This window comes from Miniopterus schreibersii (genome assembly GCF_964146895.1).
Source record: "Miniopterus schreibersii genome assembly, chromosome: 2".
Lineage (NCBI taxonomy): Eukaryota > Metazoa > Chordata > Mammalia > Chiroptera > Miniopteridae > Miniopterus > Miniopterus schreibersii.
Window position 1 is genome coordinate 110,158,275 of NC_138102.1, and position 144,179 is coordinate 110,302,453.

The following is a 144,179-nucleotide window of genomic DNA, read 5'->3' on the forward strand; positions in this document are numbered from 1 at the left end:
CCTTACCCTCGTTTTAGTTACCATTACACATGTAGCAGATGGAGTGCATTAGTGACTGCCCTGCATCCATGTGCTTTCTGATATAACTTTGTAGCTCTTCTCATCATGATGTGGACTCCATTTCCCCACCCTTGAATCTAGCTGACTTTATGACATTCTTTGGCCAACAGAATGTGGTAGACGTGGTACTGTGCTAATTCTCCATCTTATCATCAAAAGGTCTGGCACATTTCCATTCTTTCTCGGGACACCAGCTTTTGCCATAAGAACAATTCCAGGAGAGCTATTGGAGAATGAGTGACCTTGTGGAGTAGGACAGAATCTTCTCAGTGGAGGCTTTTGGAGAGCAGACAATCTACTAGTTGTCTACAGATACATGAGCGAATTCAGCTAAGATCAGAAAACCTATTCAGGAAGCTCGTACACTTATGAGCAACAAGAAATGCTAATTGTTTTAAGCCAGTAAATTTCCGGGAGGTTTGTTATGTAGCAATAGCTAACTGATATAAGTTGCCTAAGAGAGGGGAGGGACTTTACTTGTATCACTCTCTCTCCTATCCCCAATGCCTAGAACAGTGACATACACAGGTGCTTAATATATTGTTGAATAAGTTCCTGAATATAATTACATTGTTATTATCATTTTAAAGGGTCATAGTGATGAGTAAATTTGGTAATTCTGGGAAAACATTCAGCATTATTTCTAGCACATAGTGTGTTCTCAATAAATGTTAGCTATTAAATGATGACTGGTGATCAACGATGACCAGTGATCAATGATGACTGGTTAATTGATTAACACATTTTAAATTAATAGGCTAGCTGATGAATAATGCTGTTCTAAGCCTAGTGAATGAAGTATTCCTTTCAGACCTAACATTAACCACAGTTGGGTTTTCATTTGTAACTTTAAATAGATAGATAGGTAGACAGAAAGATCAGAGATGAACTGTCCCAGGAAACTTGGAGAACAAAATTCCACAAGAACTGTTTATGGAACCCTGGAGCTTAGAGCTAAAGCATCAACCTTCTACAAACTACCTTTTTTTTTTCTTCTTTTTCTTTTTTTCCTCTGGTTTGCTCTCCTCTGCAATTTTCCCAGCACCAGGCCACCATGCGCTGAGTTCCCAAGTCCACCCAGTACACTGCTTCTTCCCCCCTGGATGGTGGCACTAGCAGTGGCCATGAGGGTAGCTGCTGAGTGTGGGAATGGGAAGCGGAGCGTGCAGCCCGGAGCAATTCTGTGTAACTGCATTACGGAGCGTACCCTGCTTGCTAGCTCAGCTTTGTTCTTGTGAAAAGAGGTCTTTTCATCCTCACCAAGCAGAAGGCTCACACTTTGTAATCTCTCAGTGACCTCGTTTCTTCCCAAATTACATTTGGCTGCTGGAGAGATGAACACATGGTACCCTCTCCGTAGGACTCATTATTTCCATTCTGTAAACCGTCATTTATGAAATTCTGACTTTCTTTAATTTTGTATTTACATTAGGTAAAGCTAAGAATATTGTAATTGTCTGTGATGTTTTGAAAACACTTGTCACAAATCAAAGCCAAATACTGATTAATGTTAAGTGTTTTGGAGAATCAAGCTTTGGCTCATTAACTGGACTTTAATGGCATTACCCATCAGCTTCTGGTAATTGCTCATCACAGATTGGTGCTAATATAGTAATAATGGTGCTGACAGATTTGTATGTTTTCCCTACATTGAAAATTATGCACATATAAAAACTAGTGTGAATGCCAGACCTGCAGTTAGACCTGGTCCCAGATTTGCCACAGTGTGACCTTGGGCAAATCAGCTAACCTTTCTCGGTCTTCATTTCCTTCTGTAAAATAAGGGGCTTAGATGAGATGATATTTAATATCTTTCTTTACCAAGATTCTATGGTGTCAATATTATGTAGTTTCAGCTTGAGTGGCATAAGAATCACAGGTTCATTTCGGGAAAGGTACAAACATTGGGCAGAAATGATATACATGGAGTACAAGCAAGGATGCCAATTTATTTCCTTTTTCCTTCTCTGCCATCTTTTCTATATTAAGAGGAAAAAAAATGTTCTCTGATGGGCTTACAGGATAAACCCTTAATCAAATGTTACATACCATCTGTTTGAGACAGTATTCGGTAAGTCAAACTTAAGTAGTTATAATCACAGTGGAATCTGAAACTGTTTCCTGTTATCCTGTCTCCTTTCTGAAGCAGACGGGACGTAGCCTAGCTTCTTAAGCCAGCACAAAACAGTAATATTCCAAGGAAGAAAGACATTTGCTCTGAGGCTCAGACTTTGAAACTGCTTATTGAATTTGCCTTTCCTTTTCTCCCTACATAGTCTCCCATTCATTTGCATGGCTGCCCCTGTTTCCCCTCTGTGTTAGAGTTACCTACCCCTCCGCATGGCTTACTACCTTCCACTCTATTCCATTCCTTGGCATGGCCCTTGGGGATTTGGACATACATGTTGATAATTCTTACCCTGGCTTTAGGAGAGGGCCAGGCCCAGAGATGTTGATGATTGGTTCAAGGTGGTGTCACTGGGTCACCCGGAGGATGATAGATTGCCATGAGGACTAATTCAGACAGTGAATATTGAGAGCCTCACAGAGGGGGCCCAGGAAGTGCTCCCCAGCAGCTGTCAGGATCACGGGCATACAGAGCTTAATCAGGCTGACGTCCTGCTGTCCATAACCCTCAGCTCTCGTCATGTATGTCTCTAGTTTGAAAACTATGAAAAAAGCTTCAAAAGCTGCCTTGTTTTTCCTTCCAACATTAGACAGGTTTTCTTAAAGGCCTCCTTTCTTCTACTGACTGGGTAACACACCACCTTTTTCTTTCTGAGAGGCTGGGGTCATCCTCTGAAGCCATCGGCTGCCTCCTACAGGCTGGGAGGTGGTGTCAGCAGAGCACATGGCAGAGATCGTCTTGGGTTCACCTCTGGTCCAAGTCCACGGGGTTGGGTTACTAGGATATGAGCATCCCCATATGTCACATGCCTTCCAGGATATTAAGTGTCACATAAGCATAGCTCCTCACTGCTGCCCATGGGTGTGTGTTGTCACCTGTCGGAAGGCAATGTTTACTTGGTGTGGAGACAAGCCACCACGTCTTCCTGGAGCCTTTCTAGTTTTTTAGTTCTGATCCTGGACAGCACTGGTGCTGCCATATCTGGAACCACTAAAGAACATTGGTGAGAAAATGTGGGATTGTTGGGGACATGACTTTCTGGACTCACTTTTCACATCTGGGTTTTGCACAGATGGGTAAAGGTTTGGGGTCTGTCTTCCCATGGCTAGAGAAAGGTGCTGGGGCTGGGTAGAACCTGGTGGTCTGGTCTTCTCGATCAGGTTCTGCGGTGTGCATGGGGAGCACTACCCTCTATGCTAGTGCCTGCTCCAAGGCTGTGTTAGTTCTACTTTAAAAACCAACTTAAAATTGTGGATGTTAAGCAGGCACTGTTACCCTCACTCCAAAGATGAGAACACTGAAGTCAAGGGTGTAGGCCAAGGTCACCCTGCAAGGCCTTGTTGGACACAGAAATAGACCCTGAGCCTTGATGTCTGATCAAGCTCTCATTGCTTATACCAGAGTGCCATGGCCAAAGTTACATGAGGAGGCATTGAAACCTGAGAGCCAAGTTCTGAGTTCAGGTTACGTCTTTCTGATCTTTAACTTGTCCTCCCACTGCCGGGTCAAAGCAGCTCCTTGTTCTGTCCTGTTAGTTTTTCTTAGACTAGAGAGAGTTACCACATGTCCTGGTCTTGACCTCCAGTGGGTGGTGTGTGGGACCTAATGCCAGCTTTTGGATCATGCTTGACTCTAGTGATTGCTCCAAAGTATGAGAGCAGGAAGTTTGAGTCTTTGTCTTATAACTCTACCAAGCAGAACTGGTTTTTAGTGCATGATTTGCAATAGTGGAAGTGATTCAGACCACCATCTCCTATTACAGATCCTTGTTGACAATGTAGTAAGAGGCCAGGACCTAAACTTTGAGGGAAGTGTAGCTTAGATTTAAATCCTGACTCCATCGTTTTCTGGTTGTGTGAACTTGGGCAAGTCCTTTAACTTCTCTGTAGCTCAGTTTCTTGGTCTGTAAAATGGGTAAAAGGAGTTCCTTAGGATGAGACAATCTTTGCAAAGTCCCTGTCACTTAAAGGATATTCAGGAAACAATGGTTTCTTCACTCCTCTTCACCCCCTCCTCCACATGTCAAATAAAGTAACCATACTTTGAACATCACATTAAAAGAATAAATGTTATGCTTAGGTAAGCTAGGTTGATCTGGTAAAAATTAGGTCTTCAGGGTTAGCTATGCCACATGCCAAATATAGATTTCCTGTTGATGGGTTTAACTATATGGATAAGAGAATGTTTGTGCTCCTTGGATAGAAGCACGCTTACAATATTTTGTGCCCCTCATATCCAGGAGGAAGTATTAAGACAAATGAATCCCTACAAGTTGTGCATTGTGAGTAAACTGAACCCTCATTCTTCTTACATGACCAGGGTATTTGTTCCAAAATGGGGGAAAACTCGTTATATAAAAATATGCAATTGTATGCCATGCCCTATAAGAAATTTAAATATATTAAATACCACAGGATAGACTTTTATTGTTAAATGTAATCGGTTTGATATGATAACTTTAATCTTCTAAAAACAATTTTTGGGATCATTACATTCTGCTACAATCCTCTTTTTTCCCCATCCCCAAGTCAAAAGCAGATTTGTCTTAGCCACTTTCTGGGTAAGAATTATGTAAATTTCATTAAAATTCCTTTATTTGTAACACAGATTGGCGGTGGGCAAAGGAGACGATACAAAGCTATGTGGCATAATCTTGCCCTCAAAGAGCTTAAGCTCTGGTCCATCCTTAAATGGGTAGTAGCCCAAATAAACCTGGCCAAAGCAACCGAATGGAAGTAGGCTGGTCTCTCTCTGTCTTTATCTCTTGGTCTCTTTCTTCCTATCTGTAAAACAGAATGTATGAAGTGAATTGAAAAGCCAGCTACTGTTCACCCTAAAACCAAATCTTAGATTATTGAAAATAACTAAGCTTTTCTCCAAAAAGTCAGCAAAGAAGTAAAAGTGTCAATTATTATTTTTAAAGTTGCACATTAGGAAAAAGTAGCTTAAGTTCTAAATAATCATGAAACATACATTTCAGGTAGAAAACATGTAGATTTTCATTTCCATATCTACTGGAAAAGTAGAACTGTCCTTCCGGTCTATGACATTCCAACTTCTCATTTGTATACTGGTAAGCACAGTGCTTATCTGGTTCTGAATGTGGAAGGCGACAGTGTGCCCATGACTGTGTTGATGGATATGTTAAACATCATCTGGATGTATGCAAGTACCAGGCATTCCTTCCAGCCACACTACCCAGCTTGTGTTAAGTATTTCACAAGAGAGAAGCCCCCAATGCACTGTCCATAGGGAATGAACTCCAAGTTGTATTTCTTTCACCCATGTACTTACTCACTCATTCATTCACTCAATCTTTTGACTATAATGCATGTAATATATCCAAGCTCTATGCTCTGTGTTGAGCATCAGCGATAAGTGTGATACCATAGCGGTCTTAGATGAACTAACAGTTTAAACAAGAGTCCTTGCCCAGTGGTCTATAGATTCCCAAAAGGCCTGAAGTTGGGCTCTAGGGGATCAAGAAATCCCTTGATATTAAATATAATCATTGATCCACATGTGTGTACAGTCATGGTCTGTTTAATGATGGAGTTATATTCTGAGAAATATGTCGTTAGGTGATTTCATCTTTGTGCAAACGTGATAGAGTGCACTTACACAAACTGGGATGCTAGGGCCTACTACACACCCAGGCTACAAGCCTGTGCAGCATGTTCCTGTACTGAATACTGCAACACAATGGCATTTATGCATCTAAACATTTCTTAACATAGAAAAGTACAACAAAATATGGTATAAAAGAGAAAAAATGGTACGCCTGTATAGGGCACGTACTGTGGACCGAGCTTGCAGGACTGGAAGTTGCTGTGGGTGAGTCCGTGAGTGAGTGGTGAGTGAACGTGAAGGCCTCTGGCATCACTGCACACAGCCACCGACTTTATACACACTGTACACTGAGGCTACGCTGAATTTATAAAAGCAACACAAGACTAAATCAAGGCAAGGGAAAATGATTTGATAAAAAGCTTTGGTAAACATGGGATGTTTGAGGCTGCTGCCAACGTAACACAGAATACTGTTTTACAGCAAACTTTTTAAATAATAAGTAGAAAGAGTATACTCTAAAATAATGATTAAAAAGTATAGTATAGTAAATACTATAAGCCAATAACATCGTTATTGATTATCATTACCAAGTATTATGGCCTGTGCGTAACTGTAAGTGCTGTACCTTTCTATGACTGGCAGGGCAGCAGGTTTGTTTACATGGGCGTCACCAGACACGTGTGAGCAATGCATTGTGCCACAACTTGACCACAGCGGCCACCTCACCAGGATATGTTATGCAGTGCATGACCCTATATATACGCTGTTCTGGGATAAGGACTCCCATCTTTCATCAGATTATCAAAAGGACGGAGATCCAAGAAAGGGTAAGAAAACAACTGGCCTAGAAGGGATGAAACCCTGGCCCTGGCTCCAACAGACAGCCATCAGCTCTGTAACCCTAGCTGGAACCCGGGTAGGAGGTTGCCTGTGGGCCTCGCTCCAATGTTCCACCATCAGTGTGTCTCCTTCTTTGAGTCTCTCTTCTCACTTTTAAGTTACCCTTTCCTTCTATCTGCCTTCACTTTGAATTCACTTGATTGACACTGTATATTCCCATAATTTCTGTTGGGCACAGCCTTTTTGCCAGGACACCTCAAAGGTTTGGGGCTGCCCAATGACTGCCTTTGGACCCAAAGGCATAACTAATCAGTTATGCCAGGTTGAGGGGAGGTGTCCCTGGGAACAGATCATGGTGACTGCTCTATAAGGCCTTGTCTAGGAATCTTCCTAGGAGAGACTCTAGGTGAGGTATTTCCTGAGAAGTGAGTTCTAGGTGTGACAGTCCCTGCTCTCGAGTATGGATGAAAGGATTAGGGAAATCAGTTGGACTGAGCTATCCATTAACTTGACAGTGCCCTCTTGGGATAGGTTAGTAAGATGACTAGCTGTGTTTAGAAACCCATTGCGTGGCCATGGAATGAAAGAAAGCTAACTGTCCCATGCATATTTAAAACTTGAAACTTTGGCCTTATTGTATTAGCTCAACCCAACTAACCGGTGATAGTGACTGTGAAAAGCACAGGCACTAGAACAAAATGTCCACCATAAACTCTTACTTGTCTCAAGTCTCAGACCAGGGACCCAAAGACAAATGAGACTTGCAACCTATCCATGCAGAGATCACATAAGAATAGAAGTTATATTGTTTGACATAAATAGTAGCTGAATTGAAATGGCAATGGGCTGGGAGCCAGAGGCCCGGAATTCTGGTGCCAACTCTGCCACTCACTGGTTGTGTAAGATTGGCTCCGTTATTTGAATGCTATGAACCATAGTTTCCTTAATTAAAAATGGGGATAATAAAATTCATTCTGCTTGGCTTTATGATTGTCAGAGGAACTAAATAACATGATATATGTGAAAATGCTTTAAATTGCTGAAGCAAAACAAGGCTCTAAAAAATTATTGCCTGAGTTTTGGGTATTATTGGCAGAACCGAACCATTCATTACTGGCGCCGTGGTAGTTCCTATCATTAAATGCATTCTTTGTCCTTCCAAGATCTTTGTGAATAGGTTTAAAAGAAATATGATCACGTTGGAAACATGTATTTTATTGGTATGCATTTGGTTTCAAAGAACATCTGATAAAGGCTTTAAAAGTTTAAAAGTACAAACTGAATATTAAAATCACCAGTTAAAAGTTAATGAAGCAGGGCCCATCAGGAAAGAGAGGATGTTTGCTGAGGGTGAGACAGTGCCTCTGTCTTTTGCAAGAACTTTTTAACTCTCAGAATTATGCTAGAAATTCCCAAAGGGATTGATTGGTACAATGCCTATAGTCTTATTCAATTTCATATACAATTTTTGACTATGGGCACCCGAAGTTCCAGAACAATTATGATTTTAAATGATTTATTTATGCCAAGTAAAGTATATGAACAAGAGTTTCTTTTCCAATTTTAGTCTGGTAAGAGGAGGTATGTGAGAACAGAGTAGCAAGGGCTTTCTTCTGCGGTCTTTCATTTCTCTGCTTGTCTTTAGTACAGCCTGGGCCATTAAGGGCTTAAATTGTTTATGTTCCTGAGTATTACTGAGACCTCTGACTCCAGTCTCCCCGGTGCAAGCATAGGACCCTTGGTGACAGGAACTGTGTTATATTTCTAAAAATATTTATAATACCATAATGAATATAGCATTGATATAACAAGCCATATCAAGGCAGAATTGTGTACAGGGCATACTTGTCTATTTTGGCCCTTTCTGTGTTCCAGAATTTTGTTGATAATAGTCAGCTATGGTTTGCTGGATCATGTGCCTGTATGTAACAGCACTTGAAGTGTTTCCTTGACTTTAGATTTTATGAAACTAACCAAAGGACCTGTTGAAAATGACTAAGTCTACCCATTGGCGTGAGAATCATACATAGTGCACTAATCACATTTAGAAACAACGAACTAAGAAATATCCACAGTGGTTTTCGCCACCAGTTACCCTTGATTAAGGAACTGGCAGCCTTGCTTTGCCTGCATTGTGGTTAAGAGCTGAGGCTCTGGAGTCAAGCAGACCTGAGTTTGAATTTTAACTCCACCACTAATTAGCTGTGACCTTGGTCAATTTACCTAATTCCTTTATGCCTCTGTGCAGTTGTCAGTAAAATAGGGACACTAATAGTATATTCTCGATAGGGGCTGTTGGGAAGATTACATGAGGCCATATATGCTAAAGTGCTGACTTCTCAGAGTGCCTGGCACATGAGATGTGATCAATGGGCTGCAGCCCATTTAATTTGCCCCTAATTGTCCTTGTCTCAAGGGCTCTGTGCTGGGCTTTCTGTTCTTGTTTCTTGCATTAGTTACTACAGATTATTCTCTTTGTTTTTAAACCCTGGGAATGGTTGCATAATGGAGGTTCCTGTTCCTATCCGGAGTTAGAGATGGGCTTGTCTCATTTAGTGACAGTGCAGGATCAGGGTGAGTCTGCATGCCGCACGCCACAGTGATGGGCGGAGGATTCAAACCCCTCTAGGCCAAAAGGAGTCACTTTCTGCTGGGAAAGTAAACTGCCAACAGATTCCTCATCATCTCAGGGCTTATGGTGCATGGCAACATTAAATAGCCCAACAGTAGAGGCTCTGGACATTATAGTTTAATCACTTCATGCCCAAAGCCATATGGCAGAAGGCAACTTCATGCTGAATACTGAAACTGCTCCATTAAATGAATACCTTTTAATTTAATAATCATTAGCATTACATAGATGCTGACTTCAAGTATGGGCCTGAGGGAGAGGTGTAATCTCAATGCTCTTTTAAGCTCTTGATTTTAGGTTTAGGCCTCTGTCTGAATTGAAATCTCTTAAGCTAGCCCAAAGTGAGTGTGCTTTAAGCATTAAGGATTGTTTACCTCATAAAAGCACTGGTTTCTATTGGGCTCGTGTGCATTGCTGCTAGCTGGGCTCTGGGGTGTATGCCAGGTCTCGTTAGTTTGGCCAGGAAGACTGCAAGAAAGGGGATGTGAATCATTCCAGGTAAGCTTGTAACGGGTTGATGCAGCTCTGTGGCAAGAAAAGCCTAATCCCCAGGAACCTGGTATCTTACCTCGGGACTGGTGAGCTAGAGGAATGTAGAGCTCCCTTTCCGTGAATTTATGCCTGCTCTTTGCTTCCACCAGTGTTCTCTCAGCTTTCTCTCCCAGCACTGTGGGCACACTGAGGGCTTCCAGATCCATATCAAGGCCTCATAGTCTTGTCCATTAGGATAGTATTACAAATGCATCAGCTAATCAGAACCCTCAAGCACAGAGGAATGATGATGGCCCCTGGGAATTTTAATACAGTTTGAAAATTTAATATAGTTTGTAATGTTGTCAGATGGTTTCCAAACAGTCTAGTTCTCACTAAACTGAAAGTTCCTTGAGAGTGGGGAGGGCTTTCTGTGTCTGTATCTGCCACATCTAATCCACGGCAGACTCACACACGTTTGTTGAATGAATGAATCAGTGAATGGATGGAGAACTGTCTGTGGTGGGCTAATGAAGCTACTGTAGTTTATGTCCTATAAAAAAGACAGCATGGAAGGGAATGACATGGGATTTTCAGGACAATAAGTAGTAACAAAGCAACATGAAAGTATTAAGGGAAGGCGAGGAGAAGACAGGGAAGCCAACGATGAGAATGAGGGTTTGGTAAAACAGAAAGTCATAAGTAAAGACTAAGACAAAGTTCTCCTTTACACAGGAAGTAAAGCCTGTTCACCTGAAACTAATACAAAATAGTATTGAATGTAAACTGTAATTGAAAAATAAAATGTGAAAATGCACTATTAAAACCCTTCAAAAAAAAGTAAAGCCTATTCTTTTGTTTAGAAAAATTCTCTAACAACACTGATGTTCCTTTCTTTTCTTCTTTTTTTAAAATAGTCACCTGAGGACATGATATGTTTAGAGAGAGGGAGAGAGGGAGAGAGAAAGAGAAACATTGATGTGAGAGAGAGACGTCAATCTGTTTGATCCCCTAACTGGGGATCAAACCCACAACCTGGGTATGTGCCCTGACTGGGAATCAAACTGGCAACATTTTGGTGCACGGGAAGACGCTCAACCTACTGAGCCACTCTGACCTGCTGATGTTCCTTTCTTGAGTCAAAATGTTTTTGTCTCTACTTCAAGATAGTTCCTTTATTTCTATACTATATTTTGAGCACACTTTAATTTTCCCATGAAGGCAGTGGGTGAGAAAAATGTTCTTTCTGTAGACAACTACTTGTCTTTTCTCATTTGTTCATTAGAAGCAGGATTTTCAAAGTGACATATAAAGACCATCTATAATAGATTTCCCTGGAAACAAGTATGCAAATAAGATTTGACGTGAGTTCAGTCCTTGAACCACACAAGCTCTAAAGTTCTTATAAATATTTCACTACACTAATAAAATCCCTCTGTTTTTCTAGAGTGGAAGATAGCATACGTTTCCTCTTCACTTTCAGCAGCTTCTCTAAGAACATAAGAGAAATTAAACTTCAAAACACTGATGGTGGCTACAGAAGATTTAGTTTCAAAACCATCAATTACTCTCAGCCCCACCTTAAAAGTATTAAGTGAAAGCCATCATTCAAAGTTATAGTTAAAGATTGAAAACACTGACCAGGAAGTTCATAGGTTCCGTTCAAAATGCTCCCAGGAGCCTAGTCTATTTCAAAAGGCTATTGGGAGAACATAATTAAAGTCAACAAGGGTGATAAAAACTTCTAAAAATTTCAGGGTGGGTGAAGGGTAGCATCCAGAAGTAATTTTGACTAGGAAGTTGTCCCCACCGCTTTCCTGTGAGACCATCAATGGAAACTGCTACAACATAAGGTGGAATGACACCCAGAGTTTCTTTCCATGTCAAACCTTTTGGATCCAGGGTTAAGAAGCTTCATTCTGCAGTGTGGAGAAGCAGAAAACTAGTGCCCACATGGGAATTATTTCATAGTATGAAGAATTAGAGAGCGGGGCCCAAGCACATGTCTAAGAACTCTTAGAAAATTTGCTACAAATTAATAAGGTGATATGGTCTTGATTTCTGTCACTTTTAATAAGAGGTCTGAGATTTATTTTTAGCACATTAGGTCTGTAATTTAACACACAAATGCTTATAGAGGACCTACTGTGTGCTAGGCACCATGGTGGCATAGGGACACAAAGAATGGCCTTGCCCTCAAGAAACTCACAGTCTAATAGAAGGAGAAAGATAAGCTAAAAGGGAAGTGATTTGGTTGAGTGTAAGGTATTTGGGATTGGAGGAGAGGGTCATGTACAGGGAGGTCAAGAGGTGTTTCTGTTTGCGTGGAAAGTGTTTACCTGTTTGGTACATGTAAGGCGGTGCAGGTTAGGTCAGGATTTCCTGATCTGGATGGTAAGGTTAAGCAGAGAGCTGGCACGAAGGCACTGAAGAGGAGAATTTTACCTCTGATTTTTACCTCCTGTAGTTTTACCTCCTTTCCCTCTCAGTGGCACCCTCTAGTGGGAATGGCAAAAAGTCAAGAAAGCTTAAATAATTGACTTCTAAAAGCTATATTTGCTGACAGTGATGTGAACAATTTGGTCTGTTTAAGTAAGATTATGATACCTCTGTATTGCAACACTGAAGGCGAGAAAGGCCAACACCAACATAAAGCTTTTGTTTTCATACCTAGGGTTTACAGTAAGGAACAACTGGCAGCAAGATTTTCAAGATTTCAATGATAGCAATAACCATCAAAATGAACCTGAAATAATGCAACTAATGCGAGAGGCCTGTGCATGCCATGCTTCCTAATGCCTCTTCTGGGGCCCAGCACCAGGGTTGGGAATGCTGCTTACTGTATTGTGTTGGGATGCACTCAATGGGGGAACAGCATAGTGATCAGCTAATGACGTCTGCCAAAGGTGTAGTGAGGGGTAAGCGAAGCCAACCATGGACTAGGGCATATTCTCAGTAAGCTATATGTAACTATAGCATATAAAGCTAAAATTCATTCAACTGTAACTTCTCTGGCATAAGATAATAGTAGTTTTGGTGACATACGTTGAGAATTTCCACAGACTTTATCAGCACTTTTTAACTGTGACAGACACTCTGGTGGATATAATAGTCTTGGGATTAGATAGATACATTCCATTGTGGGACAGGGACAGTTCATTGGGATTGCTCATATCCTGGAGAATGCATCTTTCAGACTTTCAAATTTCCTGTGTTCCCGTATGATACCCAACAAATATTCTTCTCATTGCTAATCTAATTTTTTGCTTCTGGGAAGGAAGAATCCTGGTTAATTGAAATCAATATTATTATTACTGGAAAACTATTTCTCCAATTGGGATGATAATAGTATCTCCTTGATAATAAGTTGACATTTGGGGTTATATGCCAATTCTGCATAAGTGTAAATTGTAAAGGGATTGATTACTCTTGGGGTTTGGTTAATAGTTTTCTCAGCTTGGTCACCCCATCACACCCCAAAAATACTCTCTCCTGCAGAACTCTACTTCAACAGTAATGGGAGCTGGATTGCTTGCTTGTTGGTGATTGAAAGTTGATAAATGTTCTCATTAGCGTTGATAACAAAGTTTGTCACCACTGCTCTTAACAGTAGATAATCGTATAGTTGGTGGCAAAAATTATTCAGTTACATTAATAGTAATATGTCCTTTTTGATAATGTATTTTTAGTTCATAAGCTTTTTTGGTTAAAGATGTGATTTCAGGAAGAGTTGGATTTTGGACACAACCAAAATTTTGTTATTATTTAATTTTATGGTCCCTCAAAGACATTTTTAATGAGTAAACATTATTGATACTAGAAATTAATTATCTTTTTTTTTTTTTTAAATATATCTTTATTGATTTCAGAGAGAGGAAAGGAGAGGGAGAGAGAGATAGAAACATCAATGATGAGAGAGTCATTGATCAAGCCCACAACCTGGGCATGTGCCCTGACCGGGAATCGAACCCCGATCGCCTGGATCCCAGGTCGACGCTCAACCGCTGAGCCACGCCCAGCCGAGCGGAAATTAATTATCTCTTTGTGCTTAGCAGTATGGTAATTAAAAAAGTAGAAGACAAGTAGCTTCAGATTCTAGAGCAGCGATTTTCAACAGGTGTGCCACAGCACACCGGTGAGCCACAAGAATTTTTAAACCATGCAATACCTGACTATTTAGTCAGGGCCTCTGACCTCTTTTCCCTTAGATTGTCAAGTAAGGAAATAATGACAACAGCCAACACAATAGCCGTCTGGTGTGAATGAATCAAAATTATACCTTTTTTTTTTGGATCCGTTTTGCAAAAAATATACTGTATTTTTTGATGTGCTGCAGAATTTTAGTAATTAGTTTATGTGTGCCATGAGATGGAAAGGGCTGAAAACTGCTATTCTAGAGTGGATAATCTAGTTGGGAATATAAAAGATGAAAATAATTGTTAGGCCGGCACGCTCAGTGGTTGTGTCGATCTATGAACCAGGAGGTCTCAGTTCGATTCCTGGTTGGGTCACACGCCTGGGTTGGGGGCTCCATCCTCAGTAGAGGCCATGCAGGAGGCAGCCGATTAGTGACTCTCTCATCATTGATGTTTCTATTTCTCTCTCTCTTCTTCCTTCCTCTATTTGAAATCAACAAAGATACATTTTTTTTTTTTTAAAGATGAAAATAATAATAATACAAGGGAGTAAATACTGGCTTGCAAGAGCCAATTGCTAAATTTTCCAGAGTTTTGCAAGGTGGTTACTAAACATAGCCATTATTAAAAGTTAAATAAAATAAACTGACAAATTATTTTAAAAACAAAGTTAATAGTCAAAACTTACCACTTTCTAATAATTTCACTACATTTTACTATTGTCTCTGATCTTGAGATTACTTATGTCTATTGTATCTGTGTGACAGAAATTCTGTATAACGGTGCACCACTTCGCATCTCTTCCCCTCTGTTCAGTAACAATCACATTTGGTGGCCTGAAATCAGCCATGATAGGAATATTTATACTACAGAAGCCCACAGACTCTACAAACCAAGACTTCCTCCCCCTCCCCACCAGTCAGTTGTTGAACATTTATCCAGCACATTGCACATAAATGTCAAAGAGGAAGCAGAGACTTTAAGAACTATCATTGGTCAGAGGAGAGTGTGGGGGTCAGGGTGGTAGGTTTTTATGTTAGCTCTAAGGCATACTTGTTTTTATGTGGTCAAGAACACCCTCAAGGACATTTAGAACCATGACAAATCACAGAATGCCCACATGTCCCCAGACACTTCTATACAGGTGAAATCAGGTTAACATGAATATGAAAAGCCTCTTTGAAGGTGAAACAAAGTAAATCAAAAGCAACAGTAAGCCTGAGCGGGGTGTGTAAGGCACAGGGGCAGCCTCGCCCACCCTGGCTGAGGGGTCATGAGATGATAGGATAGCTGTGGTGGTGCCCAGTAAAGAGTTAAAGACCCTTCTGCGCTTCTCTTTCTTCCAGTAGCTGAAGCCCCAGGGTGAAGGTGTTCCTTTTGATCTTGCTGTATAATGATAAGAGAGAAAAAAAAATTGAAATAAGAAAAAAAATGGTAGGCTAATAGAGAGGGTGTGTTTACGTGGTTTTGTGGAGGTGGAGGAGGGAGAGCTTTTGCATTAGAGCCCCGAATTACTGTGTGTTTTTTCTGCCTCAGATTTTTGCAGACCTCTAAAAGCCTCCTAGGAGAAAATAGGGGCAGTTACTGGTTTTTAATCAAGGGAAGTTTTTCTTAATGTAAAGAAAGAAGCTTAAGAAAACAAACGAACAGTAGTAATAGCAGAAACAGGGTGGCCATGGTGAGCCTTATGGAGTTTGGGAAAAGAAACAAGAAAGAAAAAAGCTTGAGCCTTAATAACTGGCCACTAAGTAGGCCAATGTGAGGCGTCAGCTGTGCAGCCAGTCCTGGCAGAGCCGTCGCAGGGTGCGGGAAGGGGAGGCAGAGGAAGAGAGAAACTCCAAGGACATGGACAGGATCCATTCGTCACTTGAGGCTGGAGCTGATGTCAGGTGAGGAGAGGCTATTGTGATTGCAGGAGATTCTCAGATAAAAAATACAGGTGCCCACTTTCTTACAATTTAACAACCTTGAAGTCAGGGCAAGTTTTACAATCGATGGTGTCAAAGTCAGTGCTGGTGAGGTGGCAGGCATGACCCTCTGGTCATTGCTGTGCATGCATGTTGTAGTTACATGCTGTTTAATAGGTGTGCATTTATGTCAAAGAAATTTAACATAACAGAAGATGAAAATTTACAACAAGAAAGCATGGTATCGTGGTTTAAATGGTGTGTTTTTCTCCCTCCATGACAGGTTAGTAATGGTGTATTTTATGACCAATGTCATCTTAGATTCAGGAAAATACAGGTTTATTTGCTGTTTATATGTCCAAATTTACTGTTTATAAATTTGAGTCCCATTAACATACAGTGTTGGGTTTTCTCATCTAATACCTTTGTTGAACCAGAAATGTGTAAGTTAGGTTGGTCAAAGTGATCACCCAGAAGTCACTATTCTGTGCTCAGAATTGGCCAACCATTCACTGAGTTTTGTTGTTCATTTATAATAATGTGTGTCCAGACAGAGACTATTTTGGCTTAGTACTGCTGGATGCTAAAGGTTATAATTACATATAGGTAGGTGAGTTTCTGGGGTTTTTTCTTTGTATCAAAGAGTTGAGCCACACTCTCATCTGTTCTCTTTGTGGCAGTGAACCTCCAATCACTACATCACACCAATGTGGGCAGCTGGGAGAAATCTTCATTTGTTATTTGCTCCAAAGTGGCTTTGCAAGCAGAGCGAATGATATGCATGAAGGTGTTGTGATGAGAAAGTGAAAACTGTTTGGGAAATGGTGTGTTGATTCTTTGTCTGGAGTGGATTGGGTCTGTGTGAGAGAAGGGTTACAGGTAAAGCTGGTGAGTTAGACTGGTGTGTATGGGGACAGGTAAAAGCCACCGCACACAGTGCACGCTGACGTTCATACACTGTCAACATACAGGGGTCTTTCGTTAAGTGGAATGAGCAGGCTAACGAGGGAATGGAAGCTGCCAGGCAGTGATGCAAAACTTCTTGGCAACCTTTGCCAAAGACGAGGGTTTCTACTCCAGGTGAAAAGTTGTGGGGCATAATCCATTTCACAGCTGGTGGCCTGTTTTATTTTTCAGATGAGATTGGAGAGAGGGAAGTGGGAAGCCTCTCCCCTGATGGCACAGCAGAGGCAGAGGTGGGCAGAAGGGGATCCAGCTCATTTATTTCCCTTTCATTAGTCCCCTGGAAAAATAAAGACTAAAGGCTTAATTGCACTGTTTGCTTCTATCTTCAGAGAAGCCGAATTAGTAATTGCATTAACTTGTTACTATGCTTTGCTCTTTCGGGGTAATATAATTTTAACTACTGCTTCCTAATTATAGGGCTTGCATTATGCTGAAAGTCCCATTCAGCATGTGTTCCATTTTCACTTTTATGAAGTACTTTGTCGCAAAAAACGGGGGCTGCATCTCTGAGTTGAAGCTGCATCTTGCCCAAAGCCGTCACCTACTGTGAAAAGCAGGGGGCTACTGAGATTTAGTATCCTACTTTGATGAATAATGCTGTTGGCAAAGACCATATGCTCTGTCACAGGCAGGAGTTCGATGGCGCTGCACAATAGAGGGATAATCACATCAAGCCAATGATGATTTTTATTGGGTGGTCGTAATGGCAGGAGTAATGACAGTCATTAAAATCATGTTGCAATGGGCTTGGGCCTTCAGAACACAGTTAACTCGGGATAAGTCAAGGACAGGTCACCCCTCCCCAAAGATTTCTGGAAGGAGTTGCCCGTCATTCCTTGTTCTCTCCAAGGAGAGCTTTGTGTTTGAGAATTACAGAGCTAGCAGAAGGTGGTGGTAGGCCTTGGGTCTTCGCCATCTCTTGCATCTGCATTGGTGCTTTTGATGTTTCTAGAAGGTCTTCCTTAGATGAGAATCAAAGGGAACTCATAAAAAACTGAGTTCATTCATAAAAAAGTAGCATGAAATATCATTGGGATGTTTCACTGCAATTCAACAAATTTTGCAATAGCTGGATGTATACTCAGTGATAAAGATATGAGGGATTTGGAAATAGAATAGTTACTGTTCTATGGGACGTACTCTCTGCAGAGGAAGAAATCTGTTCACAGGGAACTCTGTAATGCAGGGCAACATGTGATATTATATATGCATTGTACGAGAACTGGACTGGTGAGGGGGGTTCAGACTACCATGATTTGAGAAGATATGCCTGGCATACTAGTGGAAAAGTACATGATTTAAACTTTTCCGCAAATACCACAAAGGTGGCCTTGAACAAATCATTTAATCATCATTGGTAACTTTCCTCATCATTAAAATGGGAGTAACTAGCTTAAAGATTATGGATAGGTCAAAGAACCACTCAATACAACTCACTAAAAATTTGAGATTTTAAACGAAGCCCTGAATTCTAGGTATGACTGGACAGGTAGAAATGGGAGGAAAAGGAGTCCCAGGTGGAGGTCTACTGTGTGCACGCATAAGGCCCGGTGGCAGGAAAGCACTTTTCTGGTTTGAGCATAAAGTTTGTGTTGATGTTCATGTCTATTTGTGTGCATGTTGTGTGTGTGTGTGTGTGTGTGTGTGTGTGTGTGTATCTGGGGCTATATGTACATATCCTTGCTTTATGAGGATAATCTTTCCTCATCCTCTATAATAGACCCTGTAAAATATTAAGAAATGCCAAGACAGAGGCAAGTTATTTCTTAGGATGTATCTGCAGAGATATTTGCACAAAGAAGGGGAAATAGTAATAGATAACTCTTAGATTTATTGACTCAGAGAGAGAGTCATGCTTGGATGATGACTCTGGGACAAATTGAAAACTTATAACTGCTACCTTAACTAAGGAAAGATATTGTTTATAGTAAATAGTCTGAGTGCCAAAAAAGTACAATTTATAGCCTGGTTCCAACCCATAGGAGCAAAAGGACTTGTAAAAGATTATAGGATAATAATGAAGTTTAACACAAAAATTAAACTTCATTATTTTCTTATATTACTGTACATTTATTTAATGCTTTATACTTTACAAGGTTCTTTCTTTATTATCTGATTGCATGCTCATAACAGCCTGGGAGAGGAGCATTTCTGTTATTACTCTACCTATTTTCCAGTTGTGGAAACTGAGTTTCCAAGAGGTTACGTGACTTGCTGTAAATTTTACACCCAACAAGTGCTAGAATTAAAACTTGAAGTTTGGACTTGCTCCATCCAGGGTTTTTTCTGGTACACTATGCTGTCTTAAGATAATGCAGTCAGTGCATTTATTTATTTATTTATTTATTTATTTATTTATTTATTTATTTTGAGGAAACGGGTCTAGAGGGTTGAAGTGATACATTCAAGATCACATAGTTGATGGCTGTATTGGACCTCTAACTTGAATTTCCTAACTTCTTGCCCAGAGTTCTTTGCATAATGCAAGGCTATAAAGGACACAGGTTTGAACTGAAAGTGCTGCAGAATCCTTCTACATGGCATCAATTCCATAGGACAGTGTCACTGTAAATGTCACATGGTTAACTTCCTACAGGTAATTTCAAGGAAAATAAATAAGAGCTAAAATGTACGATGCAGTTACTATGCATTGGGCCCTTTAATTACTTTACATGACTTAGCTTATTTAATCCTTCCAAATTCCTTTGAAGTAACTGTGATTATTATTTTTATTTTGTCTTTAAGGAAACTGAAGTACAGAGAGGTTAAGTAATCTGGCCAGGAATACACAGCCAGGAAATGGTAGGTTGGGATGTAGATCTAAGTAATAAGGCCCTGGAACCTGACCCTTAGGCACTCAGTATTAAGCTCAAAAACACCGATATTTGGAATTCAAAACAGGTGCTGAACTGAAGTCACATTTGCTTAGGAAACCCTTTTAACAAATTGAGTAAATTAATGCAAAAAGCAGCATAGGGTAAAAATTCAGACCAATTAAGCATATAAGTAATGTCAATTATACGTCCTATTTTCTAGTCGCTAGCTAAGTAAAGTGCCTCTACTACTTGGTTCCTAAAATCATAGCAGGTTTGGAAATCACATGCCGTAGCATTTTTAAAAGCACAGTCTACGGGTTGCATTTTTGCTCATTCAGATCAGCATTTCTATTATTAGTCTGACCTCCTGAAGTTTCCTCTCCATTATATCCTTGCCTTCATAATCACATAGTAATGATATCTTGGGATTACGAAGAATTTTTTTCTTAAGAACTTTGGATTATTTTATTTACTTCTCTGACATAGCAGAACAGTCAAGAGGGATGGGCCTTTCCTCCCTCTATCGGAGATGGGGAAACAGAGGGAGGGAATTTCAGATGCCCTGGAGTGAAATGCTCAGCGGATAGAACCTGGGTAATTGCTTCTGTCTTTGGAAAACTGCTCCAGGCTTCAGACGAGAGAGCAGGAGGAACACTCAGGCATCTGGTCATCTTATCTTTTGCTCCTTAGGATGAGACTCAGCCGCTGTCCATAGACTCTGTAGCCAGTACAAACACTCGAATTCCTCTGGCTATTGTGTGTTCCGAGGCTGAAGAGACGCAGCTTCCCCTGGCTAGGAAACTGTACTGCCTCCACTGAGGTTATGCGCGGTGAATGCACAGAGGCCTCTGAGTCCCCATGAAGCACTGCATTTCCATGTGACACCCCCCAGGAAACCTCTCCGCATTGGCCAGAGTTGCCTTCTTCCTGGAGATGTGCAGCTTGTGGAGAGCTGAGTACTCCAGTCCTTGGGGGGTGCAAATATAGAGCTAGCTAGAATATGACCAAGCAAAGGGGCCTCATTTGTTGTTGTTGTTCCCTTAATTCCATAAGTGCAAATTCTACCCACAACTTGAATAGTTTCCTGAATTACAGGAAAGCTAAAAACTATTTATTTTGCTTATTACTTATAAAAAGCAATGAAAAATTTGAAGGGGTGTCAAAATTCGCTAGCTACACTTGTATTTTAAAATGAATAAAAATGGATAAAAATAATGACAGGCATCCCTTACTCAGTCTTTGTGATGTGGTGGACATGATAGAGCTGTGACCGTGTTCACTCCTTACCACAATCTCAAGAAGTGGATATTGGTATCTTGAGAATTGTGACGATGGCTATCAACATGACATAGCTATTGGGACTTAGAACTGAGACCACTTGTTCCATGAACACCTTGCCTGGGAAAGATAAGACCGTAAACCAATAAATAACTTTTCTGTTTGCAACAGGAAATTCCTGCAGATCAATTTATCTGAGATAATAGTCTGCTCACCCAGGGCAACTTATGGTTCTCATCAAACCAGTTACCCATCAAGACTTGCTTTAAGACCCCCACCTTGCTGTATCCACCAATCCTAAACTATCATGTCGGGACTTTAGCCTAATTCCAGGCAGTTCCTTCTTTGGGATCACTTGAACCCAAACATCCAAAACTCTATAACTATCTTCCCCTGCCCTCCCTCTTCTGAGATGATCAGAAGACTTTTTCAAAGTGGTGTCTCCCATATTCATTTGTCTGATAATATTTTGGGGAGTTCAATAATCCTTGTTTTACAAACAAGCAAAGAAAAGCCCAGAATTTCAGTAATTTGTCCTGATTCACCCAGTCAATTAAGGGGTTCTTACCCAGGACTGTCGGACTCCATGCCATGTTTTCCCTTGCTCTGCTGCTTGGCCTTTCAGTTGGAATTCAAGTCTAATTTTTTTAGTTTTACCTGAATTTAGTTAATTCTTTAAAAGTAAAAGAAATCAATAATATTATATGTCAATTATATCTTATAAAAATTGGTTATTTTCAAAAGATGATTGAAAACTAAGTTATTATCTTGGTAACTGCTAAATAAAAGGAAATATTAAGCAAAAAACTTCAAATGATGGTCTAGTTTACAGTCCTATGAAAGGCAGCTCCCATTTGACCTTAAGCATTTAATTAGCTGTAGAAATTTAACTTTTTATTTCAAAATATATCCTGGCAATGGTGACTCACCAACACTCTTTAAATGAAGGATGTAAGTCAGTAAGAGCCAGAAGGACCAAACTTATAATTGGTGTGACTTTTATTTGTTTATTTAATTCCTTTTTAACAGTTTTATTTTTTGCATTATAGGAGTAAGATGTGCTTGTCACTTAAAAGTTTTCAAATTGTTCAGAGGTATATTAAGTAAAAAGTTTAAAGTGTCATCCTCTAGTTTCAATAGTAGGTGCAACTTTGTTTTTTTTTTTTTTTAATATATCTTTATTGATTTCAGACAGAGGAAGGGAGAGAGAGAGATAGAAACATCAATGATGAGAGAGTCATTGTTCTGCTGCAGCCCGCAACCCGGGCATGTGCCCTGACCGGGAATCGAACCCTGATCTCCTGGATCCTAGGTCGATGCTCAACCGCTGAGCCACGCCCGGCTGGGCAAGTGCAATTTTTTTAATCTTCAAAAATAAGTTTAATAAAAGGTCTGTTTTTCAACTAATTGTGTAGTTCATGTAGAAGAATATATATGTATGAATGGGTACACACACACATATATATGCATTTACACAACATGGGCTTTAACTGTGTGGGTCCACTCACATGTATATATTTTCTTCATTTTGCAATTAGTTTACTTTCAACATTATTTTATATTGGTTTAAGCTATAAGTAAATTATTCAGCTGGCATATTAATTTCCAAGGGCTGCCATAACAAATTACTGCAATGTTGTTGGCTTAAAACAACAGCAATTTATTCTCTCACAGTTGTGAAGGCCACAGTCCAGGATCAAGGTGTCGGGAGGGCCATGCTCCCTCTGTTTGCTCTGAGGCAGAATCAGTCCACGCTGCTCTCCTAGCTTCTGGCTGTTCCTGGCAACCCTTGGCATTCCTTATTTTGGGGCTTCATAATTCAAATCTCTATGTCTGTCTTCACATGGCTCTCTTTCTGTGTCTTCTCCTTTTGTCTCTAATAAGGATGTTTGTCATTGGATTTAAGGCCCACCCTAATCCAGGATGATCTCAGCTCGAGACCCTTATCTTAGTTATATCTGCAAAGACAAGTATCCCAAATAAGGTCACATCTGAAGTTCCAAGTGGTTATATCTTTTGGAGGCCCAGAATTTAAACCATTAAATAGCTGGTAACATTGATTATTGACCCTGTATTTTCATTAACATTCTATATCTAAAATAAAAATGCCAACCAAAAAAATTATAAAGAATAATGTGCCTCTTGCCTCATTGCATCAGAGAGAGCAAGATGGGTCACCAGCGGCTCTACTGGTGCTATCCGAGAAAATTTGGCCAGGGTTCTCGTTCTGGCAGCATCTGCCCAAACCCACACGGTCTGATCTGGAAATACAGCCTCAAAATGTGCCACCAGTGTTTCCCTCAGTACACAAAAGATATAGGCTTCATTGAGTTGGACTAAGTGAACTCCTGTGAATGCGTCATTCAAGAAATCTACCTTACCACAGAATGTTAATCCTTTGTACATAAAATAAAAAGAACTTCATATATATATATATATATATATATATATATATATATATATGAATAATGTAACAATATCTCCTTTTAAAAAATATACAGTCTTTGAAAGAAATTGATATTAAAGCACTGTCTATGGGGTTTTCCAGTGATCATATGCTGCTTGATTATGGAAATGCATATATGGAATTTTAAATACCTTATTCCTATTATTGATTGATGCAGACACCATGACTTTGTGAACAGTTAATTTTTTAGAAAGGTACAAACTTCTATCCAGAGCCTTTGATGTCCCAGGCACTGGGAGATGCCGGAATGATAACAGTACTGTCTAGTCTCTTCCTTCTGCCAGTTTGCAAAAAAGAGAAAGGTGAGAAGGAAGATAATGAAATAGTAACTTGGTGACAAGTACAAACTTAGAACCATCAATGGAAGGGCATATTAAATATCAAAATATAAGATTCCTATAGATGTTAGAAAAATTACTTATACTCTACTGTGTTTTCTTCCTTTTTTATCCCAATATTGACAGCTTACCAGAATCCTTTCTGAACCACAGAGTTCAGTTACCAAATTTCTCAGCCTTTTTGACCCAGTATATGTATCACTGAAATAAAAGTTTCACAAAATAATATCTACTCTTAGAACCATGATGCCTTCTATTTTCTGTGCCATTGTATTTCATTAGTGATCTAAATTTAAAACTCACTGATGGATAAGCCAGCTTATTAAATGGCATTACCCACTCCTCACCAGATCCACCCAACACCCATATATTAACAAGATTTCATAACAAGTTAGCATTCTTGCCTTTTGCACAGTAAATATTTAGACAGTCTCATTCATATGACTTTGGTAGGATCAGTATTTCTGAGGATTTAAAGACAGTCCAATAATTGGAAAAAACCACACTAGATTATTTTACATTAGCTTGTACATTGTTAGAACACATTTTTGTCTTGAGCATGTTAAAGCCTTTACAACATTAATAAATGATACTTTGCATCTGTCCCCTTTCCTCCAGACCAATATCGCTTCAGCTTGCTCACAGCCCTGGGTTGCTATGGCGCTGTTACCTCTGCATGATCTTGTAATTCTTGAGCTCTCCTCTGGTTTGGTCACTCAGCTTCTGTGGCTCTATTTCACTTTCTCAGCAGAGACCCTCTGGTTGGTTCCTTTGGGTCAGCTGCTCATGTCTGGTCCAGTCTGCAGGCTCACGCAGGATACTTGGCTGTCTTTCCACAGGTCTCTGAGGGGGTAAGTAGCAGTCAGGGGCCCCGCAGAAGTAGATGACACATTCAAATTGGAAAACTTGAAGAAGATTTTAATAAAAAGATGTTATATTAAACTCTGGGCAGGGCATAAGAAAACCACAAGAAACCACAGGGAGAGTAGTACAGTGTCTTTCTTTGGGTTGGTAATCACGGGGCACCATGATGGCTTCTAGGCCCAAAGGGACAGCGGGAGGGAACAGTTAGCAGGACTTGGGGATAGAGAGCTGGGTGGAGAGGCCTGCTCCACAGCAGCTGTGAACTTTGGTTGTGGAAAATAGCCAGTCCACTGTGACCCGAAAGAAGGGCACCAAGTAAACAAATACCCCAACCTCACTCTTTCCTTCCTCCAATTTCCTGCTGGTTCTCTCCGCCCCATTGGCCCAACACTCCTGGAAGCCAGAGGGTAAGGGGAGGATAGTCCTGGGAGCAGAGAACGGACAGAATGGGGATCTAAAGAGGCAAATACAAAGTACCTTGAAGCATAGGAGGTGTGGACAATGATTGGCAGGAAAGCTTTCTAGAGGTGCTGGTATCTTTGGTTTCACATACTGCTGCTAGACACTTAGGGCCACCTTACATGCCAGGTTCTAAATGAGTTATCTGTTTTAACTCATTGGATACTCAAATAGCCCTCCCAGGAAGATATTACTGTCATCCTCATGTTTCAAGAGGGTGGGGCATGGGGGGTACTTTTTATTGAAGTCTAACATTCATACAGAAAAGTTACACATAGTGACAGCTCAATGATTTTCACAAATGCAATCACTGAAGCCACCAATGCCAAGATCAAGAAAAGAACGTTATCAGCGCCCCCAGGAGCCCCTTTCTAGCCTCTACAGCCTCCAGTGGTAAACAGTCTCCTGGTTTTCAGCACCACAGATGATTTCTGCCTGTTGTTGAACTTTATGTATGGACATCGTACAGCACTAAAACTTTTGTGTGAAATCTTTGCTCAACATTGTTTGCAACAATACCCTTATTTTTAAAATTATGGTAAGTATACAGAACTTGAAATTTACCATTTTAACCATTTTTTTCTAGCTTTATTGAGATATAATTGACAAAAATTGCATATATTTAAGGTGTATAATGTATTCATTGTGAAATAATCACCGCAATCATACTAATTAACATATCCAGACCTCACATAGTTACCATTTCATTTGAACTATTTTTAGTGGCATTAAATGCATTCACAATGTTGTGCAAAAATCACCACTATCTGTATCCACAACTTTTTCATCAGCCCAAACAGAAATTTTACCCATCAAATAATAACTCCCATTCCCTCCTTCCCCCAGCCCCTAGTAAGCTTTATTCTACTTTCTCTCTCTATGAATTTGCCTATTCTCAGTGCCTACCATTAGTGGAATCATACAATATTGGTCATTTGGTATCTGTTTTTTTTCCACTTAGTGTAACGTTTTCCAGGTTCAAATGGTCATTCATTTTACAAGTGAAGAAACAGAGGTACAGAATCATTAAAGGATGCAAGTGGTGAACCCAGGATATGAACCCAGGCTGTCTGGCTCCAGAGCCTGAGCACTTAAGTGCTTCATTAGGCTGTTCTTGGGGCTTATCTTTACAAAGTCCATGGAAGCTGTTTAAATCATGGGCCAGCTGGATGGCTCTGACTACTTCTCAGGGTCTACCCACCCAGAGTCAGATGACTTGAAATCCAGTTTCTCTCCCATGTTACAAAAGGAAGAGTTTCCCTTTGTTTCTTGTGTCTGGTTAAACAGGCAGATTTTGCCTTCTATTTGCAGCCTCTTCCTTGGCTGTTTCTGCAGATCCTGCCATTTGTCAACTTCTAGGATTACTCAGTTCCCATCCAGAGACTGGCTTCCCATTCCAGAGCCACCATTTGGTTGTCTCAACTCCCTGTTGGGTACAGAGCTCACCATCCCACCACTCCTAACTCTGTACAATTTGCTCAAATTATCAGCGCAGTGCAGAGCCTTCTGTTGAAGTGGGAACCAGAACAATCCCTTTCAAAGCCAAAGATGCTGGGTGGCAGACACCAATCTATCTTATTCAAAGTGAATTCAGGGGCCAACAGAGCCCAAGTGCAGACTCTGCCTTTGAGCAGTGAAACCACGGAGAGCTCATGCACATTTACAAACAGTCCACACATGTCTGACTTTTCCCAGCCCAAACCTCTCAATTCCTGGATCTCAGAAAGCTTGGTGCCAGGAAAAGGCAGGTAGCCGTAGCTTCCTCAGATGGCATGACTCAGCGTCGATGGAGCTCCAGCAAAGAGGTGCTGTCCTTTGAATACAGGAATGATGTGTCAACACCATGTCATAAGTGAGTTTTTATATTTTCAAACATAAGGAATGTTTTAATTTGAGAATTTTCAAACTATGTTCCTATCGCCCAGTTTGAAAAAACATCAAAATTCTGCCAATAGACTTTTTTCCCCTACAATACAATGAATTTACCTTATCTTTCTGGTCACATTTGCATCAAAGACAACAGGCAGTCCACCAAAGTTCTGGCTCCTCTCCTCTATTGGACCTTTAATTATTACAGTGTGTTGTGGCTCAGTTCTCCTCTCCACCTACTGTGTGATCTCATCCAGGTGTGGGGCTTTAAATGCCATTTGTTCTTATCAGAAATGATAAGCAAAAATGGGGATTTATTGATTCACATTATTGGCAAGTTAGTTTTAGGAATGACAGAGCCAAGGGCCTCTATGCTACATTGCCTCTCTCCTTCGGTCATTTGAATCTGTTTTTTGTGCTATTAACCTCATTCTCATCAGGTTATGGTCCCAAGGGGGGGAAAAAATAAGAGCCTCGTAGCTCTAAAATTGTACCAGTTTAACAATCCCACCAGAAAGATAATTCTTTGCTCCTGATTGTTCCATTGAAAGTCCTTTGGCCAATTCTTACTGAGTTGACCTAATCCATTTGAGCATCCCTTAAGAAGCACTGTGACCAGGTAGATGACACATGCTGACTGTCCAGTTCTGAGATCCCTACTTGGGCAAAGGAGGGCTTGGCACTTTGATCAATGGCCCCACCAAGATTACTAGGCAAAAAGGAGGAATATTTCCCCCAAAGAGATTCATGATGCTTTTAGCAAAAGACCATCTACATGTTGGTATTAGACCATGTACATGGTGGTAACTCCCAAATTTATTCCTCCCCAGACCTTAATCTTGAACTCCAGGTGCATATATACAACAGCCTCCTTGACTTATCTCAAATGTATCTCTTACTTTTGAGTAGTCTTTCCCTACCCAATATCCAACCTGGACTTTCTTTGGTTATATGGAGAAAAATTTCATTAGGAGGGCCCTTAAGGGACTGAATTTTGTCCCTCTGCTCAAGATACATGTTCCAGAATATATAATAGAACTAACTCAGTAGATTACCTCTTGGCTTGACTCTAACCCAAAAGAAAGAGGTGTTCTCCATTAGGAAATGGGGATGCTGTTAAAGAAATGGATGCTAGACATTCAAATACCCAATATATAATCCCCTCCACACCCTGCTCTTCCCCAACTGGGTTAACATCTTCTCCACCCAACAAGCTGCTCAAGTCAAATACCTGAAAGTGAAACTGAATTTCTCTATTCACCCCCCCATCATGACCAAATCATCAGCAAGCTCCTACAGCCCTATTTTGAAAAGGTATCTCAAAGATGTCCATTTTTGTGTCTCCTCATCATCACCACCTTCATCCACACCATCATTATCTCTCACCTAGACTCCCATAATGGCCTTAAACTGGTCTCTCTGCCTCCCCGTTTGCTCCATGCATCCACCATTATGATCATTTCAAAATATAAAACAGGTCCTCCATCATTCTGCTTAAAACCTTTCAATGAAATCTTCTTGCTCTTAGAATAAAATCTAAACCCCTGGCCACAGGATGGCTATATAGCAGTGTGATTATAAACTCAGACCTTGGATCCAGATTTCCTGGGTTTAAATCTAAGCTCTACTACTTTCCAGCCAAATTCCTTAGTTACATAACCACTTATGTTTACATAACCACTCTGGGCAAGAGTTTCCTCATCTAAAAAGTGGGAATAATAATAGTATTTATTATAAGATTTGTTGTGATGATTAAATGACTATTGCATATAAATAGCTTGAATAGTATTTGACATACAGTAGGTGCTCAATAAACATTAGCTATTATTACTATAAGACCCTTCTGGTCTGGTGCCTGGTCTCCTGTCTAACTACATTTCTTTCTACTCTCCTTTTGTCTCCATGGTCTCACCAGACTAAGATCCTAATTTTCTTAGAACATTCTAGCTGTTTTTACCTCAGGGCCTTTGCATTTGCTGTTCCACATGCCCATATGTTCTTTCATTAGATTTCACATGGCTAGTATCTTTTCAACTTTAGCTTTCAACTTAAATGTCACATTTTCCAGAGAAGCCTCACTATCAAAAGTCACCTTCTCTCTCCCCACCTTGTTACTCTATCCCTCACTCTGTTGATAACTCTTAAGAGCACTTACAACACAGAAGTGGTCCAATTTATTTCTTTTTCTGTTTACTGCCTTTCTTCTTCTCTAGAATTTGAGTTCCATGAGAGCAGGAACCTTGGCAGTCTTGTGAAGCCCTAAAAACATGCTTAGTATCTAATATGCACTCAAAAAATAGTTGTTGAATAAATGAGCAGTGACTGACTGAAGGAATGAAATGTTCTCTTCGTCAATAAGATTGACTTTTATCAATGAAGTACACACATTTCTACTACAAGAGTTCCCAGCAGTGTACATGGAGCTGTCGCTATTAACAAAACAACTAGGGTGGTAACTCCCAGAAATAAACCCTTTCCCAGATATAGTTCTGCTTGCTTTAGGTTTTACTAGATTTCTATTTTTGCTCTTCTGTGTCTGAGGCCACTGTGGGGCCCAGGAAGTGTAATAGACTTGGAGTCAAGGATCTCAGCTTCTCATGCAGGATGGGCTACTTAGTAGCTGTGTAACTGTGAGGCAAGTTATCATTTCTCTGAGGCTCAATTTTCTGACTAATGTGGAGATAAAAAAAAAAATCACCTGGGGAGGTAGAGAAATTGAAACTCTTGTGCATTGCTGAAGGGAGTATAAAATGTTACAGTCACTGTGGAAGAGAGTATGGAGATTCCTCAAAAATTTAAAAATAAAATTACCATATGATCCAGCAATCTTATTTCCAGATATATGCTCAAAAGAATTGAAATCAGGAACTCAACCAGATATGTGTACACCAATATTCATAGCAGCATTATTCACAATAGCCAAAAGGTGGAAGCAACTTAAATGTCCATCAACAGATGAATGGATAAACAAAATATGGTATCTGCATACATATATGTACACTCAGCCTTAAAACTGAAGGAAATTCTGACATATGCTACAATGTGGATGAACCTTGAGAACATTAAGCTGAGTGAACTAAGCTAGACACAAAAGGACAAATGCTATGTGATTCCACTATAAGAGGTGCCGAGAACAGGCAAATTATAGAGACATAAAGTAGAATAGCGATTGCCAGAACCTGGGGGGAGGTGAAATGGGGAGTTATTGTTCAATAGGCACAGAGTGTTAGTTTGGGAAGATCAAAAAGTTCTGGAACTGAATGATGGTGATGGTTACGCTACAATATGAAGATACTTAATGTCACTGAATTGTACACTCAAAAGGGTTAAAATAAAATTTTATATTATGTATCTTTTACCACAGTAAAAAATAATACCTTTCTCACAAGGTAGTTTCAAATGTTAAATAAGATGTTGTATGTGATCACTTACCATAGTTAATATTAAGTTAGCTTGGTGTAAAATGAATAGTAAATAAGGAAAGTCTTTTAGCCCTGAAACATTTCTCAGCAGAAACATTACATGCAGAGAAGACATAGTAAAGAACATCTCAGTTAAAAACACTAATGGATGAACAGTGCACTTGGCGGCCTTCACCAATATTCCGTTTGACCTTAGCCTGACCCAGGTTGAGTAGGGAGGAAGTCTCTCCTGAGAGAACACCAGATCATTCTCACTGTTTCACTCTAAGGCAGGCCAATAGGTCTGGGAGGTAAACTCAGTTTAAGAGTGGTCACAAAATGCTAGCTGCCCCCCACACTCAACAACAGGGGCCTTTGCTATTGTCTTGTATGGGTCATGTGCACAGGGTCAGGGGTGAGTTTCTTTCATATCGACATGAAAGGAGAAAGGAAAGAAAGTTCATTGATTTCCTATAGTTGAGGAAAATGCTAGAGAAGCTCAAGGAAAAGCTTTAAGAATCACTGTTTCAAAAACTGTGAAGAGGCTCATCCCAGCTAGGATTTTTTCCCTCCCCCTCCCATCTGTTTCTCTACTCCTTGCATGCTGGTCTCAATCTCTCTTATTGCAGATGGCATAGCCCTTTGTACATAGCAAGGAACATCTTTGCTGGCCACCCCAGCATAGCCACGTCGGCAGAGAGAGTGTTCCACCTCTATGCTGGATTAGTTAGGATAAGTGAGGAAGATACACCAAACACACCAACCATGTAGTTTATTCACAGTAGGTGGGTTCTCCAAGAAGCAGACTGAAAGTTTAATGTGCAGGATGTTTACTAGGGAGTATTCTAAGATTTAAAATTTTCTACAAAACAAGGAAAGGAAGTAGAATTAGGCAAGAGAGAAGTTGAGGGGAATGTCAGGCATTATGATCAACTCCACAGAAGTTAAATTGGCTTGTTAGAGAAGTCCCATATTGGACTGCAATTGCTGATCGTGCACTCATATCAATTCATCACTGGATGTGGGTTTTCCTCGGAAGGGTATAAACCGGGGTGAGGCAACTCTCTTAGTGCTAAAGCAGTTCCTGAAGAGGCTGACAGCTGAAGGCTCTTTGCTGACAGCACCCCCTCAGCTGAGGTAATAAGTCCTTCATTGAAATGGAATCTGGTGATGGGTTACAGTGTCCATCGTACATTAGAAATGTATTTCTTGCTCACTTAACAGTTCTGACACATATTCAGTTAGGGAAGTAGGCCCTCTTCCATGCAGTCATTCAGGGACCCAGGCAGGCTCCTTCCATCTGTAGCATCACCAAAACATAGGACTTCATTGCCATTTGCACCCAACTGGGAGAAGATGAAAAAGCATGGAAGAGCACCTGTGGGAGGATTTTATAGGCCAGGTCTGAAAGTGGCATATATCGTTCCTGTTCATATTCCATTGACATAGTACTGTGTGCCAGGAAGAGGAGAAATGGATCTTGAGGAAGTCTCTACCACAGATGCTCTTACCTCTCCCTGTCACTCCCTAGCTTCTGACACCATATTTTCTCACTGTATAACCCCCTGGAAAGTGGTTGCTTTTCTCATGGGCAGCAGCCTCCTCCTCATAATCCACTTCCAAAGCCTGATGAACATGATTCTCTCATTATCTATTCATGTCCTCCAAATTCCCTTGGTTTACTTTTCATACTGAAGACTGTAAGTCTTCTTCAGGGTAGGTAGTATCCCTTGATAATGCTTCTCCCTCAATCCCCATAAGCCTCCTCTCCTTAGAGCCTTTCCAACCTGGCAGCTTCCCAACACTCTCTTCTCCCTCCTCTCTCAAGGTAAGACACAGAACTCATAAACACACCCACACCCTTGTCCCCTATTCTTGAAGCTCTTCTTCCTCTTGACTATGCTTTCTTAATACATGAAACTGCCATGAGTTTCTCCTTATATTTTATTTTTATTGTTCTCTCTTTGAGCTAATTATTCAACAGCTCTCTACAACTGGTTTTAAGGGTCCAATTGGCAGGAAATTTGAGCAGAATTCTTTGCATATGGCTTAAAATGTAGTGCTTATATATTTAGGCTTTGAGTAACTTCCCCTTTCCTTTTCTCCCTTCTTTCTTCCCTTCCTCCTGTGGCAGAGATAGCTACCTGACTACCAAATGCTCTCTTTACATTGTTTGAGTTCTCACTTGATGAGCCCTCTCCCCCTCTTGTGGCTAAGTGGTGCCATGGGACTATTTGGGCCAATAGAATGGGAGCAGGAGTCCATTTGTGTTACTTTGAGCCAAGGTAATAACTTTACCATGCTCTGTTTCCTTGTAGTGTTCTTAAGAAACACATAGTGAAGATGGCAGTGTCAAAAGTTGAAGGAAGGGTGGATCTCTGAGTATCCAGAGTATTCCGTTACATATTTCTTAGTTCCTACTATTTGCCAAGCACTAAGCTGGGTATTAAGGATGCAAAGATACATAGAACATGGTCCTTATACTCAAAGAGCTCACAGCCTAGGGGGAGAAATGAATGTATACTTATATATTTTGTTACAAAGGGTTAAGCCGTACTTTACGTGTATGTACAGAATGTTTTGGAGAGCAGAATGGGACATTTAAGTCAGCCTGCATGGGGCCAAGAGTAGGAATAGAAAGGATGATTAGCATTCAGCTAGGTGACAGGTATTCCAAAGAGATGGGCATAAACAAAGGAGAAAGCAGGTTCATGGGCATATATGTGCAGTGAGGTGGGAGAAGGGAGTAAGAGCATAACAAACTAGAAAATTTGATTAAGATGCACTATTAATGTGATTCTATAGGAGATGTTTACTCAAGAGAGACAATTATAACAAAGTCTCAACTATAATTAAAGCTCTACTTAGAAGTAATAGTTATCCTGTGGGACCATTGTACCTCTAACTCCCCATGGAAAAATTTTATTGGGACTCAGCTTTGAAGGTTTATTTTCACATAATTCTTAAACTCAGGTGAGTGCTTGATTCCAATGGAGCATGACTCTACTTAAAGGAAACCAAATTGTATTTCAGAGACAGACAATTGCATATGTTTTTCATTTCCTGTGTATGGAGGAAATCTGCTTTTTATGGGGTATCACTTGTTTGTGCTGCTTTCCAAGGACTTCTTGTAGCCATTGAACAAAAGGCCTAGTTTAAGTCCTAGCTTTACTGATATGAGATGGTCTTTATTTGATTGTTTTGTACTAAAATGATGGCAATTTCATAAGGTTCTACCTGATATAATTATGGGTAGTGGATTGAATTATTGGTTCAACTCTTTTCTCCCTGTAGTATTATACATTCAACCCTTGTCCTAGCCTCACCATAGGAGCAGTAACTTCTCTGCTCCTTGACTTTGGGCTTTGCCATGGGGATTTTTTTGGGCAATGGAATGTAGACAGAGGCTTGAAATGTGCTGTGCAGTTGGACTTTGCTTGTGCTCTGTATCACTAAGAGGAGTACAAGCTCCCGGGTAGCCCCATGCCTTCATGCTGGGGTTAGGCTAAGGGAAGATTTATCTTGATTCTAAAAAGGGATGCAGGCCAGGGATATTCCTCTTCTACCTCTCAGGGTTATCATCTGCATGTTGGCTGGATCTGGGACAGCTATCTTGGGACCATTGCAGGAGCCTGCCTTAAGGACCAGTCATTGTCCAGAAGATGTTAGAGAGGCAAGATAGGAGAAATATCTGTTCTGATAATATCACTGAGCTACTGAATTCACCAACCCTGGAACCACCCTGTCTGCATGCTTCTTGCTGTAGGAGATATAAACATCCCCATTTTTAAGATCACTTTGTTTGGGTTTTCTATTTCTAGTAGTTGCTAGCATCCCAACAGATCACTCAAGAATCATGTATTATAATTACTGTATTTACAGATAAATATAGTAAAATAATTTACATGTAAATTACATGTAAAATAATTAATGCCTTTTAGTTTCTAGAGATGGTTGTGGTTATAAAAAGTCACAAGTAAAATAATTGAATAATTATGCCCACCTTACAAGAGAAGGTTGATAATGCTGGAAAAGGTGCTTTGAGGGTTGTATCAAGTACTTCTTTTGGCCTGAGCCAATCATTTTGGTTCATCATTAAATTCTGTCATGTGTAGCCCGGCTGATGTGCTCAGTGGTTGAGTGTGGTTGAGCATCAACCCAGGAACCAGAAGGTCATGGTTCAATTCCCGGTCAGTGCACATGCCCGGTTTGCGGGCTCGATCCTCAGTAGGGGGCATGCAGGAGGCAGCTGATCAATGATTATCTCATTATTGATGTTTCTATCTCTCTCCCCCTCTTTCTTCTTCTCTCTGAAATCAATAAAAACATATATATATATATTTTAAAAATCTTTCATGTGTTATTATAAGTCCAGTTTCCTTAAAGGAAGGAAACAGGTGTTAGGGTCTAGAAGTTGTATATTATATATTATATTGGCCTTGGGCTTACAAGTGAGGCTAATTCATGATCTGTGTTCATGTACAGCTCTCACCCCTCTCGCACCACCAGGGAAGAGGTAACGCTGCCCAGTTGCGGGAACAGTGTATTTAGAGTTCATCAGCTCTGAGTTCAAGCCTTGGCTAGCTGTGGTGACCTTGTGCAAGTCACTTAATGCCTGTAAGCCTCAGTCTCCTCACCTGAAAAATAGGGATAATGATATGAACTTCAGGTTTGAGGAGTGAAGTATAGAGTATCTGGCCCATAATATGTGCTCTGTCATAATCATTCTCTCCCCTCCATTTCCCAGGGCAAAATATATCTTTGATTATAAAGGAGACTAGGCTAAAAATCATGAGTAGCTAGACTAGAAAAAGCCCATGTCTTACTGATAAAGTCAGTAACAATAATTTTTGTAAATAGGAGCAAGGCAGAACTGTCCTCCTAGAAAGTACTATGTGTTCTCAGGAAGAAAGATGGAACAGTAACAGAAGGAGGTATTATAGGTACCCTCACCTGTGTTCCCCAAACCATGTATTTATTTATTTATTCTTTATTTTTAAATTTTATTTTTGTTTAAATATTACAGATGTCCCTTTTTCTCCCCAATGACCCGTTCCACCCCGTCCCATCCCCCTCCCCAGTCCCTCTCCCCACCATTGTCTGTGTCTTTGGGTTGTGCATATATGCATATAAACTTTTTGGTTACTCTCTCCCCCTCCACTCACCTGCCCTCCTCCATCCCTCTTTTCAATGTAAAAAATATGACAAGCTAGCTAGATACCTTTGAATATGGTGAGTTATTTTTATATTCTTCTGCATGCAAACTCAAGATGTACTCTTCTTTTCCTTATAACTATTCTAAATGTCTTTTTTTTCCAGAAGAGGCAGATGTACACACATACACACACACACAGTTATTTTAATGGTGAGAGTTCAAAGCTATCTGGAGGAATCCAAGCTCCACGGACAAAATAGAAATTTCCTACCCTTATGGAATTCCTGACACTGACTTGTGCTGGCTTCTTTGTATCTTTCTTTCATCGCCCACAGTGCCTGAAAAGCAGGAATTGTCTTTGGGCTGCATGAGCTAATGCTGTGGCCCAACAGGTTGGGCAGCTCCTGATGTCAAGTGCACACTTCAATAGCTGGAATGGGGCCCTCTGGGTGAAGAATGGACTTGAGGTAGAATCATCAACTCACAGGCTGTTTTACAGAGAGTACAATTAAACATAAAGAGGTAACAATGACTACTTAGTCTCTAGCAAACTGATGCCACCGAAAGGCAAGATCATTGTCAAGACTGTGTGACATCACTCATCACATATTTTTTATGTCTCAGGTACCATTCTAGGCAATGTGGATACAGCAGTGAGCAAAATTCTAACTTCCAGGAACTTACATTCTTTTTTTTCTTCTTTTTTTAAAATATATCTTTATTGATTTCAGAGAGAGGAATGGAGAGGGAGAGAGAGAGATAGAAACATCAATGATGAGAGAGTCATTGATCAAGCCCACAACTGAGAATCGAACCCGATCGCCTGGATCCTAGGTCGATGCTCAACCGCTGAGCCACACCCGGCCAGGCAGGAACTTACATTCTAAGAGAGACAGGTGATAAAGGAAATGAGAAACAGATATAGTGTAAGGGCTTTGGAAGACAAAGCAGGACAGGGTAATAGAAGTATGTATGGGGAGTTTTGTCACCTTAATAGGAGTAGTTGAGAAAGACTCGCTGTGAGGTACGGTTTGAGAAAAGACTTGGGGTGATATCTAGGGGACAAGAATTCCAAGTGGAAGGAATGGCCAGTGCAATGGCCTTGAAGTGGGGACCTGCCTGGAATGCTCAAGAGAGAGCAAAGAGGCCTGAGAGGCTAAAAAAGTGAGCAAACTCTGTCATTAGATGGTATCAGGGAGAGAATGTGTGTGGTCCAGATGGATGGTCATTCTAACTCTGTAGGACTTGAGATTTTACTCCAAGTAGAATGGGAAGCTGTTAGTCAATTTTAACCAGTGGAGTGACATGGTTTAACTCACCTGTTAAAAAGATCCTCTGGGATCTTTTTTCTGGTGAAAAGAGATTGTAAAGGGCCAAGATAGAAGCAAGAAAGACCATTGCATTATCCAAGTGAGACATGAGGATGGCCTGGACCAGGCTGGTGGCAGTAAAAGTGGGGAGAAGTAGAGATATTCTGTATTACATTTTGAAAATAGAGCCAGCAGAATTCTCAACAGATCAGGTACAGGGTGAGAGAGCAATAGAAGAGGCAAATATGGCTCCAAGGCTTTTGTCTTAAGTCACTGGAAGGATGAAGCTACTGTTAACAGGAATGGGGAAGACTGCGTGGAACAGGAGTTTGGGAGAAATTTCAGAAGCTCAGTTTGGGGTGAGTTTGAGATTTCTTTAGACTTCCAAGTGGAGTTATTGGGTGAACAGCTGCTTATATGGGTCTGGAGTTCAAAGGTCCCAAACATAAAGCCCACAGCTCAGTGCCCAGAGCAGAGTGGATGCTCAGTAAGTGACAGTTCCCTTCCCTCTCCATACCCCTGGCTTCAGATTTGACTCCTAAATACTGCACAGAAGAGAAGACCCCCAAGTTAGTACTAATTGTAACTCATGTGGCTTCTCCTTACCTGAGAAAGCCTGGAGTTGCTTTATTTAAAAATATATATATATATTGATTCCATGAACAAGTTTGTTTTTTCAACCTCATCTTTATAAAGAGGGTGACATAATTATGGACCCAATTCCTTTTCCTGTCTTCCAAAGGAGTAGTCAGTAAAAAAAATTCAACTCCCTCCCTCAGTACTCACACACGGAGCCTTCTCTCTAGCCCTTAAACACACACCTTGTGCCAGGGGAGTGATTTCCTCCCTGGAAATCCTCAAAACAGCTATCCTTCATGTTCTGCTTTCTGCCTCTTCTCAATCAATAGTTTTGGTTTTGTCTCTTCTGCTTTGGAATCATCTTCCTCTTGGCCCTCTTTTCTCTAATGACCCCCCCTTCCCACTCTTCCTCAGCCTCAGATCTAAGTCATCCGTTGGAGTCCCTATTTCCACTCTTCTTTGGATATTGAGTCCTGGTTTCCTTGGACAAGGTGGTAAGGAACTGGTTTATTAAATTCTTCTGGAATTAGCTCCTGAAGGCACAGCTGCTGGAGGAGTCTCAAAAGTCCACTGGCCTTTGGGCATCTGCATGACAAAGGTGGTGTAAGAGGCTTACACGCGACCCCACCCTGCAGGTCCTTTCGGTGTGCCAGGAACCTAGAGGAGGACCTCAGTCAGCTCAGAGAAAGCATTTCGCCAGCGTTTACTTTGGCATGGAAAGTTTTATCAGGAGGCCAGCTCCTCTGGAGTTTCAGGCTGTGGAGATGGCCCTTGGGGAAATATACCTACTGGAGGAGGCGCTAAGGGGGGACGCCTGGAGGCGGCAAAGCCTTTTTACCTCTGACTTCTCCTGTCTGTGCAAACAGGGGGGGTCTTGCACAGGGCCAAGGACCTTGTGACTTTTCTCTCCATTGTCATGCTTGGTGCCATCTCAGGAAAGCCCTCGTTTCCCAGGGTCAGCTCTCACAGGAGACACACGGTGTTTCCTGAGCGGCTCCCTGGCTCTCCCTGGCAGGTGTGTCCCGTGGCAGGAAGAACAGCTGGAGAGTGGCTGAGCCTTGTCCAGAGGGCTTCCCGGCTCCGTCCTGCCTTCCGTCCCAGCTGACCCTGGCTCCCTGCTTGTGAGCCTCTGCAAAACTGGGCACGGACGTAATCCCGCCCTCGGTTCCTAACTAGCAGGCCCACAGGCGAGACGAGCCAGGAGCGAAGCCAGTTCCCTTAAGGAGCGTGGGCAGAGCCACCCCACCCGCCGCGGGAGGAGGGGAGCGCTGGGCCCTCGGCACTGCCACCCGAGCACCAGCCAAGCTGGCAGCCTCTGCGTCCGGCATGGGCGCTGAGTCCCCGGCCCCCATCTCATTCCATCCTTCCTGAGGACTCATTAAGAACGCTTAGGGGAACACAGAAGGCTTTTTATAGGCATCCTGGTTCAGCCTTGATGGGGTTGCTGGAATAAAAATATTTCTGGAGTGGAAAGATCTTTAGAAATGTCCTTGCCAAAATGTTTTATTTAGTTCTTCATCACAGGACATACTGATGTCAGGAGGATCTTCCCAGCACCTTCAGAGCTCCGAGGGCTGTTGTGGGCACGAGATGTTTGTGTGTCAAGGAGACCGGAGGAGCACAAGGGAGGGAGGCCTTTGGCTGCAGCTCCGACACTTTGAAACCTGTGGAGATTTCTAGAATCACCAAGCCAGGTCCGGTGGGGATCCTGGGCTGCACTCATTGTTTCCATGGAAACAATAGGAATTTCTGAATTAAAATAGAAGGTAGCCGATGGACATCACCCTTAAAAAAAAATAAAGTTCTGGGTTTCATCTCTGCTTCTTGAGCTGGGGCCAGCTTTTCCTGTTGTCTCCTTTATTTGGAATAAAGAGCTAAAGGAAAACTCCTGAAAGGGAAAAAGACTTCCTCTCGGAGTCCAGACAGGCTTGAGTGAACCCGCTTTCAAAGGAACAAGTTTTAACTAGCGGCTCCACTCCTGACATTGGAGACCCCACACCGAGCTTGGTTTTAATTGGGCCCCTGAGATTTTCTTCCTGTTTTCTGGTGCAACTGTCTGGACTTCTAAATTACAGGGGGAACAGCCCAGGAACAGAAAAGCTGCTCTCATCTGCTTTTGGGCCTGCCGCAAACCGGAGAGAGAAGCTGTGCATATCCTGAGATTTCTAGTGTGGCCTCTTAGGCCTGCTGGTTGGAATGAATAATCCTTCTGAGATATGGAGGAGGGCCACAAGCACATGAGCATTTATAAGCACTGAGTGGAATCTTAATCCCTTTCAGGTTCATCAGTGTGTCACTGTCTCTGCTGGTAAATCAAGTGCGTCATCTTTTCTCCACCTCAGTACCTGGCATCGAGAACAAGGTGTAATGGAAGGACCCCCCCCGCCCCCCCCCAAAGCTTGAGTCAGCATCCCAGGATCTGGTCCTGATTCCACCTCAGTAAGCTGTATGACCTTGGATGAGTTGGTTGCCTTCTCTGGGCTTCACTTTATTCATTAGTAAAGGGAGGGGAGGGGAGATAGTAGATGACTATTTCTCCCCCCCCCCCCCCCCATTTTTCTGTTGTGGTAAAAAACACAACGTAGCATCTATCATTGTAACCATTTATCATTGTTCAGTTCGGTGGTGTTAATGTAGTCATATTGTTGTGAAACAGAGCTCCAGAACTGTTTCATGTCCCAAAGCTGGAATTCGACACCCATTAAACAACAACTCCCAGCCCCTAGTAACCACTATTCGACTTTCTGTTTCTATGAATTTGACTGCTTTAGAGACCTCAGATAAATGCAATCATACTGTACATGCCCTTTTGTGACTGGCTGTTCCATTTAACACAATGCCTTCAAGGTTCATCCATATTGTAGCATGTACCAGAATTTCCTTTATTTATTTTAATTGATTTTGAGAGAGAGAAAGAGAGAGATCAATTTGTTGTTCCACTTATTTATGCATTCATTGGTTGCTTCTTTATGTTCCCTGACCAGAGATCAAACCTTGGTATATCAAGATGATGCTCTAATCAACCGAGCTACCTGGCCAGGGCCAGAATTTCCTTTCTTTTAAAGGCTGAATAATATTCTCTTGTATGTATATACCACATTTTGTTTATCTAGTCATCCGCTGATGGAAATTTGGGTTGTTTCCAGTTCTTGGCTATGGTGAGTAATGCTGCTATAAACATTGGTGTCCAAGTATTTGTTTGAGTTCTTGTTTTCAATTCTAGAAGTAGGATTGCTGGATCACATGGTAGCTTTCTTTTAAAATTTTTGAGAAACTATCCTACCTTTTGCCAAGGTGGCTGCACCATTTTACATTTCCACCAGCAGACCAGAAGAGTTTCAATTTATCTACATCCTTGTTAACACTTGGTGGGTGTGTGGTGATAACTTATTGTGGTTTTGATTTGCATTTCTCTGATGGTTAGTGATGCTGAGCATCTTTCCATGTGCTTATTGGCTATTTGTATGTCATCTTTGAAAAATGTCTATCCAAGTTCTTTGCCCATATTTTAGTCCAGTTATTTAATGATTTTGTTGTTGTTGAGTTGTATACAAGGTAGACTCTATTGACTGTCCATCTTGTAACTCTAGATTCTTACTGTCTTCAACCAACTTTTTCATCTCTTTTCTTTCAAGGAACAGATAATAGTTAAATGTCATAGGATGTATTTGCAAGAAATTGAATCTGTCAATGACTCTGGAAGACCTGTTTCTGTTCTTTCTTTTCTTTTTTTGCATGCTGGGTTTTTGCTGCATGTAAATCACAGGAAGTGAAGGTATGTTGTTCAGAGTTTAATATAATTGACTGTCCATCACTTGAGGGAAAATGTGGAGTGGGAATCTTTTACCTTCTAAAGTAAGTGTTTTCTCAAGACTAACAATATGCTGATCAATTTTCTAAGTATGTTACATGTATGAACACATTTAATCCTCAGGGCAACAACAACCTTATGAGGCAAGTACTAGTAGTATCCTCATTTTAGAATGATGAAACTGAGGCACAGAGAGAGCAAATAACTCCCCTAAGGTCACACAGCTAAGCTGAGGCCAGAGGTCTCTTTGCCTCCTATCCCTCAAATCCTGAGCCACTGCCTTGGATGCTGACCTTTTTAGTCTTTATTCTATTACACAGTATCATCCCAGGATGCTTTTTGTATCTCTCCTATCTCCCTTTCTCACCTTTCAATCATGCCTTCTGGAACCTATTCCATGACCAACAGAGTCCCTATATTCTTAACATTTCTACTAAATATTTTCCCTATCTTCCCTGTCAACTAAAACCTTAGTCTCCCCTGAGATTCCTGCTTCCCTTGTATCATTCTCAAGGGAAAGGGGCTCCCTCTCACATATCCTCTGCCCCTCAGGCTGGAAGTTGGGAATTAATGTCTCCCTTGCTCTCCAAAGCTGTTGCCAGCCCACTGTTCCACCCTCTTCTATAAAACTCTCTTTGGCTTTGAGGTTCACATGTCATCTCCATGTCATCCCTGTCATGGGTCAACTTGCTGATCAGTCTCTGTATTCACAAAAGATTTTGGCAGCAGGCTCATGACCTTTCTCTCCCTCCAATTCTGTGAACTGTCAGCCTGGGTGACTTCAGTGTCCATGCGATGACCCTCCTGACCCACTGGCTCCTCTGTTCTTGACCTTCAAGCCCAGTATTTCTACTTGGCCTATATTTTGCCATGCTGGCCTTTTAACAGCCCTGCCATGTGTTGTCATCACTCAGGACTGTCCCATCCTGAAATTTTAAACTCCGATGTCCTTCCAGTTCATTTATGTCCTCACCTCTATTAGTTAGTTCCTGGAGGTGTTCAGATCCTAGATTCTTCCACATTCACTGAGTCTATATTCACCTTTTCACTTAACCCAGATCCTAGGGTGATCTTCTGAACTATTTCTTTCATTAATATCCTCAGTAGTACTTACACCCATCTCCAGCTTCTTTCCTCCTGTTTTGTAGAATGAAGTACCTCTCTTTCCTTCAAATTCAACCATCCCCCTTTCTCTGGGGACTTGCTCTGTCAATCACCCCCCCTCTGCCCTGTCTCTGCACCCACTTCCTAGTTCCCCATGAACATGCTCAACTCTCTTCATCCTCCCCTTGACCCTGCACCCTTATCCAGCTTCTGTCCAAACTTGCTCCTTTCTCTTCTCTAAATTTCTAGAAAGAGGATCTCTATTTACTTACCTTTTTTCACCTCTCAGTCTGCCACAATTTGACTTCCCTTCACAAGGACTTTAGCTACATGTGAGGTTGATTTAGAAACCTGAGTAGTGAGTGGCTGACTGCTTCCATCGAGTCAGTGGATGGGAAGGCCTGGTTGTCTACTAAGTGCAGAGCAAGGACATGGGTGGACCTGAGCAAGCACCCATGCATGGTAACATTTGGAATGTGTCAGAGGGAGAAAGAGACTGGAAAGGGATTGTCAAGCACCATTCTGCGCAGCCTAATTGAAGGTTAACTTGCACAGTGCCAGGAACATAGAAGACACTCTGCAAAGGAATTCCCCCTCCCTGTCCTCTCTCTCTGGAGCTTAGTTTTTCTCTTTGTACATCACGAGGTTGGACCCAATGATCGTTAAATTCCTTCCAGCTCTGTCTTCATACAACAGAGTTTCTCCTAGCAATATCTTGAGTGTGTAATGGCCTTGGAGACAAGCCTTTCAAGCACTGCTTACAAAAAGGCTTGTGTTCTTGCCACAGAGTGTTCTAAACAAATATCAACAAAAAATGTTTTTAAGAGACATTGAAACTCATTGCATAAAAGCCTGTTACCTCATTGTGCCACTTCTTGTGTGTGTGCTAATGGTGGTGGTGTGATTTCCATCCAAGTTAGCATATGTGCATTTCAAAGGGATTTTTAGGGTTTAACACATCAACATTAAGGAGTAACTATGATTTGGTCAAATTTTGGACTAAATAAAAAAGGTTGATGGCTTCTAGACAGATGGGGGCTTTTGTGGACAAAGCTGGACAAAAAGAATATGAAAAGAATGCAGAATTCAATCAGGCAGCAAAGAGATTAGTGGAGTCCAGCCTAGGCTGGGGGTTGCTGAATTCCATCTACCCAAATTAAGCTTCTCTAAAAATGGCCAGTAGCTTTGCTATTTTAGGAGAATGTAGCATATTCTGACCCTAAAAGATTTTCTTGTGATTTCAATATAAAATGGGTAACATTTTAATCTTGAGATTTTAAGTTGAAAGATATAAGGTTGATTAAGTTCTTAAAGAGAACTGGCATATTTAACAGAACTCAATTTACGACGCTTTTAAGTTTATTTGATTAGAGTTGCAACAAGAGAGTGTTAAATGCTAGGAAAGTTTTTGCTTCCTATGGTTGCAAACCATATGACCTTGTTACACGCCTCCAATGTCCTATATGACATTGGAAGCATGTAAAAATAAATTAGAGTACATTACATTTATAAATGCAGTTTAAGACTTTAATTGATTAAATTTGTAAATGTGACTGATTAAGCAGTTCATTTTGTCAACTGGAGTTTCTAAAAACTTGCCAGAGAAAATTTGAAAGTGATATTCTTTTTACTAGTTTTATAAACAGTGTTATAGTTTGGGCTGAAAGTAATAAAAATCAGGTCTTAAGATTTGTAACTTTGGTAGCTTGAATATTAATTTATCTAAACATCCTTTCTATCGACAAGGCCCCCATTAGGAATAGGAAAAACCAAGACAGGAAGGATGAAAATGCCTGGAGTGTCTGGTCGAGGAGAGCTGCCTGGTGCTGCAGAGAAGTGGTGCCAGGGGATATAATGGCAGATATAATGCGGGTCCTGGAGTATACTGAGTGTCCTCGGTGTAATGAGGGGTGTGACTTAAAATATTTTATCTTACATTTTTATAATGTGAATACTTTTAAGAACACTTGAGTCCTTATCTTTATCTTTGCATGTCCTTATTTTACAGGTAACAGATCTGGATTAAACCAGCACAAAGGAACATAAAATCGGATGACACATTAACTCGATGGGGAGTATTGATTGGTTTCTCAGCAGCTGAAGTGCAATGTTACCTCACTGTCAAATGACTTTCTTATTTTGACTCTTTTAGAAACTGGGGCTCAAAGAGAGGTAAAGAAGAAATGAGCAAAGGTTCTTAAATAATTGGCAGATAAAGTCAAATCCATATTTATTTCTGACTCTCTCAATTTGACAAAATGGTAAAGTAGCAGAAGCAATTGTCTGAGATGCCCCAGGTCCCCCCACTTAAAGTTATGCCTTAGTCCTCCCCACTCATCAAATTCTCCTCTCAGGGAGCATCTGACCATTGGTTGACATTTAATGTGAATTTAAGTTGAAGGGGTGTTTTTTCTCTAAGTCTTGTGTCCAGTCGTACAATGGAAGTGATGGTCCAAGGCCATCCTCCTGGGAGCGCCTTTGGGTGAGGTAGGGGTTGGAGAGCACACGATGTTCATCTCTGCGGGGGGACTTGTGTCAGAATAGGAGGTTCTCATAATAATTAGTCTGGGACTGTCCTGGGAGGTGACATAGATGGTGGTCCTACGAATAGACCAGAAGTTCCTAAACCTGACTAGGCATCATAATCATTTGGAGGGATGTTTTGTTGTTGTTGTTGTTTGTTGTTTTATGGTTTTTGTTTGTTTGTTTTTAATTCTAGGCCTGACAATCCACATTCAAATTCTGATTCAGTTGTTCATGGTCAGCCCCACTGGGGGCTGCTGTTGTGAGACCAGTGATGAGTTTACTATCCTGTAATGATTACTTACAGAAGTAGGTGTATATTTATTTACTTCTTTATATTAGAACATAGTAATGATTTAGGGGTACAGATTTCCTCCACTCTTACCAGTGAGCAGAAAAGCCTTAGCTACTCTAGGTTCTAATGATCTTTAAACAATTTGTCTGGCCTTTCTCTCTCTGACCGTCTCTCTGCTCTTTTCTTTCTTCCTCTCTGTTTGTAACACTCTCTCATAGGCTGCCTTGGGTTCTTTTTCCTGAATATTTGTCCAGATTGTTTTCATATTCTTCAGAAAAAGTAAAACTGAATGTATCCCAATTAGTTACCAAGAACAAGGTGCTCATAATCTATCTTCCCTCCTACTACCTGCCAGACAGAAGGCTGGCGCTGTGACAGGTGCACCGCTTCATTTCCTCAGCCCTGGAGGCTGGAGCTTGACTTAGAAAAGTTAACTGTGCTGCCCAGGATGAATCTGCTCAAAATGGGCTAATTTTAGTTTTCTTCATTACCAGCAAAAACTGATTGAGTACCTAGCACAGGCAGGGCACCAAGACCCGAGCTTGCTAATTAGATCACGCTGCTCTTTCTTCCCTACACTGCGTCTTGTGGTATTGATTAAAACCCACACGTTAAAAATGAACCTTGGAAACTTTAGATCTTTGTTTAGTTTTTAAAAAAAGATTGTATTCTCTTTAATCCCACAAGTTAAAATTTTAAAAACTGAAAAAAAGCATAAAGGAGAATCTAAAGATCATCAATAATTCTATTAATCAGAGAAAATCACTGTTAACTGTTTCATATGTCTGACCTGCTTTTTGCTAAACACACATGCACATAGCATCCTTGTACTTTAAAAACACAAATCTGACCATTCCAGGTGTATACCATTTTCTATTTTCCCACAGTGATTGGAGCACGTATAATGGCTTTATGGAGCAGGGTCCATTTTTTAACTGACCGTAATTTATTTATTTAACCACTCCCTGGTTATTGATTACTTGGACTGTTTTCATTTCCACTTTTGAAAACAAGGCTGTGTTAGAAAACAGACTTTGGTTGCCAGAGTGGAGTGGGGTTGGGAGACTGGGTGAAAGAGATGAAGGGATTAAGAAGTTCAAATTGGTAGTTACAAAATAGTTATGGTGATATAAAGTACAGCATAGGAAATATAGTCAATAATACTGTAATAACTATGTACAGTGTCAGGTGGGTATTGGAAATAATGGGAGGGACATTCATAAATTATATGATTGTCTAACCACTGTGCTATACAACTGAAATTAATACAAAATAATATTGAAAGTAAACTTTAATTGAAAAATAAAAGAAGAAAAAATAAAAATAAATAAAAACAAGACTGTATTATCTACCCCAGATGTCCTTTAAATATCAAGGCTACAGATAAATAATTTTAAACATGCAAGAGGTCAGAATCTATGTAATCACGATCTCATCCACAGATGAGCTGTATCCCGCCAAAGGTGATGGGGAAAGAGCAGCACAAACCCTGATGCTGATGGTATGTAAATCCAGGTCTAAGACTTAAACAAAGATGGGGGAAAGGTGGAAGAATAGCAGGTAAATATTAAAAGTTCTGATTAATTAGGAATAACACAACTGAAAACATTGGAGAAAAGAAAAATAAAAAGTAAAATAAGACCATTGATTTGCTTGTAGGTAGTACATAATAATAATAAGTGGGATCCAAAAGGTACCATTTAAAGTCTAAAGCAATTGCAAAAAAAAAATTGGGATTATGACCATTTAAAAAAGTATTAGTATAAAAGTAAACACTTTGGTAAAAATATAAACTTTCTTAAATATTGAAATATATTTTTCTTATAATCTACACACAAAAATAGACACTTAAGAGGGCTGGAGGCAACAGGGGTAAAAAAGATAGAAATGAGACTAAAATTTCTCTGGGTTTACTTTTTTATACAGTTTGGACTTTTTAAAAAAAATTATATCTTTATTGATTTCAGAGAGAGGAAAGGAGAGGGAGAGAGAGAGACAGAAACATCAATGATGAGAGAGTCATTGATCAAGCCCACAACCCGGGCATGTGCCCTGACCGGGAATCAAACCCCGATCTCCTGGATCCTAGGTCGATGCTCAACTGCTGAGCCACGCACGGCTGTGCTACAGTTTTGACTTTTGAACCATGTAAAAACTATACATATTCAAAAAATTAAAGTTAAATCCAAAAGAATAAAAAGGACAAACATTAAAATTGATTGTAAACAGAAACAGATGAACCTATATCTGCATATCAAGTTGTATATCAAGTATAACTACATAGAAAATGGAATTAGTTCAAGAACATTTTTAATACACCTTCATAGAATATACTCTATAAACAGAAACAACTTTAAATAAATATTTCATTTTACTTAGGTTTTATTTTTTATAATAAGTGATATCGAGATTATTTTGTGCATGTTGAACCATATAGAAAATGAGGAAATATCTTAAACTTTTTGGAAACTAGGGTTCTCATTGTGGGAGAAAATAAAAATAAAAAATGGAAGAAAGAGAGGAAGATTTCTATGATATTGGATTTGAATTGGAGATATGAACTCATGTTATTTTGAGGAAAATGTATTTCTTATCTCTGTGTACTGAAAGGGTCTGGAAATAGTGACATCCCACCAGCAGTGAGCATACTTTGAATCCAGATCTTGGTTTCTAAATATCATTGTTCACTGAAGATAACTAGGGCTCCTTGGAGAAATAGCTGGTTCTAGCTCTGAGACAGGGAAAGTACAAGGTGAGCCTGGAGTCACTTGTGCTGGAAAGTAAAGAAGTGTTCAAAGACCAATAAGATGATGTGGAAACTATACAGAAACCAGACTAAAGGGGCTCCCATTGGACAACTTTGGGCCCATTCAAGCATCTAAAAGAATAATGACAGTAACAGGGAAATAGAAGCTTTAAAATACCAGCTAATAAATGTAGAAAGAAGGATAGAAATAGAGAATTACCAGACATAATAACACTGCAGTGCGTATACCTTGATAGGATACTGAATTTTAAAAAATATATTATATGGACCATTCTGTGCTAATTTGGAACATTTTTCTTGAATTCTGTGTTAGATGACATTGAATCAATGCTAAATGTATTGAGTTCAGTGATTGTGGCTGTGAGGAGAATGCTCTTGTTATTAGGACACAGCGGCTAAGGTATTTAAAGGTAAAGTATCAGAATGTCTACGATATAGTTGGAATGGAACAGCAAAAATAAATATATATAACGAGAGTGATGAAGTATATGTGGCAAAATGTTAGCAACTGGTAAATCTAGGTGAGTGTGTGTGAATGTTCATTATACAGGGTGGGGCAAAAGTAGATTTACAGTTGTTCTTATGGAAAATAATACCATAATGAATAAGTAATAATGCAAGATAAACTCTGTGTTTTGTGTGCTCACAACTGTAAACCTATTTTTGCCCCACCCTGTATTGTAATCTTGACATTTTTGAAAATAAAAAGCAGGATGGTGGGTAAAAGCTGCTTCATTATAGAAGAAACACATCTAATAAAACAATTAGGTATTATAAAATTATAATATCACCATTTTTAAATCTTTATCCAAATAATCGATCCAGGCAATGATTGTCAAGTCCCTGTTAAAAGCAGCAGGTGAAAAGTTGATGAGAAATGTATTATTGAGGGATTAGACTAAGAACATTTGACTCCCCTAAGCAATGTAAACATCACTAAAGTGGGGTGAACAGGCCTTAAGTCCATTTGATGTGATTTAATATGAAGTACACAGAGCCACCTATAAAGCATTCTTGCCCCTTCCCCAAAAGAACCTCAATTCAATCAAGATTTTGTCTCTAACTACCAGTTTACAGGGGATAGAGGAGCATAGTAAATGGCGCAAGAAAAATGCAATCAGCCAAATCCAGAATATGAGAAATTCTACAGGTCAAAATGACCTGAATTTTTTCAACAAATAAATAGCATAATGAAAAGTGAAGAAATTGTTATAGATTACAGAGACTTAATAGAATTAACAATTAAATCCAGTATATGGAACTTTTTGGATCCAGATTTAAATAAACTGAACAAGTAATTTTTGATGGTTTGAAATTATACGTGAAGGGGTATTAGATGATATTAAGAAATTATTGACAACTTGGACAGTAACAGGATGATATGAGGGTAATGTTAATTTTAAAAAATTCTTATTGTTTAGTGATTCAAACTGTTGTACTTAAGAGTCAAATGGCAGGATGGCTGGTATTTGCTTTAAAATATTTCAGCAAAAATAACAACAGGGTAAATGAAACAAAAACTGGGCAAAGTGTTGGTAAACAATAAACTTGGGTGGTGGATACATTGGTGGGTCATTACATTATTCTCTTTACTTTTGTATACGTTTGAAAATTTACACTATAAATGTATTTTAAAGCTACAATGACTTTTGAAATACATATATCTTTGTACCCCTTCCTGATTATTTATTAGGAATAAATTCCCGTAAGTGGAATTGTGAGGTCTAAGAGAATACATGTTTTGAGAAAATTTGTTATCTATTGCCTAATTACGAAAAAAAAAGTCCTTTAAACAAAATTTTGTAATTATATAGTAGCTTTCTCTGAAGTATTTAATTCCTATCAAGGAGCCTAGAGCATCAGTGAGCTCCTGGGGGTGACTTTCGTTTGTTTTGTCATTTGCCAAGGGGAAATCGTCAGTGTCTCTCGTGATGACTGTCCTTGTTCTACAGAATTATTCCTCTGTACTGTGGTGTGGGTGCTGAACTAGTGACAAGGCTGAGTAGGTGCTTTTACCAAATAACACTTCTGTCTAGATTTGGAGTATGAAGCTGAGTTGGCTTCCATTATTCTACTGTTTAGTTCAGAGTCCTCAGGCTTTTATTTCCTATACCATGCCATCAGGGATGTGCCATTTTATAACGTCTGAGAATTATTGATCCCTGACTCCTTTCCCGAGAGCAGCTGAAAAGACTGCGCAGGTTATGGCTGGGGAAAACCAAAGGGTTGAAAAGCAGTAAGGGGGTGAAAGGACCCGTGGGAGAGGGCCTGCGAGCGCTTTAGGCCAAGCCTGATAGCCAAGGAGTAGGGCCCCGGGAAAGAAGCAGCTCTTTCTTAGCATCCAAGTGTCAGTGATTTGCCAACTTTGGCAACATACAAGATATATTAGTTGCAAGAGAGAAAAACCTAAAATTCTCAATAATTCCCCTGCTTACTCCACTACTGTCCATCTCCACCTGCCTCTCACTTGCCAGCTGTTCTTTGATCTAAGATTAAAACTGGCGGTTTTGGAAAAGTGTCCCTTGGATTCGTTCAGGCGCTGTTTTGCAGTAAGTATGTCAAAGTGCCAGCCAACATGCCCTGCTTAACAACCACAAGGTACAAAGTGAGAACAGCACATGCATATTGGGAAACAGTTTTGTCACAGATTTGCGGTTCAAGGTTGTGTGAATACTCACCGATGAATGTGATTTTTGAAAGGCAGTTTGTACCTTGCGATTGTTTGTCTTACGTAGACCCACAATGTGGTATGGAGAAACTGGTGGCATAAGGGAGTTGTGGACACCCCAGACATCCCCCCTGTTATTTGAGCTGGTGTTGCCTTATTGTACTGGGTTTGTTTCTATCTCCTAGGTCCTTCTGGGGCGATCTTTGTTATAAGGAGGCCTGTGGTCTGGCGGTGGAGTCTTCATAAGAGCATCGATGTGTTAATGAAATAACACAATATATGGTGTTAATGAAATAATTATACATTGATTATATTAATAAAATTAAATTAGAAACGAAATTGCACTCCAAGGTGTTCAGCAGAAATGACCAAGGTAAAAACCAACACAGGTCAGTTTGCAGAGGATGTGATGGGAGGATCACAGCATATCTTACAAGTCATCTGCAGAGCCTTCCTTTCCATTGAGGAATCCCTTTTACAACACTGGCGGCAGACGCTCAGTCCACCAGCCTCTGCTTGAGCGTGTTCAGAATGCTTTGTGAAGCAGAGCACCCTTTTCATTGTTGCACAATGTTAATTATTAGACTGTTCTTCCTTGTAATAAAACAAAATGAGCCTCCTCATAATTTCTGATCATTGATTCTACCTCTGAGCATCCATTACAGGTGACAGCCTAGTCAATATTTGAAAATTTATGATGGCTCCCCCCACCCTTTCCTACCCCAAAGAGTTGATTATTTTCTACCCTAAATCTTCCCAAATTCTACAATAGTTATTTAGAAGACTTATTCAGATTCCTCTTGAAACTTGTTTCCCTCATCTGAATCTTTTATCTGTAGCTTTTTAAAATTAGGGAACCAGACCTGGACATACAAAGGGCATGACCTATGTAGATTATAGAGAGAATTCAATGTGGTATTTTATGATTGTGGGTAAGACAGATGGATGACTTTCAGAGATGATAGGCCTGCATTTTCCAGAGAATCAAGGTGTTCTGGTTTTTGTTCTAAATCAGACTTTTGCCCAAATGATAGCTAACCCTATGCTCTCTCATGAAATGCTGTTTGTAGAACACTTGCATCCAAATTAACTGAGATTATTTGTTAAAAATAAAGAATGAGGGCTCTTTATACTATTGAATCAGAATCTCTGGGTGTGGAGTCTATAAATCTTCATTTTTGCTAAACTCTCCTGATGTTTCTTGGATGCTGAAATTTCAGAATCGTCATTATGGTCATTAAAAATATAGGATTTCCCAACTTCCAGCTGTGCGACTATTGGCGCTTTACTTCTCTGTGGGCAATTCACTTGACTTCTCATCTATAAAATGAGGATAATAACTCTTTAGAGGATGATTTATTAAAATGATAACATATGTGTAGCAGACACAGTTGTTTATCTATTCAATTGCCATTTCCTAGCCCATCCCTCCTGTGGAGCCCAGTTTTGTTGGGTAGAGTGGTCACCATTCCATGTGTTCAAGGAAGGTGAGCCAGGGGTGAATTGTGATTGGTCCAAAAGGATATTGGTGGTTTCATTCCCCTTTCCATTGATTGATTTAGGTATGGGTAAATAATTTGATCCTGGACAATGAAATGTGAAGGAAATCTGTAGGGACCCAGCCAATAGAAAGAGACATGTAGGAAGTGTAATTTTCTCAATGTTGAAGTCTCTATGTGGAACCTGGAATCACTGAAGCCATTGTGTATACACCGGGAAGATGCTGCTCATGTGCTGGGAATGACAGAGTTGAAGGATGGGTCCTCTGTGATGTTGTCATTCTGCTCAATCAACCAGCTCTGGGACCAGCCACTCCTCACCAATGGTTATGAGATAGGGGACTCCTAATGCGTAAGCCCATTTTAGTTAAGTACTCTTACTTGCAGCTGAAAGCATTCTAATGGACATGACATGTAATGCCCTTAGCATAGTGCCTAAAACTTAATATTTGCATAATGAATGACAGCTGTCATTATTTTGTTATTATTATTAACAGAAATGTTTGCCTTTTTGTCCATTAAATTTAGGACAGGAATTATAGTGCCAATCCTATTTTAAGACACATCTCAAAAATATTTGCTGAAAGTTTGCAGTAATTGTCCCTGGTTTCCACTATTTATTTAAGATTATTGAAATCATGGTGGTTCCAAGTATATCAGAGCTCCTTCCTAGCCTTGACTTTTTCACAAATTTCACAAAATTTTCAGCCTTTTAAGTTTTCATTTCAACTTGCCCTCCTTCAAAAGATAGTTATATGATTTTAATAGAAAGATTTAGGCTTCTATGTTGGCGGTCAGAACGTACCATGACTGAGAATTATTCTGGAAACAAGACTAATTTCATGATTTGTCCTGGGTGGTCCCAAGTTAAACATTGTAAAAGCATTTGGAGGGCAACTTGTGCATGTAAGGAGTTGGAAAGTGATCCTATAAATTCCTGGAGGTTTTTGTTGATGAGGCATCTGAGACAGCTGAAGTTAGGTGCCCTGCCCAAGGTCATTCAATGAGGGTGTGACCACAGAGGGATTAGAATTCACAGTCACAGTGTCTGGCATTCCTGTGCGTGACTAGACTCTGCTATATGATGTTACTTGGGGGCAATTGTAATTACTGTGGCAACAATATATTCCAGAGAACAAGGGGAGGGACAATGGTGGAGTCAGAGTCTAGTTCACCTCTCTTATTTTATGGAGAAGGGAACTGACACCCATAGAGGTCAAGTTGCATGTCCAAAGTCACATGACTAACCTGTGGCAGATAAGGACTTCTGTCTTACGATGCTTGGTTTCCTGCTTTTCCCCCTGTATCATTTCTGCTGAATTTATTTAAAAATACTCTTTCTGGAATTTAGTGACATGAGAGCTGCAAACATTTGGCAAAACTGTAAAGTAGACTGCATTCTCATATTAACTCCATTGCTTAATTTTCCTTTATTCTACCGTCTAGGTGTATCAGAACTCCCTGTATTGCTTTTGAATTCCTAGCAGACGTGCCAAGCCAGTGTTTACTTTCATGGCTGGTTTATTAAGCCACATTCGTTCAGTATGTCCATACTGTAAAGAGGCTGACTCCTCCATGGCTCCAGAAACTAGTGTTATTACTTAGAATATATGTTATGTTACTTGTTATATAGGAAACATGTATTACTGGATTGAAGAATTGCTGCTTCTTGTTAGGAGGTTCATTTCATTTCCCATTACTTCCAACTTCATACTCAAAGCACTGAGAGTTTCAAGTGGAGTATATTGAAGTAGACTCTGTTTCTTTGCATCATTTCTATATTCAATTTTTAAATTCTTTCATAACCCTACTGAGTGGTTTTTAACTAAATTAACGGTGCAAATGAGCCGCCCAGCTCCTGTGGAAGTCACGTATAAGAACATGAGATTTCTTATTACACACAATTCAACCAATGCGACCTTACACAAATTTATAGAGGAACTTAAGAAGTATGGAGTTACCAGGATAGTAAGAGTGTGGGAAGCAACTCATGACACTATCCTTGTGGGGAAAGAAGGCATCCATGTTCTTGATTGGCCTTTTGATGACGGTGCACCACCATCCTGCCAGACTGCTGATGACCGGGAAAGTCTTGCAAAAATTAAGTTTCATGAAGAACCTGGTTGTTGTATTGCTGTTCATTGTGTTGCAGGCCTTGGGAGAGCTCCGGTGCTTGTTGCCCTGGCATAAGTGGAAGGTGGAATGAAATATGAGATGCAGTACAGTTCATAAGACAAAAGTGGCATGGAACTTTTAACAGCAAGCAACTTTTTTATTTGGAGAAATATTGTCCTAAAATGTGGCTGTGCTTCCAAGACTCCAGTGGTCATAGAAACAACTGCTGTATTAAATAAAACAGCCATGCCTGATGCCATTGCCTTGGAAGTGGAACTCGAGACAGGACCTAATTCGTCATATGTATTAGCCAACATGTTGGCTTGGTGAATAAGTCTAATGAAGCTCCCATAGGAGTGCTGCAAAGCAGTTTTACCAGGTCACACATCTGACAGAATTGCAACCTCTGTGTTTGGGTTATGAGCAACCTGTTTTGACACTTAGCAAAAGATTCTAACTGCTCAGCATTTAAAATGTACCAGTTGACTTTTCTTGAGATCATGAGTTATATCTTTAAATTTATTCTAAGGCCAGAATCTTATCAATATGTAAGAAATGCAGGAAGATTAGGTGCCAAAATACCCAGCACAATACTTGCATATTTTTAGTATCATACAGAACTAAAATCCCAGGAACTCTGAACACTCTGGGCCTTATGTGGTTTAGCCCTTCAGCCGTTTCAAATACAGACCCTAGGGCCTGTACGGTTATTTGCCCGCTCACTTTACGTTCACATCTCTCACATTCATGCAAGTATGCATCCACTTCCAAGGTTTGCTCAACTTTTTGTTTATGCCAACTGTTAGAAATTATTTAATGTCTTTCGATAAGTCTCATTTTGTGCTGTTATGGAAAGTCCCTATTTTGAAAATCTACATGTTTTTAATGTCTCCAGACAAAAAAAGCCTTGCAGTTCATTTTAATGTTTGCACTGGGTTGCAAAAATTATAGGGAGGCCCTGAGAAAAAAATGGGAGGGGGCTATAAAGTATTTTTAGTAAAACATTGCCTTTGTCTTGGGCAGAACACATAGAATAAGCTCTTTAATATAATAAATTTTTTAAAGGCGGAAATGCTTTAACTCTTGTAGCTAAAACAATTCTTAATCATAAAAATTTAGAAATTCTTGTATTTTTATACTTTCTGAAGTTGTTTACCAACTTATTTTTGTTTGAAGTGAGATTTTTTTTCCTTCCTTCTCTCTCTTGCAAAAATAAAAAATAAAAAAAAAAATGAAGTGGACTTTTGCTAATGAGTTGAGCAGACAGCTAATATTTTCTATGCCTTTTGAGCTGTGTAACTTAATATTTGGATACTTGATAATTTGTTTTATTATTAGTAATAAAGGAAGTTTGTGCTACTATAGCACTTTTATAGATGGAGAAAGTGGGGATCAAGGTCACACAGTTACAAGCTGTACAGCAAGAATTAGAAGCGAAGTGTATTTGAATTCAGAGTCCTTGATGGATTTAAATTAAAAAGAGGAATGAACTTGAAACCCATATAATTTTGTTAACCAATGTCACCTTAATGAATCTAATTAAAATAAAATAAAATAAAAAATAATAAAAGAGAGAATGGAAATTCTAATGAGTTTGGTGATGCAGAGAAATAATTAGGGGCCTAAGGCCTAGATCACAGAGGACAGTGTTGGGAGTGGAGTCATCTGGGGAGGAAGTGAAGGCACTGAATTCCAGGAAAAGCAGTCACTAGAAATCAAGAGCGTTGCTTATTACACGATATTGCCTGGACTTGGCCCCACTCTGGATATCTACCAAAAATATGTTTGGTTTGGAGGGCAACATGGCACCATCCACCAGCCAATTAGAGATGCCAACTAGAGGTTGAGGTCTTCAAACTGACATTTCATTCACAAAAGGGACTGTGATCTTGAATCCTGTGTCATGGGAGAAGGAGCCTCATTCAGTTTTGACAGATGTCATATAGGGTAGGGATTTAGAGCATGGGCTCTGGATTCAGATTTGGTTTCTCTAGTCCCAGGGCACCAGTTACCAAATATGTGACCTTCATCCAGTGACCTTCAGTTCAAAATTCTCTAAAATGGGATAATAACAGCACTTATCTCGTAGCCTTGTGAGGGTTCAGTGGGATGATGCGTGGGAAGCACAGGACACAGAGCCAGGGCGCTCGATGGCTGCATGTTCACAGCTGTCATCATCATCAGAGTTGTTACTCTGGCTCCACGTGTTGAATCAGGAGGGCAGGCTCCACTTTTCACTTCCTCTATAGATCCGCATTCTTACTTTCTTCAGGAGGTCACACAAGTTTTCTGGACTTTCACGTCATGAAAGAAAGTCAACAAGAGAGCGTGTATCCGCATGCATTCCTGTGCCATGTAGGAAATAGGCAGAAATGAAGAGAGGATGCCTGGCCCCCATCCTGGGCTGTGTGCTGTAGTCACTCGATGCTTTTGTGCAAGTGGATTGGTCTCTGAGCCACATTTGAAGCCAAACCACTGTGTTCTTAAAAATGACTATAGAAGTCCTTTGTCCTATTTGTGCCCATGAGATTTTAATTTGTAAAGGTGACTGGGTGAAGACACAGAGAAGCCAATACTATTGAAATAAGAATTTATTACTTATAATTCTTGAGAGAAGAGGGCATGGCATATCACAGGGCCGCATGGGGAGCACCAGGTTTGGTCAAGAGGCAGAAAGGAACAAGAGGAAAGCGCAGGCCAATACCTTTACTGGGTTTTCTGTCGAAAAGGCAAGGCAGGGCAGAGTAACCAGCTAAGATTGACGAGTTCTGGCTGGCTTTGGGTTACAGGGGTGGTCTCTAGTTGCCTGGTACCTGGCCCTGGGATGATTCAGAGCAGAGGAGTATGGCTTGGTATATGAGAGTTAGATAAAGGAGGTGGTTGAGGGATATGCGCTCAGGATTGGTTGGTTTGAATATGAAAGTTGTGTTCTTGGGTGAGATGTTATCTCTAGGAATTAGCTGGCCCTGGAAGGGGCCCTCTCTCCCCAGATCTGTACGGTTCCCAAAAAGTCAAAACATCATAAGACACAGAAAATACAAAATATGATTAATGCACCCATTTATCTGGTTCCTACTATCATCCCCTAGCTCCTTGACCTTCAACGGTCTCTGAAAAATATATGAAGTCATAGGCATCAAGGTCAAGTGCACACATCAAGCAGTTTTTGGTAGAAAAGCAAGATTTGTATGCTCTGGTGGACAATGCAAAAATAGCCTTGAATTACCTGTCAGGTTCTGTAGTGTCACACAGTTTACAATCTGTTTACAGTCTATACAGAGAAAAGAAGAGAAAAACAATGACAAAGAAAAGACTTGGGACAAAAGCCTGCTGCAGTCTGCCCTATGTTTCTGTGATGCTACCAGGCAGCCAGCAAATTCCCATCAGCTCTGCAACTGCCTGTTGCTGATTTAGAATCTTCAGTTTGCCGTTTTAGAAAGGAGTCTATGTTATAATGGCAGATCTAACCACAGACAACAAGACAAAGGCAAACACCACTTAACTCCCACCCACACAAGAGCATTTGTGTTGTGAATTATTCACTGGGCCTGATTTTCTTTTATAGCAGCTATTTTTGAGCAGATGTAAAAGATTTAAAGAGCTGAATAAAATTTCATAGTGTAGTGTTTTACAGCTACGTTTTAACCAACACACATATTCCTGAGCCTTGAGCTCACATATTATACAATTATGGTTCATGCTTATTCACACTTGTAGTCAAATAAACTGAAAACCCAGATGCTGGGCATGTTTTATTACCACAGACTGTTACCTGGTCTCCAAGACATTGCTCCTATTACAGTTTATCTTGCATGTGTTTACGGGTGACTTGCCGATGCAGGTTATTGAGGTTTTGATACAGTAAAACAAATCTTGAGACCAGAATGTGAAAAGGATTGCATTTATTCTCACCACCACGAAAGAAAGATTTCATTCTTTCCAATAATACTAGTCATGTATGTCTCTTTGATCTCTAATATAATCTCTAACTCTTTACAGAGTACCTAATAGATTGGAAGCTCCTCAGGGCCTGTTCCTATTTACAGTTTATCTTGCATGTGTTTACGGGTGACTTGCCGATGCAGGTTATTGAGTTTTTGATACAGTAAAACAAATCTTGAGACCAGAATGTGAAAAGGATTGCATTTATTCTCACCACCACGAAAGAAAGATTTCATTCTTTCCAATAATACTAGTCATGTATGTCTCTTTGATCTCTAATATAATCTCTAACTATTTACAGAGTACCTAATAGATTGGAAGCTCCTCAGGGCCTGTTCCTATTTTTATATCCTCACAAGCAGCTGGCTGCGTTGGGCCATGCTGGAAGCTCATATTAACAGTTGATGGGGTGATTGCCTTGCTGCGATGTTTCTCAAGGTAGACTGCGTGGTCCACTTAAGGCCTGAAAGGATCCATGTGATGGGCATTGAGTGAATTAATCAGACAATGCGAGACCATTTTATTCTAGAGTTCCTGGATTTTCACGATTACATACTATGGGCTACTTTCTGGTAAATAATTGAGTTTATTAAAATTAAGTACTCACCTTTGGGACAGTATGGATGGACCTGGAGAATATTATGCTAAGTGAAATAAGCCAGGCAGAGAAAGACAAACATCACACGATCTTGCTTATATGTGGAATCTAAAGAACTTAATAAACTGATGAACAGAATAGATTCAATGACATGGAAGCATGGATCAGACTGACAAATGTCAGAGGGATGGAGGAGGGCGAGTGGGTGGAGGGGGAGAGATTAACCAGAGAATTCATATGCATATATGCACAACCCAAGGACTCGGACAATGGTGGGGAGAAGGACTGGGAAGGGGGATGGGACGGGGTGGAGTGGGTCAATGGGGAGAAAAGGGACATCTGTAATATTTTAAACAAAAATAAACAAAAACAAATAAAATAAAAAATAAAATAAAATAAAATAAAATTAGGTACTCATATTTTTGGTTTTGCTGAGCATTCCACTACAGAATTCTAGAGGATGCTGGATATTCCACTAAGATAGCTTGCTCATAGGCCAACGCTGCAAAACTCCCTCTGCATGTGCGCATGTGCACATAGGCAGGCATACAGTTGGACTTCCCACTGTGGAGGAAGGGTCTTTGTTATTGGTGCATCCCAGATTCTACCTTGAGTTGATTGTGATTTGCAATTGCTGCTATTCTTGATTTAACTAATATTTTCAAATTTTTACTTTTTTAGTCTGTTATTATTGAGGGTTTTTTTTTTTTTTAAATTGAAAGGTAGAATTGGTGGAATATATGGGCCATGGGAACTTTTGCCCTGCCTAAGTTGTCCCCAGTTGAAAAATTTGGAGAGCTACAGCTCTAGGTCTGAGTTTCTCATGCCATGATTGATGTGATCAATTGTGAGGTACAGTGCAAAGGATTTGTTATTACTAATAATTGAAGTATAGTACCAAGTTTGTGAAGGATTTATATTTCTATATAAGTTAATAAGCACTCAAGGTTACTCCTGTAATGGTATTCTTCTTGCTTACTGCTTTTGATATGCTTTCTTGAATGGGAGAGAAAGGGGAGGCAATTATAAAACTGGCGATTGAATCTAACCTGGAGCTACCTGGTTAAAGCCGTATTTTGCAGTGAGTAACTTGCTGATATTCACAGTAGCATCAATTACCAATGATTGCAGTGCTTATGAGCTGTGACTTTATGGCTTTTTCAGTTTTGTTTTGTTTTTAATTTCTTTCTCCCAGAGTTTGAGATGTGAGTTATTGAAGTCTTCGAGAATGTTCCCATCTCCCTGCTCTACATTATAAATTTTGTTTGGCATGTGTGCTCACTAATAAAGCACTCTATTTTCTTTTATATTTATTTGTGGGTAATTTTGTAATACAGAAGAGGCAAGGGAACTAAGATTATTTGCCAGAACTGACAGTTATGGTTACCAAACTTCAGGCCCCCAGAACAAAGTGGTGCCTGAAATTCACACCACCATTTTTATTATTCATCAGAAATCTGTATATTATAAATTTTCTATCTTAAACAAACAATGATTTGTGTGTGCTTATTCTTCAATATAACATCATTAATTGATTTAATGAATATTTATTCACACTTTACATGCTGGATGTAAAATGGTCAGTAAGGTAGACATGAGCTTGTGCCTCCTGAAGCTTATATTGTGCTGGGGAGGCGGAGAGGAGGGGGGCTGGCAGTGGGGGCTGGGGTGGGGAGGAGTAAGGAATGGGGCCAGGGATATAGATAAGTAAATAGACAATACAATACATGATGTTAAGAGCCTTAGTAGGTTAAGTTTGGGATCCCGTGGTGGCACATAGGGAGAGGCATGTAACCTCAATTTGAGGAATTCACGGGAGTTTTTAAGAGGGAGGTTGATTCTAAGTTGAGATGCAAGGAATGAAAAACAAATTGACTTATGATATTACCTATAGAGAACAAGTCTAGAAAAAAAAACACCAAGATTATTTTTTCAAAATATAGTTAAAAATTTTAATTTTATTTGCTATGTTTTCTTATAAGGTATAGATATATATTTCTCCTCATAAGAGCTTTGGGACCTTCAAAAGGCTGACTTCATCATTCACATGTTAGTAAAATGTTTCTGAACTCACGCCCCATTTCCATCCAAAGCATAATGGCCTGATTTATTTTACTTGCCAGAAAATTAATGTTAAAATTTGCCATGAGCCATATATCTCCCATGGGAGAGTACCCTGCATGAGAACAACACTGTCATGTGCATCACAATGGCAAAGGAAGATTAAGAATTGTTCATTTTATACTGACTATTTATTGAACATTTACTATGTACCAGGCAGTGTTCTATGTGCTGGAGACACAGCAGTACCAAAGAAACATCTCTGCCCTCATGGTACTCACATTTTACTGGGCAAGATAGATAAAAATAAATTACTGTACAAAATGTCAGGTAGGGATGAGTATTATTTAAAGGGCAGATAAAGAATTATGAGGTGGGAAGAGGCTATTTTAAATGGGATACTTGGAGAATCTCCTAAAATAAGGTGACAACTTATCAGGAACCTGAATGAAATGGAGGAGTGAGCCATACAGCTCCTAGAGAAAGAATGTCCCAGGTGGAAGGAACAGTAAGTGCAAAGGCCCTGAGGTAGGATTATACTATACAAGTATTTAAAATTGGCTGCTGGAGGAAAGGTAGAAAGTGACGTGGTGGTATGAGGAATTAACATTTGAACCCGGCATTTTTAGACGGAAAGTGAAAGATTTGGGTAGTCTCTCAACTTTCAGATCTTTGTAAAGGAGCTTAAAAAATGATGCTTTAAAGAAAGTAACAGTTCTGCTTAGAGTCTAGATCATTGGTTTATATGCCCCAGAGTATTTTTATTTCAGTTTCTGATATTTTATAGACCTAAAATAGTCCTCTTCTGCCTTCACCTTCTTCTGTTTGTTTGGATGGATGTCAGAAAACAGAGGGTGAGTATTTTTCTTGTAGTCACTGTGTTTCTCCTCACATCACTTGCATATATTCTAATCCTATGCAACTCTTCAGCCTAGCTGGTGTTCAGCACTCCCTTCCCACGCTTCTCATAGATCAGACACCCAAGGCTCAGAGATGTTAAGCAATCGCTCTGTCTTAGTCTGCTCAGGCTGCCATAACAAGACACCACTGACTGTGTGGCTTAAACCACAGAAATTTATTTCTTACAGTCTGGATGCCAGCATGCTTACAGTCTGGTAATAGCTCTCTTCCTGGATTGCAGATGGCTGTCTTTGTGCTGTGTCCTCACATGGTGTGGGGGGGGGGGGGGGGGGACGGACTAGCACAAACTCTCTGGTGTCTCTTTAATTAATTAATTAATTTTATTTATCTATAAATTTTATTTTGTTTTAATTTTTTCCATCACTATTTATCCACCCATACCCTCTTCCACCCACACACACCTCCTCCCCCTGCAATCACCACACTGTTGTCATGTCCATGAGTTTGCTCTGTGTCTCTTTTTCTTCTTCTTTTTTTGTTTTGTTTTGCTCAATTTCTCTATGTTCCCTGCCTCCCTAAGCATAATGACCTCCACAGGGTCTCATTTCCAAATACCTTCATAATAGGGGCTAGGGCTTCAACATAGGAGTTTGTGGGGAATAAAGCTCAGTCCAGAGCATTGTCCAAGACACACGGTGGCTACGTGGAGAGTCCAGGACTCAAGATTGGGTCTTCAGTTTCACAGTCAGTGCTCTATCGCATTGCTATATTTTTATAGAACAGCAGTTTGCTGATTAATGGAACTGATCCCATTTATTTCAAAATACTACGTGAAGCAGTGACATATGCCTAAATGTTGATTCCCCAAACAAATTATTTCTGTGGTTTTTTCTTTTTACTACTATCAGGCCACATCTTGTAAGTAGAACTCATTATGCAGCCCTGGATAATGTATCGTCGACTTAAGTAGTTCCTCCATCTATAAGTGGAAACAAGTAATTATAGAAGAAATAAATCCACAGTAGTATCAAGTGTCAATATTGACCATAGTTACTCATCAGAGAACACACCTGCTCAACAAGGAAAATGTTTCAGGTCGCCCATCGACGCTTTCTAAGCCACTGGGCAAGCAATACAGTCAGTTCAAATATAAAAGATTATACAGGAACTTTCCTTTGAACTATAAGGAAAAGAAAATCTGTCTTCTTCGTGGAGCTGCTGAGATGGTAAGAAGTAACTGAAGAGCTGATGGACACTGTTATGTCATCGTAAGGGGAAGTACTACTTGAGAATGGTGTCAGCCCAGAGGAGAGGAGAGTCTGGCATTGTTTAAGAACCTGGAACCAGACGTACTTGAAGCCAGAATGTCTCTCCTTGGTCTTTTCAGTTATATGAGCCAATGAATTTTGAGCAAAATTTAATTTTTTTCTTTGCTTGGGACAATTAGGTTGTGTTACTGTCACTTACAACTGAAAGAGCATCTTTCATCTGATGCCCGGGTGTTGTCTCCAAGCAGGATTCTATAGCATTTAAAGAAGGAGGGAAGATGAGGAGAGAACTGTACTCCTCAATTGCCAAGAAGAAAAATTTAAATGCTGGGCTCAACCAAAGCACACGAATCTGTTAGTTCGGTTTTATGAGTTATGAAACTTAAGTCTTTGTTCTATTGCTCTGCTACAAATAAAATAGAATCCACCACAGCCACATCTAATCTGAGCCCTGCCAAAAAGTTTTAGTCATGCAAAGCTTATATTAAAATATATCTTCCAGAAAAAGTACATAAATTGTAGTTCATTAAAATAAAAAACGTTTGTGCATCAAAGGACACTATCAGCAGAGTAAAAAAACACCCTATGGAATGAAAGAAAATATTTGCAGATCACATATATGATAAGCGATTAATATCCAGAATATATAAAAGAATCCTACAAGTCAACTACATAGAAAACCAACCCAATTTTTAAAATGGACAAAGGATTTGAATAGACATTTCTCCAAAGAAGATATACAATGGCCAAAAACACATAAAAAGATGCTTAACATCACTGATCATTAGGGAAATGCAAATCAAAACTACAATGAGGTACCACTTCACACCCATTAACATGACTATTATTTTTTTAAAAACTCAGAAAATAACATGCTGGCAAGGATGTGAAGAAATTGGAACCCTTGTGAACTGTTGGTGGGAATGCAAAATGATGTAGTATGGTGGTTTCTCAAAAAATAAAATGTGGAGTTACCATATGACCCAACAATCCTCTTGCTGTGTATATACTCAAAAGTACTGAAAGTAAGGACTTGAATGGGTATTTGTACACTTATGTTCACAATAGCCAAAGGGTGAAAGTGTTCATTGACAGATGAATGGATAAACAAAAGGTACACAGACAATGAAAAATTACTTAGCCTTAAATAGGAAGGAAATTCTGACCCATGCTACAACAAAGATGAACCTTGAGGACATTATTCTAAGTGAAACAAGTCAGTTACAGAAAGATAAATACTGTATGACTCCACTTATGTGAAGTACTTAGAGTAGTCAGATTTATAGAAACAGAAAGTGGAATGATGGTTGCCAAAGCCTCGGAGGAGGGAGGAGCGGGAGTTGTTTGATGAGTTTAGAGTTTCAGATCAGCAAGATGAAAAAGTTCTGGAGATCTGTTTCACGACAATGTCAATGTTAACACTACTGAGCTGTACACTTAAAAATGTACAGTAAATTTTACATTAGGTATATTTTACCACAATAAAAAATAAAATTTTAAAAATGATATCTTCCAGTAGAATGGTGCTTCAGTGAAGAAACAGAAGATGCCCAAATCTTGATTAGTTGATATTGGAAAAATGTAAAGGGAGGGATGATTGGCTGTCAGGATTCAAATTCATTAGCAAAAGTAGGGGTTTTAAAATTCAACTAAATACAATAATTGGGTCATTTTCAAATATGGAGCCTAACTGCATGAGCTCTCATCTTTCACCGGAGGCTAAGAAAGAGGAATAATAAACACTTGGTTGTTATCTGAAGCCCCTAGTTCTTTGCATTTTCATTAACTGTAGCAAGAAAGAGAAGCCTGCCTTTGTTTTTAGCATAGCAATAGCTCTGCAGTTTAGTCTAATTTAACTGTCTAGATTCTTCATTTCCTTTAATGTTCTGAATGTAGTCAATGCAAATTTATTCCAGTTTGCCTAGACATGCTGGTCAGTGGTTCCATGCAGGTTTTTCTGTTTGCTCTTCTGGATAGATCCATTCTCAGCCCTTCTCTACCTTGTTCTCTGCTCCAGGAGGAGGTGATTATGGGCTGTGTTGTTCTCTCTCTGGCTTCCAGCAGGATCAGGCCGTTGGGAAGCAGCAGCAGGAGATCAGAAGGTGGGAAGAGAGCAGTGGGGTGTTCCTCCTGCTCCCTATCTTGCTATGGACTTGTCAGTGGCCAAGCCTCTACCAACCCCTCAGCTTCTGCAGGGCAGCCCCACTCCCTTGGCCATAGCTCTCTCTGTACCCAGAAGCACCATTTCTCACCTTTACCCATTCAGGTCTAGGGGAGGTAACAGCTCCTCATTATTGTTAGTCACTGTGAGCAACTCAATTCCTTCTCTCTCTCTTTTTTTTTATCTGGCCCAAATCCTTGAATTAGTTAGCCCCTTCATATGCTCTCTTCAATTAATTCTTTGATCATACTGTTTATTTCCCAAGACTGACCGAAATAGCCCCTCACATGTCACCAACACACAGACTGATTTGATGGTCTTATGTCCCCCAAAATAATGATATGCTCAGAGAGAAGAGGCTAAAAGATCAGGTTGTTGTTGATGCCTTGATTTTTGTTTCTTCTAAATTTGCTGATTATATGCAAAACATTTAGCATAGTGCCTGCCCCACAATAAGCTCTCAATAATAGTTATTATTATTGTTGTTGTATTGTTATTTTAATAGACAGAGAATGACAACCATTGTCTCTGTTTATTAATTAAAAAGACTAGCCTTATTTAACTACTGATGTTTTATTTCATTCTAATGGAAGGGCATGTAGTGACTTGACCTCATTTAACCTTCAGAACAGCTCTATGAGGTACACACTACAGAATTATTATCTCTGTCTTACTGATAGAGATGCCAAAGCTTCAAAAACATAAGTGATTCGCCCCAAATCACACAGAGTGAGTGACAGAGCTGATTTTGAACAAAGGCTGCTGGCTCCAGAACTGTGCTCTCCTCAAGGCATGCATGGACTGCCAGGATAAGATGGGCATGGCCCCTCTCTGCCTGGAGCTGGAGGAGACAGGCATTAACAAGTAATTAAAAATATGATGCATCTTACCAGGAAGACTTAATCTCACCCACAGAAAGTGACATCTAAGCTGAGAACTGAGGAAATGAACCAGATACAGGAGACGTTGGTCAGAACTCTCACCTGCATCTTCAAGAGCAGGTTGAGGTGGCACTGTCTACGTCTCACCTTGGGTTCCCCAGCAATACCTAGCATCTTACCCTGAACAAAGTCTCCACTCAACAAGTGTTTCTTGACTCGATTGAAATAAAGAGATTTAATTCCTTCCCTATTGCTGAGTGCTTCTGGTAGAAATCTTCCTTAATAGTTGTTTGTAAGTCAAAGTCTTCACAGTGTCTTGTAAGGTCACAGAACCAAATTCTCCTCTCAGTTACCTGCGACACCCACCAATTTCAATGGAAGCCACATGTATTTACTTGAAGGGAGAATTTGGTTGACAGGATATTGCAGAGTAATTAATGACAATTCCAGTCCCTCCAAATGCACACTTAGTATCTATAATCATTGTTTAAGAAGATTACATGCCACCTGAATTAGAGGCTGTGGAGTCTGAGCCACCTCCACATTTTGATAGTTGTACATTCCTTATCCTGTTCTCTAGTTACTTTCCTTCTCAGATTAACACCAGGTTATTATTATTTTTTCTAACACCTAGTATTCCAGGTTTAAAAACAAGGACTACAGTTTAAGGGATTTTTTAAAAGAAGAAAGTCGTCCTCTCTGAATTAAATCATAGGGGGAGATAAACCCTGCTAAATATTGCTCCCTAAAGATCTTTCCAAATCGGAGGGACCATCAGCTCAGAATGGTCCAGCAGAGGTCTGTCTGCTGCTGACCCCAGGATCCATTCTGGCTCTGTGTGTCCTTTCTCTATTTTCTTAGCACCATGCTCAGGAAGGAAATGCGGTTGTCTCCTGCTTAGACTGTGGTTTTGGATCTGTGAATCATCCTGGAACGCCTCTGCATGTTCAAAAGTATTTCAAACAAAGAATAAGCTTGTAAACGTTTAGTGGCTGGAAGCTGCAGGCTATAAGCTGAGATGTATTAAAACAAAAGCCTTTAAAAAAAATCCTTCTAATAATGCTCTTATCTAGCTCCTTTTCATTCATTTTTTTTTCTCCTTTCCCTTTATTCTCTGTCTCCACCACTCATATGGTAAGATGGAAAAATATTAATGAAGAGTTTGGACACTGAAGTTCTAGGCACAGTTCATTTATTGACTTTTACGAGAGACAAGTTACTCAGTTTCTCTTGGACCTAATTCCTTCTTTTGTTCAACAAATGTTTGTTGAAAACCTACCACAAGCACTGTTTTACTGGGGATTCCAAGGTAAAGAAAACATTCGCAGTTCCTGTTCTTGTGGCTAACATTCCAGTAGGAAAATGAGATGTGACAACAAAGAGACAGGAACCCAACCTCATAACGTAACGTGAGACAGATCGCAGATGTGTCTCTGACTGTGGCTTCTTTGTCTATAAAACTATAGCATTATATATGCTCTATCTTTCAGACATGAAAACATTATCCAAAACACAGCACTGCAAAGGATCAAGAATGGCCAACGTAGTTTTAAAAATGATAAATTTGGAGGACTTATTCTATCTGATTTTAGGACTTACTTTAAAAGCTACAATAATCAAGACAGTATGGTAGGGTATAAGGATAGACATGGATTAATGCAACAGAGTTGATAGTCCAGAAATAGACTCATACTTACAATAGTCAATGAGTTTTGATTAAGTTGCCACGGTAAGAAATGAATAGCTTTCATTAAATCATGCTGGAATAACTGGATATCCAGATTAAGAAAGGTACTGTGACCTTTTCTTCACAGCATACACAAAATTTAAGTTAAAACAGATCATAGACCTGTATCTAAGAGCTAACACCATAAACCTTCTAGAAGAAAATATAGGGGAAAATCTTTGTGACCTTGGGTTAGGTCCCAAGTTTCTTATGTACATAAAATTTCTTATGTACATAAAATTTCTTATGTGCAATATAGAAGGCATGAACCATAAAAAATTTCTTTAGTAAATTGGACTTCATAATATAAAAAAATTAGCTTGTCAAAAAACCAAATACCTAAGAGCTTCTTAAAAGTGAAAATACTTGCCATATGACCCAGCAATTCCACTTTTAGGTATTTACCCAAGAGAAATAAAAACACATGCTCACTGAAGGACTTATACATGAGTGTTCATAGCATCATTATTTCATAATAGTTTCAAATTGGGGGGAAATCCAAATGCCCATCAATGGATGTGTAGATAAAGAGAACATGTGATATACAATAGAACATTAACAACGAAAAGGAATAGAATAGCGCTACAACAACATGATACAAAAGCATCATCTAAGTGAAATAAGCCAGAAACAAAATATCGTATATTTCTATAGGATTCCATTTACATGAAATTCTAGAAAAGACAAAACTGTAGCGACAAGAAGCACATCCATGGTTTGCCGGGGCCAGGGATAGGGATGGGAATTGAGTGCAAAGGAGCACGAGAAAAATTTGGGGCGATGGAAGTGTTCTGAAACCTGATTGTGGTGGTAGTTACATGACGATAAATTTACTAAAATTTATTCACAGTTAAAATTGGTATATTTTACTGTATATAAATGATATCTCAAGCTGTGCAAACTGTTAATTCAGAATAAATGCTTGGAGCTTATAGAAAGCGGCACACTGTATAAGGCAATATTTTGCAGTTACAAAGGACAAAGAAGTTAATGAGCAACAGGAGAATTTTTGAGATTCATCCAGGAAAAAGTTCCACTTACAATGGAACCCCAGAAATCCTAGGTGATCTAGCACCTGACTTGTGACACCTTCTGGAAGCACAGGCAGAAATGTCAGGCCCCAGAAATAGATTTGTTATCACCCACACAGAAGTCTCTGTCAGAGGCCACAGGCTGTGGCTTCACTGCTTTATCTGGCTAGATAAACCCTTAAGGGTTTCTCCTCATCTGCTCCCTGGAGGCCTGGAGGTGAGAGGGTGGAACGTGTGGAGCAGCGCAGCTTTCCTGGGCTGGGTTTGACTCATTGACACGTAATGTGTCCTCTTAACACTGCATTTTCTGCAGTACTTCAGCCACTCAGAGTGTTCCTTCTTGGGATGTCACGTTCTCTAGTTTCCTTGTCACTGCATGTTCTACCTGGGACTTGGATGTTTTCTGTGGTGCTGATTTCTTGACACATCAGCATCTCAAGCAGTAGAGAGCCAAGGTTTTACTGAGTATAACTTAACACAAGACTCTGAGAAGACCCTCTGAATCTGAGCTCATCTCCCTCCCCCTCTACCCAATTCCATGCTCTAGGCTCCCAGCTTCCTTCTCTTTCAGCATTCAAGTAGCTATGGTCTCTCCCAGGAAGTGTTGGTGAAGAACATGATTTCTCCTTAAAACTTTCCCTGTCTGAATAAGCATCTTAGAAACCCATTCATTGCTTCCTTCTGTGTACATAGATCCATAATACCACAAATTATTGCAATCTGAAAAGACTGCAGAAAATCTAGACCACCGTTCTCCAAAAAGTCTCCCTCAGGACTGAGGAGTATTAATAGGTGCTCAGTGGGAAATCAGTTTCATGATCAAATGTGTTTAGAAAATGACAAATGAACAGGTTTCTATATACTGTATACTGCAAGAAGACTCAGCATGTTCTTTGATTATGAGCATAACACAGGAGGGGAGGGGAGGGGGGAGGGATGTGATAGGTAGCATTTGATCAGAGAAACATTTTCTTCTCTCAACTTGTAGAGCAGCAACGTCAAACAGAAATGACCTCAGAACCATATCTATAATTACATATAATTTCAAATCTTTTGGTAGCCATGTTTTTTAAAGTAGGCCACATGTGGGCCTAATATTTTATATAAAGTGCTTATTTATCTATCATTTTTAGAGCCATTTTAGATTCACAGCAAAATTGATCAGAAAGTACTGACTATGTCACAACACCCACACTATCCTAATTTTAATATGATTTAGTTAACATAATAAATAAAGCTACTATTATTTCAACATTAATCAACATATAATTATTAATGAGATACTTGACTATTTTTTTCTGTATATAGTTTTAGTTTTTGCATTTTAAAAGGTGGTCTAGCTACATGGCAAGTGCTCAACAGCCACATGTGGCTAGTGGCTACCCTACTGGGGTAGAGGAGGATCGTGTTCTAAGGAACAGGTTTAGGAAATGCTGATCTAGCCACACCCGCTCATCAAACAGATGAAGTTGTAGCACCCTGAGAGTCTGAAGTGAATTTCCTGACTTCCAGACCCAATTAGTGTCAGAAGTGAGATCAGCACAGCTTCCTGATTCTCACGGGGTAGTTCCTTCCACCACCCCGTGACTCAAGCACACATCTTTTCCTTTGTAGGAGGGAGAATTCCAGCTTCCTTCCTTGGCCCCACAGGTGAACCCTCTTCTATTGCTTCTGAATGGAATTAGAATGGGGCTTAGTCTAAGTACAAGGAGGCCTGAGTTCCACAGTGACTATCCACAGCCTTTCATTCTCGTGTGTGCTTCTTGGATCTCCAAGCCTCCTTTCCTTCCTCGGATTTGCACAGTCTCCATTCTCATTCACCCTAGGGCCTCTCTCAGGCCTTAGTGCACTGACCAGGGTCATTGTGATGGTCCCCGGGCACCTGGAAGGTGAGGACAAGAAAAATCTTCCATTATCATCCATTCAACAAATACTTATTGAACACCTACCGTGTGTCAGGCCCCGTTCTTGGTGCTGCGGACTCATCGATGAACAAACCAAATCCTTGGCCTTGAGTTTAGATTCCAGTGTTGGGAGACAGACAAAACACAAATATGTACATCTATAGCATGTCATATGGGAATAAGTGTTATTGAGAGAAGATTAAATAAGGGGAAAGAGGAATAAGAAATGAAGGTACATAGGGAGTGAGGGATTCTTTTATTTTCTAATCATTATGCTTATTGATGAAAGGGGGAATTGGTTTAAGGAAAACATTCTTCTAAGTCTGTTTTCTTAATGTGTGTTTAAATGCCTTCAACACTTTTGTGAACATGTGGGTCCTCTTAAGGAAATAATGAGAATATTTATTAACATCTAAAGCACATACTATTTGCTAGGCACTGTGCTGAGCACATGACAAGGGTTTAGCAATTTAATTAGAACCTAAGGGTCTTTGCTATCATTTTCCAAGTCCCTGTAGTTAAGAGGTGTTGGGAAAACAAAAATGGTCAGAATGAGCTGACCATTTTTTAAAGTCAGTCCTCAAGCAAACATCTCTTTTTGTTTTACTCTAGCATCTATCCTTGACATGTGTCAGTCACCTTTGTTGGCCATAGCCTCATTGATTGTCAGGTATTTACAACATTAGGTTGCACAATGAAAATACAAAGTAGATGAATCATAAAGGGAAAAAAGCACAGTTTGCCAAACATTTAGGATTTCATGACTCTGATGAAAGAAAAACTACTAGGATTACTTACAAAGCCATTGGTCAGTGTGGATTTGGCATGAGTTTACCTGTTGACTGTTGAAGAAAACAATTATGGGAATAATGACAAGTGTTTCAAAAGAAAGGATTCAATACAAAAGGAACAGGAGAGGTCCTTGGAAACCAATTAAGCCCCAAAATAGTTTTGCAAAATGTATATCCTGTTCCTGTTCCTGTCCCTGTTCCTGTCCCTGTGAAGGTCAAATATGAAATGAAGACTGTTACATAGTGCTATCATATAGTTTTGTTTGAAAAATTTAACAAAACATCCTAAGTAACTTATTTTTGTTTTCTGAGGAAAAAAAAAATAGTTTAAACTTTACACTAAATTTAGTTAAATGTAAGACAACTTTATAATTTGTATAATTTTAGTTCATTTTTCAAGAAAATATTTTAATAACACCTGTTTTTTTCAATAACATTTTGGTACATTCATTTTAAGTGGCCTTTTCTAGATACCTGGTACCCTTGAATAACAGGAAATACCCTTCAGGTACTAAACTGAGATATGAAGAATTTCAGTAATTTGCTCATGGTCACATAGCTAGTGAGAGGTAGAGGTTACTTGGAGCCTAGCTGACCTGAATCCAGACCACGTCTTCACTACACAACACTGCCTCCTAGAGGGGTCACATTGGTCTAGCTTATTCTTGACAAAGCTCAAACTAAAAGCCTTGCATAAAAAGATGTTTAGTTCCCATTTCTTGTGGACCTCACAGGTAGGAATGATTCTACATTAAATATTGTGGCTAAAGGTGGTTTTAAGCAGTAAATGAGCACATTGTCTATTGTCTCACCATCATAGTTTATACAGTCTAAAAGGTTTGAAGTCTAAGCCTCCTAACTGCTAGTTACAGTATATTATCTTTGTGTTTGCTGAACCTCTGCAGGACATATCAGGGAAGTTAAACATGTCTGTTATAAATGTTGGGTATCTAATTGCCCTGCCTTATAGCTCAGCCAGAAGGCAGACACTAAAGAAAGCAAACCTCCCGACTCACAATGACATACTGTCTTTGTATATCTTTCAAGCAGAGGAAAGATAATGGCCATGTATGATTTTAGGCAAGACTGCTGATTTGCAGTCTCTTCAGGAAATTGTAGTGTTTCCGAGGACAATATTCCTAGTCAAAATAGATTAAGCCAGAAGCCAAAGTAATGACCACAGTCAAAGTTAATGATACTGTGTGTTTGGTTGGAAACAACTGGAGGAAAAATAAATTATCATAGCAGACAGTCCACCCTATAATCCCTTTTTATTCTCTGGTCCTTGTCACCAGTGGGATGGAAGGAAATAGTTTTCTGTTTGAGTACTTTGTCTTTGTAGATAGGACAGAAAAATCCTTCACTATGATGAAATGGAGTCTAGGGCAGAAGGAAGGTATATTTTAGGAAAAACTATCTCTCTTTATTTACCCAGTTTCAGGATTTTAGAATGCAAGGCAATCCTGTGTCATTCTCATGGATACAGAATGGGGATGGTGTGCTGCCCTCTGGTAGCCGTGGCCACACCAGCATGGTAGAAGAGACAGGAGAGTAAGGCTTTCTAATAAAGATGGGGAATTGTCAAGATTGGTAGACCACCAGACATTCCACTTCTGGGTATGTGCTCACAAGAAGGGTAAGCAGAAACTCAAAGAGGTATTTGTACACTCATGGGCAGAGCAGCACTGTTCACAACAGCCAAAACATGGAAGCAACCTAAGCGACCATTATCAGATGAATGGATAAAGTGTGGAATGCACATACAATGAAATACTATTCAGCCTTCAAAAGGAAAGAAAGTCTGACTTATGTCACAACCTGAAGGATATTGTGCTAAGTGAAATAAGCTAGTCACAAAAGACAATACTGTATGATTCTACTCATGTGTGGTACTTAGAGTAGTCAAATTAATAGAGACAGGGAGTAGAATGGTGGTTGCCAGGGCCTGGGGGGAGGGTGGAAGTGGGAAGCTATTGTGTAATAGCTGTGGGATCTCACTAGGGTGGATGAAAAAATTCTGGAGATTCATGGTGGTGATGGGGGCACAAAAATGTGAATGTACTTTATGTCACTGAACTGTATACTCAAAAATGGTTAAAATGGTACACTTTAAGCTAATATATATGTAAATATATGTATATGTATATATGTATGTGTATGTATATGTATGTGTCAAAGAGTGGTGAAGGTGGTGCTATCAAAGGTGATGAGAAGGAGTAAAGAAACACAGCTCTAACTAAGGTTTTCCAACCATGTTATGGATGGACATGATTTAAAAGTAAAGGGAAATCTTGCCAGGTGCTAATGGAAATACTTTATTGAGTGCTTACTAATTGCCAAAGATTACACTAGAATTATATTAACTCATTTATTCTTCACAAATGACCCCATAAGGATGGGCGCTACTGTTACACTCTTAGGAGATTTAGTAAAATTCACCACCTGCCTAAGCCATGGAGCTAGCAAGGGCCAATAGAGCTAGGATTTAAAGCCAGGATTTCTGATGAGTCCAGTGGTTCTCAGGCATTGATGTGTATCAGAATAATTTGTTGAACCATAGCTTGCTGGGCTCTACCCTCAGAGTTTCACTAAGTCTGGGATGCAGCCCAAAGATTTGCATTTCTAACAAGTTCCCAGATGATACTCATGTTGCTGGTTGGGTACCACAATTTGAGAAACAATGGACTAGCCTATGTGGACTTAACCACTACAAGGGGATAGTAGAAGGACTTGCTCTGCCCAAGAGGAACCTGGTGGAGTGACACAAGATAACTGAATGTAGGGAAAGGAGCTCAAGCAGGTGAGAGTGATGAGGAGCAGAGTTCACTACCCTTTCCCAGCTGTGCTGAACGCCTGCTGACACAGGGGTAGCTGCTAGTCTCCATCAGCAAGGTGTGAGCTTTGAGGTGTTTTTTCTTGGAAGGAGTGGACAAAGACTAATACACATTCTCATCAGTCTCTTTCCTCTAGTCTATCTAAATATTCCACATCCTTCAAGCTCAAAATGAAATCCACCTAAGGGTGATATCTTGGTTCCCACAACTCAGATTGCATTTAGGCTTAGTGTTACATAGATTAGAGATTATTAATCACTAATTGATTTATGTGTTGTTGTTTTTTCTTCTCCAGCTAGTTTAAAAGCTTTTTGAGGTCAAGAATAGCTGCTTATATTTACCTAGGATTTCCACCGTGGCTAAACAATCTTAGACTAGCTATATAATCAATGATTATTGGGGGAAAAAATGTTCGGTGAGTTAGAGATTACATCAATATTAATAAACATAAGAGTAAGCATATAATAAAAATATTGCAGAGTATTAAATGTAGGTTAGATATTGGCATTGCTGTTGCTAGTTCAAAGGGTGACTTTAGAGGAAACTGAGGCACCTCTGGCTCAAAACACCTTACTGACATCCATCCAAATCTAAGGAGCCTGCAAGATGATGGTGCATCCTGGAGTTGTGCAGTGAACACCTTACACAACTCCAAGAGGTGGCCCTGTGAATGGGTGGATTACATGGGTTCACTGTTGCCTTCTGAGGCAGGTGATGGTCTTAATAAATGTCAGTACTAACAGTTCTCCCATGATATCTAGTGTATATCTCTATAACTCTAGTGTATATCTCTGTACTTTTACAATGTTCTGTAATTTCCTAAGCCCTAGTTTTCCTCTCATTAGATTTATTATTAGTGCCCTAAGGTTAGGTCCTTGTCTTATTCTTTGCATCCCTAGTACCTAGAGAAGTATCTGCATATAGTAGGCCCTCAAAATAAATGTTTGTTCTGCCCGGCTGGTGTTGCTCAGTGGTTGAGTATCGACCCATGAAACAAGAGGTGACCAGTTTGATTCCCAGGGAAGGCACATGCCCAGGTTGCAGGCTTGATCCTCAATGGGGGGCATGTAGGAGGCAGCTGATTGATGATGTTTCTCTCTCATTGATGTTCCTATCTCTCTATCCCTCTCCCTTCCTCTCTCTCTCTGAAATCAATAGAAACATTTAAAATAAATAAATAAATAAATATTTGTTGAGTGAAGTAATAAGTAAATGAAACACAAACAGTCATTTTTACATTGCTTAAAGCTCCAAATATGATGTTATACAGTAAAATGTTTTGAAATTGCTTGGAGAAATGTCAAGATGATAGGCAAATTCAAGGGAAAAAAAGATTAATGGTGCCATCGAGTTTTAACAGTCTACCTTTGCAGAGATTCCGAATGGCAGATGAATAGTTTCACCTTCTTATGCATGAGAAAATTATTCTTGCCTCAGTTATATCAATTCCACATTTTTTTTCGATATTATTTTTTCTTGATGATTTTGTCAGATTAAGACACCTGTTTCCTTAAACAATTGTAATGTTCATGGTGAAGGCCTTTATGGGGATATTTCAGCTGGGAAATTACTATGGAAATGTAACAAACCTCTTAAGTGCCTTATTCTCTTGAATATAGTCCTTCATATGACCTCCTAAAAACACTTACTTTTCGCTTGGTCATTGTGCTAGTCATCAGTGCTATTCACCAGCTGTTGTCAGTGTCCTACCCTCCCTTACCAGCATCAGGAAAGATCCTTCTTCTTTGTGCCCCTTGAAGTGAAGTGGGCTGTGGTACTTGCTTAGGCCGGTGACCTGTGAGTGGGGAGTTATGTACCACCTCCTGGTGAACTCTTCAAGAGCCAGTGTGTGACTCCCTATTTTATCTTCCCCATTGCACTGGTGATGGGTCAAACTGAGGCCTCCATCAGCCCAAGTTCTCTGAGTAATTTCCATAAGTAATATAGTCACATTTATTATTAATGAGAAGCCAGAATGATCAAAAGAAATATTTCTTTGAAGTGCCTCAGTGAAATAACTGGCCAGACTTGTTTATTTCAATTTCCCCCCTTTTCTTTGAAGACATCACTTCATAGTGCATCATGATCTGCTCGAGCAAGGGTGGCTTCAAAGGCCACTGCAGGGTCAGCGGTCCTTCCTGGGGTAAACACAAGTCTACTCAGTCTTTGATTAGTGCCCTTCTTAGTCATCACACTCTGTCATTGTTAGGGACCCTAGACTCAGTCAGAATTACAAGCTTTGTTCAAAAAGAAAGGCATTTAGTCCTCAATCCAAAGAGTGAATTATCTGAATGTTATCTCTGTTCTCAGCCCTTCATTGTTAGGTCACCCTACATCTTTTCCTTCATTTTTGTTCTTGATTATTCCACATTAGCTCCCTGCACAGAGATCCACTGCTGCCTTTTATTTGTCTGTATGCAGAGCTGAGCTGTGATGGATGCCCCTAAAAGTATGGTGATTGGCTGACTGTTCAACTTTGTGACTGCTGATCTCTCCTTGTCTCCTTGGGCTTGAAGCCAGGGCCGACCTTGGACAAAGTAATAAGTAGGTTAATGTTGTTCTCAGGCTCACACATCCCTCTTCACACTTGGGCGACCAGCACTGCATTGGACTACTGGGGATTGAATCTTGTACTACACTTAGTCCCTGTGTGATCTTGAACAGATAACCTAAGATCTCTTAACCTTAGTTTCTTTATCTCTTAAATGCTGGTACTAGTTCCTATCTCAAAAGGTGGTTGTGAAGGTTAAATAACATAACAATATAAGTACTTGGCACATTGTAGTCATTAGATATATTTTAACTTTTATTAGTATTGGTATTAGTATTGTTAATGTTAGTGTTTGTTAGTGTTAGTGAGATGCAAATGACTGACAAGGCATGGATTTACACTTCTTGGGCTGTGAGCAGCCTGGTGAGTAGAGGCTGCTGTGAGTCCAGGGACAGAGCCTGTCACAACAGAGCACACACACCTCAACATGGCTCTGTCTTCTCTACTCATTGATGTATATGTAACAACTCTTCTAAAATAGTAGACACTTCATGTCTTTGTGAAAGCAAGGCTTTAAAAAAGGATATCAACTGGGCCAGTGATACAAATTAAGGAAAGGTAATGAGCTCTGAGAAAATGATGGTTCTTAGCCAGAAAGTCATCAGAAATTTGGGATAAATGGAAAGTGGAACATTAGGCTGGACAGTGCTCAAGGCTGATGAAAAAAGGAAAGCATGGTTTATAAAGCTGTTTTAGTAAATACTTCAGCCAGAACAAAAATTGCTTATCAAGTGAGACATAAAACTATAGTGAAAGTTGGAAACACAAAAGTGGTGTGAGATGAGTGCAGGAAGTGTGAGTCTTAACGAAACTGAAATACAGAAGCAAGTGGGATGCCTGTCTGAACATGCCATAGCCACAGACTGAGGGATTGGTATAAAGCATCAGGTATATTTTTGTCCAAAGTCAAGGGTCAGCTTCACTTTGTTGGCTCCAGTGTGCCTCTGCATTGTCCGATCATTTACTTGAGGGAAGGGTTCTGTGTTCATAACTATTCCCTCTCCAAAACTAGCCCTGAGCCTGGCACATGGTAGGTGTTAAATAAAAGTGTTCAGTGAGTGAGAAATTAAGTGAACCCATCTTGGAGACCAGGTTCCAAGGACTAAGTATGACCAGAAGATAGGAAGCTTGTGCTGGAACAGTCAGTTATGAGCAGTGTTTCTGCCTGGGGACAGGGTGGATAGAAGCACTGGGGTGAGGCCAGCCTCCCTGCAGCATTCCAGTTGTGAAGTTTGGAGGTCTTCAGGAATCTTGAATCCAGCATTGCCAAAGCTTACTGGTTCCATTGATGAAGATGTGGGAGAAGGTAGACTAGAGACCCCTGGCAGAGCCATCCAGGAAGCTCAGAACACCCAGGACTTTGTGAGAAACATGGAGGCAAACTCATGCCAAACCCTCTCAAGCCTCATGAGGGCACCCTCACTTAAGGGATTAATTTCTCAATATTTAGAGCATGTTGTAAAAATTCTGTCCTGTTGAGATACCCAAGGCTCTTGCCTGGATACGATGCTGAACATTTATTGAGCATTTCTATTGTTCTAAGTGTTGTATCTACTTTATCTAATTCTCACAATAACTGCAAATGTAGGTATCATTATTTCCATTTTAAAGAGGGAAACTGAGGCTTAAGTAAGGTAAGCAGCCACTAAACCATAGACAGAGATTCAAATCCATGGCTGTATGATTGCAAAATCTCATGCCATCAACCCCTAAGAAGAATTTCTAACTTTATTTTGTTTTTATGTTAGGGTGTGTGAGTATGTGTGTAAATATAAAATATCTTCCCTCATTTATAGTTCTAAAAATCTTGCTTCCATTACTCCTTAGCTCTACCATTAAATCTCTAAGGCTAGACAGATGTGGACTGAGGCAGACAAGCTTTAAGGTGGCGCCAGGATCTCTGCCTCCTGGTGTTTGTATTCTCATATAATCCCCTCCCCTTGAGTATAAACAGGACCAGTGACTTGATTCTAACCAATGGACTATGGCAATGATGGAGTGTCACTCCCATGGTTATGTTAGGCTATGTAACATTCCGTCTTGCCAGCAGACTCACACTAGACTCTTTCTCTCTTCGTTGTTGACTGCAGAAGCAAGTTGCCATGGATCCCACAGTGGCAAGGAAATAAATTCAATAGCCTGAGGGAGTTTCGAGGCAGATCCTTCCCCAGTTAAGCCTCTGATGAGACCCCACCCCTGGGCAACAGCTTGACTGTAGCCTTGTGAGAATCTGAGCAGATGATCCATCTAAGCTGTGAGACGTCTGACACACAGGAACTGTGAAATAATAAATATGTGCTGTTTAAGTCACTAAATTTGGGGTCATTTGATATGCAGCGTAGAAAACTAATCCAGTCACGCATCTCTTAATGGTGGGGTTATGTTCTGAGAAGTGTGTTATAGGTGATTTAGTTGCTCTCTAGGTTTGTGTAAGTATACTCTATGATATTCCCACAGTGACAGAATCATCTGGGTACATATTTCTCAGAACGTACCCCGTCCTTCAGTGTTTTGGGAGTCCTCGCTCTCAAGCCCTCGGTGGAGCTGGGCACTGGAGGGAAGGTTCAATTATCTTCCATTCTGTCCACTTGAGGGGCACAAGGGAAACTGGCTTACTGGGCATGGCCCCAGGGTGAAGCAGCTATAAGATAAACACCTTTCTCTTACAGACATTAATTACTTCTAATCGTGCATTTCTCTGCATTATTATGCCAGGAGATTTCTTCCCTCCATGTTACCAAAGACCCCTTTCTATTAATTTAGTTGGTATAAAACAGTGTCCAAAGTAGTTGTTAGTTCATTACCTCACCCCCAGGAATGAGGGAAAAGAAGGAAATTCCATCAGGCATCACCTCTTATCGGAAAAGTAGGCTTAGATTACTGAGGGTAGGGAAACTGCAGGCTAAAAGGCTAAATTCTTTGGGCTATAATGTAATAATAAACCTTTCCCTTTTTTAAGGATCAAACAAAGCTATGTTTAAATCAATCGCATGTGTAAATACAATCACTGTCCCTCTTGCTGTGACATGTTTGTGCTGGCTGAGGCCTGAAATATTACAGGACTGAAATGCACAGGGGTTTGGGCGGAGAGCTGATCCTGAGCAGAGAGGGCAGGTGACCTATTGACTACTTACAAATTCCCTCCCTGCGAGAAAACAATCGTGCCATCGTCATTCGTCACTGGGCTCGGCTGAAGGGCAGTGAGAGAGCATGTGTTTTGCTGCTTTGTTGCGAGGAGGAAAGGGAGGGTTGCTCTGTCCGGGGTAAGAAGGCAAAGGTGGCAATCCTAAATTTTTGTTGGATCCCTTTGCATGAACAGCCTCACCTGTCAAAACAAGATGGGAAGTGGAAGTGGAACAAAGGAGAAAGGGGCAGGAGCTGTGAGAAGACAGGCTGAAGCAAGCAGGGCCTTAAAACGCAATGTATAAAAGGTCCGATTGCAGTTCGTTTGATAACTGCTGAATTTACTGTTTTTGGCTAAATTGTGTTTGCGTGTGCGTATTTGTATGTTTTTCCTCTATGATTAACTATTGAATCATTATATCCATGCCAATGAATACTCTAAAATACTGTCCTGTGTGTGCAGATGTAATCATAAATAAATAATTTCTAGATAATGAAGATAACATATTAATTTGCTTTGTACAATGTCTTTCACTACTGAATTATATCTAGTGATGTTCAGCTTTTTAAAATAAAGTATTATAAACAAAGTCCTTTCTCAGATCTAGTTCACTTAGTGGCAGGAACATCTGCTCACCCTCTCTCCTCTGAGGACACCCCTAGAGCTTCCTCTCTCAAACTTTCTCCAGGCCCAGTCCAACCACCAACCGTGTGTCCCTAAGAATCCCATGATGTCCAAGCCTGTCTGTCACTTCTGCTCTCCAATCAGACACAAAGCCACTCCCTACTCCCAGCACTCTGGGACCCTGAAGCTAACACCTTGTCCCTCACCCACGGAGCAGCTAATGCAACATTTTCTCCAAATATTTCCTTCACCCATTTGCCTTAATAGAGACCAAGAAACCCCCCGAGGACATTCCTTCCCCCACAGTCTCTTGAAGGGCAGGATAGTTTTTGCTTGTTTGTTTGTTTGTTTCTTCCTTACACCCCCGTACCTTGAGACTGAGAAGTAGAAAAAGCATATTCCCGGCTCCCAATTGCTGACTGCAAAGCATTTCTTTCCCTCCCACCTGAAACGGCTCCCTTCTGCCCCTCCTTTGGGCCTGTCACCTCACTGACTTGTTCTTACCCCTGCTCATTCAAGGGATACTTGAGCCCCTGACTGTGTGTCCCTCTCCACCCCACTGCTGCCATCATTCTGTGACCTCAGCTCGCACAGGCTGCCCTCTCTACACCCCGACCTCCCAGTTTCTTAACCCTCCGCTCCAGCTCAGCTGCCCGCCTTCTTGGTGGCCCCTGTCCCTTTGTTCACATCACCAGTCACTGCTTCCTTTCTGAAATCATTAACCACTGCCTTCTTTTTTTTTTTTTTTTCTTTTTTTAAAATATATCTTTATTGATTTCAGAGAGAGGAAAGGAGAGAGAGAGAAACATCAATGATGAGAGAGCCATTGATCGGCTGCCTCCTGCACATCCCCGACTGGGGATCGAGCCCGCAACCCGGGCATGTGCCCTGACCGGGAATCGAACCCCGATCGCCTGGATCCTAGGTCAATGCTCAACCGCTGAGCCACGCCCGGCCGGGCCCACTGCCTTCTTCCTAGTGATCAGCTGCCTTGCTTTATAGCTACACTTATTTGACCTTATGAGTAGATTAAGCATTTAAAAAGAATTACCCATAAGCTTCCTCCCATCTTCAATTTCTTCTTCATCCAGCTTCGAGTACATATCTATTGATATCACTTCCTTAAAAATATTCTTGGCTCAGTGGATATTTGTAGTCAAAAATGAACCTTCACCTAAACTTTACACCTTTAACAAAAATTAACTAAAAATGTATCATAAATTTAAATGTAAAATGTAAAACTATAAATCTTTTATAATATATCTTTATTGATTTCAGAGAGAGGAACAGAGAGGGAGAGAGAGAGATGGAAACATCAACGATGAGAGAGTCATTGATCGGCTGCCTCCTGCATACCCCCGACTGGGGATTGAGCCCGCAACCCGGGCATGTGCCCTGACCGGGAATCGAACCCTGATCGCCTGGATCCTAGGTCGATGCTTGACCACTGAGCCACGCCTGGCAGGGCAAAAACTATAAATCTTTTAGAAGATGACATAGGAGAAAGTCTTTGGGACATAAGGCTTGATGAAGAGTTCTTAGATACGACGGCAAAAGAACACCCATAAGAGAAAAATTGAAAAATGGAACTTCATAATTTAATAAGTTTTGCTCTGCAGAAGACCCTGTTGAGAATGAAAAGACAAGCTAAAGGCTGGAAGAAACATTTGCAAATCACATATCTGACAAAGGACTAGTATGTACAATATATAAAGAACTCTCAAACTCAACATGTAAAAATATTCCAGTATGAAAATTGGCAAAATATATGCAGAGACTTTTCACCAGAGAATGCATATGGATGACAAATAAGCACCTGAAAATATTTTTAATATCATTAGCCACTAAGGGAAATGCAAATTAATACCATCACTATACACATATAAGAGCAACTAAAATTAAAAATAGTGACAACAGCCGGCCAGGCATGGCTCAGCAGTAGAGCATCCACCTAGAATCCAGGAGATCAAGATTTGATTCCTGGTCAGGACACATGCCCGGGTTGTGGGCTCGATCCTCAGTCTGGGGCGTGCAGGAGGTAGCTGATCAATGACGACTCTCTCATCATTGATGCTTCTCTCTCTCTCCCTCTCCCTTCCTCTGTCTGAAATTAATAAAGATATTAAAAAAAAAGTGACAACATACTGACATAAATAAATGTTTCAATAAATAAAGAAATGGAAGGAAATAGATAAATTTCTCATGCAGAGTTCCAAATAATGTAAATAGGTATTCCACCCCCTACGAGGTGGTACATAACTCCCCACTTAAGTGTGGGCTACACATAGTGACTTCCTTCCAAAGAGTACAGAATGGAAAAGGGGTGGGGAGGAATAACTTTACACAGGAGAAATCTAACAAATACTACCTCAGCCAGGTGATCAAAGTTAATCTCTACAGTGGTAAAGTTATGTTGATAGTACATACCCTTGATACGAGGGGATGAGAATAGTCCTTTACCTGTGTGGTCTTCTCCTGAAAACTTATAACCCCAATCGAAGCATGAGAAAAACATCAGAAAAAATCAGGAAATCAGGTAAATGTTGAATAGAGACTTTGACCCAGTGTTTCTGTCCCTAAATCCAGTGCTTTTTCTACTGTGCTTAACTTACAAGCAGAAGGGTGCTTTTGATGGACATGAACTCAACGTACAACACACTGCCCCTCAGGCTGTCCTGGACGATCTGACATTCAGAGACTCAAAGACTAAACGACCCACAGCAGTGGTTCCCGATACCGGTAAAGAACAAAGTTTATGCTTGCCCTTAGAACTCCTATTGTAGAAATGTCCAGCTTCCCTCCATGGAGCAGGGATAACAACCCGGGTTCTGTCTTAAAAGAGGAGCAATGACTCTGGAGTGCCCTTGGCTTACTCCCTGTGGGCCCCAGCCACTCACTTATCTTCCTACCTGCACGTAGTGGGCAAGGTAGAAGAAAGGGCAAGGAATGCGGGAGCTGCTGTTCTTTAGCATCTTGGTTTGCCTAGACTATTGCAAATGTTTTCATTTTTGTTTACATCCGTGTGAAATGGAATTTTTGATAGTGACAGTGATAAAAATAAGACACCTGAACAAATTCACATTAGAACCCTTCCTTGTAATGCTACCAAATTAAAGAAAAACTGCTACCAAGGAAACATGGCATGCATCGTATTATAAAATAAATTTTAATGTAAATATTTCTGCATTTATATAAAACTAGAAATATATTCTTTAAATTTATGGTTAACAGAAGTGTTTCTTGGAAAGAGCTGCCTTTTGTTCTGAAATTATGAACTTCCTACATTTTTGGTGTTGAAATATACTTTCCTTTCTGAAGTGATGGAAATGGTAGGTTTTTGTTATTGTTGGCAAAGTGGACAGTTTGGCAACTCTGTGTTCGCTCTCCTAATGGCTTTTGGAAGTTTTACTGTCCTGAAAATGTTAAGTCTGGGAACCACTAACCTAAGAATGTTATCGTTCTAAAATACAGGAGGATTAAATAGACAAAAATTAAAAGAATTCTATGTAAATTAAGAACTCAGAAAATTTGATTGGTTTCATCAGTTTGTGTTTCACATAATCCACTGTGTAAAATTTCACTTTCTTTGACCACAATACTAGGTTATTTTATAAACACCAAATCTGAAAAGAATTGAAATGATAGAAACTGGGATATAGTATAGCTGCATAATATCATATATCATAAGTCTTCAAAATACATATTTTTCACTGATTACTATACTGTGCAGGTTTTGTTGTGGTTATTTTCATTTGTTGTGTGTGTATGTGTATGTTTGCTTTGATATTTTGGCACTTGCTGTCTCACGAATGCTATGCAATAGTGTGGATACAAAATATATCTGTAATGGTTGGAGTGGTTTCTTATGTTTGTATAAAATAAGTTAATAAAAAATATGGAAATGTGATTCTGAGTTTAGTCCATTTCCCCCTTTACGCTGTGTAGTGTAGCCAATAGAGCCATTCCATAAAAGTTGAAAATAACTTCCTCATGACTCCTACTTGGGACATGTTGAGCATGGGTGTAGTTGTGCTCGGCCCAGCTGCTTGGACATTCTAAGGAAGTAAAAATGAGGCTGTGGTTGGATTTTCCCTTCATTTCAGTCCATGCCCCAATTCAAATGAATCTCATTTTGTCTCATTAGAAAGCAGATCCCTTTACTCTATTCCATCCCATCTCCATTTCAATGAGCTGTAGAAGGAAAACACAATTTTCATAACACCTAGTTTCAGAAGGAGACCATTTGCAGAGGCTGTGTTTCACCCGCAGCACGTAGTTTTACAATCAACCTGAACTAATAGAAACATTAGAAGAGGTAGTTAGCGAGCAATTCCCAGCTCGACTCAAGACTGAAACTTGCAGCATTCTGCCCAAAAGTCTTTGAAAATTCATTCCGCTTTAGGTTACTTGGGTATTCTAAAATTTACTGGGACTATAGTTCTTACAATTTAGCAATGGCTACTTAGATACAAGATGTTGCAGCTATTTCTCTAGCCAGTTTGGCTTCGTGGTTAGAGCATTGACCTGTGAACTGAAGGGTCTCAGGTTCGATTCCAGCCAAGGGCTTGTACCTCGGTTGCAGGGTCAATCCCCTTTCCAGGGCAGCATGTGAGTGGGAGGCGGGAGGCAACTAAAATCCACGTGTCTCTTTCACATTGATGTCTCTCCCCCTCCCTCCACTCTCTGAAAAGTAAAAAAGAAAAAAAAAAAAAAAGAAAAATTGGGGAGGCTTCTTATATCCAAGTAAACAGAGAACAAATTCTTTATTGGAGTCAACTACTTTCAAATATTGAATACCTGTTGGAAATTTCTCTGTGCCAAAAAGAATGATTTAGGAAATATAGGAATATTAGTGAGGTCAAAGAACAGTAAAAAAGAAGCAAAAGATTTCAATAATGATAAAGAAATGAAAATATAGCATCAAGAATATTTGGAGAAGAGAGATCAAGTTTGGAAATGGGAAATACATTTGTAAAAAGCTTACTTCAAGACACTCAAATTCCCAAACATTTTAACCTAAAACTATATGTATGTGTACATTCTTGCTAAAGAATAGAAGGGGCCTGGCTGGGCGTGGCTCAGCAGTTGAGTGTCGACCTAGGATCCAGGCGATCGGGGTTCAATTCCTGGTCAGGGCACATGCCCGGGTTGCGGGCTCGATCCCCAGTCGGGGGGGTGCAGGAGGCAGCCGATCAATGACTCTCATCATTGATGTTTCTATCTCTCTCTCCCCCTCTCCTTTCCTCTCTGAAATCAATAAAGATATATTAAAAAAAAAAAAAGAATAGAAGGGGTTTATATTTTTAGCAGAAAAGAACCCTTCTCAGATTCACAAATTATACTTCTATTTATTCTTCCATTGTGAAGGATACACATGTGTTAGCTTAAGTAAGCTCTCCTGCCTTATACAGTTTCACTGTGGAAAAAATAATATTGACCAAGCCTCTGATCCTGCCTGGCCTGAAACTGATACACAGAATGATGGAATTTTTCAGCTGGAAAGTATCTTTGGATGAGATTTAAATGCATTAAACAATTTATGACCTTCACACTGGTTACTTACAAAAAGTAATGATAAAGATCAGAAAGATAGAAAGTTTAAATAATTATTCTGGACAATTGCACAAATGGGTCCTACTTAATGAACTTGTTATTTATGTTTGCATTACTGGGTAAAACCCTTGCATAGACTTAGATGTGTGCAACACTAGGAGATGACAGTCTGACTGCAGTATTGCGCACAGATGAGGAAACTGAGACTGAGAAAGTGTCCTTGACAAGTAGAAGATCTCAGAGCCACTTAACGGTAAAGCCAACTTCAGCAGAAGGAAAGACCATAAACTTACAGCAAAGAGAAAATTAGGGCCACTATCCAGGGAAGCAGGCTCTGCCGCAGACCAGCGCAGCCTCAGAAGAGGGTGGGACACGCCGAAGGAGGTATCCATTCTAGACTAAGGAGACTTTGAAAGGTGTTTTGTCTGTTTGTTTGCTGACCATCCCCCTTGGTGAGAAACAACTGTTAACTTATGTCAGAAACTCACAGATTATGATTTATAACTTGTACTATATAAACTTAACTGTTGTGAAACCCACAGAGATCATACTAGAGTGGTCGGAACTTTGGGCCCTGGGTGCCAGCTGTCTGGGCTTGGTTTAGGGTGAGAGGAAGAGAGGAATCACCATGCAAGTCTCTGTAAATCATATCAACTATTTTTTTTTTTTAATCCTAACAACACTGGGAAATCATTTCAAATGAAGGGTTTAAAACAGAAGGGTGTGTTCAAATTCACGCTTGAAAACTTACCGACTCTTACCTCTGTCCATTACTAGTTGTGTGAATTTGGGGTAGTTATTTATCCCGTCTGTGCCTTGGATTCTTTTCTTTGTTGTTGAAAATATTACAGATGTCCCCTTTTTACCCCCATTGATCCCCTCCACCCTGCACCCATCCCACCCCCAGGCCTTCCCCAGACCAGTCTCTGTGTCCATGGGTTATGCTTATAAACATATAAGTTCTTTGATTAATCTCTCCCCACCCACTCCTCCCTCCCCGCCTTCCCTCTGAGATCCCTCAGTCTGTTCCATGCTTCTATGTCTCTGGATCCATTTTGTTCATCAGTTTATTTTGTTTATTAGATTCCACATATAAGTGCGATCATGTGGTACTTGTCTTTCTCCGACTGGCTTATTTCACTTATTTCATTGGCTTATTTCACATGGAGGGAACTTTCTAGTTCCCTCCATGCTGTGCCAAAGGAAAAAAGATGCTTCTGTTTTCCAGCTGCATAGTATTCCATGGTGTGAATGTCCCACAACTTTTTTATCCACTCATCTACTGACTGTGGCCCGGGTTCTTTACCTGTAAGATGGCACTCACGTTGTACTGTTGTTATGAGGTTTAAATGAGGCAGTGCTTTAACGTGCCCCAAACAGTGCCTGGGACACAGCAGGCACTTGATGGCTAGTACCAGCATTCAGCTCTGCATGTTCTATATTATAACCCAGTGGTCATAATAAATGGGAGGGGGGAAGAAAAAACCCAAGGGGAACAGAAGGGTTGAGGATAGAGAAAGAAAAGGTGGAAGAAGAGGAAGTGAAGTGTTCTCTCGACTTATTCAAAATTAATGATAAGTAGGAGACATAGAGAGGGAGACACTCTGGGTTTTAAAACTGAACTTCAGAGAACTCTCACCTTTTATTTACAGCTCTTTGAAATGTTGAATCATCCATTAACAGCATCCTTGGCTCTTCAGCTCTGATAAATGTTCAGCAGCCCTACTTTGAATTGGGCTGTTTCTTGGAATAACCAGTGCTGTTATTCTCTGAACAGGATCATGGCAAAGTCAAGTTGAGTAAGGACTTTCAGTTTGGCATATGAAGCTCCTTGAAGCCCAGCCCTAACTTGAATCTAATTTCTACAGCTCCCCACCCCAAACTCCACATGGTCAAGATCAAGCCCAGGCTTCCTAATGTGGTCATCAGGACCCTTTTGACCCAGCCTCTACCTATCTCTTTCATGTTATCTCACCACTCCTGGCCTTATATTTCATGCTCTTGCAGCATCACTGAATGACCTGTAGGCTCTGTTCTTTCTTCCTACATACCAAGGGCATCTTCTAACCTGTGCTTTTGCTCAGGAGTGTCTTCTGACCACCAGGCCTGCCCATTATGGCCCATGTGACACTTACTCCTACTTTCTCCACCAGGAAGCCTTCTTTGATAGCTCTGATTGGGAGAGGTACCCATCCCCTCATAGCACATTACATTAAAGTTCCAGTTCTTCCTGTTGGCTTCAGACCCACTGTATTGCATGCATGACTTATAGAAGGCTTTCATCATGATGAATGAGCCCTTTGCTCCACCCAAACACTCACCTTATGTCCCTGGGCTTATCACTCTTTTTGTGGTAGGTTCTCTTTGTTTTCAGAATTACTGAAACTCTTGCTCTGTGTATTAAGTACCTCTTCATATTATTGCTTATTTCACTATCTATAAGTTAGTCCTTTCCCATAAAATCAAGTATTTGGGAGAAAGGCAGTAGCACTTATATCTCTTTATTCCAGTAACTTTAATTTAATGCCCAACACATCGAAGTGCTTGACAAATAGCTGTCCGTGATAAAGACGCTGATTCCTGCCTTCACTCCGGTTTCTGTCCTTCACCAACCAAATCCCACTCATCCTCAAGGGCTTCCTTTCCCATGGATTCCTGTAGTGTTTACTACTTTAATTTTTCTTTGGGACACTTATTCATTCACTGTAGTTTACTTTTATTTAACTGCTCTATGTGTGTGCAAGTTGTTGGGTCTTTTTTGTTTCAACAAAATTGGGTCTCTGCCTCATCTTTTGTTGTAACACTCCCCCTCCCCCAGTGTATAAAATCTTTCTTGTTACTCTCATCAGACTGAGGCGAGCAGGAAAGAAACCAATTTTGAAAAGCAGGTGCATGCTCTGTGTATACATATGTTTGGAAGAATATGATGTGTGGGTCTGGTTGGTTTGGTAGTGATGATGGGAAACTGAAAGGGCTTTCTATAGAACTGTATTTAAGGATTAGTTGCTTAAATAATTGCTATATTCATTAATGAAAGTACTGAACAGTTCAGAAAAGTGGAATGAAATTGGTCAAAGGTAAGAAAGACAGAAACACCAGTTTGGCTGGAGAAGGCAGCGATACCCAGTGGGTGGAGCTGTGGCTTTGGCATTAAATAACCTGGCGTCCATTCCCTGCTCCCCATTCACCGTGGGACTTGGGCATGTACCAGAGTCATTTCAAACCTCATTTCTTCCCTTGTATAACAGGACTGAGAGTACCTCCTATCACATAGGATTTTTGTAACAATTAAGTTGAGCTAATGCACTGAGCAAATGCATGTAGAACACGGAATTCAAGGCCTGGGTCAAATTGGCTATTAATGATAATGACAAGGACTCAGGGTAGGATAGGATGCAAGAGGGTGAAGGGTAAAATTACTGCTGGTTGGTAATTGAGGAAGCAGGAGGTTTTTCATGGGGCATAAGAGAGGGAATGAATGAGACTGGAGGCAATGGGAGGGAAAAGATGAATTAAATTGTGAAGAGCTACCCACTGAAGGAGCAACTACCTAGGAAGAAAAAAGTTAAAGGTGGGGATTATTAGAAAGGAGTATAAAGGGAAAGGGAAGAAGCAATAAATTCAGATATGGGAAAATACCTGAAATACCCTGAACCACATTGCTACTCATTCAGAAAATATTGAGGCTGTTTTGTCCTTTGTCAGGCATGGGGAAACCAGCTGATCCACTGTGAGATAATCCAGCATGGGTAGCGAGTCACGTTGCTATGGAGACAGTAGTCAGAGAGGCAGAGGAACAGAAGAGATCTCAAAGGTTATTTAATAATCATCTGTCTCTGTCCTCTTACCTTCAAATCTATGTTCTGTGTATATTTCTAGTCCAGCAATTTACATACCAACACCCAAAGAAATACCACGTGGATTACACCTGAATTCTTTATATAAAAAAACTCATTATCATCTCTCCAAAAATCTTTGTCACCCCCGCCTTTTCTACCTTGATTAATGGTGCTGATTCTCTTAAACTTTAGGCTAGAAAAGTTCTCTCCACCTTTTATTTCTTCTCTCTCACAATTTGGCATCCAATTAATTTTCTCTTCAGTAACTTCCATTCATCTTCTTTTTCTCTTTCACCGCAACTGTCTTAGTCCAGGCCCTCATTTGTCTAGAATTTCAGAGCTGGAAGAGACTTCATGTTACAGAGGCTCAGAGTGGTTAAGTGACTTGCACAAATTCACACAGGCAGTTGGGCTAGTCAGACCAATAAGCTGAATTCATGGGTCAATCAATTTTTCTTTTAATTCCTGATACTTAAGGTGCATAAAGATACCCACATGGCAAAACTGAGCAGGTGGACCTCAAGGCAAGCTCAGCACGTGTCTCCAAGGGTATGCTTGTGACTTTAACATTTGTCTCTCAGCAAACAACTGCCAAATCTATCTTCCATCCTAAATCTTTTCCTAAAAGTTTCACATTTCCTATAGCCTGCTGGACATCTTTAATCAAATGTCCTGCCAACACTTAAAACTCAATGTGTCTAAATGGAAACTCATTTTTCTCCTCCCCACTCAGAAAGGAGACTGAAACAATTAATTAAGAATTGGGATCTAGATTTTAACCTCCTCTCTGCTATTTACTAAATTAAGCCCATGAAGCCTCTGTTTCTTAGCTATTAAATAGAAATAACAGCAGGTCTTACTTAACAGAACTATTGGGAGAAGTAAGAGACATAATAATTATATTAAGCACTTAGCATAGTATCCATTATGCAATAATTGCTCGATAATATTAGGAAAATCTCCCAAAGAATTTTCAACTCTTCTTTCTTCCTCCCAAATCCAGTCAGCTGCTGAGTCCTGCCAACTCTACCTGTGTGTGTGGTGTCACTGCAACCAGCCACTCCTCCATCCTTATTGCCAGACAGAGAGAACCTTTGCTGATAATTTATGGATCTATAAGTAATCATACCTCGACTGCCACAAAAATAACTTCCTTCTCCACCCAGTTTTCCCCTCCCCACCTCTAGGTAGCTCTGGAAAGGCCTGTGTGGCTCCGGTGCAAGTCATATGGGCTGTATTCCATTTGAATGGCTCACCATGGAGCACAGTAATGTCTCTGCACGTGGTTAAATGAGTCAGGTCAACTTTTCCTCGATTTTTTTCCATTGCAGCCTAACATTTGCATTTAATTTGCTGTTTTATTTAACACAAACTCTTGTTTTCAGTCCAAAATAAATAAAAAGGAATATCAGCAGGGAAAAACCAGTTAGCCAAACCTGCTTTGCTTTGGCCAACCTCACATTATATGTCAACGATTTCATGATAGTTTGTGTACTTACAGGGAAGCTGCCAGTGTCTGAGACATAAAGCATTCAGAAAATTGTCCAGACAGTGGGGTCACAGTATCTTAAAGCCCTGTGACTCAGTTTTCCACAAATGTGCTAATAGGGGAAATGGTCATGGATCAGCAACCGTGCCCTTTTACTGGCAGCACAGACACTGCTGATGTGAACAATTTCAAATTGCAAGCAGTTTCCCCAGTGAAAACAATGTGAGCAGAATCACAGCATTAAACAGCTGGCAAGGAATTCTAGAGATAACTTAATCTACCCTTTGTTTTGGACACAATCCTGCTTTAGACTATTTTAAACAGATAAAAAGCCATGCTATTTTAATGGGTCTTCGTCAGTAACCGTCTTCAAAAATCCCTGCCCTCCAAATTAGGGAGTAATTCATTCTGTCTGGAGCAGACAGTATGCCTAACCAAGAGCCTTTGCCCATTTTCTCCTATCTGGTAAAGAACCCATTTGAGGGGGTTGCCATCTTTTTCCTGTGTGTCTCAGGATTAAATTCTGATCAGTCTGAACTTTCCAGTAATTGGTTTGGCAGGTGACCCAGTTCTGCACAATAAAATGTAATGAGAGGTCAGCTAGAGGGAGCTTCTGGGAAAGATTGTAAAAGAAGAGTCACAAAACAAAAAACAAAACAAAACAAAAACAGTCCTTATTTTTGGCTGGACATGATATTGGAGCTGTGGGAGTTCCCTTGCATTCATGAAGGGAGCCAGCCAAGGACAAGGCAGTATAGTTAGTAATGATGGAAGATCAGAGATATGAAAAGAATCTGGATCTGTGTTAATATCACTGAGCTATTGAATCAACCAACCTGGAACCAACCTGCCCCAAGATTTCTTGTTCTATGATGTAGTAAATATTCCTTATTGTTTATATTAGTAATTATAAATTGGTGGCTCTTTGTCCAGAATTTTGCTGGAGACTGGTATTTAAGTCTCCATATCCAGATAAAAGTCATTCCAGAGTATGGAACAATATTTATTTGCCAGCATCTGGAAAGAGAAATAATAAACAGTAGGAACTTCTTTGGATTCTGTAAGATCAAGTGTGCTAAGCCAAAATTATTTCTGTTTTATAAAATTAGTAAATTACAGATCAGAGAAAGTCATGAACATCAAGTATCTGATTTCAGAAAACATCAGAATAAATTGCTTATAATATTTTGGTCAACAAGATGAGAAAATATTGGGGAGAAGATACAGATATTGAAGAAAGACAAGATGCTACAGAATGACAAGGCTGGTTGGTTGGCAGGTCATGGCATTGTAAAGGTACTATGTACAAGCAGGGAGTCAGCATGAAAGATGTCGACCAGTGTCCAGTATGAATGGTGGAACATACTAAAAGATGGACAGTGTATTGGGAATCGGGTCCAAATTATAATTGGAAACACAGGCAGATAAGGGTTGGCACCAAGAAAAGTTGATAGGTTATAGGCTTTCATTTTTGTATTAGAGTTTAATGGGGGAGAAATCCTTGTATGGGGACTTAGGGGAAATAGATGAAAAGACCACAAGTTTAACTACTTTTTAAATGGAAGCACTCCAATCATAGGATAACAGGGATTAAAAAGCAGATCGTTCTCATACAGCTCAACAAGAGGAAGACAAACAATACAATTAAAAGATGGGCAAAGGACCTGAACAGACACTTCTCCAAAGAGGACATACAAATGGCCAAGAGACATATGAAAATATGCTCAACGTCGCTAATCAGAGAGATGCAAATTAAAACCACAATGAGGTATCACCTCACATCTGTCAGAATGGCTGCCATCAACAAATCAACAAACGACATGTGCTGGCGAGGGTGTGGAGAACGGGGAACCCTAGTACACTGGTGGTGAGAATGCAGACCGGTGCAGCCACTGTGGGAAACAATATAGAGATGCCTCAAAATATTAAAAGTGGAGCTGCCTTTTGACCCATTGATCCCACTTCTAGAAATATATCCTAAGAATCCTGAAACAGTAATCAGAAAGAATATATGCACCTTTATGTTCATAGCAGCACAATTTAAATAGCTAAGATCTGGAAACAGCCCAAGTGCCCATCAGTAGATGAGTGGATAAAAAAGCTGTGGGACATTTACACCATGGAATACTACGCAGCTGTAAAGAAGAAGGATCTCATACCCTTTGGGACAGTATGGAGGGACCTGGAGAATATTATGCTAACCAAAATAAGCCAGGGAGAGAAAGAAAAATGTCACATGATCTCACTTATATGTGGAATCTAAAGAACTTAATAAACTGATGAACAAAATAGATTCAGTGATATAGAAGCATGGAACAGACTGAGGAATCTCAGAGGGAAGGTGCAGGTGGGTGTGTGGGGAGAAATTAACCAAATAATTTATATGCATATATGCATTACCCATGGACACAGACAATAGTGTGGTGGAGGCCTGGGGCCAGGAGTGGGTGCAGGGTAGAAGGGGTCATTGGGGGAAAAAGGGAACATTTATAATATTTTGAACAATGAAATAATTAATTAATTAATTTAAAAATCTCTTAATTATGTGCCTGAGACCTTTGTCCATGACCCTGACCTATTCAAATATTTTTATTATGAACTTGAATGAAAACAAAGGTCTGAAAATCAAATATGTGGATCACAGAAAGTTGGAAAAAAGTACTAATGTGTCAGATCAATAATAAAAAAGTTGAGTGTAGTTAAATCTGGATGTGGTTAGCAGCTCCTAGTGGCATTTTCCAACTTCACAATAAAATACTTATGAAGACAAAAAAACCTTGAACTCATAATATGGTATGCTGGGACTATATACAAAGACTAGCTCTATTGTGAGTACCTCGGAGAAATTTCTGTGAATTACAAGGCCAAGAGAAAATAATTGAAGAAAGTAAGTGGTAAATCTCATGTGCTCATGTGGGGAGCCAACCTGCTGGGAAGGGTGTGTCCCTCTTCTATGTTTTGGCTCTGGATCAGAAGCCCCAGATCAACTCCAGCCCGAAACATAGACCACTGCACATCTTTTGCTGTGTGTGTGTGTGTGTGTGTGTGTGTGTGAGAATTAGAGTTCTAACTTTCATCCTTTCCACATCGCAAGCCAGTTTTCTCCACACCATTTACCAAATAACTGATCTTCTCCCTACTAAGTTTTTTGTTGTTTTTTTTAAAATATATCTTTATTGATTTCAGAGAGAGGAAAGGAGAGGGAGAGAGAGAGACAAAAACATCAATGATGAGAGAGGCATTGATCGAGCCTGCAACCTGGGCATGTGCCCTGACCAGGAATCGAACCCTGATCACCTGGATCCCAGGTCGACGCTCAACCGCTGAGCCACGCCTGGCTGGGCCCTACTAAGTTTTAATGACACCTCTTTCATAAATCAGATCCTGAAGTCTGTTTCTGGACTCTAGTCATTCCGTTGTTCTATTGTGTAACTACTGAATTACTCTTTTTTAATTACCTTGGTTTCATAATATGTCTTAATATGGTAGGGGAATTCCCATTCCCCCTACTTTGTTCTTTTTTTTCCTAAAAAACAAAAACAAGAAAATAAACACTTTTTATCATGTAAATTAAACAAATACTCCCTTACCCCCAAGTTTTACTGGAATTTTGGTAGGAATTGTGTTAATATGAAATCACAGATTGCTTTGGAGAAAATGAGAATCTTTGCAATTGTTAGGTTTTTCCACATGAGCATGCTTTATTTTTCCATTTATTATTTAACTGCTTCAGTACTATGCTACCCAAAAGTGTGGTCCAGGGACCAGCTAGCTCCATGAGCCTCGCTTGGAAGGTTTTGAAGTGCCCACTCTTAGGCACCGCCCCCAAACTACTGAATAAGAATCTGCTTTTTAAACAAGATCCCCAGGTGATCTGTATGTACATCAAAGTTGGAAAAATACCACTTTAGTAGAATTTTAAAGATTTCTCTGAGACTTTATGCATATTTGTTAGATTAATTCCTAGGTTAGTACAGTTGCCCCTCAGTATCCATGGGGGATTAGTTTCAGGATGCCACTCAGGTAGTAAAATCCAAGGATGCTCAAGTCCCTTCTATAAAATGGAGTAGCATTTGCATATAACCTATGTACATACTCTTGTATACTTTAAATCATCTCTAGATATAATACCTAATACAATGTAAATGCTATGTAAATACTTGTTATTCGGTATGGTTTAGGGAATAATTACAAGAAAAAACAAGCCTTTATATGTCTAGTACAGAAGCAACCATCATAGGCCTCACTACATACATAGTACACATCAGCCACAATGTAATTTTTTTGGAATATTTTTGATCCAAAGTTGGTTTAGGCTGACTCTACAGTCAGAAAGGAATCCAGACCCTTTGCTGAACTTAATTAACAATTCTAAATAGTTTTCTTATCAAATCTCTTTTAAGTTTTCTGTGAATATTTATATCATCTATAAAAAATGACAGCTGAGCCTCTTGACTCTCTTCCCTTCCCATCTTTATACTTTCTTTCTCTTGATTTATTTTATTGGCCAAGACTTCCAGTATCGCATGAGAAGTAAGGGGGAGAAAAGACATCCTGATTTTATTTTCAACCTTAAAGAAAATGCTTCTAATATTTCTTTAATAAGTATTAAGTTTGCTGCTGAGTTTTAGTGAATATACTTATCAGGTTATGAAACTTTTTCAAACATTCACAATTGATTTAAACATAATTTTCTGCATATAGAAGGGAAAATCATATGATTTTTGTTCTTTGGTCCATTAACATGAATAAAGAATGTAGCTTTTTATGTTAATTAAATTATAGGAGTAAAAGTGCAGCTGAACTTAATTTTGCTGAAAAAGTAATTCATTCTTATTCTCTGCCTTTTAATCAAAAGAACGTAGGCCAAGGCAGACACATAAAACTTCTCAGGGGGATAAATTGCTCTTGTTTGTGACCTTTACAAATATTTGGAATAAAGGAATGAATACAATTGTTGCTTTTTCCCATGTTGTTCAGTTTAATAACCTAGATGAACTTGGAAACTGATCTACAGAGATGAATGTCCTTCCCATCTCTCACACTCAGCTATTTCCATGGCATGACAGGGTGGTTACCTGTAGTTGTGGTCAAGTCCTCCTTGTTCTTTGAATCAAAAGATGATGCTCTTAACTTCAATTACCGTCACTGTAGCACAGAAGGCCCAGGCACAACCATTTAATATACTGCCCCTATAAGATCTTGTCTCTACAGCCAAAACTTCTGATTAATAAAGCCTAGTGTGGTTTGTGCATGGAGTGGACTGAGGTTTCCAGTCCAAAACCACCCCATTGCTGATGTGGAACATGCCAGGCCAGGATTGTCTGTTCTCTTGATGCCAAACAGCTGCGAAAGGCCCTTGGAAGTCAGGCACCTGTGGAATCTTCTCTGTTGACTGATTATAACTCCTCTGTTCTCAGTTTATGAGTGTCTACTTTGAGCAGGGGTTCTTTCAAGAATCCACTGGAAGCTGCTTCCAGAAAAAAAAGAAAAAAGAAAAGAAAAGAAAAGCAGCACATTATTTCTAGAAGTTCACAGCCCTGGTTTAAAAGCCACGGTCTGAGTAGGGGTCTGTGGGCTATAGGTTAAAACCCCTGAGAGAGAGCCAGAATGAAAAAAAGGCTGGAAGCACCACACTGTGGTTGACTTTCAGTTTTAGTAGAGCCACTCAAAGGATGTGCTTACGTTCTTGAAAGTTCCAGTTTTTTAGGTGAATAGTTCAGGTAACAAACAGCTAAACTGAGCAGCAGCTTGTCAGGAATTTTGTGCAGAGTTGCACAAGATCTTATCAGGCCTCCAGGCCCTTAAAGAAATTGTGCTAGCACAGCCTAAAATATCCATAACCTTTTGCAGATTTACTTTTGTACAAGCATCTAGAAAAAAGTGATCATGAAATACTCCTAGAAGACTGAACAAGGACTGAACAGAGCTTTCCCAGAACTGGACATTGATTTTAACACCAGTTCCTGGTCATTCGTTACATCCTGGGATACAGACATATTCATTCATCTCCTCACTCATCCAGTCATTCATTTACCAAATACTTAATTGATATCATCATATATCCAACTAGGCCTATTAATGATGAATTTTCATCTTTTTTGCCAAAAAACATATAATAAAAAATATTCTTTGGGGTAAAGAAAAGCTAGAAGAAAATGAATATTATTTTCATTTATCTGCCACAGCATGAGTCTTCTTTCAGAAGTGGACAGGAACTGCAGCAAAGAGAGGCATGGAAGGTCTGCAGTTCACCTTTTATGTCCGAGGTGAGGTGGTAGGAAGAATGAAATAACAGTGATGTAGTGATTTTACAATTTATCCTAATCTTAGATTTTAGATAACTGAACACTTGTATAAATTTTAGACGAAGCCAAGAAGCATACAAAGGGAGAAAGGCACATTTTTATACTTTTAGAGAAATGATAGGAGTGCCAAAACATACGCCCTCAATTAGATTTTCATAAATCAAATTACACTTTAATCAAATCCATTTGTTGTTTCAAAGACTGAAGTAATTAAAACCATTGACTGGGATATCCTATTATTAATAACATAATGATTTATACTTTTAATTAACTTCAGAACATGTGGTTATCCTATTTGGGCTCTGAAGACTTTCCCCACCTGGGATCCAGAATAAAAGCACTACTAGAAACCACCATTGATTACATTACAGAAAATCCCAGCAAGGTACAAATCCGACCCTTACTTTGACTTAATCTTGCTTTGTTTGTTTGTTTGTTTTAAAATTAACACTACATATAATTTTTTTATTGTTTTCCTTTTTATTGAATTTATGGGGATGGCACTGGTTAACAAAATCATACAGGTTTCAGGTACACAATTCTACAACACATCATCTGTACATTGTATTGTGTGTTCACCACGCTAAGTTAAGTCTCCCCCCAAAACACTATTCGAAAGAACATAAGCACCCCTATGTTCACTGCAGCATTATTTACAATATCCAAGATTTGGAAGAAGCCCAAGTGTCTGTTAGTAGGTGAGTGGATGACAAAGCTGTGGCACATTACACAATGGAATACTACTCAGCAGTAAAACTAAATATAGTTTTTGAATTAAGATTAACTTTTTTTTTTCTTTTCATTTAGAAAGCTATTAGTAACAGCTTTTTCAGAGTTAAAGTATGAAGGAATCTGGGAAAGGATGGACTTTTTTCTCATGCTCTGGAATCTTTAAAAGTGTAAAAATGAGATAGTAGAGCCCCAATTAAGGTATTCATTGCTAAAACGTAATACTGTTTTTGTTGAATTTCTGCAACCATAAAAAGTACTGACAAAAATCGTTTTTATATAAAAAAATAAAAGTGTAGATTAGAAGTGACATGTAGATTACAACAATACAACACAGTATTTCCTGGACCTACTTTGTCCAATAATGTAGCCAGTACTATATGTGGCTATTGAATGCTTAAAAGGCAGTGTCAGGAAGGAAAAAATTTTCCTCTACCCTCTTCCATTCAGTAACTGGGGTCCTGCAAAATAAACTAACAAAAGATAGATTAACAGGAGAAAAGGTACAAAATTTTTATTTCTATTTATGTACACAGGAGTTCACAAAAAAGGAAGTGAAACTGAAAAATAACAGTTAGAATCCAGGGTTTATATACCATTTTAACAAGGTATATGAAGGAAAAGGGTTTAGACTTCAAAGGATGGTGAATCATCGGCCATGACTAGGAAATACATGGGGAAACTGATAGAAGAAAAGGGTTGTCTTAGTGAGGCCCGTTGATGCAAATTCATGAGTCTCCAATGATGAGCTGCTCTGCCCTTCCTGGTACAGGGAGGGGGCATCTTCACAGTGGGAACTGTGTGCCCTCTTTTTAGGCAGATACAGGAAGGGCAGAGAATTCCCACATCTGTTGATTCTCAATGATCTTCGGTTCAAAAATAACCCATATGCCAAAGTGGCATATTTTGGGATGGCATATCCTGAATTTGAGATGTACTGTTATTATAAAATACACACCTGATTTTGAAGACTTAGCATGAATAAAAAAGAGTGTAAAATATCTCCTTGCTAATTTTTATATTGATTATGTGCTGAAATTATAATATTTTTGATATACTGGACTAAATGAAATGTATTATTAGATCAATTTCATCTGTTTCTATCTACAGTACTTTTTTTCCCCCTATGTATCTACTACAACATTTAAAATGACATGTGGCTTACATTATATTACTATAAGACTGTTGCTGTCCAGGACATTAAGTAATGACTCAAGTTGAGGGTGAATTCAGTTTTTAATGGAGTGGACTTCATTGCCAGGTGGACAGCAGATGTAAGCTAATTTACTAGAATGACAGCAATTTAAACTCAAAAGTGATTTAAACAATAGGAAGACCTCCACAGTGGAAAGCATTCTTGTTGTGTTTGTTATTTTAAACTTTCAATGATTGATGGGTAGCCTATTTGAGGTGACACTTTTCATGTCCACTTCAAAGACAGCCCTCAGTTCTTTAGAATGTAATACAAGGACAGCAAATCCTGAGTTGAATGGTAGGGATGAGATCAAGTTAAACAGAAGGAGGATGTGATGAAATGAAGTGTTAACTTAAGAGCATTCCCTGGTGGCCAACATTCATAGAGAGCATGTGACCATTTTTGCAAACAGAATGTAGCAAACATTATCTTCCAGGTCACATCAACATGACATAGAGTGAGTGTGCAAGATAATAGTAATTAAAAGAAAAACTATAATTTCACACCAGCCCCCATCAGCTGATTCTGGAACTTTTCTGAGTCTTTCTTGATTGCTCAAGATGACCATGAGGGTGGCTCTGAGTGAGAGAGGTCTTTCTGTCCCCTATTTTCTCTTGGATCCTCCATCCTGAAATAGCTTTCAATCATTTCCAGGGCTTTTTGGAACCAGAGACCATCACACCTATGACCTGCCAGTTCTGCACTTGCTTTCATGACATTAGTGGTTCTTATGTCAATCTTCACAGTACTGGTTTCAAAAAACCATGCTGGTCTCTGTGCCCAGGGCCAGCTGTCCTGAGTCTCTGCAACATCTTGTCCCTCTCCATAGGAAACCAGGATATTCTGAGCTTCTTTCCTTCCCTTTTTCCTGCAGGAAAGGTTGACCTTGGGCTTGACTAGCTTGGGCCTGGGCAGCAGACCTGATCCCACTCTCAGCCTTTGTCCATCTTGTGCTTGTGTTTGTTGAATTTTACCTGACAATGTTGACTTTTACCTGAAGGTTAAGAAAGACCCTCATCCTTTTGAGTCCTGGAAAGCGGCTCACCACCAAAAACTGCCCCTCCCCATATGACTTACACAAGACTCATGCATCTTGCTTACCTATGAGAAGGTCAGACCCACTCTTCAAAGTCCCATTCTTTGTCTCATAAATGATTAATTGAACTTCTTGTCCCCGCCAATCAGTCAGAACAAAGTGTTTGTCAACTAAACTTTGGTTACACTTCTCTCTTTGCACCAGTTCCATGAACTTTGGCCCACTCTCAGCAGGAGCCAGCATGCTACCCCTCCTTGAAGGTCCCTCCTTAAAATAGGCTAAGCTCAAGGTGGAACATTCTCTGATCAGTTCTCCCACCACGCTACTCTTGCCTTCCACTTCCCCACACCCAGTTCTTGTTTACTCTTCTCCCTATAAAAGAAAAACACTTTCTGACTAACTCTTGAGATACTTGCAGACCTGGTTGTCAGAGCTTTCTCTCTATTGCAATAGGCCGTTTCTTCCCCCTTGCAATAATCCTTTGGAATTATCCCCTTCTCAGTAAATCTGCATTTGTTTTTCACTTGACAGTTTTTACAGGCAAAGGAAGGAGACCTCAGAGGGGTTCCAGCCCTGAGTTTCACTCCCTTCAGAAATCCATGTTTACTTGACTTTGTTCACCTCATACTAAGTTGAATCACCGTCATGTGATCTTTTAGAAAAGGATTTTGCTATGTTGGCATACATTCAAAGGGCTTCATAGATGTAACCCATCCACAGCTTGTGTCAGTATCTAAGAATGGTGTAGTCAGGAAATCTTGAGCTCTGAGCAGCACGTGTCTGGCTGTCACCTGCCACAGCTGTGCAGCTCTGCTGACGTAGTTTTCTAGACCCTTATTTTCACTCCTTGCCAAATAGCAGTTTGTGGGATGGGTTTAGCTCCAGATTTTCTTTATTTGGTCCACGCAATATTGAAAACAATTCTTTTCACTAGTTACCACTATTTTTTTTTTAATCAGAAGACTGCATATAAATGTTCAAGCTTATCTTAAAAAATAGGGCCTGGGAACACTGTTTGTATCTCCCCCCCCGCCCCCCCATAGGGCAACTAGTCCTCATAACCCTTGCCTCTGTTCACTTATATTACTTGTCTGGCCCATGGCCTTTAATGTTAACCTTGATAATGGCCTGGAGCTAACAATTGAGTTGTTTTGAGGTCAAAAATAAGATAAGGTGTAAAGTGGCTCCCAGTAAGTCCTTGATAATTGTCCCTCTCCCTCCTTGCTTGCTGGGCATTAAGGCTTGTGAACTTACATCGACTATTAATCATTTAATAGATTTTGTACTTTGACTACATGGCTAATGGTTAAAAATAACAATGAGAGAAAGGTTAGAAGTGCATCTGAGATGAAGCAAGTCCTTAGGGGAAAAGAAGCTGACTTCGCAATCTCGAAAATTCATTTGAAAGATAAACACTTTCTTTTTAAGATTAAAATCTTAGACCGCAGTTGTGTCTTCCAAATGAATTATTTAATCAATGAGATAGTTCTTTGCAAAATAAATGTTTTTCCTACACTGTTCTAAAAAAATCTGATTCTATTGATTTTTACAGTTAAATTGAGGGAGGTGGCTGATTGTTTTTGCAAATTCATTCCTTGCCCTTTATTAATTTGGTTTAAAGTTTAGCCATTGAACATTAAAGTGACTAATCCACCTTGAACTTACAAAAGCAAGGACGGGCACCAATTGAAAGCATGATACAAAGTAGGCAAAAGTAGGCTTACGGTTGTGAATATGCAAAACACGGAGTTTATTCTTGTATTAGTATTTATGAATTATTGTATTATTTATTTGTATTATAACTGTAAACCTATTTTTGCCCACCCCTGTATAAGCTGTGTCACAGCTCTCATGGATTTTTGAGTCTAACTTCTCCTCGAAAAATCGTACACATCTGATCACTGGAATACATAGGATTAGGAATCTCTGCCTTGAGGTTGGCTCTAGACCATCAAAGCTGCCTCAACTGTTGCTTTTCCTAGAGGGCTCACAGTTTTTTACAAAAATTCCCTTGCAGGTTCCATTTCCTCTCCTGAAGACATCTTTGCAGATACAAATCTGAAGAGGCTTCTCCTCCCTACCAGGCTCTTTTATGGTTTCCACTAAGCTGACTGTGACCAACTAGTATTTCAAACCTCTCAGGCAGCTTTACCTCCCCCCCAATTCCTTGCTGAACACTGAAGCCCTGGGTCAGTTTCAAGAATGATGTGCTCAATTAGCTGTCAGAAGAGTCCTCCCCCATTTACTAAGTCTATAGGTTTCACACCCAGGCCTTAAAGTCCCCCTTGCCCAGAAGGAAGTGCAGGGCAGAATGTGGCAGAGGCCTGCCAGCAACTTCTCCTGCCTTAGGTTTGCCTTTCTCAATACAGTATTCTCTACTTCTAGAAGCTTCTAGTAGCCTTGCATTTGAAAAATGACATCACTTCTTTTCCTCAAGGGGAGGTTTTTGAATGCTTCTGGCATTTTCACAGGTTGCATTTTTATTGTCTTAAATTTCGGTATTGAAACAAAATGTGGCCAGTTTAAATGTTTCCTTGGCTGTCAAACTGCTTCCCTGCTTGCTTTGTAAAACACTTGCCAGGACCCAGTGAAAGTTCAGGCACTTCGTTTTTTGAAGTGAACTAGCACCCTCTATAGGCCAACCTTGTTATGAGTCTGAGAAAGTGCACTTCACGTGGAGTGTTAAATCTCTAATGCCAGCGCCTAAGGCAAAAAACACATTTGTCAAAATAATCCGTGAAAATCCCTGAAATTATCAGGCAAAAGAAAAGCCAAGAATTAGTTGCTTTTGTTTCTCTTTTGATTTGGAAGCTGCCTCCGTCTGTCTGGAGTGATGGAACTTCAGTAAGGGAAGGAAGATTAGGTTAAACAAAGACTAGTCTCTTCCCCACCCCTCTTTTTGTTTCTTCTCCCGCCCCCTTCCTTTGAGGCTGGTGTTCTTCAATTCCCATACAGTATATTCAGTCAGCAACATTTGTTGCCTGTCTACTAGGTGCCAACCACCCTTACAGGTTCTAACGCAGAGATACCCCTGCTTTCATGCAGCTTATATTCTAATGAGGCAATAAAGATTAACATCAAGATTTGGAAGAAATTCTTCTTTCTAGAGAGTGGTAAGTACTCTGAGAATTACAAAACAGAAGAGTGGCCTAGAGAGTGATGGGGGCAGTGGGGAAACCTGTTTTAAATAGAGTAGTCATGGAGGGCCTCCAGCAGGAGGTGACCCTGAGTAGAGATTTGGATGTGGAGGCAGCTATATAAGCTTGATGACTTACAAACTACAGAGAGTTAATAAAATTGTTCCTCAGACACATGGCTTGCATCTCTGAACTCAGAAGTTTGAGTTTATGAAATTTCTTCTGGTCTGTTGTATAGCTTTGCATTTAGCTTAACACATTGTTGGTAACCTTAAATAGATTCTTCTTCTTTATTTTAAATCCTAGGATGAAGTTCATAATTCTGAGCCGTTCTTATCTGCAGGAAGTTAGGGATGGGAGTTAAGGAACAAGATGGACATGCTGTTTCAGGTCAAACTTTGAGGTGAAACAAGAAAGTCTTCCTTCTACAGCCACTCGGCTCCTATCCTGGGAGCACTTGCTCAAGATAATGTCCTGCCTTTGCCATTCTTTGAGGAGGATCTTCTAGGACAGGGTAACAACGCTGTTCTGACCCTGAAGAACCCAGGAAATAGGAGTAGCAACCTACTGATGGTGATCATTGGCAGATGTGTTCCAAGTTGCATTTCTCCAGCAGTGATGAATCCAACTCCCAGCAGAGTGAGAATGAAGACCCAGTCCCAAGGAGAAAAGTGGCAAAAAAGAAGAGAAAGTGCTTGAGAGGGGAGGTGGAAGTGAAACCATCAGACTGAGCATCAAGCCTAAAAGGAGCTAGGGTACTATTTTATTCATTCATCCAAACATCTATTGGACACTTGCAACATACCAAGCACTGCGATAGGCTCTGGGGATATTACAGTAAACAAGACCAAGTCCTGAACTCAAGGTTCAGAGATAGTTCATGCAAAACACTGTCAAGTCCATCAAGAGGTCTTCTGCGATGCTGCAGTCCTCAACCCTATATTCCCCGCCCACAAGGCTGCTGTTAGGCTGCCTGGGCTCTTTTAGTTTGGGATATACCCTAATTGAGACACCACTTCATGTTACCTTCTTCTTCTACCAAACATTGGCAGACAGAGAGGGCAGTGTAATGTTTGACTGCACAGGCTTTGAAATCCAAAGGTCTTTGTTTCAAGTTCTGACTGTTGCTTACTGGACACCTGACTCAAAACTTTGTTCTCATTTTATCAATGGTGATTAAATACTACTTCAAAGAGTTTCCATGCAGACTAAATGAGACCACTTTGTACAGCGCTGAGTCAACTATCTGGCACAGAGTGAGGATGGTGGGCTGAAAAATGACCCCAAAGATATTGAGGTTCGAATCCCTGGGACTTGTGGATGTTACATTATATGGCAAAAGCATTTTGCAGATGTTATTAAATTAAGGACATTGAGATGGGGAGATTATCCTGGATGCTCTAGGTGGGTTCCAAATGTAATCACAGCTTCCTTATATGAGGGAGACAGAGGGAGATTTGACTACAGAAGAGTTAGACAGAAGGCATTGTGATGACCGAGGCAGAGAGAGATTTAAAGATAATATGCTGATAACTTTGAAGGTGGGGGAAGCGGCCATAAGCCAAGGAGTGCAAGGCATACAGCTATAGAAGCTGGAAAACGCCTGGAAATAGATTCTCCCCTAGAGCCTCCAAAAGAAACCAGCCCTGGCAGCATCCTGACTTCAGCACAATACAATTGATTCAGACTTCTGGCCTCCAAAATGAAACAAAATAAATTTCTGTTTATTTAAGCCACTAAATTTGTGGTAATTTGTTATAGCAGCAATAAGAAAATAATACAGTGAATAGTCAATAAATAGTAGGTATTTAATAAATGCCTACAGAAGGCAAACATGGCACAGTGAAAACTTTACTAACTACAGTGTTTGAGAACTTACTACAGTCTATGTTATAAGTACTCTATTCTAAGTGCTCTACATTAATTAAGTCACTTAATCCTCAGAACAACCCTGGATTAGGTACTATTATTATCCCCACCCCATTTTTAAGTCCAGCGTATCAAATTTTTCCTCTCTGAGGCGTTTTCATGTCATATATAAAAACTCTTTATCTAACCTAACAAGCATTTTATGCTGTTTTCCTCCAGACATGTTATAGTTTTACATTTTACATTAAAATTTATTATCCATTTTGAGATAATTTGGGCATAAAGTGTGAGACAAGCATCAAGGTTTGTTTTTTGTCATGTGGAAGTTGTTATACATATAAACACCATTTGTTTAAAAGACGACTCCTCCACTGCATTGTCTCCAAGCTTTGGAATTAATAACCAGTTGACTATATTGGTGTGGTCTACTTCTGAACACCTGTTGTGTTGCATTGCTTTTAGCATTTCATTGTTACCACACTGTCTTCAATATTGTGTCTCTATAGTCAGTTTTGAAATCAGATAGGATGAATCCTCCAACACTTTTTTCCCCAAAATTGTCTTGGCTATTCCAGTTCCTTTGCCTTCCATATAAGTACTAGAATCTGTTGATATCTACAAAATAATTTCCTTGGAGATTTTGATTGGGATTGTGTTGTATTTATAGACCATCTTTTTTAACATATGAAGAAACTGAGGTATGGAGAAATTAAGTAATCTGCCCAAGATTACACTGCTACAACCTAGAGGGACCTGGGGTATGACCACAGGGAGTCTGGCCCCTTAATCTCCACGCCTAATTGCTCTGTTCACATGTTGTATGTTGAGCTACACCACAGGGATCCTATAAAAGAAAATTAAAATGTTGCCACTGCCCAGTCTTCACTCCAGTTAAAGACCTTGAAAGTGGCCAACTCAGGAAATCTTTTCAACTAGGGACCCCAAGGGTAATGATGGGGCAAGGGAGTTGGTGGCCTGGGTGAGGATGTTTGTCATTTTAGTGGGTGGTATTTTCAGATCCTCTGAGCTTACAGGTTTCTCTGCCCAGGCAGAGTGGATCCTGCTGCTCGCAGCAGCATGTCTAAGCAAGGGAATGGATTCGTTTTATGAACATTTGATGCTGTCTCTCTTTTCCATTCAGCACTTAGACTCAGGGTAATGAGCCTCTAGAGAGGAAATTCTGGTTAGATTTTTAATAAAAAGAGGTCTTGTGTTTAAGTAATTAGGCAGGAGACTGAAAGCGTCGTTTCCTCCTGGCTGATTGCTGCACAGAGTGATCTTCTGTGGGCAACCTGACACACCCGGCCAAATGGGGGCTGGTTGTGGAGGGTACACTGCTCCCTGCCTCTCCAAACCAGATTCCTCATGATACTGCTCGTCCTGTGACAATGGACCGAGGCAGTGTTTCAAAAAGAAGTCAGAGAGAAACACAGGCTAGTCGTGGGGGCACCTGGGGTAGGGTGGGAGAAATGAGAGTGAAAACATTAATTCTCGCATCCAATCGGCCTCTTCAAGGGCTTGCTACCACGTTTAGCGTTGCCCACTGTTGTCAGAAGACAAAATGATTGACTGATGCCCAAAGAGGAATGGCTTCTGGAAAGATGCTGTGACAGCACAATACTGGACACATGGCAGGTGATCAATAAATAGTTAATGAAGAAATAGCAAAAGCAATTGGGGTTAGAAATAGTATCTGAATTATGCCATGCCATGGGTTTCAATTCGTTAATGGTACTTTGAAATTGCCTTTTGAATTATGAAGTAAGGTCTGCGGTGGGTTGAAATTGTGCGTGACTGGAGGCAAAAGCTGCCCGTGAGGCCCCAAGAAGCTCTTCAAGGCCTTAACTATGTCTGTAGGGTTTTTATTTCTATCCTTGAAAACACATAGCTTGAGAGATTATTCTTTCTTGAGCTCCTGTCTTCCTTGATGACAACTAAATTCCAAATTACCCAACCTTCTGTACGAATCAATTTGGTAATTGATTGCTATTAATTAATTTAAAATTTATATTATGCAATAAATTATGGCATGGTATTTAATTACCTAGTCCATATATCTATATTTATATCTCTCTATCTGCAAGTGCTTGACTTTACTAAGGAGTGACTTGTTTTCCTGATTTGATGTTCTGGTTTTCTAGAGACCTTTTCATGAGTATATTTGGTCAATATTTGTTTTTTCCCCAGGCACTGAACTGAACTTAAAATTCTGGTTTTACATATTAAAAGCCTTGATTAGTATTTATAAGCAGACTATCTTAAATATAATTTTTGAATGTATGAGAAATATGAATAGTATTATAACCATGACAAATTGGCATATCTTCCCACAAGAGAACTAAACCTACATTAGTCATAACTGATTATCTCTTATAAACTAGAAAATAGAAGAGAGAAGAAAATATCCCTATGAAGCCATCTGGGGGTATCTTTATAAGTATTTTTTTTTTTTTATAATCCACCTAAAAATGGGGTTTCCAGATAAAATACAGGATACTTAGTTAAATTTGAATTTCAAATAATCAGCAAAAAAAAATTTTTTTGGTATAAGTATGTTCCACACAATATTTGAAACATATTAACACTAACCATTATTTTGTTGCTTATCTGAAATTTAAATTTAACTGGGCATCCTGTATTTGTATTTGCTAATCAGGCAACCCTGCTTTAAAACAACTCAGTTTACAATCCTCAAGGATCTTCTCATTTCAGTACCCGAAACAGCTGGATCTCTTGGCTAGAATGGCTTGTCCTCTGAGATCTGATCATCAGGTAGAAGCATCTGGGGCATGATCTGGGTCATAGACAGTTACATGTGGTGTTTGTGGCAGGGCTGTGAACTGGGTCTCCAATATCTGCTCTCTTCTAATTCTATATCAATAGAAGTTGTAGATGAGCACAGGGCTTCCCAGTTAGGGTCAGCACTTCCCAGTCTCTCTGGCAGCTAACTGGCTTTGTGACTAACTTCCAGTCAATGGAATGTGAATAGGTGTTGTGTGCCCCTTACAGATCTTATTAAAGGGCATTCCCCTGGGACTGGACTCAGTTTTTATAACTATGAAGATTTACTTACCCTTCCCCTCTAGGCCTTGCTGTCTACCCTGCTTCTGATATGCTGCATTCTGGTGGCTGTCACCTCCCTTTTCTCAGTGGTTCCTTCAGCCTCCCGGGCTCTTTTGCCTCCAACGCTGGGATGCATTTTTCACATCCAGGTCCAGATAGGCGAGGCTCCCTCAGTGGCTGCCTGAAGGGGCAGTAATATGACTCAGAAATGTGGGAGAGTAGTAACACCTCAAGGGATGAGCTTGACCAGAGACACAGAAATATCAGAAATTGCTGCCAGGTACCTTGCTCTGCACTCCTACCCCTGGCAGTGCTCTAACGCCTGGCCTACATTGTAGACACGCAGGAACTCAGCTGAACCACAGACCTAGGGAGTCAAATCTGCATTTTAACAGGGAGATTCATATGCACATTAACTTTGAAAAGACGCAGCTGTTCAACAAACAAAACCAGCACCTACACACATTATAGTCAAACTACTGAGAACCAAGGATAAAGAAAAATCTCTAAGGCAGCCAGAGAAAAGGGACTTTTTACAGCGGAGCACAGATGACTACATCAGTGTTCTTGTCAGAAGCTTCAGAAGTCAGAATAGAGTGACATTTTCCATGTACTGAAAAAACAAAACTATCAAAAATACCTTTCCAAAATAAATACTTTCACCAACAAACAAAAGCTGGGAAAATGAGTTATGAACAGTCCTGCATGCCTAGAAATGGTAAAGGAATTTCTTCAGACAAAAGCAATAGTATTTCAGGTAGAAACTTGGATCTGTATAGAGAATGGCATACGTGAAGGTAAACACAAAATTCTTTTTTAAAGTTCTATGTTCTCTAAAAAGATAGGTGATTTGCTAAAGCAGAAATAGTATCACTGTAGTATGTGTAGGTAGCACATGTGAGGTAGAATGTGGCACAGCAGGAGCACAAAATGTGGGAGGCAGGAATTGGGAGTATACTGTTGTAGGACATAATAGTATTTGAAGGTAGACTATAATTAATTAAAGATCAATCAACTTGACCTAATTGACACTTGTAGAGCACTCCACCCCAAAAGGCAATAGAAGAATATGCTTTTACCCGGCCGGGCGTGGCTCAGCGGTTGAGCGTCGACCTGGGATCCAGGCGATCGGGGTTCGATTCCCGGTCAGGGCACATGCCCGGGTTGCGGGCTCGATCAATGACTCTCTCATCATTGATGTTTCTGTCTCTCTCTCTCCCTCTCCTTTCCTCTCTCTGAAATCAATAAAGATATATTTAAAAAAAAAAAAAGGGGGGGGGAAAGAATATGCTTTTGAGTCATAGCAGAAATAAACTAGACATTCGTAACCCAGAGATATTTGGGAAATCCTAAATATTTGGAAATTAAACAACAGACTTCTAAATAACCCATGGGCCAATAAAGAAAGTCATGAGGGAAATTAGAAAATATTTTGAATTAAGTGAAAATGAAAAATATTGATGACATACAATCAGTGTTATGGAGAAATAATTAAATTATGAATCCCACTCATTGCCTAGGCCCCCTGTTGGCTTCCAGGTCATTTCCTAGGTGCTTCTTTGTTATGTAGAATCCAGGTGATAGGGTAAAGTACAAAGAAAACTAAAAAATCCCAAGAGGCTCAGTTAATATCCATAGAAGTGAACTGAGGCACAGATGAAGGAAGGCAGCAAGTAGATTTTTCTGAAATAGAGGGAGAGAGTGGAGAACATGATTTGGGGAGAAGCCACTGAAAAGCACAAAGAACGTGAGCATGAGAAAGGTATCTAAACTCTAAAGTGTATTTCAAGGAGTTTTGCTGAATGCTAAAAATATACCGCAACTTTAATATTTTATCAAAAGCCTCAGCAAAGCTTTACATTTCTTTTGATTTTCTTTTTCTGGAGATGCTTTGCATGTGACTCAAAGACGGGCGGGACCCACACAGTCAGGGGCAGCCCCCTTCACTCTCCTTCCCCCAGCCGCTCCCTGGGAGAGAGTGCTTTCTTCTTTCACACTCCCCTTAGACTGCAGGCTCTTTTCCTCTCATTCATGTCCTTACTGAATGCCCCTCTGGATATTTATTTTAGTGTCTTTACTTTGCATTCCCTGCCTGGGAGGGATTATATCCCCAAGCCCTCTCAGAATAGCCCTGGACATCTCACGTGTGCTTTGATAATATAACCTTTTATTTGCATCAGGCATCGGATTTCTCAAGCACACTGAAGTCCCCCACATCCTTCCTCCACCCCCTCAGCCAAATAATGAGCACATGACCCAAATCATCCCAGGAATTTGAATCCAAAACGTAAAGACACATAGTTAGGAGGTGGCTGAGGCTGAGTCATTTTGCGGGCAGCCTCCAAAATGCACTATTCCAGGAATTCCAGCCTCCAAAATGTACTATTCCAGGAATTCCTGGTACTGAGGTCTGGAGCTGCCCTAGTCTGATTCTTTCTGATTTCCAGTCAATGCTGCATTTTCTTGTATCTCTCCAGTCAGTTTTTATTGTTTGACTTAGCCGGAGTCTGTTTCTGTTGTTTGCAAACAAAGGACCACAACTGAGACAAGTGACAACATTAAAACGGTACTGAGCGCTGTGCCAGACTCCTCTGCGCTGGGCCTGCTGTGCTGATGCGGGCTGCCTGGTGACTCAGTGCTCCCACATTTTTCTCTACTTATTCTGTGGTGAAACCTCTCATCTTACAGTGGACAATATGCTGAGACATCATTTGTCCTTCACTCGGTGCAAAAACATTATGTTTTAAGTGCACATTTGTTCCTATTAGTCTGTGTGCCAAGTCCTGGTGCTTGACACCATAAGAAACCATTTGGATCATAAAAGTAAATAACATCCCTTTGTTATAAAGTGACCATCCAAGAGATCCAGAAAGTGTTCATATTCAGTTTTTGACATTATCATTGAAATGAAAGCACATCACTTAGAAAAGCTTTAGAAAGTCTGCTGTGGTAGACCCAACTTTATGTTGTGTTACACAGACTTCATCATTCCTTCTAATAGCTCAGTGGGGTCAGGTTTGGCCTTAGCAAATGTGTAGTTGAGTATCATGAATTTAAAAGCCTAACATGCAAGAAAGTAAACAGAAAATTCACAAAAGAGGAAGTACAGATGGTCAATAAGCATAGGAAAATGTGCTCAATGTCAGTAAGATCGAAGATGTTTAATATGTCAGTCATGCTCGTCTGGCTAATGCTATAGTAACAACACCAAATTTCAGTGCCTTAAAACAACAAAGAATTATTTCTTGGTTGTCTCTGTAATGGCTTAGCTGAAGCTTTGTTCCATGGAATTGTTAACATGGCTTGTTCATGTTAATCGATTATGAGACCCAGGCCACTTTGTCTATTGCTAGTAACCAATAGACAAAGTGAAGGGGAGCTCTATGGGGTCTTACATTGGAAATGAAATACTCAGCCCTGAGCGATACCTATCACTTCTATTCACAACTCAGAACAGGTCATATGCCCTCATTTAACCTCAAAGGCCTTGAAATTCAATCCTACTATATGCTTGGGAGGTGGAAAATAAAAAATATTTGGTGGATTCCTAGCCAGTTTGGCTCAGTGACTAGAGCGTCGGCCTGCGGACTGAGGGGTCCTGGGTTTGATTCCTCCAAGGGCATGTACCTCAGTTGCAGGCTCGATCCCTGGCCCTGGTCAGGGTGTGTGCAGAAGGCAACCAATCGATGAGTCTCTCTCACATCGATGTTTCTCTCTCTCTCCCTTTCACTCGCTCTGAAAAGCAATGGAAAAAATATCCTCAGGTGAAGGTTAAAAAATATATATATATTTGGTGGGCAGTGTTAAAGACTAGAACATGTAATCCAAACAAAAATAAGCTATTGTTTTTCAGGTATTAGATTGACAACTTTATAAAGAGAAATTAAGCGTGTCTCAGCAAGCGTGTACATCGTTTCTTGGGGTAGTATGAGAACACGCACAGGCACACACACTGTGCACAGACTTTGTTGGACAATTTCACCTCTAGGAATTTAACCTAAAGAGACAGATATTCACAATTGTGAAAAGATAGGCTTAAAAACATTCATTACAGCATTGTGCTTAACAGTGGAAAATGGGAACAACCCATAAAGGCAACAGCAGAGTGATGGCTGAATAGCTTATGTTATAGCTGCTTGATCAAATATCATAGATCCATTAAAATTATGCTCACAAAGAATTTGTAACTAAGTAATGTCTTTATTTTAAACGGTAAGTGACAAAGCAGCCTATACACATTCCTCTCTCAGAGCAGTACAGCATGACTAGTGATTTGCAGAGATAAAATGCTCTCTGAATGCTTCCTAACATGCAACAATCTTTTTTTCTCTCTAAGATATATTATGAAAACACTTTGAGTTCGTCAATGATTTGTTCCAAGCGACAGCAAAGAATAACATTCCCTGCAGGAGCAGTGCTTTCCTTTCCGCTGCACTCTGCAGCTTCTCCCTCATCTCCCCTTCGGGGATCACAGCTCCTCCGCAGAGCCTGAATATCTAGCACTAGGGACTCCACCAGGGCTGGCCCCCATGGGTGACTCTATGCTATGCATCTCCAGGAGCTATGCTGGAAGCAGGATGGAGGGTGTTGTCAGAGTGGTTTCCATTTCCCTGGAGGCTCACTTATGCTCAGGACTGGGGAAGAAATGCTCTTCCCAGAGTCCTTCTCATGGACTCTGCTCTCTAGGGATTAGCAGAACACCCTGATCTTCTCACTTGAGTTCTTCCTTTCCTTCCTTTCTCCCTCCCTCCCTTTCATCATCCCTCCCTCCCTCTCTCCTTCTTCCTTCCTTCCTTCCTTCCTTCCTTCCTTCCTTCCTTCCTTCCTTCCTTCCTTCCTTCCTTCCTTCCTTCCTTCCTTCCTTCCTCCCTTCCACCTTTTCTTGTTCCCTTGAAAAAAACATTTATTGAGCAGTTTTAAGGTTCAGGCGCTGTGCTCAGTACTGGGAACACCACGATGAACAAGCTACTCCCTGCCCCATGGAGCATTCTATACATTGGGGAAAAGAGGCAATTACAATGTATCCTGTGGTAGGCACCTCAAAGATGCCCCAAAGGACCCCTATCTCCTGGTATTCATGCCCTCATGTAATTCCCTAGTAGTTGAATGCCACTTCCGAGATTAGGTAATAAAAAGCCTCTGGCTTCTGTCGTGGGGCCCCACCACCACCTCTCTCTCTCTCTCTTGCTCTGGAGGTAACAAGCTACCATGTGTCTCACCACTATGCTGCACAGTCAGTTTCATTTGTCAGAAATAGAAGGTAATTGTAAAAATAATCTCCAGAAAAGCAAAACAGTGCTGTTAGGTCGTAACAAAACAAGATTGTCCACTGAAAACTCTGAATCTAGGACCTCCTTGTCCCCTCTCTCTGTGCCACTCTTAAGAAGAGAGGTGTGAAAGAAACTTATTATCAAGCTGAAATTTTCTCTTTGATGTGATTGGAAGGATTGAAAAGAATTTTAAAAAGAATTATATGATTCTATTCTAGTTACTGCTGTTGTCCACATACTACTAACACTCATCTCTTATTCATGAAGCACTTTGAAAACACTGTCCTACACTAATAACCCACAAATATGGATTAACACTCCTTAGCCAGGGAAGGCTGTTTGTTTGTTTTAAGCCAGATCCAAGGCAGTCGCTCTGCACCTTGTGTGTGTGGCACAGTGTCATTTCGTGAATTTTCATGGTGTGTTACCAGATTTTGATCAATATATAAAATTGATTTCCCTGTCCAGCTGAGGATACACATTTGTGCGTGTGAGCTCTGCAGAGTGAGCTGGCAATGTCTCCCACTCTCCATACTTAAGAAATATGCCCTCTCAATGGGAACAGTGAACTGGAACACTTGCCAGGGCTATAACCACTCAAAGGCTACACAGCAATAAACAGTGACTCAGTGAATGGTAGAATAACTCTAGAAGGCTTTTCAATTTTCCAAAACTTTCTTTTTCACGACCATCATTCACGTTTTAATAAAGCTTTTGAGCACACTGTCCAAACTTCTAGAATTCAAAAATGTGCCTAATCTTCCCACTTTAGAATTAAAACCATCAGCCCTAAAGTGTGAAACAGTCATCATAATTCATAGGTTGGAGGCAGCAACCGAATCTCAGAATTCTTGCAGTAAGGGTTGTGCTTTTATGGGAACAAATGCCTCTTATTCATTTCCTCTCTCAAGCAATACAGCATGACTAGTGATTTGCATAGAGTTCTCTCTGAAATGCTCCCTCCTAACATGCAATGCTCTTTTTCCCCCCTCTCTCTAAGATATGTTATGAAACACTTTGTGTTTGTAAATGACAAAAAATAACATTTCCTACAGGAACAGTGCTTTCCTTTCTCAGAATTTTGGGATCTGCCTGATATAGTTCTAGACAAATGGCATCAAACAGTGCAGTCAGGCCATGGGAACGCGGGGGTGGGGAAAGAGGAGCACACGGCAGCAGTTGGGGGTACAGTGAGGAGCACACGGCAGCAGTTGGGGGTACAGTTTCATGCATAGAAACAGAAGAAGGTACAGGGTGAGAGAACTGTTATTACTTCTCCGCCAGTGCAGAACTGGGCCATGTTTGGGTGCCTGGAGAGAGCTTGGCAGAGAATCACTTGCTTCCTCGTGCTGTTTCATTTCACAGGACTTTCTGTCCACATCACTGTCTTAGCGAATGGCCTATTTTGTAAACTAAATGCCACAGTAGTTCTACATATCCAATTTAGAAGAAATCTGCTGACCTAAAATATGTAAATCCATGGAGAGGTCGAACTTCATTCTTTTCTCTTTTAAATTTCAAAAGAGATGCTTGCCTAGCATCCCCAAATGATTTTAAATAAGTATCTAACTTGGATTGAAATGTCTGAATTCCAGACAGGAAAAAAATAAAGGAAGTCATGAGAAGAGAATGGATAGCAGGAATCAAATACCACTTCCTCCCTTAAGAAAGATTTGTGACCACCCCTCACCATTCTCTTGTCTCTAAGAAGGAGCTTTCACAGAAACAAAATAAGTTCTATCTGCTTAAAAGTTCAAATCAATAACAATTATATTTAATTGGAATATTAATAATTGAGGAAAAGAACAGATTGTCATACTCTAGAAGGTCAGCCTCGGGGCATGCAAGACCTCAGTGATTGGTTGTCTCGGAGGAGGTGGAGGCTGGACCCAAGTTCAGGAACATAATATGGCTGTGGCTCTGACCCCAGAAACACTGGCTGATGGTCCAAGTTGATGTTCAGAGGGAGGGATAAATGATGCAGTTTCATCCAAGGCTGATATCTAAGGGGGTACATTTGACACATGGTCCATGTCAGCTAAAGTCTACGTAGACAGGTGATGCTTGGAGTTAGCAGGGAAATAATACTATGCTTGCAAATGATTCAACTTTATAGTGTAACCGGAGCTAGCAACTTGAAGGTCCGTGGAGAGTCTTCAGTCCCCCAGGAAGAGAAATGGTGAAACTTGCCAGTGCTCCAGCAGAGCAGAGCTGGCTTTATTTCTCAGAGAAATTGATGCAGAAGTTCAGCCACATAAACCAGACCCCCACAGTGAGATATAGAGGAGTGTTTTAGCTCAGTGAACCCACCACAGACATTACAGATACTGGTCTAGAGAAAAACAACTACTTTCAGAACCCACCCACTTGCAAAAAGTGGGCCTCAGTGAAGCCAAATTAAAAGGTAGGAACAGACATGTGTTAGCAAACCAAGCAACTTTACCACGGCAAGTAGGATCAGCAATCCTCACTGAGGGTGTGCTCTGGTGGTAGCCTGTACTACATTTTGTGGAAAGGAAGTGCAAAAGAATTTACAGAATCCCAAATGGCCAAAAAATGAAAGCTGGCCAACCTCGTGGCAATCAGGGAAATGCATAAAGTTAAAATCACAATTGGCACCATTTCACACCCATCAGGTGTACATATGGATGTTACTGTAACATGCTAAAAAAAATTAAAATTATCTATACACTCATCAATAGGATGGATATTTGACTTAGTAACACATATTTATGGTAATTTAAATTTTGTATTATCTGTTCATTAGAATGCTATACAGATACTGTAAAACAATGAACATGAACATGAGCTAATAGAGACAATTAAAGGCACATTCATGAAATACTTAAATAATGTATTTCTAGAGCAACACAAACTTAAGTTATAGAGTATATCTAAATAGCTAAGTTAATGCAAAAAAGCATTTAATTCCTACTTCTAACATAACACTCTCTGGCTTATATTGCACATTTTTTAGGTGCCCAGAAACCCGATATAACAGTAAGTTCTTTGAAGGCAGGGACCAAGCAGAATGCCTTCACAGAGTAGGTGCTCAGTTACATTAGTTGAATGCATTACTAAGTGAATGAAGAGTTAAAGACACAATTGTGTCAGTTGCTTAACTGTCCTCATTTGGACCAAGGTCAAGGCCATCGTTGTTAATCCTGGCGCCTGTTTTTCCTCCTGTCTATCCTGGCTTTTTTCCAGAACCCCTTACCTTCCCTCCTTACAGGCTTGTTGGACCAGTCAGGGCAAGTTGGGAGAGAGATGATCTGTCTCCACAGCTCACTCCCTACCCTCGCTTTTCATCTCAGCTTAGACAGCTTGGGACTACCCCTAGGCACAATCAGATGTCTTTGAGGTGAACTTGAGAATACACGGTGTTTGCCTATGATATGTGTTCGTGTGTGTGCGTGTGTTTTCATATGCATGGACATAAAATACCAGCGGGGGCTGAATGTTGAGCTTTCCCTCTACCATATCACCCCTAATCTTAGGGACACTCCGAAGATTTGCACACAGAGAAGTAAATAAAACAAATGAAACATTAACACTGTGGTTGGTCTCAGCGCACTTTAATGGGCCTTCACTATAAGAGGAATTTCAGGGATACACCCAGAATAAATCCAAAGATTAGCATGTGCCAGGAGGAACTGAGACCTTTAAAAATTCTAAAGTAGGTAATAACTAAAATAATGTTCAAACAAGAAAAGAGACAAACCCATTTGCCAAGGGAACATGATGCAGTGTTAACAGATATCACAGAGAAAAAAGGAAAAACCTCAGTATCATTTTGCTTTGATTTTCAAAAACAGCATTTCCCAAAGTGGGTTAGTTCTTGAATAGGTTTTGCAAAAAGAGTTGCATGACCAGATAATTTTAGGAAACATCAGGAAAATACACAGAGTTCTTTACTGCAGGATTTTTCCTTTGCTTTAAGATGCTACAATGTTCTTCGAAACCCGTTCAGACTTATGATTTAATTGACTCTTTTTACCTGGAGGTATCTCATGGGACTGGTGTTCTGTGAAACACACTTCAGAAAACACTCTTTAAAATAAGCAAGGAGAATGGTCTTCTAAGGAATATGTAGAATAAATAGGGCAAAGACAAAACTTCATTAGGAAACTACAATTTGTCTTTGAGAAAAAGAGAGAGGAGAGATGAACTGTTTTCAAGGATCTCAAATGTTTCAGCCCAGAAAGTACATTCCAACTACTATAATCCATTTTAAGAAGTAAAAGAAAATGTTAAAAATTCCATCAGATTGGAAATAAGCAAGTAACATATCCAAAGAAAGGTTTTAAAAACTTGAGACCAAAACATAATAACCATTTAGAGCTAAAATAGATTTCCATTCCATTATGATTCTTCTATTGCAAATGAGAGAAACCAACACTGACAATTTTAAGGGAAAAGTGGATGCACCGGTGGGACTTTTACTGGGAAGAAAAATGAGAGCCTAGGAACTCAGACTTGAAACCAGGGCAAGAACCAGGGGAGCTGTGGGCACTAGAGCCTGCAATACACGCTATTTTCTCAACTGCCATGGCAGAGGTGAAATCCTTGAAACATTTTTCTCTTCTTTCAATTATCCCGCTGGAGACTCTTAAGGTCCCAGGAAAGAAAGTCCAGTCAGAAGAGCTTGATTCTCATGCCTGCCTCTTGGCCAAGGGAGAGCTGAGTATCAAGAATGCACACAATGGGGAGATGTATCACCTAAAATAAAAGGGGCATGTTGTAGGCAGAGAAAAGGCACCAGGTATTAGACCCATGGGGTGAGACGGGACCTGGTTCAGTAACTTTGGTTCTTGGGTTCTGGCTAGGAAAGAATTCAGAGCCAAGACCCAAACTATAAGAGAACATTTATTTATAAAATTACAGAGCAGGAAGAAGTAATTCAACAAATGGGCTGAGGTAACAAGTTTTAGAGGCAAAGGAAGGTCCCCTGAAGTTTGAGAGTGAGGAAGGTAACGGCAATGGCCTGGGGGCAGGAGGGGGTGGGGAGCAGGGAAAGGGAGAGGGACAGCGGAAGGCTAGGTGTGCTCCCCAGAGCTGGGTCTCATCCTAAGGGTTTTAAGGTGGAGATTTTAGGGGAGGTCCCAGGAGAAATTCTCTATAGAATATTCAGCAGTTTTCCAGGTGTGTCCTTTCAGGATCTAGGTTTCTACTGACTGCTGGTGAGCTACAGGGCAGGGTGTCATTATCCAGTGCCCTCAGGATGAGGGCAGCCTTGGTATCACTGGTCTGGTTTTGCTGCTTTTCTGGGCTGGAATACAACGGAGTCCTAGATGTTATCTCTAGGGAGGAAAGGTCAGGGAGTCCAAACCACAAGACCATCGATATGCTAGGGGAGGAAAGGTCACCTGGGGGCAAGTTTCCACCCTACAATTGTCCTTTGCTAGGCACCCTGGTCTTTCCGCCCTGGTGACCTTCTGTACCTGCCCCACAGTCCTTGCTCTGCTCCTACCTGTTTAACAGCTTACCACAGTGGGAGTAGGTAGAAAGGGAAAATGAATGGAAAGTGCCTAAATAGCAACAAACTCCCACTATATGTTTTCTAAGAACAAGCTATAAGAAATTAATATAATCGTGTGAATTTGGTAAAACTCTGAACTAGCATGAAAGAACTGTATCATTGATTCATTGTTTATTTTTAACTCATCCGTTTATTTGTAAATCTTCAATATGTAGCAAATAAACATAAGACACCATGGTATACAAATCACATTAGTCTCTTGCTTAAGACTTTTAGAGGTTTACACTTAGGATGAAATATAAAATCCCTAACGTGGCCTCTAAGGCCCCATAGCATCTAGAGCCCCTGACCAGCCCCTGCTCCCTCTCCTTTGTCCCACCCATTCCAGCCCCAGGGGCCCCAGGCTTCCCACACACTGTGTCTTTGCTGGCACTCTGCTGACTCAAGCCTGAACAGCCTGAATAATTCTTAGTCATCATGGGTGGGCCACAAGTTAAATGTTGGTTCCTCAAAGAACTTATGCTAAATCCTTAGTCCGATTATTTCTGTCCTGTTGCTCTGGCCCTGGAACCCTGGTTTCTTCCTTCATAAAACAATTTACAGTCTCCATTTTTCCTGTTGATTTCTCTCTTCCTCAGAAGACGGCCCACCCCCAAATCCAAGGACCACATCTAGTTTGTTGAATTCTAAATGTAATGTCCGACACAGACCTTGACTAGTGTTGGCACACGAGAAACGCTGTGCAATGAGGATTCAGAAATGAATATGCACTCTCTTTATATGGAGGCTGTCTTCTAGGGACAAGAACTTATAATCACAGTGGTAAGTGCAGTACTAGAGGGCTGGGGAAGGTATCAAAGAAACACCCTGAAGGGAAGGGCCGTTTCACAAGGTCTTCCTTCATGTCCCTGTGGTTTTCTCCAAGAGGGCGAAATGAGGGGTGGATGACAACACTGAGGTGGCACATGCACAGAGGGAGGGAGAAGGGAGAGGGAAGTGTGAGGGATGCACCTTCAGGGGAGGGCCACAGGATCAAGGCTGCAACTCCTTCGGCAGCCTCTGTATTCCAGGCTTGGATGACGACGTAATAATTATGAAATAGGCACATGACACAGATTTGTATTGTCTAAAATTCTGTTTCATCAGGTTTGCTTTGAACATGCATATTACATTGCATTCCTTAATGGGACATTTGTTTTCTATTAATTAGTAGTGTCTTTGTGTTCAAATATATTTGTAATTTAATTCAAATGACTTGGAAAATTGTTTTTTTAAGAGAACAAACCAATGACTTCATATTCTAGAATGTTAAATATGTTACAAAGTTAACTCAGGATGCCAGAGTTAAAAAACAAAAACATAAAAACCAACCGTTTAACATTCCTTTTTCAAACTCATGTGCTCTCAGCCTTCCAATTATTACCATAACATGGTTTTTATTAAACTCTTACTTTTCTTTCATTTGCACAATTAGGCTTAAATTCAATGTTTTACAACACCATGAAAGGATCATTAGCCACTTTATGCTTACTCAGTTGTTGCAATAATAAAACCAATTTTCTTTTCCTCCCTTCCCCTTCCCTTCTTTCTTCCTTTCTCTTCCCTCAAACATTTATTAAGATTCTAGTGCTAGCCTAGAGCTCTGCTAGGCGCACATATTTTGAATATATATAATTCTTGGATTTAGGTTTTATTTAACTAGCAACAAGCAGAGTAAGTTTTACATGACTCAGTTGACCCAATTAGAGTACACATCCAGAAACATCTCATACATTTTTACACTTCTTATTTCAGCCCAATATGATGTAAGAGTTGCCTACCCCCCACACACATACACATTCATCCATAGATACTAATTGACTCATGCAGTTCTATTTATCATTAGTTCCTACTTTGAGAACAAAATAAAAATGTACTCGACTGTCTCTTTAGTGAGTCAGTAAGCCTTCTTTTCATTTCATAATTCTAGTTCTAGTTAAGGTTGGAATAAGCAGTTCTCCACCCAGCAATTGTAATTAAATCCATTAATTTAAAAAATAGACATAGACTATAGCACATCAATTAAAAGTTATAGGTTGTATCAAATATAACATGAGGATCAAACAAATGCATAGTTCTATGTATGTCATTTTAAACAAAACTGGGTGCACTTAATTTAGCTGATCTATCACTGTGGACCTGCTTGCTTGTCTTCTGCAATTTTTAGAAATGTTTTCATTTCCTTGTTTTGTTGTTGGGGGTATTTAGAAGACTGCCTAAGTCTTCGTAAGAACAGAGGCAAGAATTTGTTAGCACTATGCATGCTATTCACCAACATCCCGCTGATGCATGGAAAAATGTCCTGGAGTGTACCATTTAAATTGAAGTTTCCTTAACTCGTTTATTTTAAAATAAACTAGGAAATTCTGTATGTTTAGCAGAATTACTTTATAAAGTGAAGTCAAGGCTAAATCTAAGAGACTTGTATGGATGTAGACTGGGATTTTCTTGTTGGTAAGAATGTAAGATGGAGACTCAGCAGTGTAGACAAGGGGTGAGAAGCAGCCCCACATTTTTAAGAAGGGCCCTCAAAACGTGCACAGTCCCTAACACGAGACAATCATGCAGATCCACCAACCATCACTCTCAACAGCCTCCAGCAGAGAAGCTAGAGATTCATTTGGGCAGGTGCATTTTTAGGGGGAATCCCCAAGAGGAGCGAGCACAGTGGCGTTTCCTCCCTGTTCTGCAGGAGCCCCTCCTTGTTTCCCCATGCAGCCGAGGGGAAGGCAGTGAGGGGCTCCCTTGGGACTGGCAGAGGAGCGGGAGAGGGATGCGGGGCTTGCACTCCCTGGCCAGGGGCTTGCGCAGCTGGAGGCCTGTGTACGTCTGCCCTGTGCTGCCGTAGAAGTGGAAGACAATCCGGTTTGGGGGAGAACGTAACAGGAGTCCCTGATGTTTGGGGGGTATAGGGAAATCTGCAGACTAGAGGCTGCCTGGAGTGGCCCTAGAGGCTGGGCAAGGACAGAGGGTTGCGAGTTACACGTCCACACCCCCACTCCCACCCCCCCACCCCCACACCCATCTCCACCCACCCCCACCCCCATCTCCACCCACACCCACACCCCCACCCCCACCCCCATCTCCACCCACACCCACCCCCATCTCCACCCACACCCACACCCCCCCCACCCACACCCCCCCCACCCCCACCCCCATCTCCACCCACACCCAACCCCCATCTCCACCCACACCCACACCCACACCCTCACACCCCCACCCCCACCCCCACCCCTGTCTAGGCATGAACGTGCAAAGCTTCCAGCTGAGCGGAGGGGTGCCGCGGAGATCTCTACCCCTTGGAGCTCGGAGAGGCCATGCTTGCAGCTGTCCTTAGGGGAGGGGGGCGAGGAGGGAGATTTGGAATGGCTGAGACATTACAATTTAATTTAGACTTTACTGAAAATTTCCACAGCTGAAAGTGAGACTCTTTTCTCATCTGAGAGTAACCCCAAAGGTCTGAAATGTCTTGCTTGAAGGTAGTGGTGGGCCAAGCAAAAGCAGTTTTTAAAAAGTATAGTCCCTGCACATTAAATAAATCAGTTTCACAGTTTATTTAAAAAGTAAGCTATTTTACCACCTATGGAGTATTCCTGTCAAAAAATTATTTTTTTGAACCTATATTCAAGTTTCTTGAACTAACCACCAGTTTACAGGAAAGACAGGACGATGGAGGAACTTGTTAATGGCACCAGGAGGATACTGTAGCCTAACCCCTAATATTAGAAATTTCACAGGAAGAGGCCTCTTTTTTCTTCAACAAACACATGACATAGAGGAAAGAAGGGGGGAACTGTCATAAGTTAAAAGAAACTTAAGAGAATATCTGACATATGTAATGTATGAAGTGTGTTTGAATTTTTATTTGAACAAAAATAGATATTTTTGAGACAATCAGGGAAAGTTATAGATAGAACATTAAACATATTATTAAAGAATTATTAATTTAGGGAGTATTATGTTATTGTTTTTTTTTCTTTGAAGTTCTCATGCACTAAAGAAACACACCGAAGTATCTATAGGTAAGGAGATGAGCTTGAATGCTGAAATTAAACTTAGTTTTGAATGCCAGCTACAGCTGTTATAAGTCATGTGACCTTAGGCAAGACACTTAGCTTTATAAGCTCCATTTTCCCCATATGTAAAGGAGAATAATGCCTATTATTGTTGCTACAAGGATTTAATCAGATAATGTGTAGAATATTAACAAAGCACAGAGTTGCTGCAAGTATTAGAGTAATGAGCATTCTCTTCAAATAAGCACAGAGCAAGTGCAAGGGTTAGCCTAGCCACATTTTATTTTCACTTCTCTGTTTCTGTTTTAAGCTACTATCTTTGATGCTATAGTTGTCTCATTACTTTAAGTCTGAGGACTGTAATGCAAAAGTGAAAATGTGCTTAGGCAGAAATCCTCAGGGGTGGAGAACTGGTTTTGTACCTTCTCATCTTGAAATGCATCCAGACTTGACCTTTGATCAGTTAGAGTTCTATGATTGCAAGTCACACAAACCAATTCTGAGCAACTTAAGGAAAAAAAAAAAGAATATATGATAAAATCCAAGGAAAATCTGGATTTGAGGCAGCAGACTAAGGGCAAACTAAGGAACTAGAAAAATTCTAGACATCTAATGTAGTATGAAGCCATAATGTTTAGTTTTTTCAGGTCGCCACAATCAGGATGAATGAACTTCAACTATTTGAAGTCTCTGTATCACTTTGTGCAATATTTCAGTTTCAGAAAGAGAGCCTGAGAGGCCCAGTTTGGGTCACATGCCCATCCTTCGGTTGGAATGGAGAGGTGAATTGGATTCCTCTAATGATAGTCCTACCTAGACTGTCTCCAAAGTTGGAGAGATTGTTATCTCTGTCAGACTACTAGCTTCCCTTCTTACATAATAATAGGGTTTTAGCAGACCAGCTCTCTGCCCAGATAAAGACTATATTTCCCAGCCTTCCTATGTGGCCATGGGCTACAAGCAGAAGTAATATGTGACATGTCTAGGTTCTGTCCTTAATAGAATTGTATGTATGCTCCTCTAGTCTCCTCCAGTCTCCTTATTCCCTTCCCATGGCTGGGAGAAGGCTAATCTCTCTGTCTCTGTCTCTCTCTCTCTCTCTCACACACACACACACACACACACTCACACAAAGCAGATGCTATTGTTTCTTTCATCTTACAAGGAAAGAAAGTAACTCTTAGAAAGGTTAAGTAACTTGCTAACTTTTCTGAATTTGCATAGGTGGCGTATCTGAGATGTAAATGATTCAGAAACCCGTCATTCTTGACCATTGTGCTATACTTCATGCATGCATACAATATTAATTAAACATCAAGCATTAGGCACTAATTTAGAAACTTACTAAGTACAGTAGTGAACAGGCTCCTCGTCTTTGGGTAGCTGATAGGCCAGAGGGAAATGGAGATAGTAGGCAATGATAATGTAAGGCCATGTGTTGTGCAAAAGAGACACACTTAAAACCAGCAGGGTACTGGAGCTGCCTTGTACTGGTTCTTACCAGCTTGTAGAAGCTTACTGTCACAGCAGCATTATTCATAATAGCCCCAAAGTGGAAACAATCCATCAACTGATAAATGGATTAATAAATGTAATCTATCCATATAATAGAATATTAGTCAGTAAGAGAAATAAATGAAAGTATTGCTACATGCTACAATATATATGGACCTTGAGAACGTGCTAAGTGAAAAAAGACAGTCACAAAAAACACAAATTATATGATGCCATTTATATGACATGTCTAGAAGAGATAAACCTATACAGAGAAAATAAATTAGTGGTTGCTTATTAAGATTGGGGCAGGGGATGGTTAGAGATTAATGGCTGTTAAGGAGTCCTTTAAGGGTGGTGAAAATGTTTTAAAATTGGTTGTGATGGTGGTTGTACAAATCTTGAATATGTTAAAACTATTGAATTGTACATTTAAGTGAGTGAAAGAATTATTTCTCAATAAAGTTATTTTAAAACTAAAGTGGTGTGAACATCTTCTAACTTTGCATTCAATGACATAATGTTGGTGGGAGTAGGGTTACCAGATTTAGCAAGTAAAAATACAAGACAACCAGTTTCATTTGAATTTTATATAAACATCAAAAATTTTTAAATATGTGTGTTCTGTGAAATATTTGGGACATACTTATACTAGAAATTCTCCCTGTTTATATGCAATTTAGATTTAACTGTGGATCCTGTGTTTTATCTGGCAATCCCAGGTAGAAGTATTTACACAACGGAAATCAGTAAGTTTTACAAATCAGACTCTGCCTCCTGGGAGCTCCCTAGAGAACTGGTTGTTAACCATTTGCCAGAACACCACTGTATAAGACATTTAAAAACGGGAAAGACTAAAAAGTCAAAGAGTGTAAGAAGATATACTACATAGCAAATACTAACCAAAATAAAGGCGGCATGACTATATCCATATCAGACAAAATATACTTTAAAACAAAAAAATACAGTAATAAGGATAAAAACATTGATAGAAGATTTACTTCAGCAAGATTTAAAAATTCAAAGTTGGCCTGGCTGGGCGTGGCTCAGCGGTTGAGCGTCGACCTAGGATCCAGGTGATCGGGGTTCGATTCCCGGTCAGGGCACATGCCCGGGTTGTGGGCTCGATCAGTGACTCCCTCATCATTGATGTTTCTGTCTCTCTCTCTCTGAAATCAATAAAGATATTAAAAAATTATTAAAAAATAATAATAATAAAAATTCAAAGTTGTATGGGCCTCATAGCACAACTTTAAAATATATAAAATGAAAGTTGCCAGAACTACAAGGACAATCCACAAATCCACCACCATAGTGGGATATTTTGCTGTATATCTATCAATGATTAATAGACCAATCATAAAAGATAACTGTAGGAATATTCATTTCAAAAATACAATTAATAAGCATGATCTAATAGACACATATAGTCCCATATCCCTGATAATTGGATTTCAAACATTCTTGTCAGGTGCCCGTAAAGCATTTATGTGAGAACTGTCCAAGGATATGGCCAAAGAGCAAGTTTGCATAACATGTTTAAGAACAGGCATATGCAAACCATACTCTCTAAATGCAATGCAATTGAATTAGAAATGCGCTTTAAAATATCATATGCTTGGAAAATTTAAAATATACTTACAGAAACACGTCTCAGAGAAGAAATTATAATAAAAAATTTAAAACACTTAAACTTGGATAAAAAAATACATATTAAAAATTCAGGAAAGGAATTCTTAGAGGAAAATGCATAGTTCTCAGTATTTATACTAGGAAAAAAAAAAGTACCTAACACTTAACGAGTCAAGCTTCAAAACTAAGAGATAAGAAGGGAGAAAAAATAACAAAACCAAAGGTAGCTTAAAAAAAAGGGGGGGGGGATAGTGATGGGCAAATGAAAAGGAGAAAATACAGAAATGAACAAATTTAGGAAAAGTTATAAAAAATTGAATTGGTATTTTAAACTCTCCCCATGCATATAAGGAAAGCCCACCAGGTCCAGACAATTTTACAGGGAATTCTAACACACTTTCGAGGAATAGAAAATGGGGAGAATCGCTCCCTGACTCATTTCCTGAAGTTGGGTGTAATGGTGATGTCAAAACCAGACAGGTTCAGTGTAAGAAATGCAACTTACAGATGCCCTTAAAACAAAATATTGGCAAACAGAATACCACGAGGCATAAAAAAAGACCACTCAGCTTTGCAAAACTAAGTTGACTATAAGGATGCAGGATTGGTTCAGCATTAGAAAATCAATAGTGAGGTTCACTATATCAAGATATTAAAGGCAATATTATCACCTCAACAGATATTAAAAAATATAAAATTTCCCCCCAAAAAACTCAGCAGCGATTTATGGTTAAAAAGCATTCTTAACCTGATAATAAGTGCCTGGAGAAAAAAAGGCATAGAAAAAAGGCATTTTAATGATGACATGTTAAAGTCATGCTTTTAAAATCAGGAATAAAACCAGGATGCCTGTTATCACTTCTATAACATGTCTATAGAACATTGCAATAGAGGTCTTCCAAAGCAATCACAGGTAAAGAAATGCTGTCTGAAAATAAAATTTAATTTTAAACACTGTTATTATTTACAAGGGAACTTATTGCTTACAAAGAAAACACAAATGCATATATTGATTTATAATTGGAAATAAAATAGAGTATAACAGGATCATTAGATTTAAGATCAAATATAAAAGAGTAATTAAATATATCTAGGAATAAGTTTAACCAAAGATGTGTAAGATCCTTTTGTAGTAAAGTGTAAGACGTTACTGAATGGGATTAAAGAGGCTTGACATAAATGAAGAGAGAAATCATGTTTATGGATTGGAGGATTCAATAATTTGAAGATTTAGTTCAAATAAATTTCTATTAAAATCTCAACAGGATTTACTTTGAGGAATTTGTTAAAATATTTTAAAAATTTATATTAAGAGCAAAGGGCCAAACAAAGCTGGACTAAAACAACAGGCTGATATCAAGACTTATTACAAAGCTATAGTGATTAAGGCAATGTGTAACTGTCAAGAAATAGACAAATAGACCAATATAACAGAATAGAGAACCACCTACCCAAATGATATATATGTCTAGTTTATGTGCAAACCTGATATCTGATAGAGCTAGAAATACACAGCAGTGGGAGAGAATAGAATCTATTTAATAAATGGTACAGCGACAACTGGTTATCCCTTTGGAAAATAAAAATGAAAATTGGATTTCTGGTTTATACCTAGAGATTGCATAAAATCAATTTCAGATGAATTAAAGAAGTAAATGTGAAAGACAAAGCCTTACAACTTTTAGAAGATTGTATAATATCTTTATGACATCAGCATAGAAAAGGATTTCTCAAGCTCATAAAGGAAAATATTAATACATTTAAATGCATTAAAGTTAAGAAGTTTATTTATTAAAAAATAGAGTGAAATGGCAAGTCACAATCTGAGAGATGATATTTATGAAACACATGACAGACAAAATACCAATATCCAGATTATGGAAGTGGGCAAAAGACATAAATAGCAATTTCACAGAAGAAACTCAAATGTCAAATAAAATATGAAAGAGTGCTCAATCTCCCTAGAAACTGCAAACTAAAACCACTCTGATCCCCCTTTGGCCTGGCTCTGGACACATCATTCAGAATAGGAAGATTCAGACTCTCTGGGACCCCATGGGTCACTGTCACATTAGCAAGCACTGGGAGCACCAGGAGGTCATGGTGACGCTGGTGTCAGACCTTAACTCAATGAGCTTCGTAACTTATCAGTGAGCAGACAAAGGTAAAATGCTACCAAAATAAGATGGAATTTGCCCCTATCATTGATCTGATGCGATTGGAGAAGGCAAAGCACCTCATGTAGTCAGTCTTGGTGAAGACAAACCCAATTAGCAGAAGAGTTAAGGAGAGTAAGGTATCCTGTGTCCTGATGATGGTGCATGATCACATGGGAAGGTTCATCAATTATTACACATACACAAAAATACAAACACACATTTAAATTCCACTTCAAAACATCTCATTGGCAAAAATTTAAAACATCTTACAGTATCGCCCGGCTGGGCGTGGCTCAGCGGTTGAGCATCGGCCTAGGATCCAGGCGATCGGGGTTCGATTCCGGGTCAGGGCACATGCCTGGGTTGCGGGCTCGATCCCCAGTCGGGGGCGTGCAGGAGGCAGCCGATCAATGACTCTCTCCTCATTGATGTTTCTCTCTCTCTCCCTCTCCTTTCCTCTCTCTGAAATCAATAAAGATATATTAAAAAATAAAAATAAAACATCTTACAGTATCAAGTGTTGGTAAAGATACAGAAGAGAATTTATTTACACTGCTAGTGGAAATATAAATAGAAACAACTAATAATAATTTGGCATTATTTCATAAAGTTATAGATGTGCATATCTTAAACCTCAGCAATTCCAAGTAGAAATGGAAATTATGAAGGCCATAGAATTATAGGGGGTGAAAGGTTATGAGGATATTTAAAAAATATATAGTGTTGAATGATAAACTGAGGCATATTAAAATTCTAAAGCAAAAATCCATTTGAATCTGTCAATGCCAGGCCAGAAGTGGTTAGCAGTACTCCACCAACAGAAGCTAGGAGAAAGAATTTTGCAGAGAAGGTGCAGAAGCAAAGCAAGGTAATTATTTGATTAACTTAAGCATTTGGCTTATTTGGAAAAGTCAAGTTGGCTGTTTGTGATTGGTTTGTCCATCATTCTTAACCTTGAGGCATTTCAGGCTTAAGTTTTGGTTTGCTTAGGTATATTGCAGAGGTGTTAAAGCTACTTCATAAATGGTCTCCTTGTTTAATTAATTTAACAATAGATAAATAAAACATTTAAACTCCTAGAATAATATTGCCTGCTTTACTGGTGTTTTACACCACTCCACTAGGTATTCAAGTATTTGAAGTCATTAACAGTACAGGTTCTGGAGTCAGACTGTCTTCAAATCTTGGCTCAACCACTTTTTGGTTTGGACAAGTTATTTAATCTCTCTAAACCTCTGTACCCTCTATCTCAGGATTATTGTGAGGGGTAAATGAAATAATGTAAGTAAGAAGTTCCAAACAGTGCTAGTAAGTACACAATACATGTTAACTACAAGGTTTCTGTTTGATTATTTTGTCCTTGCAATGAAAAGTTACAATATACAAGGTAATGTAGAGTGATTTCATATCACGATGTAAATTACTTTAAAAACAATATATGTTTGCAATGTTTAATAAAATAACATAGCTCACTACTGAGGAGCTTCATTCAAGTCAGATGGATTGTTATCCACCAAGACAGTCTTGTATCTTACCTTTATTTTATTGAATAAGAGAGCATTTTATAACCACAAGTAAATTTTGCTTTCTAGTCAAACCTAGGTTTCAACAAATAGTAAGTCTTGCATGAAGAAGAAACTTCCTAAACTAACTGTTTCTTGAGGAAGCAATTGACTATACAAAAAAAGATCTGGCAAATGTTTACTTAGAGGATGTATCAAATTGTTTGTTTTTATAAGTAAATCCATTTCTCCAAAACTTTAGCAGTTAATAATTTTCCAAAGAACAGAAACAAGCCAAACAAACAAACAAACAAAAAACAAAAACAAAACAAAACAAACAATAAAATGGAACAAAACAAAAATAGATATAATTTTTAAAAAATTGTTGGCCCAGTTATTCAAGCCAGCTTCCTAATCAGGGTCAGCAAATACTACACATGCTTAAAAAAACGACTTGGTCTTTCTATATGGTGTAGAGGAGGAAGATTCTTTCTTCTACCCTCCTAGGTTAGGGTTCTTCCTACTGGTCTAATAATCAATTTGATGTGAGATAGATAAACAAGAAAAAAATAACCAAATAGAATTACATATGGATTTATGGGAAGCCCACATACATGAGAGAGCCAGAGACCCACAAAAATGAGAGGGTCAGAGACAGAAAGTTAAATGAAGTATAAGGCATTCTGAACTAAGGCTGAAGTAAGGCACATTGGGGTTTCAGGGGGGGAGGAAGTTCACACGCAGGATAAGAGCAGATGTGCAGTGATGAGATATTTGCCCTACCCTATAGATAGGTCATAAAATGTTATCTCTGGTAATTAACTCTTATTATGGGCAAAGCCCCCAATTTTAATTAGTGAGAAGTAAAAGTTCTCGTGAGCCTGTAGGGTCTCAATTGCTTTCAGTTCAAAATAATTCACATGCCAAAGTGGTACATCTTGAGGAGGCTTGTTCTGAGGTTCTTTAATGGCTTGGTCTTTCCAAGTGTCTTCAACTATCCAAGTCAGAGCAGAAGGCACAACAGATTCCTTTACTCTATACTACCTCACAGTATTTAAAATTTACCAAGATTGTCAAAATTGAGAGACAGAAATATTAATTTACCTAACAATTCCTTTAACTTATCAACTTTATTCCACTAAGTTGGTTATATGATATATTAAATTTTTTTTCAGTGTATAAAAGGATTTAAAGATGATTTTTGTCACTCATTTCTCATCACAAGATTAAATTATTTATTATTAGGTTTAAATTTCATCTCACAATCATATAATTCAATTTTAATATATGTAGAATTTTTTATACTATATTGTTTAGGGAAAAATGACAATAAAAATCCTGTACCTCTTCATACACATGCAACCATCACAGGCCTAACTACATAGTACATGCCGGCAACAATGTAACATTTTTTTCTGCATATTTTTTCAGCACAGGTTTGCATGTTTGTTTGTTTTTTCCTTTTCACCCGTCATCCCCCAACCCACTCCCTTTTGGAAACCATCGGCTTGCTCTCAGTATCTATGAATCTATTTCTGTTTCATCTTGCTGTTCATCTGAGGTGTTTTTTTTTAGATTTCACATATGACTGAAATCATATGGTATTTGTCTTTCTCTGTCTGACTTATTTTGCTTAGCATAGTACCCTCTGGGTTCATCCAGGCTGTCGTTAATGGAAAGATTTCATTCTTTTTTTTTTTTTTCTTCTAAATATATTTTTATTGATTTCAGAGAGAGGAAAGGAGAAGGAGAGAGAGAGAGAAACATCAATGATGAGAGAGAGTCATTGATCAGCTGCCTCCTACATGCCCCCTGCTGGGGATCGAGCCTGCAACCCAGGCATATGCCCTGACTGGGAATTGAACCACGATCTCTTGGAACATTGGTCAATGCTCAACTGCTGAGCCACGCCGGCTGGGCAGATTTCATTCTTTTAAACAATTTTTTTAAATAATTTTTTAAAAAATTGATTTTAGAGAGAGAAAGGGAGAGCAAAAGGGAGAAAGAGAGAGAAACATTGATGTGAGAGAGCAACATCGATCCGTTGTCTCCAATACGAGCCCCGAACGGGGATCTAACCTGCAACCTGGGTATGTGCCCCGACCGGGAATTGAACCTACGACTGTTCAGGGCTTCAACCAACTGAGCCACATCTGTCAGGGTTTCATTCTTTTTTATTGCTGACTAATTTTATATTATATGTTTGTGCATGTGTGTATGCATCACGTTTTTTAATCCACTCATCTATCGATGTAACACCTAGGTTGCTTTCATATCTTGGCTTTTGTAAATAATGCTGCAATGAACAAAGAGGTGCATATGTCTTTTTGAATTAGTGTTTTTGTTTTCTTCTGATAAATATCCAGAAGTGGTATTGCTGGGTTCTATAGCGGCTCTGTTTTTAATTTTTTAAGGAATTTACAGTCTGTTTTCTATAGTGGCCGCATCAATTTACTATCCCTCCAACAGTGCCCAGGGGTCCCCTTTTCTTTACATCTTCACCAACACTTGTTACTAGTTTTTTATGAAAGCCATTATGACAAGTGTGAGGTAGTATCTCATTGTGGTTTTGATTTGCATGTCCTTGATGTTTAGTGATGTTGAAGATCTTTTTATATGTCTTCCTCTTTGGAGAAATGTCTATTCAGGTCCTCTGCCCATTTTTTAATTAGATTGTTTGTTTTTTGTATATTAAGCTGTATGTATTCCTTATATATTTTGGATATTAACTCCTTATAAGATCTATCGTTGATGAATATCTTCTCTGATTCAAGTAGGTTGCCTTTTCCTTTTGCTGATAGTTTCGTTTGATGTGCGGAAACTCTTTAGTTTGATGTAGTCCCATTTGTTAATTTTTCTAGAGGAAGGTGGGAAAGAGAGAGAGGAGAGAGAGGAGAGAGAGAGGGGACCTTCCTTGTCCATCCAGAATATTTTATACACAATAATAATTTAAGTATTAATAACAGTTATATTAAGTAAGGTACTCTATTATCTCTCATTGCTCAATCACACTACCATCTCTGTGGTGGTAGGACATTTTCAGATTAGTATTTCACAAAGCACTATTTACTTGAGCCTTGACTAAAGTACTCTAGGTTTTCAGACTATTATAAGCAATCTGTAGACTTAAGCAATGCAGTTTTTGAATTAGATGTCCTCTGGAATCTTCTACCATTGAATTTCTACCAAATCACAGGGGGAAATGGAAGTGTGCTAGGTCTAAATTCAATACAACTCATCATTCTAATTATGCTGCTTAGGGAGGCCCCTGGGCTAGCTCTCAAGAGAGCTCAGGAAGTTCATTTTCATTGGTAAATCCACTGGGGTACAAGGTCTGAATCTTTTCTTTGCAGGCTCAAAATTTGAATTTTTGTCAGCACATTAAAAGTAGTCTTCTCTTGGCAAACTCATATTGTCCAAGCTTACAGAGACTCAAATGGAATTTTATTAATTTACAATGGGCAATAAAATATTCACGTAGATTGTTATGCTTGCATCAACAAGACCAGTACATTTACTCTTTAAAGGCAAATCTACCCAGGAAGCCAATTATAATTGAAAATGGGGGTGGGGGTAGGGCTGCATACAGAACAAAAGGAGGTAGTTGAATGATGCACCTTAGGGACAAACTTGTCTTGTAGCCCAGAATGTTTTGAGTCCATGAAAGTTTCTCTCCCACAATAGGGTTGAGTACAAATTGGAGGAACACATAGGTCATGTAGCTTACTGTGGGGGAGGGTATGAGAGTTGAGGATAAGTAAGAACTAGACTGACAAAGGGAAGATGAATGTAGGGAATATACATAGCATAGTTAATGGCCCAGAAGTAAGGGAGAGATTGTGATAAACCAGAAACTTGCAATTGTTCGGCATGCCGGAAGTGACAATACAAAGAAAATAATGTAAGGAGTTTAGGGGGGGGGGGGTAGCTAGGCAGGAGCATATGAGGGCCTTGCTAGCCACAGTAAGGAGTTTGGAATTTTATCCTCAAACTAATGGGTACTAGTGAGGAATTTTAAGTAGGGGGAGTAATGATGTATTTTTAAAAGATCATCCTGGCTGTGTTGTGCAGAATGAATTGGAGGGATGCAAGACTTAATTCAGATGGGTTGGCAACTCAGGTTAGAATCGAGTGACTTGAAAATGGGGTGATGTGAGCTAGAATTCACAAGACCGAGTGATTAATTGAATATAGACAGAAATAAAAGGGGAACAAAGATAATATTCAGATTCTAGCTTGGGCAAGGTGGTGCCAGCACTATGATACAGGAACCCAGGAGCATATAGGGAAGTGAATGAAGGGTGGGCAGAATAAAAGTAGGTTTAGACATTTTTAATTGAGCTTGAGGGTTTTGTGGGATATCAAAGTGTATTTATTCAATAGGCTGTTAAATATTTGGGTTTTATATTTCTAAGAGAGAGCCAGACTGCAAATTTGGGGATTCCTAGCAAATAAATAATATGTAATAGAAACCTTAAGAGTGTCTGGTAAGCCATTGAGAATGTATGGGAGGCAGGTAATAATGGTTCTGTACCTGAAAGTCTAGGAGCAGCCTACCTTGTTTAACCAAATTATTAAAATCAATAAATAATAATACCAGTCACTGTGTACATTCTGGCACATACCTTTCAAAGTTAAGAGTTCTAGTACTGGAAACCTGAAGTTCAAGTTCATGACATGAGTTTTTTAAACTAGGTAACTTCTTGGAAAGCATATTGAACTAACAATTACGTAATAAAATATCCCACTTGTATTTGCTAAACAGCTTTATGCTAGCCTTAGAAGTCACACAGTGACTATTCATTTGAAGCAAGTCATTGAGTCCAGCCTACCTTCAAGAGAAGGGAAATTTGATTCTAGCTTTTGGTGGAAGGGTGTTAAAGAATTTGCAGGTCAGATTAAAATCACCATAGTTAGGGAAAAAAAAGGCTACATGTTTTGGATGGTTTACCCAATAAGTTTATTATAAACAACTGGTCTGAAATTTACCTTCCTTCCTTCCTTCCTTCCTTCCTTCCTTCCTTCCTTCCTTCCTTCCTTCCTTCCTTCCTTCCTTCCTTCCTTCCTTCCTTCCTCCTTCCAAAACTCATTTACAGATATTGGCTGCACACTGTGTCACAATCAATAAACTCCAAATTCAATGCATATATTGCTCATTGAAACTTTTGTTTGTTTGTTTTGTTTTATTTTAAAAAGTAACACAAATTTATTATCTTACAGTTCTGGAGGCCAGAAGACTGCAATCAGTTTCACTAATCTTAAGTCAAGGTGTCTTCAGGGGTTGGTTCTTTCTGGAGATTCAGGGGAGAATGTTTTTTCACCTTTTCTAGCTTTTGCAGGCCACCTTCATTCCTTGGTTCATGGTTTCTTGCATCATTCCAATCTCTTGCTTTCTTTGTCACATCTTCCACTTTCTCTTCTGTGTCAAATCTCTATCTCTTTCTTTTAAAAAAATGTGGTAAAATATAATAACTTAAAATTTACCATATTAATCACTTTTAAGTGTACCCTTTAGTGGTATTAAGTACATTCACCTTGTTGTGCAACAATCCTCACCATCCATTTTCAGAACTTTTCAAATGAAAAGAGTTTTTAAATGATGACCATTATTTTCATGTATTTCCTTTCAGTGTGTTTTATGGAAAGAATCACAGATTTGTAGTCATGGATATGTATCAAACTTCTGATCCTCACTGAACTCATCTATGATGTTTAATATAGCTATAGACATCATATATTACATGTCTAGCATTGGACCATGCTCTTTGTTCTTAATAAATTAGATCTAGTATATATGAACATATAGAATCTAGTTTATTTCCCAGCATTTCTTTGACTCCTGTTTAATTTGAGGCTCAACTGTTGTGCCTCTGGAAGCTGAACTTGATCTACTCACTGCACCTACAGTCTCCCTTGCCCTTTGTCTCCTCTTTGGGTTGGGCCAGTGGATAGTACCATCGAGAAATCTAGAATGGGTTGAGTGGAAGCTACACTGACACTCTCCTGGGACCAAACTGGAATTACAACTAAAATATAGAAAAACCATCCTGAATAATCAACTGCAACTGAAGATAAGCTGGAGAGCATCCTCATAGCCATAGAGATTGGTAGGAAGTGGGGAAGCACAAGAGGGATGGCTTGTCTCCTACAGGCAGCAGCTAAAGATCGTGAGGGATACTTCAGCTGTGCGGGGTTCCCACTGAGGACTCTGGGGCCTAAACCCTGCTGGGCTTTCCAGCCAAGAGTATCAGAGCTGAAAAAGGTGCCCACATAACATCTGGCTGTGAAAAGCAGCTGGGTTTTTGTCTGCCAGGTAGAGACAGCTGGAAATGCAGGCACCCTTTAAAAGAGTCAACACACAAAATTTTGTGTGCAGACACTCACCTTGGGCTCCAGCAGAGGGAGGGCAGAGTGGACTGGACCTGTGTGAGGAGAATCTAGGTTGTGGAGACAGAGCTTAGAGGGTACCCCTCTGGATTCCTAGGTTGTGGAGACAGAGCTTAGAGGGCACCCCTCTGGATTCCTGTGCTGAATAATTCCCCCATACTGCAGAGGACATCTTTCACAGGCAGACATTTACCTTCCAAGCAGCTTTTGCCTGAGGAGGAAGTGATTGCCCCACCCTGCTGGAAAACCTCTCCCCCTAACTGGTGGAGTTTCTACAGCCTGAGGCTCATTAAGAGACTGAAAACAATCAGCTGCCACATCCAGTGTTTTTACAGCCTGAGGCTCATTAAGAGAATCAGATTAATCAGCCTGCAGCCAGAGGCAGACCTCAGAGTGCTTTGAGTCTTTACCTGATCTGCTTCTAGACCCGGGCCTTGGAAAAGCAGACTTTAGTGTTGTGCACCTTGGTCCTGTCCAAATGCACCCAGCCCCAACAGAGGTGACCTCAACCTGTGGGTTGTTGATAGCTCCAAACAAGGTACTCAAAGCTAGTCACAAACAGTGTCTGACATTGGCCTGCACCAGAGACCTTCCAAAACGACTGAGAGTCCTTGCAGGTCTACCTAATACATAGAAACAAACCCAAATAGGCAGCCAAAAAGGGGAGGCAAAAAACAAGCCCCAAAGGAAAGAACAAGAGAAGTCTTCAGAAAAAGAGCTAAATGAAATGGGGATAAGCAATCTATCAGATGTCGAGTTCAGATTGCAAACATGCTCAACAGCATGAAAAAAGATACGGAAACTGAAAAATGACCAGTCATAAATGAAGAATGACATAGCATAAATAAAGAATACAGTGGAAGGAATAAAGAGCAGATTAGAGGAAACTAAGGATTGGATCAGCAAATTAGAAGACAGGGTAGAAAAAAAATCACTTAATCAGAGATCCAAAAAGAAAAAACAATTTAAAAACAGGACAGTTTAAGGGAGCTGTGGGACAACACAAAACATAACAATATTCACATCATAGGAGTACCAGAAGAGGTTGAAAGTAAGCAAGGGTTGAGAACTTGTTTGAAGAAATAATGGCATAAAACTTCCCTAACCTGGTCAAGGAAGAAGTCACACAAATTCAGGAGGCACAGAGAGTCTCAAGCAAGAAGAATCCAAAGAGGCCCATGCCCAGGAATATCATAATCAAAATGCCAAGAATTCAAGACAAAGAGAGAATATTAAAGGCAGCAAGAGAAAAGCAGACTGTTACCTACAAAGGAGCTCCCATAAGGCTGTCAACTCCCTTCTCATCAGAAACTCTATAGGCCAGAAGGGAATGGCATGAAGTATTCAACGTAATGCAAAACAAGGATCTGAAACCAAGAATACTCTATCCAGCAAGGCTATCATTGAAAATAGATGGTGAAATAAATAGCTCCCCAGACAAAAAAAGGCTAAAGGGGTTTATCATCACCAAACCGGCATCGAAGGAAATGTTAAAGGAACTGCTATAATTAGAAGTAGAAATAGAAGCATTGCAAGAAATGTTAAAGGAACTGCTGTAATAATAAGGAAAAATAGAGAGAGAAACATAGGCATAAAGAATTAAAATGGCAATAAATAAGGACCTATCCATAATAACCTTAAGGACTTTAAGGGAGAGATCAACAGCAATACAGTCATGGTTGTGGACTTTAAAACCCCATTGAATTCGCTGGATAGATCTTCCAGACAAAAAGACAACACAGAAGCAGTGACTCTAAATGGCACACTAGATCAGATGGATTTAATAGATATTTACAGAATATTTCACCCCAAAGCTGCAGAATATACATTTCTCTCAAGTGCACATGGGTCATGCTCAAAGATAGACCACATGTTAGGACAAGAGCAAGTCTCTACAAGTTCAAGAAGATTAAAATCATATCAAGCATCTCAGATCACAATGGCAAGAATCTAGAAATCAACTACAGTAAAAACACTCAAAAACATTCAAAACACATGGAGGTTAAATAGCATGTTATTAAACAATGAACGGGTTACCAAAGAGATCAAAAACTTCCTGGAAACAAATGAAAACAAACACATAACAACCCAAAATCTATGGGACACAATGAAAGCAGTCCTACGAGGGGAGTTCATAGCACTATAGGCCTAACTCAAAAAGCAAGAAAATTTTTTAGTAAACTATCTAACTCTACAACTTAAAGAATTGCAAAGCTCCCCTGTGAAGCAGTCTGGACCAGGGCTTTTGTTTGCTGGGAGTTTTTTAATTACTGCTTCAATTTCATCAGTTGTTATTAGTCTATTTAGGTTTTCTGATTTTTCCTGATTCAGTTTTACATGATCTAACTTATATGTGGACTCTAATAAACAAAATAGACTGAGGAACAAAATAGATCCAGAGACACAGAAGCATGGAACAGATAGATGAATCTCAGAGGGAAGGTGGGGGTGGGGAGTGGGTGGGGAGAGATTAATCAAAGAAATTATATGCATATATGCATAACCCATGGACACAGACAATAGTGTGGTGAAGGCCTGGGGAGGGGCAGTGTGCAGATGCAGGGTGGAGGGGATATCAATGGGGGAAAAAGGGGATATATCTATATCCCCTTTCAACAATAAAGATAAATTTAAAAATTTATCTTTCAACAATAAAGATAAATTTAAAAATTTAAAAGAAAGAAAGAAAGAAATCTAGAATGTAGAAAGGGAGTGAGGCCAGGGCATATATTTGCTTAGTACTCTCCCTTCCATGTTCTAAACATTCCTCTACTTAAGGTCACAGCTCATGTCCTCCAGGTCTCTCTCATAGTTCTTTGCATTCTAGTTACTGCTCATTCTTCTCGCCCCTTCAGACTCTTGTCCAGATAGATATAGTGACTCCTGCCGTTGCTAACCTATGTGCACTTTACCATTTCTTACTGGTTTTCTTAACTTTTTTTTAAAAAAATTTTATTTTTTTTAAATATATCTTTATTGATTTCAGAGAGGAAAGGAGAGGGAGAGAGAGAGACAGAAACATCAATGATGATAAAGTCATTGATCGAGCCCGCAACCCGGGCATGTGCCCTGACCGGGAATCGAACCTGGATCTCCTGGATCCCAGGTCGACGCTCAACCGCTGAGCCACGCCCGGCCGGGCTTAACTTTTGATCATACCTGCTTAATAGTCCCTTCCTTTAAAATATCTTCAACTACACTTTCCTTATGGGCCCCTGACTGATACTTTCCTTTTTTACAAAACAAATGTTACTAGAATCCCATTATGTAAAACATAAAAGTGAAGCTACATCAGCTGACACAGCTTCTCCCCATCCACTAAGATGGCCTCTGAGAATTTAGGACTTGGAGGGACACACTTAGAAAAACACTGGATTTAGGAAATCCAAGAAAATGCCATTCCTGACCAATGCTCATTAAATAACTTTACCTGACCTCATAGATACACTTCAGAAGCATGTGAGGACACAGCTTCAGATATTAATTCTGTAGGGGAAAACTTTTCCTTCTAGGTTTTTTGGCTGGTCTAATAATTACATTGACATAAAACAGATTAACAAGAGAAAAATAAACAAAAGTTTAGTTACGTGTATACCTCCTGTATACATGGGAAAGACTTAGGAAGACTGAGTCACTCTCCAAAATGGCAGAAGCCACCACCTTAAATACCATTTCAGCTAAAGACAAAAGATGTTGGGTATGCAGAGAGCTACCAGAAAAGGCACAGTAAACAAGGGTAAAGTTTTTCTGCAGATTTCAGTCATTGCCTTCTCTATTGATGCTTTCTAGAGACTGAGTCTTGCTTCTCTACTTGCTACGGGAGAGGGAGACACCCTTATCAATGGAGATTTCCCATTTACATGTAAATGCCTCTTACAAAAGGGTAACTTCTATTTAGTTTTCAGAGCTTCTCCAATACCTGCTCTTTCTTAAAAACAACCAGCCTAAAATTAGCTTTATGCCGAAAGGGCATATTTTGGGATGGCAAATTTTGATCCTCTCCACTTTCATTTCTCCATTTCACCCACACTGCCTTTGGCGACTTATTACATTTGGTTGGCTGTTCAGCTAGGGGTCCACAGGTTGGGCTCAGAAGACTGATAAGAATGATGATTTAGATTTGATTTAACATCAATTTCACTTTGATTTACTACTGATTTTTTTTTTCCAAACAGGCAATGTAAAGATATTGCAAGTCAAAAGGATGAGTTATACTAGGTCCCCATTGCTTTCCTAGTTCCCAAAACATGTGGTTTTATAAAACCTACACAGAATGAGAAGTCAACCAGGTCAGAAAGTCCCAACCATGAACTTTCTGTATATGACGGGAGGAGCCACATGGGCTTTCAAAAGAGCTACCCAATTGATTCCATAATCTATTTTGCACTCCACCAACTTTTGGTTTAAATGCTATATGGCTTGTCATATATTTTTTATATATCTTAAAACGTAACTATTATTTTGGATTTTCCCTAAACCTGCCTCCAAAGAAATTCGATGGAGACCTGATACTTTTCTTGAGATTAATCACGTCACCTAGAGTATGAAGAAAACCAGTAGGGATTTCTGAAGAATTCCTTATCTTCCCATTCCTTTGAAGTCCTCTACTTTGCCTCCTTCATCCTGCCCTCAAGGACTGAAAGAAGCACAAATTGATACTAGGCTTCAAGTAGTTGGTTCAATAATGCTAATACAATTTCTTAAAAGTGAATAATTTTGTTAAGTTTTAAAAAAACCCACTTGATGCCAAATAGCTGGTTAGTGTATATGCCTTAGAATCTCTAAACTATTTTCGCCTTACTTATACAGACTCACCATCTGTACTTTGATTCTGTTGCGATTTTTCATAGATTTGCTTCTAATTGCAAATGAATTATTTGGTTGCCACACAAGAAATAAACAAGAGGAAAAATGTTCTAATTTGTAGAAGGTTGGGAATAGGTTGTTTCCAATAAATACTGGGAAATTTTGACCTCAAGAATCATACATACATATTATACCAAAATAAAAAATATCAAGCTGGATCAAAAGACAGTTGGACTGCTCTCAAGATTGTTAGATTTGGACCACATCTTTATATGTAGGAAGATACTTGTAAAGATAGTTTGAGGAACCCTGTAAGGTAACTCTTATTGGAATGATTATATACTTTCTGTTTTAGTCAGTTTGGGTGGCAATAACAAAATTCCACAGATTGGGTGGCAGAAATTTATTGCTCACAGTTCTGAAGCCAGCATGGCCAGTGAGAGCCTTATTCTGAGTTGCAGACTTCTTGTATTCTCACAGGGAGGAAGGGACTAGAGAGCTCTCTCTGGTCTCTTTTATAAGAACACTAATCCCATTCATGAAGGCCCCACCCTCATGACCTAATCACCTCCCAAAGGTCCCACATACTAATAGTATCACGTTTGGGATTAGGATTTCAACATATGAAATTTGAATAGACGCAAACATTCAAACCACAGCACCTTCCTTCCTTTTTTCTTTCTTTTCTTCATTCATTCCTCAATAAATATTTATTGCTAACTGTGGGTTGAATACTGTTCTAATGATTGGGAATACAGCAGTGAACAAGAGAAAAGGTCCTTGTATGCAAGGAATTTACATTCTTGTTGGGGAGACAGAAATAGACAAAAAAAGTCAGAAGTTATAGTTGTCTCTGCTATGCAGAAAATAAAAATGGGTAATGTGATAGATTGAAGGCCACTTTATTTTTTTATCATTATTTTTTTAAACTACAGTTTACATTCAATATTATTTTGTATTAGTTTCAGGTGTACAGCATAGTGGTTAGACAATCATATACTTTACGAAGTGTTCCCCTTGATATTTCAAGGACCCACCTGGCATTGTACAGAGTTATTACAATATTATTGACTATATTCCATATGCTATACTTTATATCCTCATGACTATTTTGTGACTACCAATTTTTACTTCTGAATTACTTCACCATTTTCACCCAGTCCCCAATCTCTTCCCCTCTGGCAGCCATCAGTCTGATCTCTGTATCTATGAGTCTGTTTCTATTTTGTTTATTTTGTGATTGTAGGCCACTTTAGATGAAGTGACTCTTGAAGATATCTCTGAGGAGGTGACTTTTCATTTTTTTTCTTTTTAAAATGTTTTTATTGATTTCAGAGAGTGGGAGAGAGAGAGAAACATCAATGATGAGAGTCATTGATCCGCTGCCTTCTGCACGCCCCCTTCTGGGGGTTGAGCCCGCAACTGGGGCATGTGCCCTGACCAGGAATCAAACCATGATCTCCTCTTTCGTGGGTTGATGCTCAACCACTGAGCCATGCTGGCTGGGCAAGGAGGTGACTTTTAGATGCAGTATGGATGCCACAAAATGAAACACAAGATCTCAAGGGACAAACACTTCCTACATAGGAACTGGTTAATTCAGAGGCAGGAATGATTTGCGCAATTGTGAAATAAAAGTTCAAGGAGGTTGGGACATAACTTAGCCAAGGGAAGAGTGTTAAATTGTAAGGCAGAGAAATGGGCAGGGTCAGATAGACAGGATGCATGAGCCAGGCAGGATAAGGTATTTGGATTTTATTGTGATTATGATGGGAAGCTACAATCAAGGAGGACAGTGACATTATTTGATTTGCATATTTGAAAGTTATTCCTAGATGCTATGTAGTGAATGGATTATAGGAAAGCCAAAGTAAAAGCAGAGAGATCAACCAGGAAACTATCATAATAGTCTAGACAGGAGATGAAGGTGCTATGGTTAGGGTGTTAATGAAAAGAAGTAGCAGATTTAGGGTATGTTTTGAGGTAGACCTATCAGGATTTTCTGATAGATTGGCTGGAGGGAGGGGGAGTGATGAGGTAAAAAGAGAAATCAAAGATAACTCTAGGATTTTTGGTTTGATCCAACTAAGTACCTAATAGTGTTACATACTGAGACAGGAAAACTGAAAAAGAAGCAGTTTTGAAGATAAAAATGAAAGTTTTGTTTGAGCCATAAGTTTGAGATGCTCATTAGAGATTCAAGAAGAACTATGAAGTAGATGGTTTGTTTTGCAAGTCTGGAAATCTGGGGAGAGGTCAGCAATGAAGACACAGACTTGAGAATCTTGGGTAAACAGATGAAATATAAAGCCAGGAGCCTGGCTGAGATCACCTGTAGGCTGTTTGCAATAGATAAAATGAGGGGTCTTAGAATAGAGTGGGGGTAATGCTAACATTAAGCTACATAGTAGACAACATCAAGTGTATTCTGGGTCAAAGTATATAAAAAATTCATACAACTCAACAACAGACAAACTAATAATCTAATTAAAAAAGGGGCAGAGGACCCGAACAGACACTTCTCCCAAGACACACAAATGTCCCTGGCCAGAGTGGCTCAGTTGGTTGAGCATTGTCCCATGTACCAAAAGGTTACCAGTTCAATTACCAGTCAGGGTACATACCCAGGTTTTGAGTTAGACCCCCAGTCAGGGTGTGTATGGAGGCAACTGATAGATGATTCTTTCTCACATAAATGTTTTCCCCCTTCCCTCTCCCTTCCTCTCTCTCTAAAATCAATAAAAACATTAAAAAAAGATGTACAAATGGCCAACAGATATATGAAAATATGT

General features: G+C 39.8%; 1 long non-coding RNA gene and 1 pseudogene across 3 annotated transcripts; both read left to right on the plus strand.

Annotated features, from left to right (window-relative positions):
- Positions 1-15,597: 15,597 nt before the first annotated feature.
- Positions 15,598-105,406, plus strand: LOC308554043. 2 transcript variants are annotated; one of them, XR_013998329.1, is made up of 5 exons: positions 15,598-15,726; positions 44,170-44,236; positions 44,881-44,993; positions 46,422-46,480; positions 50,600-51,681. It is a non-coding gene; the product is annotated as an uncharacterized lncRNA (long non-coding RNA). The 2 variants fall into 2 exon arrangements; XR_013998330.1 differs by lacking the exon at positions 50,600-51,681 and adding an exon at positions 103,978-105,406 and having other exon boundaries at positions 15,627-15,726.
- LOC308553567 (protein tyrosine phosphatase type IVA 1 pseudogene) lies at positions 53,756-54,267 on the plus strand (annotated as a pseudogene). Its single transcript has one exon. The product of its transcript is annotated as a protein tyrosine phosphatase type IVA 1 pseudogene (transcript).
- Positions 105,407-144,179: the final 38,773 nt, after the last annotated feature.